Genomic DNA, 144,179 nt, shown 5'->3' with positions numbered 1-144,179 from the left:
CCAGGTAGCTATCTGTCTGTCTGTCTGTCTACCTATCTATTTAATATTTTTAAATGACTTTGATGTCTCTGGTTGAAAACAGGCAGAAATCTATATTAGAGATGCTCTTTTGATATTTCTGTTGTGCTGTTATTCAATTTTCTCCTGTGCCCAGCACAGCCAGCGCCATGTTTGCTTGTTTAGGATGCTGCAGCTTTGCCTCTGAACTCTGCAGCATTCTCGACCTCTCTATCGAAATCCTCTCACCCACTAGGACCACCCAATCCTGAGTCCTCCTTCTCTTCCTCCTCTTCTTCCTCCTGACGCCTCACTCCTTTCTTCTTTATTCCCTCAGTTGCTGGTAGACACCATCATGTGAGAAAGGGCCACAGTTACCATTAAACAGGTTTGTGTGGGACTCTTCCCATAAATGTGTAGCTCATGAGGGAAGAGGTAGTCTTAGACTATTTAGGAAAGGTGTGCTATTTGAAATTAGAAAGACCTAATTTTTAACCCAAGCTTTGTCATTTGCCAGTTACTATAATGACCTCTGTTAGGCTTGTTTTCTTTGCTCATAATAGGAGAGGGAACATCCCCTTCCCCACAGGCAGGGCTGTGAATATGCCCACCATGGCTGGGTGTGGTGGCCATACTCCAGGCTAAGGCTAGAATTTTACAAAAATGTGGTGGTGGTTGCACGGTGCAGCATCCGTTCATCTTTAGGGTATCGGCACAACAATGTATCCGAGGCAGGTGCCCCTGTGTTGGATGAACTGTGTGTGTGTGCTCAGCAGGTCTCTTCTAGTTCAGCTTGTGTATGCTGTCTCAGTTCTCATTGGCTTGGCCTTCTGAGCAGGCGAGGTGGGGAAAAGCTGTTAGTGTATTTTAGAGAATAAGAGCAGGGTGTTGAGGCTCACGGAAGCACTCAGGGGGTGGAAGCAGGGAGTTAAAAGCCAGCCTCTGGTACATAGTCAGCAGCGGGAGGAGGCTGGTCTACAGGAGACCTTGTCAAGAAGAGGGGAAAGATAAGGGGGAAGGAGGATTGGGGATAGAGAAAGGGATTGTTTTCAGTAGAAAAATGCTTTTTTGAGGATTTGTTTTCCAGAATCAAAGTAGCTCAGCTTGCATACTGGAAGCTCCCAGCCCTCAACCAGGACTCCCTTCTGTGTCTTGCATTTGAGATTTCTGGAGACAGCATCTGGCCGGCTCTGTAGTCCAGGACCTGGGATGCCTTTGCACCGACTGTGGAGCTGTGAGTGGTCACTCTGTCACCTGACCACTCACCAGGGCTGGAGATGTGATAGGTCTGGAAGGAAAGGCTGTGTGTAAACATGTGTCACTGATGTTTGTGGCACGGGTGTCAGTGAGGCTTCCAACACCAGAAGATTTGAGGGCCTGGCCTCAGAAGCTTGGCTCCAAAGAAGGGCTGATAAATGTTTCTGAAAAACTAGAAAGGGTGTGGGTCAGTAACCTCTCTACTGATCCCGTAGAAGACCCAGGGCCACCAAGAGACGAAGTGGGAAGGGAACTCCTGTCTCAAGGACACGAAGCTATCTGAGTTTCCCATGGCTTGGGCAAGGTACCAATGCTCAAATTTCAACTCCAGCCTACACTAAGCACCTTAGGAATTCTTTGAGACTCTTTGAGCCTCAGTTTCCCTACTTATAAAATGGAGATATTAACATTCATCTCCTAAGATAATAAAAGGAAATTATTGTGATAATGAAAAAAAAAAAAAAAAAGAGCAGTGGTGATGCATGTCTGTAATCCCAGCACTTGGGGAGGCAGAGGCAGGTGGATCTTTGTGAGCTCTCGGCCAGCCTGCTCTACAAAGCCAGTCCAAGATAGCCAGGGCTACACAGAAACCCTGTCTCAGAAAACAAAAACAGGGGGTAGGGGTGGGGGATACTGACATGGGTGATGCCACGCCACAAATGTAAATGAGATCAATAGAATACAGATTAAAAACCAGAAGAAGTGAGGGTAGTGTTTGAGGGGCAAGGCGAGCTTGTGTGCGTGTGTACGTGTGTGTGTGCGCGCGCGCGTGTGTGCACATGCCATGGTGGATGTGTGGCAGGTCAGAGAACACATTTTCTGAAGTCAGTGCTCTCCTTCACCTCGTAGAGGCAGGATCTCTCTGCTGCTGCTCTGTGGACTCCCTGCTGGTTCTCCCCTCTCTGCCCCGCACCCCCCCCCATGCCCTTGGAGCCCTGCTGGGATTACAGTTTGGAGTCACCACATCTAACCCTTTTACATCGGTTATAGGGATAAAGCTCAGGTCTTTGGGCTTGTTGGACTAGCACTTTTACCTTTTGAGGTTGTGAGAGTTGGAGGCCATGTAAAACATCTGGAACACGTCTAATGGCTACTGGTGGCCTGACACTGTCACCAATCTTTGGACCTATAGAAGAGGGAAAGAGGGGCTGGAGAGATGGCTCAGAGGTTAAGAGCACTGCTTGCCCTTCCAAAGGTCCTGAGTTCAATTCCCAGCAACCACATGGTGGCGCATTACCATCCATAATGAGATCTTGTAACCTCTTCTGGCATGCAGGTGTACATGCAGGCTAAACGCTGTAAACATAATAAATAAATAAATAGAAAAAAAAAAGAAGAAGAAGGAAAGAAAAGGTGGCCCCTTGGCTCCACCTCAGTTAAGACCGAAACAAACAATTTTGCTTATTCAATTTGATAGATGGAGGCGGAAGAGGCAGCTGCTAGGGCACCCTCTGAGGTGGACCTGTCCCGTTTACCTGCCAGCTACCACAATGAGACCAACACAGATACCAGGGTCGGGAATGACACAGTCCATGTGCACCAAGAAATTCACAAGGTAAGGGCTGTGGTGCAGCCATGTCTTGCTCCTACAGGCAGTCCGCTGGGGGAGAAGGAGGCTTATTGGCTTGTGTGGTACAAAGCCACAAGTGTGTAAGTGAGAGCTATAGAAAGCAGATTTAAACCCAAAGGAAGGGCGGATACTGTTCAAGGGAAGAGGTGTGTATGGGCACTGAGTGTCTCCTCACTTATTACACAGTGCAGACCACTGAGGCGTCTTCACAGGTGGGAGGGAGGCGCTCACCTCTGGTCTGAGTGACTCTGTCATGGTTGAAGTGACCTTATGGTAAATGGGTCTTCACTACTCCTGTAGGAACAACTCATTAGCGACACACCTCACTTTAAGGAGGGAAATATTCAGCTGGGTGTAGTGGAATACACCTTTAACCCCAGCACTTGGGAGGTGGAGGCAGTGACAGGACAGCGTAGAGACTCTGTCTCAGGAAGCAAAAAAAAAAAAAAAAAAAAAAAAGAGAGAGAAACTTTGATTTTTAATATAGGTTCTCAGAATGTAGACTGGGCTGGCCTTGAACTCACAGAGATCTACGTGCCTCACACTCTCTGAGTGCTGGGATCAAGGACATATGCCACCTTGACCCATCGGTAATGACAGAGGGGAAAGTTGCTGCCAGCACAGGCTCTCAAGGGGTTCCATGGAGCACCAACCTGTGCAGCGCTTCAGGAGGGAGGTGCATTGTAGCAGTGAAATTTATTTGGAAAAAAAAATGTATACATTTTTTTCCTAGAGATGAAGAAGTGCATGATAGGATAATAAAAGCACCAAGAAGGCCTGTAACAGGACTTCAGATTTAAAAAAAAAGAAAAAAAATGACTGGTACAAAGAGCTACCATGAAGAGGAAGGGGGCGGGGGGAAAGGCATCATTCCTTTTCACAGGGAAGAAATATTTAGGTGAAAAATTCTAAAGCATGAACTAGGTGTGGTAATCCAAGCACTTGGGCAGTGAAGGCAGGAGTTTAAGGCCAGCCTTGGTTATCTAATGACTTAAGACCTTGGAGGAGGAGGTGGAGGAGGAGGGAGAGAAGGGGGAGAGAGAGAGAGAGAGAGAGAGAGAGAGAGAGAGAGAGAGAGAGAGAGAGAGAGAGAAGAGCATGGTTGTAGAGATTGCCCCTCACTGCCTGGGAAGCTGGTCCCTTTCTACACCATGAGGCACAGTTGCTTGGTTCCAGGTGTAGATCTTGAGACAGTACAGCTGGCCCGGACTTTAAAGAATATGTCAAGATGAGAAAACTGAACAGGGGAAGGGAAAAGACTCGATAGCTCAGAGAATACACTTCTCCTGGGTGTGGGCCAGACCCATCTTTAGTCCTGGCCTTGGAGCGGCTGGGAGTGGGCCCGATTCCTTGCCTGTACAGGACACAATCAGGGCAGCCCACAAGCAGACACAGGGGTGCAGACTTCCTGTGTGCTTCGGGGCTTTCTCTGTGAGATGAATGGCTCTATAGAATCAGGAGCTGGGTGGAGTGGCCAGAACCTTCCACCGTCTTGCCTGTTAACTGCTTGGCTAGATGCACAGACTGGATTTTTGTTTATTATTTGAGACAGTCTCATGTAGCCCAGGCTGTGGCTCCCCCCCACCCCCAGTTGACTATATAGCTAAAGATGACCTTGAAGTCTTGAGCCTTCTGCCTCCGCAGCCCCAGTGCTGTGAGTACAGGCCTCTGCTATCATCTTGGTCAGACTGGAATTTTGTTCAAAAGAATCTTGACACTGGGTGCCAAGAGATGAGCCCCGAGAGTGGTAAAAATAGCTGGTGTTGAGTACTTACAAGGTGGCAGGCGCCCCTCGTGTGCTGTCTGCTATCACCTTGTTCCCTCTGCATGGTCACCTGATGATGTGGACTCTGACTATCTCCAGGAACGCTATCCGCTGCCCGTGTCATGATTGTAACTCAGAAGGGGGCGTGGGCATCCAAACGCCAAACCAAGTCATAAGATGTTTCCCAGAATTCCTCGTTTCATTTTTATTACACCTGTGTTTGTCTGTAGATAAGCAACAACCAGACCGGGCAGATGGTCTTTTCTGAGACAGTCATTACATCTATAGGGGATGAAGAAGGCAAGAGGAGCCACGTAAGTTACCATCTCTTCTTTCACGCCCTGTGCAGCACTGTCTGCGGGCCTAGACTGTGGGACATGGGTGACGGGGTGGGGGTGGGGGGACAACACACTCCTGATTCCTCTCTAGTCTCATCACTGCCAATAAGGTCCATTCCTCCACCTGCTGTCTGAGGGACAAAAACAAGGGCCACTGAGTGCAGCTGTGACTTATGCCTCCAAATCAAAAGGGGAACAAGGGTCAGGTATATGTAAGACCTTCTGATGACAGACACTGTGTCCCAGCTGACAAAACGCCCAGAGACCATGGGATGGCTCACGCTCTATATAACCCCAGCTCTGACCAGGTGGTTTGTCAGCCAGTAGCCTACAGGCGACGAAGGCTGCCTGTCATCCCTGGCGCCAGGCTCTGGTCCTCATAACTGCTGTTGCAGTTTGCCTGTGGCTTAGCCAAAAGGTGTGCTAGATTTTGTAGGATTATGAAGTTCTAAAGTTGGCAGGGATAGGATGCACACCCAAGTCAGGGAGAGCCCAATGCGAGTCACGGATCAAGTCTCCAGGCTGCAGGAGAATTCCCTGCAAGTGAAAGCGGTCACAGAGACAATACCCTTCCTTGTGGGGGACACAGGACAGCCTCTTTGACCCTTTGTCTCCCACACCCCCCGGCAACGGCTTCCAGGATTTGCGCCCACTCTCGACCTCACTGCTGAACTGGTGGGTTACTAGGAAGGTGGTGGTGTTTTGTTTGGCAGTCGGAACTTTTCTTTTTGTTTCTTTTTCTGTTTACTTTGGCAGAGCACTCAAATGTTGGGGGAGTTTGTAGACACTTACCACAGGCTTGGGGGCTGGTTGGATGTGTGACAGTGGCGGCCACCTTTCAAGGGAGACCGCTGGGAGGTTGAAGGAGGGGTCTGAACACAGAGCCAAAAGCATGAGCTTATCGCTGCTTTATGAATCGAGGGACCCCACTTTCCTAGCTATCAGCTCATACTTTGTAACTCCTTTTGGTTATAAAAGGATAGAAGACAAAGATGGGGCTAACAAAGGCTGGAAGGGGAAGAGGGGAGGCCAGCTTTCTTTTCTTTTTAATACACGCATGAGGGAGCCAGAAAACAACCATGGCTGTCATCCCCAAGAACACTGTCCTGCAAGGCAGCATCTCCCGTTGGCCTAGAGCTCACCAATTAGGCTAGATTGGCTGGCCAGCAGGCCTCCCATTCCCACGTGGCTTCCTGGGGCCGGTGTTATAAGCACAGAACATACCAAGCACTTAACATTCTTGCAGGGCAAATGTTTTGCTGCCAGAGTCATGGCCCCAGGACCAGCTTTTGAAGGAGAAAGAGGAGAGGAGACAGGAGGGGGGAGGAGGGGGCACAGAGACACAGAGACAGACAGAGACAGAGAGCTCAAACCAGCCAGCCATGGCACACCATGGGCAGTCTTCCTATAGGGAACACATTACAGAATTCCTGAGTGAAGGCTATGCTTCAGGCTGGTAGGAAATAGCCTGGGTAGAAACCATGGGAGTAGGAAGGGCAGGGCAACAGAAAGAAGAGCTGTCAATCAGAAAGACGGCCGTAGTTCTCACTGATAGTTGCTCTTGACTCTAGGATGCCCCTCAGGATGATGCTTAGATTATAGAGGCCCATACTTACATGTTACATGGGGCGTCTCTAACCAAATTACAGCCTTGCACACCTTTACCTTCTCCAGCCCTAATGAGGGTTCTGATAGTAAGTTTGAGTAGTGTTGAGGGGAATTATGATTCTTTTTTTTTTTAACATTTTTTTAAAGATTTATTTATTTATTACATACACAGTGTTCTACCTGCATGTGTGCCTGCAGGCCAGAACAGGGCACCAGGTCTTATTATAGATGGTGTTGAGGCACTATGTGGTTGCTGGGGATTGAACTCAGGGCCTCTGGAGGAGCAGATGATGCTCTTAACCACTGAGCCATCTCTCCAGCCCCGGGAACTGTGATTCTAAGAGCTGTGGGTAGATAAAAACACAAGACCTCAAAGATGCTCAGAGCATCTCTAGGCCAGAGGACAGCTGCCTGCATGCTTGTGTCAGGTGCTATGACTTGAGTGTGCCTGGCCTTGTGTGTGGCCCAGCTCGGTCCTCAGGGGAAAAGCCCTCATGGCTCTTGTTCATCAGGTAGCAAGAGACATAAACATGGCACTCTGTGTGGTGCATAATCTGAACCCCCTTGTGTGGTGGCCTCTAGGAGGCAGGACACTACAGGGGTGCTGCATAGTCAAGCCAATAGGTAGAGGCTCATCACGATTTTTCCTTGGTTTTTGCTTAGACCCTAAGAGGTAAGGGGGCTGAATGTCTCTGTGAGAATAAACGTCACCTTGGTTGGCCAGACGGGAGGCCTGAGCTTGGGTACTTCACTGGACAGAGCCTGGCTCTTCTTCCTGACTTCAGAAGACAGAGTGGAGCTTGTAAATACACCACATCCATGTGCATTGCCCACTGGCAGAGAATGCCTAATTCTCTGGAGCTGAAGTCACAGCTTTGGGGCACTGTGTAAATGATGGGGACTGAACCCTGGTCCTGTGCAAGAGCAACACGGGTTCTTGAAGGGATGGCATTGACAGAGGCTGTGTGTCCACTTCATTGTAAGGCCTGGCTAGTGCCACAGTGGCATGTCAGATGTTAGGAAAGTGGCATCTAGTTTCCAATGCCCACAGCATTCTCCATGCAGCGGCTGGCTTGTCCATTCTTGGCTCACTATGGTAAACATTAAGCCAGATTCTGGTCACGTGATTACATTAATTAATTTATTTATTTATTATTGTGTGTGCATATGCAAATGCCTGTGCATGTGTGCATGGAGGTCAGAGAACAACTTGTATAAATCAGCTCTCTGGGGCTTGAACTCATATCACTAGGCTTTGGTAGTTAGCAGCTTTACAGGCTGAGCCTTCCTGTGAACCATTTACTTGTTTGTTTGTTTGCTTATTTGAGGCAAGGTTTCCTTATGTAATGCTGGCTGGCTTTGAACTTGAAGTCATCCTCCTGCCTCTGCTTCCCATATCTTTTAATTTAGTTTAGTTTTGTATGTATGTAAGTGTTTCGCCTGCGTGTATGTGACTGCATCGAAGACCCGTGTGTTGTACACTGGAGGAACATGTCTAATTCCTTGGACCTGAAGTTACAGACAGTCATGAGGCCCCATGTCGACGATGGGAAACAAACTCTGGTTCTCTGTAAAATCAACAAGCCTTCTCAACCCCTGAGCCGCCTCTGCTGCCCTGCATGCCTGTCTTTATAGGAATGTGAAGTTTCTTTTTCTGAGCAGGAGGCTGTGAAGGCCAGCTCGCCTCTGAAGGTCCACTGCAGTCCTACGTTGTCACACTGTCCCACTTCATAGTTCTGCAACTTAATGGTTTTTACAGGTGGCTCTACCAACACTTCACACCACAGAAACCGTCCTGTCCTAAAAAGCAAAAGTCACAACCCGCTCAACCCTTCTTATGCTGTAAACAGGGCCACATTTTGGGGATTTAAAATTCCCAGATGAGTTCAATTAAAAGCAATCCCCCCCCCCCCCCCCCCCCCCGGTACAGCATGTTTTCCTTTCTTTAAATGTGGTGTTCATATAAATATGTATGGTAACCCGAGGAGGTTCATGGAAAGTTCCAGACAGTAACACTATATGTCTGTCTAGAAATTTCACAGTCTATGTAAGGCACTGGTCTGTTTTTATACTCAAATGTGAGAGGGGAAACACCCCGAGGCGTGTAACTTCACCTCAGTGCCTCGCTGATGCAGATAGAGCCTGCCGGCTTTGTAAGGGGCTTTTGTGTTGAGCCTTCAGCCAGGCCCCTTGCGGGCCAGCGGGCAGGCTGACCCGTTGTGCTTCTGTTGGCTAGGGGACCAGGGGGTGGCAGGTAGGAGCTGGAGAGGACAGGCCATTATGCGTCATCGGGAAGCTTTACTTCATAGAGGATTCTGGCATCCTTAGCCAAGCCACCATTTTCGAAAGGCTATGTCCTCTGCTGAAAACACATCCTGTAGCTACACGATTTTAGCATGCCTGCCTTGCCTGTCTTGGCCTCAGCTTCCTAGGTGAATATAAGAGCAAGTCTGTTTGTTTTCCACACAAACACACCTACTTTGAAGCTATGAGTTTGTATCTAGTCACCAATGACATAAAGTGGGTAGAAATGTGAATGCCTTGGTAATTTCTTTGTTCAAGAGAGGTCCAGTGCTCAAGTTGTCCCTCTGACTAGAAGTGATTGGGGAAGGCAGTGAGCCTCCCCTGGTGACTGCAGAGCCAATGGCTTCCCTGCTACCAAGTCACCTTGTCTACTGTTGCTGTTACACCCTCATAGAGCTTTGGCAACTGTTTGTTTTTTTCCCGTGGGAAAATAAACATTCCATCCCTGGGAGACAGAGACCAGAAATGAATGGGAGGGGAAAGTGTGCCTGGTGACCCGAATTCTGCTCAGGCCTCTCCTACCCCCAGCCTGGTCACAAAGGAAAGGCTTGTGTGGGCGTGGCTTTGTCCCCTCCATACCCTGATTGCTGCTGCTGCCTGCCTGTCAAGTTAATGGACGTACTAGATATGCTAAGATGCTGAGGATGTGTGTGTGTGTGTGTGTGTGTGTGTGTGTGTGTGTGTGTGTGTGTGTATACATATTTCTTCTGTGTGTGCAAGTATGTGAGGAGCCCAGAAGCCAGCCTTGGCTGTTCTTCAGTTATTGTGTTTTTGAGTCAGGGCCTCTCACTGGCCTGGAACTCATCATGTAGGCTGCCTGGCTGGCTGGTCAGTGAGCTTAGGATCCACCTTTCTGTCTTCCCAGTGCCGGGATTATAAAGTGTATACCGCTATGCCTGGCCTTTTTTTTTTTTTTTAAACTAGGTTCTGGTGATTGAACTCAACTCCTCATGTTTGCATGACTGAGCATGTATCCCTGGGGAGGGTACAAGCCTCCTGAGAAGTCTGAGGTAGTTTCGACATTGCCTCCTGGAAAGTCCTGCTAAGCCAGGCTGGCTTAGAGGACTGAAGTGCAGCCCTTTCCTTCAGGTGGCCCTGGGGTAGGATGGAGACATGTGTCCGCAGAGAGGCAGGAGGCAGGCAATCCCAGCAGTGCCTTCATGCGTGCAGCCTCTGCCTTCTGAGAATCCATGCAGAAGACTGACAAAAGCTCCGTGGTGCTCCCATTATTAAGGAAAAGCAATTAAAGTTGGGCTGGGATCGGAGATTGCCCTGGTTCCCAGCAACCTGCTGTGGGGAAAGAACAGGACCAAACAGCAAGCAGGGGCTGTCGGGAGGCCCCACTGCCTGTCTGAGGAGGTGGCTGTCTGGCAGTGTCCTCTTCAGTCTGTGGCTCCCATGTGCAAGCTTCATGTGGCAGCTGACAAGGAGAGGAGCTGAGGGGCTAAGCGTAAGTCCTGGTGGTAGGTGTGTGCCTGCTTCCGTACAAGAAAACAGAGCTGGGGTTCTATGGGGACGTGTCTTAGGCTGCTGTGACCCTCCATGGTCAGCCCCTAACCACACAGTGTGATGCCCTTATATCAGACCAAGCAGAAGGAAGGCCCCTAATGCCGTAGGGAAAAAATTACACCGGAAACCGAAGAACTCTGCCACTCTGAGACACGGATAATTACCCCCAAATACACTTGATGTGGGGGAGACATGTTCACAGGGTTGGTATGCACTCAACCAAAATGTCCTTTAAAAAGGAATCCGTCATTCTGTAAATGATCCTATGTCTTGAATCAAAACACTGTGGTCTTAGTCAGTGAGTTTCAGGCTGGAAATGGTAGCGTGCTTGCCAAGTACGGATGAAGGCCTGGGTCCCACCTCCACCACGGGATTAAACAGGGCATGGTGTTGTACACCCGAGACCCGAGCACTCAGAAGGTTGAGGCAAGGGGATCAGACGTTCCACCGCGTCATTCTTGATTACATAATGTGTTCAAGGCCAGTTTGGGCTACCTGCGAATCTGATTTTCTTGGTATTTTTGTTGTTGTTGTTGTTTGATTTATTTTTACAAATCTTTTTGTTGACTATTCGTGATTTTCATGTCATGCACCCCAATGCCACTCATCTCCCTGTCCCTTTATATCTGTCCCCTGACCTTGCCACCTCCCCACAAAAGAAAATTTAAAAGAAACGAACAAATAAACAAATAACTAACCCAACAAAAGAATTTCGTTATGGAAGTAAAAGTCAAAATGCTTGCTGCCCTTGCAGAGGACCCCAGTTCTGTTCCTCGCTCCCACCTCAGAGGGTTCACAGCTGCCTGTAAGTCCAGCTCTGGATCCTACGCCCTCTTCTGGCCTTCTCTATGGGTACCACTCACATGTGGTATACACATAAAATAAAAATAATCTTCAAAGTTACTCCTAAAGACCTTATAGATTACTCGTAATTTCAGTACAGAGATTTATTTTTGTTGTGCGAGCCTGGAGGTCAACCCACTTAGGCAAAGGGTGAACACCCTGAGCGTTATGAGACATCCTGCAGAATTTTCCTACCTGGGTGTTGTGCTCAAAATTTCGGCAGTTTCTCGGGCTTGTTTCTGGGCAGCCTTGGCTACACCGGGTGTCTCAGTGGGTGGCCTCAGGGACCATCAAGGGGAAGGAAGAGCTTGTCTATGGTGTCTGTATAGGGTCAAAAAGGTGGCTGTCGGGACTGTAAGCTGAAGCAAATAATCTTCTGAAGTTGCTCTCACTCTTCATTTTCCCCCCCCCTCAGTGTCAGAGAAAGGTCAGCTTTGCATTGCAGGCTGTCTCAAGACCAAATCCCAGCCCCTCCCTTTTCCTCCCCACTAGGGCAGATAAGGAGGTGGGAAGTCCAGCAGGGCCCAGCTGTGCACTCAGTCTGTGTGAGCTCAGGGCTGAGTCACGTGGAGGAGGAGATGACTTAAGAGGCCACGGCCTTCACCTCTGAAATAAGAGAAAAACAAGGCCCCTTCTCCTCTCAGCCCCTGATCCTCCCTTCCCATAGGCCTTTAGATGCCCCTACCAGAAGTTCTTGAGCAAGTTAATTAAGGGCTGGTCCCAGGCAGGTCAGGTCAGAGGACACCCCTGATACTTTTAGCTGAGTGACTTTGATTAGTGCCTTAACTGCCCTGTACCTTAATTTTCCCATAGGAAAAATGAGTTCCTCCAATTTGCTTCTAGTCAGGAGTGGTGATCCTAGTACTCAGGAGGTAGAGGCTGGAGGCTGAGTTCAGGGCTATCCTTGGCTACACAGTAAGTTTAAGAGTAGCCTGGGCTACATGAGACCACCCCCCTTTTTAAAACACACACACACACACACACACACACACACACACACACACACACACACAGATGAATTTGTCCCACATGCCATATTCATGAAGTTAAAATAGTCCAGGATGTGCCTGGGTCATCAGTCAATGGCTGTTGTTATATTTTGACCACCACTAGCCCATGCCTATTATAATTCCCAGCATTATTCACCTATTATATTACTGGCAGGTAGCATAAAAGAGTTTCTATCATCCCAGGCTCAACCAACCAACCAAAGAAGTAATTGCAATATGAGTGCATAATTTATTTATTTTTTAAAGATTTATTTTAACTGTGTGTGTGTGAGTGAGTGTTCATGTGAGTGTTCATGCATGTGTATGAAGTACTTAAGGAGACCTGAAGAGGGTGTCAGATCCCCGGGGGCGGGGAGGGCAGGGTTTGGGGTTGGAGTTACAGGCAGTTAAGAGCTGCCTAGCCTGGGTGAAGGGATGGAGCGCAGATCTTCTGGAAGAGCAGCATGTGCTCTTAGCCGCTGAGCCACCTCTCCAGCCCAGTTTCTTTCTTCTTGAGACAGGCCTTGCGATGGCTGTGGTAGCCAAGTCTGCTCCTGAACTCTGGCCTCAGCCTCTCAGGTGCTATGGATCATGGCTATGTACCACAGATATGTAGTTTCTAAAGCAGAGGTTGAACCAGGCAGGGTAGCCCGAGAGGGCTTTGGTGGGCATGTGGGAGGCGTTCTGCATAGTCTGCATGTTTCTGCTTGCTCTAGATTGTTTCTTTAGAGTATTGTGTAGACTTGGGAGGCAAAGACTGTTCTCCCCATCATGGTAGAAGGTGATACACCCCAACATGTTTTGTTTTGTTTTTGTTTTTGAGACCGGGTTTCTCTGTGTAATAGCTCTAGCTGTCTTGGACTCACTTTGGAGACCAGACTGGCCTCGAACTCATGACGATCCACCTGCCTCTGCCTCCCAAGGAGGAGTGGTAGAATTCAAGGCGTGCCACCACGCCCGGCAAAAGTTTTATTCCTTAAACTTCCAATTCGTCAGGTGTGAGGTACAACAGGTGGCATTTCCCCAGTGTGTGCATGCAGCTTTGGGAGCCACAGGACTGGCATAGACATCACACTGTTTCTGTGTAGCTGGCATCAACGTCTTTGTCACCCACCCAAGTCTTGCTCCACACTCATTTTGAAAGCCGCAGAGACTGGGGCCCTGCGCACTCTTGATGGGCTTCCTGGGAGAGGTGGTGGCTGAGCTAAATGTGCAATGGTGTCTGGGAGTTGGTTGCAGGGAGGAAGGGAGGCACTGATTGCTCCAAGGCAAGAAGACACGTGGATATAAGAGCTGCAGAGCACTTGTAGGAAGTGCCAGAGCATGGGAGTGGGGGGTGGGGGGAAGGGAGGGAGCAGCTGCTGAAGCTGGGAAGGGGTGGGGTTTGGGTCAGGAGACTTGGAGAACCCAGCCAAGGAGTCAGGAGACATGCTGAGTTAGGCATGTTCTGTGTCTGTCAGCCTTTACAGCCCCCTGTATTGCATACATGAGCTATCCCATGATTTCCAAGGCAAGGGAGCAAGGAGGACACAGTTTGGGTGGCAGAGGCCATCTCTGAGGATGCAGCTTTGCTGAAGCCCAAGACGCAAGTCCCTATGGGCTACAGATAAGTCACACAGATTGGACCTAAAGCAGTCCAATGCCATCAGCTGCAGAGCCAGCCGAGCTCTGTGCCCTCCGGACGTGTAGGGGCCAAGCAGTGTCTCCTGCAGGCATGTGGCTGTCTTCTGCTCCAGGGACTTGGAGATTCTTCCAGACACTGGCCCAGGGGCCTTTGTGTCCTGTTTGTCAGATAGATCTGTGGAGTTTTGCCCTCCTTTGCCCTTGGCGTTGTTCTGAAAACATCACAGAGCATGTGAGCCCGTCTTGTTTTGTTTTGAAAACAATGCCACAAACACTGTAATAACAGCAAGGTCTTCGGTGCTCCCCGAGTGCTCCCTGAAGGTCCCCGTGACTGAAAAGCGATCAGATTAAGCTGCCCCTCCCCCACTCCAGGCGTTTGTGAGCCCAGGGTAAATACTGGCTGTCAAGATGTGATTAAGTGTTTCATAATAAGCAGCGATTATGACGGCAGTGAGGGTTCTACAGGAGAAAGCAAACACTGCCTGCCGTGTGCCAGGTACCGCATGAGGGTCTCTAGCACCCCGATACCATGTGCATGGCAGCCACCCAAGGACACCCACTGACCCCCATTACACAGATGGAGTTATGAAGGCAGAGAGATCAGTCCAAGCTCGGAGGCAGTACAAACGGGGTGTGTGCGTGTGTGTGTGTGTGTGTGTGTGTGTGTGTGTGTGTGTGTGTGTGTGTGTGAATCACTGAGGTCTTGTTCACTCCTAAAACATACTTTATTTTTTCTTTAGTGGAGGTGTGTGTGTGTGTGTGTGTGTGTTTCTGTGTTGTAATGACGTGGTCTCATGCAGCCCAAGCCAGCCTCAAATTTGTTAGAAAGCTGAGAATGACTCTAAGTTTTTGGTCCTCCTGGGGTAGTGGTGGGGACAAGTGGACCTCAGGGTCTCACTGGCCTGGCAGCCCAGCTAAAACTGAACAGTGAGCTGTAGGGTCACTGACAGACACTGCCTCAAAAAATAAAGTGAAAAATGATGAAGAAAGAGATCGGATGTCAATCTCTGGCCTCTGCATGCACTTGCACCAGTCAGATCCATATGCGCGTGTGCGCACACACACACACACACACACACACACACACACACACACACACACACCACACACCATTAAAAAAAAGACTCAGCTTTCCATTCTTGTGGGTGTATACTCAACAGTGGAATTCACAACTTACAGGCTCTACACCCCCCCACGCCCCAATATCGTGCATGGGTGTTTTGCTTACATGTATGTTAATGTGCCACTCTCCTGCCTGGTGCCTGAGGTGGCCAGAAGAGGGCGTCGGATCCCCTGGAACTGGAGTTATAGACGGCTGTGAGCTGCCATGTGGGTGCTGGGAATCTCACCTGGGTCTCCTGGAAGAGCAGCCAGTACTCTAACCACTTAACCATCTCTTCGGCTCCTCACAGGGCCTTTTGGTTTCGAGTTTGTTGAATGGCTGCCATATTGCCTCCCACAGTGACTGGGTTTCAGGTCTTGTTCGCCAGGAGCATATCTTCCCCTCTCAAATCTCATGACTGTAGGCACAGGGAGGCTCACACAGGGACCTAATATAAAAGCTTATCTTGTTTCTGGTGTGTCCTCAAACACTCAGGAGGCTGAGGCAGGAGGATTTCAAGTTTGAAGTGAGTCTTGAGTACCTAATGAACCCTCTCTCAAAACAAGACCAAACAAGGCAAAACAACATAAAATCCAAACCCCAAACAACTCCTGGCCTCTTTGGCCTTTGGATGAGGCAGTACTTTTCCAATTCTAACTCCGGAAGTTGCCTTGCAGTGCAGCAGCCACAGGCCCAGGGCGCCTTAGTGGTAGAGCCAGCACTGCTGGCCTTGCATTCTCAGCCCACACTGGGGTCTCTAGTTGCTGTGTTCAAGACTGTCTTATACACAGGCCCATAGCTTGAGCTTTGGAATAACAAGATGAGCTTTGGGTGGCTTTCTAGCAATCTATGCCCCCAACGTCTCCATATGAGGCCTTACACCCACTCTCCAGCCTCCTGAAAGAGCACCCCTCCCCCATTTCTCTGCAGGAATACTAGACCCCAGGGGCTTTGGGTCCCCAGGGAGGTTTTGTGGTACCAATGAACTTTTGAGTCCCATCAGGAGAGGCGTCTTGGGAGATGGGCCCAAACAGAAGCAATGGAGGCCTCAGTCATGTCTGTTCTTCTTTCAGAGGAGGATGCAGGGTCAATGGATGCAGAGTAGGATGCAGGTAACAGCTGGGATGGGGTGGACAGGGTAGAGGCCAGATTTAATGCCCTTGAGGAATGACAATGGTGCTGTCGTTGGACAAGCCTAGTTGGTGTCAGGCTAAAAGCTGCTTCTCTGGACACCTCCCCAGCAAGGGAAGGGACAAGACAGATGGAGATGAAGCTACAGATCTCCCTGCTCTCTCTAGACCTGCTGCCACTGCCATTTTCACTTCTGCAGCACCGAGAAGGAATAAGACCCTTGGGTGCAATTCAGAGTAGAGTGGTTATGGTGGGATTTGGAACGTGAACCACTGAGGGTCAGAAGCCCTCTTGTGTAGCCGTTGTCTCTCACTTCCGAGTGTCAGGCCTTGCTCTGAGGAGAGCATGGACTAACAGCTTGAGAAGAGACTGAAACAGGAAGCAATGAGCTGGCCCTATGGCACACATCTGTTATCCTAGTACTGGGGAGCCTAAGGCATGAGGATCAGAAGTTGGGGAGCTTGAGGCAGAAAGATCAGGGATTAGAGGGCATCCTGGGCTACATAGCAGACATGCACATGCACACACACACACACACACACACACACACACACACACACACACACAAAGAGTAAGTGTAAATTTTCCCTTCTGACTTAATGTATTTTCCCTTGGGGTAGGAAGGCAATAGATTACAGTGGATGGCTGTGATAAATCAGAAATGGTGTTTATTTTCCTGTAAGGTTGCTCCTAGTGGAGCGACTATGAGTTCCTAAGAGGTGTCCGTGGCCAAGGTGCCAGACCCAACAGATGAAGAACTGTATGTGTGCAGACGGGTCCTGTGCCAAAGAAAATGGAACATTTCGCAGGGTCTGGCAGGTAGAAGATGGAGAAGTCACAGGGCCGGCTGGCTTACTTCAAGTCCTCTAAGGCACAGGGACGAGGGGCTGAGGATGTGGCTCAGTCGATAGACTGCTTAGCAGGGATGCACAAAGCTCTAGGTTCGATGCCCGATGCTGTAAGAACCAGGTGAGGGGGTGAGAGCCTAGCACTCTGGAGGTGGCGGGGAGAGGGATCAGGAATTCAAGGCCACCATTGACTGCATAGTGAAATCAGTTAGCCCGCCTGTGTTGGTCAAGACCCTGCCCCAAAACAAAGCAAACAAAAGAAGAAGGAATGGAAGCTTGGCACAGAACTCTGTCAAGCCCCACCCTAAGGCAGGCATTACTAATACATTGCAGAGTAAGTGCAGCTATGTCAGTACATGAGCTAAGATAACACTACAGGCAGTTGCTGACAGGGAGCTGAAAAAGTCTTGTTTGTGACTCATTTCTCATCCCACTTGGGGGGCCAAACGCCTCATTTATAGATGAGATACAGAGCTGGGCGGGGTGGGGTGGGGGGGTGAGTTTTCCTCAGGACACGAAGCGATCAGGCCTGGAGCCTCATTTCAGGTTAGTGCAGGTTTTGATAGGCCTGGATTTTCCTGTTACAGAGCAGAGGTTGAGCCTAGGGGTGTCGTGGCACCGAGGATTAGTGGCAAGGAAGGTGGGGTGCTGATCACAAGCGAGCTATTCTTCAATAGCTGAAGGAGACTTTTGGGGGAGTTCTGCCTGGGGAGAAGAGAAGTTTATAAAGTACAGATGAGAGAATTTTCTGAAAGGTCTTGGGTCCCAGGAAATCAGAGGACTTCATTTGTTATGTGTCACCTCTAGGTCTATGCTCAGAAGGAATGGCACCCAGCAGTTGAGGGGACACTTTTAATAGATGAATTGGGAACTATAAACAGAATAAACAGAAAATTTCTTGAACACAAGAGCCAGGACAGAGTATATAGTGTGTGTGTGTGTGTGTGTGTGTGTGTGTGTGTGTGTGTGTATCCTATAGAAGCCTGAGATGACATCAAGTGTCTTTTCTCTGTCATTCTCCACCTTACTTTTGGGGACAGGGTCTCTCACTGACCTGGAATTTGCCTGTCCAACTAGACTGGCTGGCCAGAGAGTCCCAAGATGCACTTGTCCCTGCCCACCTCCTACCCCAGCTTTGGGATTACAGGTGTTACCACCACTCCTGGCTTTTATGTGGGAGCTGGGGAGTTAACCTCAGTTCGCTGTGCTTGTGAGGTAAGCATCTCTTCAGCTTTGTGAATGAGTTTTATTTATTAGAAAACTGACCACTCTAAATGATTGTTTTTTTGGCCTCGTTCATTCCTTTTTGTTCCTTAGCACCCACTGCCCAGAGTGGCGTCCATGTGGGTTGTTCATGTTCTATTTTCAATCCCTGTAACACTATGACATAGGTATTGTTTTGGGGAGAGGACACTGGAGTTTGGTAAAGTTAAATATCAAGTGCTAAAACAGAAGATTAAGTGGTAGAACTAGAGTTTAAAAAGGCTATTTCAGTCTTTAAACATGTATTTCTGATAGAAAAAGTCATGGACACTTGCGGCTGTAATATTGGGTAATTTTGGGAGAGTTTATCAGAACTTCTACCACCTGATTGCAACGTGTGTCATTTAGATCAAGAGTCGTAGTTCCCGGGGCTGGAGAGATGGCTTAGTGGGTAAGAGCACTGTCTTGCTCTTCCAGAGGTCCTGAGTTCAATTCCCAGCAACCGCATGGTGGCTCACAACCATCTCTAATGTGATCTGATGCCCTCTTCTGTCATGCAGATGTACATGAGGATAGAGCACTCAAATACATTAAAAAAAAAAAAAAAAGAGTCATCGTTCTCTTCTGGAAACAGAAAACAAATTCACAAAGGACAACCAGACCCAACACTCACAGTGGCCGGCCCCTCCCCAGGCATGGCAAAGCCCTGTGGCTCACAGGTGAAGACAAACGGTGGTCTCTCTCATATCAATGCTGTTCTTTGTGTATGTTTATATGCTCCTGGGTGTGCACACTTGCATGAACATGTGTGTACATACATGTAGAGGCCAGAAGTCAATACTGGGTGTTTTCCTCAGTCATTCCCTACTTATTTATTTTTAAGGCAGGTTTCTTCATGACCTGAAAGCTCACAAATTGGCCAGTGAGTCCCAGGGCTCTTCCTGTCTCCACCCCAGCAGCCTGAGGTTCAGGGACCATGCTTAGAGAGTAAGGAAGTCACTGACTGACCCATCTTTGTCTCTCTTTTGCTCTTGATGCAGCGGGACAGTCTCAGCCACTGAGGCAGGGTGTTTTCAGAGAGTGGTATTTGTGTCAGAAGACACTAGCCACAGACTACATTGCAACGACAGGATGTGGAAAACACCACCACAGGAGTCAGCCTGGATTTTCCCCTGTTTCATCAGTTAGGACCTCTGGGAAGTCAGGTCCAGGAGGCAGAGAGAATATTGCTTAGAACAGAGGAACATCCAAGTTCAAAGATAGAAGCAAGCTAGTGCCCCACACCCTGGGTCCCTGGGACTAAAACAGGTAGTGACGCTGTCTTTCCCCAGCCTGGGAGCAGACGGCCATAGGCTCAGGCCAGTTCCCAGTAGCCTTTGCTTCTTCCATTGATCCCAGAGTCCCTGTCTTTTGGAGACCTCCTCCTCCAGGGAGGACAGGCATCTTGCTGCAGAAGGGCCAAGTCCCAGGCCACAGTCAGTTCAGTGCCACCTTGAGTAGAACAGTTTCTCTGCCCCCCACAACTTGCCGGGATTTAGATGGCGAGAGAAAAGAAAGAGAACTCATTTTCCCAGGCACCTACTGTGTGCCAGGCTGTTTTGCCTCTCTCTCCTGCCAATGCCTGAGTGGTAAAGTACATCAGGCATGTGGGGTTGGACCAGGCCCCTGGGTGTGCCCTGGGCCATCTGAGTGAGCTTTCCCCTTGGAGGCAAAGTGCCCGTGTTCTCTACCAGCCCCTGAGGGGGAAGCAAAGACTCAACCACTTCTGAGAAAAATGAAGTCAAGCACTGTTTTTCCACCACAGAAGCAAATTAAAACCCTTTCCAGGCCCATTAACATGCATGGCTAAAGTTGAAAAGTCTAGAAATTCCAGGAGCCCCCTTTGTGCCTTGTCTTGGAAGAATTTTGTGGGTTGAGGCAGGGAGAGGAAAAAGAATTGTGGGGAGGAAAAGCTGGAGGAGCTTTGGAGCTTCTGAGAAGCCTGGGGAGTTATTTCTTCTGTACAGAGCTAAGCGACTTTGGTTCTGTGATGTATTTTTTAAACATTTATTTCTTTTTATGTGCATGTGGGGCATACCAGGCGTTCTCTCTCTCTCTCCCTCTCTCTCTCTCTCTCTCTCTCTCTCTCTCTGTGTGTGTGTGTGTGTCTGTCTCTGTCTGTCTGTCTGTCTGTCTGTCTGTCTGTCTCTCTCTCTCTCTCTCTCTCTCTCTCTCTCTCTGTGTGTGTATGTGTAATCAGAGGACAATTTACAGAGGTTTGTGCTCTCTATCCATCATGGGGGTCCTGGGAATTGAACTCAGGTCAGCAGGCTTGGCAGGAAGCACCTTTCACCTGCAGGGACATCTCAGCCTATGTTATATTTTTAAAGGAGGTAACTTAGAAGTAGGAGTTCTTAGTCATGGGTACCCACAAGCATCACCCTCACAATTTACTCCCAAAAAGACCACGTCTCTCTTCCCACCCACTTTTAATTATTTGTTTTTCATTCATTTGTTTTTGAGACAGGGTCTCTCACTGAAACCGAAGCTTACCAATTCTGCTGGGCTGGTTGGCCGCGAGTTCAGGGATCCGCCTGTCTAGTCTCGGCTTCTCCAGGCCTGACATTACGGGTGTGCCTCATCGTGCCTAGTTTTATTTGTGGGTGCTAGAGACCAAACTTCGGTTCTGATCTTCTCACTCAGCAAGCGCCTTACCCACTGAGCCGTCTCCAGCCTCTCTAACTTTTAAATTACTTCCTCCAACCTTGAATGTCGTAAATGGAGACCCCCAGCTGTGTGTGACCGGGTACTGATGCCACCACAAATACTTTTTAGTGCTTTCATGTGTCTGTTTTGCTTTTTGAGGTAGAATCCCCCTTTTTATGGGCTAGCCTTGAACTAATTATGTATCCAAGGATAACCTTTTAAACTCCCAATCCTCTGAGTTGTCCCTCTCTAGAGCTTGTTGTCACTTATTATTGTTGTTGTTTTCTGAGACAGGCTTTCTCTGTGTAGCCTTGGCTGTCCTGGACTCACTTTGTAGACCAGGCTGGCCTCGAACTCACAGAGATCTGCCTATTTCTGCCTCCCTATATTCTGAGATTACAGGCGTGTGCCACTGTGCCCAGTTTTGTTGCCACTTTCAGACAGCACTTGTGCTCTGCCTAGTTTGGCCTGGAACTCTCAGTGATCCTCCTGCCTCAGCTCCCCAAGTCCTGAGATTGCAGACATGTGTCCCCACGCCTTGTTCTTTGTGCTAGTCTTTGAGGGAACTGCAGATCAGGCAGGTGAAGGATTCCAGATGTGTGTGCCGGCCTCTGGATCCTGGGGAGGGCAGGAAATCAGGCAGGTCAGTAGGTTGGGAGCTGACCCTGGAAGCTATGTCAAGAACACAGAGTTTGGATTCCAGGCTGTGTTAGGTGGGGAAGGTAGGTGGCGCCCTCAGAACAGCTTGCGGAGGCTCTGCCTTGATGAACTTTGTCAGTCAGGTTTCCCACTCCCCCACCCCCACCCCCAGAGTGCTTGGACATCCTCAGCCCTCCTGCTAACTAAACTCAGAGTGTAAGTGCAACCAGAAAGCCACGTTGTTAGTTTGCAGAGGCAAGGAGCGCCTTTTCTGGACTGTGAGGGTCCCGCCCCCTAACCCCATATCTGATGTTAATCATAAGGTTATTCCTCAGCAGGCTTCTGGGTGAGTGAGGATTAAAGACACAGGAGGTCAAATGGTTGACCCACACACTGTGGGTTTCAGGACTCAGAATTATTAGGGTAGACAGCTCCTCAACTCTAGAACTGAAGCCCTTCCCACTTCCTGGTCACTGGGGGAAGTGCTGTTTTTTTCCACTCGTCCTCCTTGTCACATCAATTTCTTGCAGAGCGATTCAGATGGCGGCTAACACTGAGGCCTGGAAGGCATCTGTCTCCTCCTATTATGTGCTGACTGAATCAGTGCAACCTCAGCCTTCTCCGGGGGCCCTCAGCCATGAACTTTCAGGACAATTATGAACACGGAATATGCGTAATTAGGTTTGTGTTTTCGGAGAATGACTAGGACTACAGCAGGGAGTTGTGGGTAAGGGGGTGGCGAGTGGCTGGAGGTCAGCATCGTTGTTGATGATTTATGTGGGGATTCAGATGTGACCTGAGGGGAGAGAGAGCCCCCTCCGAGGACAGTAAACCTCACCACTGAGCTGAAGCGGCAGGTAAGTTGAGTAGACTCTTTGCCCTGGGTCCTCATACCCAGCAACATGTAAACTAGGCCTGGTGACATTGTGTGTGTTGTGAGGCATCCACCAGAGGACACCACTCGGACATAGGTTCAGGTCTTTACCAGCTGCCCAGTTACTACCCTAGGTGTTCGGGACCCAACCACAGTCCGGAGCATTTCTCAGGGTGAGCCATTAAGCATAAAGCTCGCATCCTGGGTTGACACACCTCAGTTTACAAGAACAGTTAGCCAGAAGCAGAACTACAGAGGCCGAAAAGCAAGGTTAGTGCATCTTAGGGACTTTCTCGGAACTATGGGCTTCGATGGATCAGGCCTTTGTGCTCGATATTTTGGTGGGTGTTGCTGCTTATGCGCTGGATTCCAAGGCCTGAATGGTATCTCCATCATGGCGTCAGTTGTGCTAAGGTCTGGGGACCTGTAACAGTGATGCAGTCCTGTAACCCCAACACTCAACACCCAAGAGGTAGAGACAGGAGGATCCAGAGTTCAAGTTCACTCTTGGCTAACTAGTGAGCCTGGGGGCAGCTCGGGATACCTGAGACCCTGCCTCCGAACAATCCCTCTGCCACATGTGTGGAAGCCCCCTTTTATGTCTGAATCCAAGAATCCCAATCGGCGCGAGCCCCTCCCCCAAGCCGCATCCCCGGGAGGGACTGGCCCCCAAAGAGTCCCTTTGGGAGGGTCAGGTGAGCAGAAACCTGGCCTTCCCTGTTTCTCTCTGGTGCTCAACACCTTCTCCAGGGGCTCAGGTCTGGATTTAGTTACTGGGAGCCTGGCAAGAACTTGGCTGACTGTCATTTCTGGGCCTACCTGATTACATGGCTCTGAGCTTTGCTGGGCCTTGCTGGGCCTTGCAGGCTGGAGTCTGTAGCACTGAATTTCATATGGGGGTGGGGGAGCTGAGCAGAAGCAGCAGCCTGGGAGAGGGCCTGAGAAAGCCCAGCCCATCTCCCCTCTGCTCCCCTCACCTAAGGGAAGATGAGTGGGGTTTGCTGTGGTTGGGAGAACACAGCAGAAGTGGGGTGAAGACATGAGAAGCTGGGGCTCACCTTGGCATCACTTGTCCTTTGTCGGGGTATCAGTTGGCCTTCACTGTGGAAAATCACTTGTGAAGGAGGAAGTGTATTTTGGCTCGTGGTTTCAGCCTGTGGTGAGTTGTTTGGGGAGGGGGGGACTGTGAAGAAGCAGACTGTCAGGGCGAGGAACGCCTACATGATAGCATAGGGCTACTCACATCATGGCCTGAGGAAAGCAGGAAGGGAAAGAAGGGGGAGGGAAGAGGGAGCAGGAGAGCAGGGTTGGGGCAAGGGGGGCGAGGAGAAAAGGTAAAAGAGACGGGGAGAGGGAGAGTGGCCAGCAGTCAGTAGACCAGATGGAGGACCCGAGAGAAGCTTTGGCTAAAGCAAATCTTGGTTCCGTTCTTCAGAGAAATGCTGACCGGAAGGACACAGGCTCAAAGAATGAAGTGGGAAGCCCTGAGGGGATGTGAGATGTCAGGGCCAGGCAAGTGACCAGGGCCTGATGCAGGTCTGCTAGCTTTTCCTAGGACACACTTCTCCACCTAAGGATCTGGGACTGACGCAAAGAAGGCTGTGAGAGTAGGCTGAGGGTTAGGGGCCAGGGTACACTCCTTACCTCAGGGAGCCAAGCCAAGTCCAGGGGTTGTAAAATGTTGGGGAGGGAGAATTGGCAGGAACGGACCACCCACCCACCCAGACTTTTGCTGACGCTTAAGGATAATAAGGGTTGGCATTGGCCCCCGGCTCCTGCCCGGAGTTTTCCATAGGGCTGTCTCTACAGCAGGGGCCAGGCCAGAGCCCTGGGTGAGGTTGCCCCAAAGCCCTGAGCTGGCTGACAGCTTGCTTCCCCGTCTCTAGGAAGGGCTGCAGGCCTTGCTGTGTTGGAGACAGATGTGCAGGTTTTGTTGCACACTCCTGCAACTGGCTTTATTTTGAGGTTAAAAAAAAATGACTCAGCAGCGGGCAAAGACTGACCTGGAGGCCTCTGCGTGTGCATGCACATACACACACACACACATACACACACACACACACACACACACACACACACACTTTAGAACTTGCTGATGTGGATATCAACTGAAGAACGGAGGCTACCCACCATTTTCCTGAGTACCTTGGTCCAAGGCCAGCTTATAAGAGCTGCCCTCTTGCAGCCAGCAGGGAGGGTGCCCCTTCCTCAGGAGCTCTGGAACACCCACTGCCTCACACTGTCATCTCTTGCCCCGCTGCCTGCCCTTAGACCCATGTCTGCCCTGGTCTCCAAATCCCCAGCTTAGGGTCAAGCAGACCCTACCTACTACTTACTGGTGTCCTTGACAAGAGACTGACGATGTCATTACATCATACTTACTTGTATGTAAGTAGGGCTTCTCTGCTCCGTGTGTGAGAGAGGATAGTGTAAGGGTAGTGGGCGGTGACTGACAGGTGTGAGAGTGGTGAGTAGGAGGTGACAGGTGGGGCTCAGCACTGGTCAATTGGTTTATACTTTCTTGCCCTCTGTTGCCTGCTTGTAGTCTCTGGTGAGCTTACCAGTCTTGGGTTCCTTCTGCATTTCTGTGTCTTTGTCGCCCTCTCCGGTGTCTTTGTCTCCTCACAGAGGGTTCTGGGAAGTTGAGTTGTGGTGACAGGCAGAGCCCTGGTTTAAGGCCCATGTTGTGTGTCATGCAGTAGAAGACGTACTGAGGTCCGCCAGCCCAAACTGACACGAATCAGGTTGCTGGAGTCTTCCTGAGACGTGGATGGTGCTCCTGCCCTGAGGGGTGTGTTCTGGAGATGAGGGCAGAGGTGGCAGGCCATGGTCTGTTGTTATACCCCAAAAGGACTTATCTGGTAATCACAGGGTGTTAGCTTCGACCCAGAGGTAGGCAGTGAGTGGATGCTACAGGGAGCTAAAGACAGTGTGAGACAATGTAGCTTTAGGCATGCAACACTCCCACGCTCCCCCCATAGCCCGGAAGTTGTGATTAGCCAGCCTTGCTGCTTCTTTAACACAGGTGAGGCCTTTCCATGAGTAATGTATTGAGTGAGCCTGCAATGACCTTATCTCCAACAGGATGAGTTCTGAAGTGTTTGGTGGCTAGGAGGTCAACATAGGAATTTTGGGCGAGGCAAGCAAAGCCAAAATGGGGCGTTAATGTTTTATTTATTGGTTCTGATTGTGGGGGGGCAGATTGCACTGGTCGTGGCATGAGGCAAAGGTCAGAGGACAATTCTGGAGTGGGTCTCTGCTTCCACTTTCATGCAGATCCTACTTGCAGATAGAAGTTGAGGTCACCAGGCTTCTGTGGCAAGCAGCTTTGTGGGCTGAACCATCTTGCTGTTCCAAAATGGGGCATTTTGAGACTATTAAGAACAGTAGCAGAGTGACCCCCCCCCCCCCCGCCACTGGCCCCACATGGATGCCTTGGCAATTGTGCGAGGACCCATTGCTGACCTCCCACTCTCAGGCTTTTGACCACTGTTTCCCGGGATCTCTTTGCTGATAAACTGTGAGCTTAGCCGAGATGCCAGGCGAAGCCTGTGTCATTTTCCACTCTTTCAGGGTCTCATCAAGGCCTCAGGGCAGTTTCCAGGCGGTCCTGGCCCAGGCCATACCATTTTCAGTTCTGCTTTCAGGCCTCCTACCTAGTTTTCTAAATATAGCTCCAGACAACAAAAAAGGCCTCTGTGGAATGGCTGTAGCCTGTGACCGGCTCCTGGGCTGTCTATCCGTCTGGGGGGGAGGGGGGGAAGGACAGACAGATAGGACATGGCTACCACTGCACAGAAGTCTGGAAGCCCTATGCTGCCTTTGCAGTACCAGGAGACCAGAGCCTTTGGCCTTGGTTTTGTTCTCAGCCCTGGTGCAGATTGGTGGTACTGGGCTGTGGCTCAGGTAGAGGGCTGGACTGGAGCTGATGGGGGTGGGGTGGAGGGGGTGCGGGGGGGCACCCAGCTGAGATGGACAGAGGGGTGAGGAGATGCCTGTGGCCCATGGGTGACCCTGTGCTGATGCTTCAAGATCTTAAAACTGAGATGGGAACGGTGATACCAAAAAAGGGAAAACACAACAGACGGGCGTGGTGGCACACACCTCTAATCCCAGCACCCAAGAGGCAGAAGCAGGAGGAGCGATGTGAGTTCGAGGCCAGCCTGGTCTACAAAGAGAGTCCAGGACAGCCAGGGCTACACAGAGAAACCCTGTCTCGAAAAACCAAAAACCAAACCAAACCAAACCAAACCAAACAAACAAACACAGCAATCACTTAAAAAGGAGTAAAAGTTTTTTGGGGAGCCAAATATGAGTGACCATGGCCCTGGGAACATGGATTCAGGTTACCATAAATTCCATATTCTAGTCTGGTAATGGCTTCATGAAGGTCGTGTGTGTGTGTGTGTGTGTGTGTATGTGTGTATGTGTGTATGTGTATGTGTATGTGTATACATGTATATACACAGAGAAAACCACTCATAAAACAAGACACTTTAAAATACACTGGGAGGTACAACACATAGGTGAATTATAGCCAATTGGGAAAATATCTGCTATAGGCCTCAGTTGTTATCTGATGACAGCCTTAGCCTATGGGGAGGCTAAGGGTCAGTCTATACATTACAAAAAGATGGGTCAAATATAGAAGTGGGAATGAACAGATAGATATAGGGCTAAAAATAATTGCCCAGGACAATTTGGCTTTGCACCTGCAACATTCTGACTCTCCGCGGTCACTTAGGACTTGCAGCATTCTGACTCCCCACAATCACCCTTAGGTCTAGTCAGAGAATCTATCCTGTAGACCCTTCTTCGAGGCCGTGGCTGTGTTGTTTTTGCATGGTTTTGTCCGGAGAACTTCAGCTCACAAGAATCTTACCCACATTGAAAGGAGTAGGGGGAGTCCATGTTGTCTCATGGGCACTCACCTTGCTGTGCTAGAGGTCTGTGCAGTGTTGAGATGGCTGGGGACCTCCACGGGACAGCTTCCTGTCGCATGCCTCCTGCTGGGCAGCTCCACGAGGCCAGGGCTCCTCACTGTGACCTTGGACTTCCGGCCTGGCTCTTTTTGTGTGGCACTGTGCCCTCGGTTCTAGAACCTAAGAGATAGGAGGCCAGTGAGGCCTTCAGCCCTCAGAAATCACAGCACTCAAAAGTTCACGGCTGCAGACAGGAAGCACAGAGCCCCCCAGAACCCCCCCAGCCCCCCAACCCCCCTCCCCCGGCCTCTAGCGTCTCAGCACCTCTTGGCCTCTTACCTCAGATCTCAGCTCCCCTGGTGGCCTGGGCACAGCTGGGCTCCTAGGTCGCTGTAGGGAGGGCTCCAACGTAAATAGAATCCTTGAGCACAGGAAAGTGATGCTGGAACTCGGGGAGGAAAGAGAAGCTGGATTTCTCCGCTGTGTCGGGCCTCCCCTGTCACTTCTACTCAGGTGAGAGGACTTGGCCTCCTCCTCATGTGGGACCTCTAGATTGGACTTTCTTCTTCTTCTTCTTCTTCTTCTTCTTCTTCTTCTTCTTCTTCTTCTTCTTCTTCTTCTTCTTCTTCTTCTTCTGTTCCCTCCCTCGGTTGGATTACACATTTCTTAAAGGCAGAGACCCCCCTCACAGCCATCTCTGCCCCCCCACTCCCTCTCCCCCCTCCCCCTTACTTCCCCCCCTACCACCGTGTCTGCTAGCTCTTCCTGCCCAAGTGTCACCCCACCCACTCTGTTCTCTGCTGTTGGGTTTTGGGGAGACTATCAGGAGTGTCCCCGCTGCACCTCCCAAGCTGCCTGTGTATGGGAGTGTGTGATGGGGTGCTGGGAAAGGCACCACGTGATTTACAGCCAGCCTCAGTACCCCAGGATCCACAGCCACAGCCATCCCGTGTTAAATAGCACACCTTGCTTCTTGGCTGTTCCTTAGAAGCTAGGAGGCCCTCTTCATGCAGCCCTGTGGCCAGGGCCGAGGAAGGTGGTCCCTGCCATCCTCCTAGGCTGCAGGGACTGGTCGGACCTGGCCTCCAGCCCTTCCTGTACAGTCACACAGGGCCTGGAACTCATTAGCACCTTCTATTAAAACCATCTGCTCTATGTATGAGCAACTTTGAGTCCCCAGTCCTCCCTGCCCTCCCTGGGTCTGGGTGTGTGTATGGGGTGGGGGTGGGTGGGGAATGACAGTGTGGGGTGGGGGGAACTGAACACAGATGGCAATTGTGTGATGGATGTGGGAGGCTCAAGGCTCCTGGGAGTCTTGAGAAGATAGGACCCCCCCTGTCGTCCCCTCCCCACCCCCTCCATGTCAGGGGTAGGTGAAAAGCACCAGCCTGGCCAGGTTCTGTGGTGACTGGAGCCGGAAGACACTTCTGGGGCTGGTGTTTTGCTCAAGGCTAGGATACACCTGGTTTCTGCCCTTGCAGGGCACTGCAGGTCTCCACCTCTGCATTTTACTGACAAAGCTGTCCCCCCTCCTCCCCACCCATCCCAGGAGTGTATCATTGATGAGGACTGCGGGCCCACCAGCTACTGCCAGTTCTCCAGCTTCAAGTACACCTGCCAGCCGTGCCGGGACCAGCAGACAGTAAGATACCGCTAGTCTCCGCTGCCATGTCCGGGTGTGGGGGGGCTCTCAGCTAGGCTGCTGGCCAGAGCCTTTCAGTGATAGGGAGGAGTCCCGCGGGGGGGGGGGGCTTACTCCTGGAGCAATCAGGATGCCACTGCAGCAGTGTTGCAGCCACCCTACCCCATGATCTCTAGGTGTGATGTGTGGCTCTTAGGTAGCAAAGAAGGGGGGGGGGCGGCGAGGAGAGAGCAGGAGACTGGTCCCTTCCTCTGGGACAGCGGAGAGCTGCAGACACAGCAGTGGCGCACGCGCACACACACACACAGTCTCCTGACAGGGGAAAGGGCCACCTCTTTCCTCCTGGGCTGCTCCTCAGAGCACTTGAGCATCCAGTCGGATTAATAACTATACAGAGGGAGGAGGAAGGGGGAGGCTGGAGCTCTCCCTGAATGTGGAGCCCAAGCCAAGGACCCCCCCCCCCAAAAAAAAAACCCACCAGGGCCTTTTGCACAAAGCCACAGGCTCACAAACTCTTGACAGTAAAAAAAAAGCACAGTAAGTTGGGGAAATAAAGCTGGGGACCTTGCTCAGTCGGTCATGGGGTCATGGCGAGGCTGCAGCTCTTGTCCTCTCTTGTCCCCCCAGGCCACTCCCACACCACAGAGCTCTCCAATTTCTATTCTCTGTGGGGTTCTGGGTTCCTGGTCCCAGCATGCTGTCCCCAGCCTGTGCCTGGCTCTGACTTGACTGTGGCCTGAGCTGCTATCTGACTGGGGCTAGTTAAAAGGGCAAAAGTTACCATTATGGGATGGAGGCACCAAAGATACACAGGTGGTCTTTGTAATGTCTTGGCCTGAGTGGAAGACTTTCCAGGATTTTTTTTTTTTTTTTTTTTTTTTTTTTTTTTACTTTCCAGGGTTTTGAGTCTTCTGGTACCAATAGCCACATTTCCCCACCAGCTCCTTTAGTTTCCACTAATGCACTACCCACCTTAGGTCTGGAGATGCGGGTATGAGGCACCTTTGATTAGTCTGAGCAGGGTGGAGCAGCATGCCAAACGCTGCACAGGCTTGTAGGCTAGTAAGCCCCTGGGTCTTGTGTTTTTCTCACTTCTCTGCAGCAATGCACCAGGGACAGCGAGTGCTGTGGAGACCAGCTGTGTGCCTGGGGTCACTGCACCAAAAAGGCCACCAAAGGTAGCAATGGGACCATCTGTGACAACCAGAGGGATTGCCAGCCTGGCCTGTGCTGTGCCTTCCAAAGAGGTATGTGGGCTCTCCGGTGGCTGTTGGGGAAACTTGTCCCAATCTTACAAAGGTCCCCTAGGCCTCAGAATATGCTGCCCACAGCGTTCACCTCCCCTCAGCAGGGTCTTCAGTGCTCTCACCCCTGTGTCCCAGTCCCACAGCCTCCTGTTAGAGTGAGAAAGAAGATACACACCTGGTTTGGTTTTTCCTCAGTTGTTGACCATGCAGGTTAAGTTGTTTTAGGTTGGGTGAGTCTGGGCAGGAGGAACACCCCAAGGTGCGTGAGATTCCAGAAGCCCCTCCCCCACCTCCTGAAGTCAGTTCCTGGCTTCTGTTCTCAGTGCCTCTCCCTGCGGGGCTAGTGCAGGCCCTCTCCTTAGCAGGAGTATCTCTGAAAGCTCTCAGCTCCGCGTTTGCAGCCCCACTGGTCCTCCTGTTCCCTGCCACCACAGTGATTTGCTTGGAGGACAAAATTCTAGAAGTTGTTCCTTAGTTGTTCCTCCTGTCCCCCTCTCCCGGGTGGCTCCTGTAATCTCCCATCTGCAAGGCCTTGCTCACCCAATCCCCTGTCCCCTTTATCTCTACTCCTAGGCCCAGCTCTTCCACTCCACTGACCCAGGCCTTTGATTGGCACTCTGCCCCTGGTGAAAGGGCCTTGGTTTCATGCTTCATTTCTCCCGGTGGTTTGGCCCCTAAAACACCTAGCTCCCCTCCTCAGGCGCACCCCTATAACTGCTCCAGTCCTCAGTGGCTGGGCCACCCTGAATGTGCCCGTCCCTTTTTATCCCTTCCACTTCAATTCTAACCTCATGTGGGGTTGAGGGAGGAGAGCAGGGCTACATCCGCTTCCCTGCCTCCCCTCATGGCAACTCTCGGCTGGATCCAGGCCTGCTGTTCCCTGTGTGCACACCCCTGCCTGTGGAGGGGGAGCTTTGCCATGACCCCACCAGCCAGCTGCTGGACCTTATCACCTGGGAGCTGGAGCCTGAAGGGGCTTTGGACCGATGCCCCTGTGCCAGTGGCCTCCTCTGCCAGCCACACAGGTGAGTTCTCTTCTGTTGATGATGATGATGATGATGATGATGATGTGTGTCTGTGTGTGTGTGTGTGTGTGTGTGTGTGTGTGTGTGTGTGTGTGTGTACAGCTGAGAGCAATCAAAGTGTCATACAGCGGGGCTCAGGAGCAGGTTTGGCTGGGAGGAGATGTTGATTCAGTGTGGGGCAGGTGTGACTGGAGATGTCCCCGGGTCTCTAGGATGAAGGGGGTCCAGGCAACATCAGATCTGTAGGTTGGGGCTCTGTTAGTGATTGAGGCTTCCCAAGTGGATGCCCTAGGGGGAGAGGGTGGAAGGGACAAGTGTAGACCATACTGTCATAGTGGGAGAGGCGGGAGGGGATGACCACCCATGTGGAAGGCACTTGGAGTGTTAGAAGCTAAAAAACAAAACAACCACGGAAGCTTCCAGGCTGACAGGGATATTTTCTACATTTTTCTGCCCTGCCCACAGCCTTTACTGAGCCTTCTGCTCTATCTGGGTCACAGGGAAGACACAGAATTCCCTCCCCTTCCTGACAGAGGCCCAGGTGTACAGCAGGTGTGGGGGTTACAATGTGCCTCCTGCTTAGAACCGAAATGGGGCAGAGCACTGAGGGGACTCCGTGTGGCGGTGAATTTCCAAATCCGCCCCCCCCCCACCATCAGGGCCTGCTCCTAGGCAGACAATACTCAATCACACAGAAAAGCAGGCCCATGACAGGAAGTAGTAGTTAGTGAGGCCTAAAGGCCCACAGAGGGTATGGCCCAAGGCTTCACAGGCAGCTGACGTGCTCCAAGCCCGGAGCTTACAAGGGTGATGAAGAGAACCGTGACTAAACCTCCCCTCTCTTCCCCAGCCACAGTCTGGTGTATGTGTGCAAACCAGCCTTCGTTGGCAGCCATGACCAAAATGAGGAGAGCCTGCTGCCCAGGGAGGTCCCCGAGGAGTATGAAGATGATGGTTTCATAGGAGCGGTGCGCCAGGAGCTAGAAGACCTGGAGCAGAGCCTGGCCCAGGAAATGGCGTTTGAGGAGCCTGGCCCCGTGGAGCCACTGGGTGGAGAGGCGATCTAGACCCAGACCCAGCTGAGTTGCTGGTAGATGTGCACTAGAAACGGCTAATTTATTTCCCCAGGAGTGTCCCCTAGCTGTGGACCGGCCACAGCTCTTTCCCAGTAGCTTTTCCTCTGGCTTGACAAGATGCAGTGCGGTACATTTCTTCCAGCTGCCCAGCTCTCTAGCGTGGGGAAGACAGGCATGGTGGGCGAAGGCCGCAGTGAGCCCCCCCACGCTGTTGCCAGATACGCTGCTCTGTTGTTTTTCATGGACTGGAGATTTGTTTGAAGGGAGAGGATTGGAAGAGGGGGACACAGGGAGGAGGGTGCCTGCCTTGCAAACACGGACCTGGCAAAGTGTAGCCATTGTCTTTGTCTTGTGGCCCTCCCGTGGGCTGAGGCAGTGGCTCCACAGGAGCTACGCTGGCCTTGTGGCCTCCCACACATCCATCCCTCAGCCCTTTCAGTTCCTACCTCACTGTTGGCTTAGCCCTACCTACATATCCACACTCACCCCAGCCTGGGAAGAGACCAGAGTGGGTTCCTCCCCAAGCTTTCTTAATTACTTAACTCCATGCCGGCCTCTGTGCCACCAACAGGATTTCCAAAAGGAGGGGAGTGAAGTCCTTTGATTTTTGTTTTTCACTCCTCTGAGGGAGGCATGCCTCAAACTGAACTAAGGTCAGGCAAGTTTGCATGTCTCTCTAAGGTTAGGAGCAGTGTGGAGGTCAGCAGTGTGGACATTGTCCCCTGCCATCTGCTTCAATAACTCTGAAAGTCAGTGTTCGGAGTGCAGTTTGCATAAATTAATTTGCAAGAAAGGTACTTGGGTAACGGGAGGGCCAGGATTGTAAATAAAATTCACAAAGTCGCTTAGCAACAACGGAAGGCCTTTCTCAATCACACAGAGAAATCAAAACCAAGCCAGGCTGTGTAAATAAGGCTGTGACATCCAGACAGAAGGCTGGGTTGAATGTCAGGCCTCAGATGACAGTCTCAGGTGCCAGGAACTGTTTCCATCCTGTATTCATCCAGAGTTATTAAAAATTAAGGTTGCACACAGTTGTATAAGCATGTTTTCTTCTGAGTTTTAAATTATGTATAAACACGTGTTGCACTCAAAGATCATGCATAAATCATTTTGGCTCCTTTTTGGTAATTCTTGGACTTTCTTTTAAACCCCCTCCGCGCAATAAAATAAAATAAAACAGTTTGTTGTATAAAAAGAAAAAAAAATCTTTCCATAGAAGCAGATTTTCCACCGTCACAGAAAAATGTTGGAATTGTTATCCTAGTCTGGATGGGAATTAGTTTTAAGGGAGAAAATACTTTTTCATCTCCTGAAAGAACAAATGGAATCTGTGAGACTTCTCCTGGAGGCTCCCTGTAATCAAATGCAGTTCTGGGCCTGTGTTAGCATTGTTACCTTAACAAAATAGCTCAAGTGATTAATTTAGAGATTGTTTTTTTAAGTTAGTTTTTCTTCACCATTTCAGGTTTCAATCATGACCCCATTGATTGAAACTGTGTGGAGGCAGCGCATCATGGTGGTGGTGGTAGAGTCATGCTCCCTTCCTGGGTAAGAGAGGAGAGAGGGGACGGTGCAGCCTTGTGCAGGCACACCCTTCCCCTCAGGGTCTGGGCCCTCTACAAGGCCCCACCCCTGAAAGGTGGAAAGCTCTGTCACATTGGTTTTAATTACTCTACTGGGTTCTGTGACCAAACACCTGGCAAGAAGCAACCTGAGGGATGAGTGTTTATTTCGGCTCCTGATTCAGGAGACAAGAGGCATCCATTTGTGGCAGGGAAGGTGTGGGGTCAGGGGTCAGGCAGCGTGGAGGATCAGGAAGCAGAGAAAGGGCAATTTGGGACTCTGCTTTCTCCTTTTTCCCCTTTTTTCTTATTCTGGGCCCCTAGCCCATGGGATGGTGCCACCCACAATAAGGGTGAGTTTTCCTTCCTCAGTTAGACCTCTGTGGAAACTCCTTGCCTCATAGACATGTGCAGAGGTGTGTCCCCTAAATGACTCAAAATCTATTCAGTTCTAAGACGTGGAAGTGCTATGTGCTAACTCTTCCATGTAGTACCATGTACTTCTTAAAAGCCTTAAAAAAAAAAGCCTTTAAATCTAATCTGAAGATATCACAGTAAAGAGATGTCAATATTTAGAAAGACAATAAATGTAATTGATGAAGTCACCTACGTCTATGGTATGGGTCCATCCATCACTAAAGCCTGTGCTGGTTAGGATTTGCTGCATTTTATCTGCTATGCTGAATCCTCTGGTTTCTTTTTCTTTTTCTTTAAAGACTTATTATGTATACAGTGCTCTGCCTGCATGTTCACCTGCATGACAGAAGAGGGCATATAGATCACATTATAAATGGTTGAGAGCCACCATGTGGTTGCTGGGAATTGAACACAGAACCTTTTGGAGAGTAGTCAGTGCTCTTAACCTTTGAGCATCTCTCCAGCCCCTCTCTGGATTCACCTATAAATGTTAGGATTCAGAATAACTGAACAACATATTAAAAAAATACTTTCAGGTTGGTACAGAAGATTATTGTAGCTGCCCAATAGTGCCATGGACCAAGCCTTCAAAAATAAGTTTTTGTGCAGGGAATATTTTAGCTGGCCTGTAACAGAGTTGTGACACCTGTAACAGAGTTGTGACACATTGAGCTGTTTTGGTTTTGTTTTGAGACAGGGTTTCTCTGTGTAGCTTTGGCTGTCCTGGACTCACTTTGTAGACCAGGCTGGCCTCAGACTCACAGAGATCTGCCTGCCTCTGCCTCCCTAGTGCTGGGATCACAGGTGTGTGCCGCCATGTTCTGCTTTTGTAGGCTCAATTTTCTTAACCAATATATTTTATTAACAACTTAGTGACCTAGCCTACGTCCCTTATAACCCGACTAACCAAAACAATAGGAAATGAGGATTAATGGACACAATAACAAAACCTTAAGGATATCAGTTCCGAGGAATGATTCTCCGGACGTGAGCAGCAGGATTTCTTCGGCTGGAACCTGGGGTAACCAGAACCCAGAACCTCAGCAGGAGCTGGAGCCCCGAAGCCTTCCCTCGAGTGGTTTTCTCTAGGAGCGTCTTGAAGTGCAGCGATGAACAGCCAAATCTATCCCAAGTCTCGAAAAAGCCCTGCCTCCAGTTCTGGACTCATTTATAGATTTCCTCCAAGAGTCTGTTCACAGGATCTTTTCAGCTGGCAACAATTAAGCTCCTGCACGAGGTGGTTGCTCTTCTAGTGAATTAACCTCACCTGTTCTCTCACGAGACCGTTCCGATCCCACACTTGGAATCCTAAAAAACAGGTTTATCTCTCCTTTATGCTTTCATTAAGTTCTTTAAGGGCTAGATTAATGAGGTCCCTATGTATTTAGGTCAGCAGGGCAGTGGGCACTGATTCATTCTGTCTCTGTATTCCATGAGATATTAACAGATGAAAAATTGGGACTTCAAATCGATGGATTGAGGTAGAAGTCAGATGAAATGCACGGCATCTAGGGTACACTGATTGCTTTACAACAAAACATGGAGGTGTTCTGTGTTCAGTGTCAAAACTTATCAGGGCCACTCTGTCTCTTGAATTACCTGGCAGCCAGTCATGTGCCAAGGACCTCCTCAGAGCCAGGGGCTGTGATGTGCCCTGGGGGTTCCCAGCTCTGAAAGCATCACAGTGGAGGCAGGACACAGCTAGACCAAGCAGTGACTAACACCACCAGCCCAGTGTGGAGTGTTAGAGAAGCCCTGGACAGAAGTAGCTTGGAGGGCTGGCATGGAAATCAGCTGAAAGGTGACAGGCTTACCAGGAAGCCGGAAGGGGGACACAGAGGGGAAATGGACAGGATTCTCAATGGATAGTTTGAAGCCACGGCAAGCTTGAGGAAATGCTTAGAGATGAGGCTGCAAATTGTTTCATTGGGGGTGCGGAAAGAAAGAAAAAAGAAAACAAACAGCCCTGTTGAGTAGGTCCTGTCTCAAGAGCCAGAGTCATGGATGAGGGAACACTAGGATCCCCTTTGCAGAGCTAACCCAAAATATAAGGACCCCATGAGAGGCCTGAATGCTCAGCGGAGACCACACCTCACCATTGTTAATGGACCATGGAGAGAGCTGAACAGAGTGTGCCTCTCAACTCCATGCCTGCTCTTTTCTTGAAGCTAGTTCCTGCCAGGGAAGCGGTGGCGGAGCTGAAGGTCTGGCTCCTTAGCAATGATCCCAGCAAAGAACCAAGCTGCTAAGGAGGGACTTCCCCTTTGCCTGACAAGGAAAGTCCTGCCCTGCCCAGCTCCTCCCCCAGCCCCACTTTCCTGGCTTCCAGGACAGGTGTTCAAGATGTGGTGGTTGGCTTCAGAGCCCCCGAGGAAGCTGGGAACTGCCAGGCTGCCTGCCTCCAGGAGCCTTCAGAAGGCAGCCATTTCTTTCTTTCTTTTTAAACATTTATTTAAGTATACAGTGTTTCACCTTCATGTATGCCTGCCCACCAGAAGAGAGCGCCAGATCTCACTGTAGATGGTTGTGAGCCACCATGTGATTCCTGAGAATTGAACTCAGGACCTTTGGAAGAGCGGGCAGTGCTCTTAACCACTGAGCCATCTCTCCAGCCCCAGGCAGCCATTTCTTAACTTCTGTTAGTCTTCACCCTGGCTTGACTCATCATGCCCATGTGTGACTTTGCTTATTTCTGTGGCTATTAATATCTGGTAAGAGCAACTTAGGGAGGAAAGTTTTAGAATTTGAAGGAATTGTCCATGATGGTTGCAGGAGTGGAGATGACCAGTCACATGACTTCCCTACAGGGAAGTAGAGTGAGGCAAATCTCAAGGTCCATCCCCAGCGACCTATTTCTGCCAGCAAGGCTCCACTTCCTTGATGTTCCACAACCTTCCAAGGCAGTGCTACAAGCTGAGGACTGACTGTTCAAAGGCAAATGGGTGGTGATTGTTCGAATGACAAATGTCCCCTATAGTCTTAGACACTTGAACACCTGGTCCCCAGCTGGTGATCATGTTTGGGGAGGTTTGGGCAGTGTAGCCTTGTTGTAGGAAGCATGTCACTGGGAGGTGGGCTTTGAGATGATATAGCTTTGTCTGTGTTACTCTCTTGGCCTCATGTTTTTGATTCAAGACGTGAGCCCTCACTGGGTATAGTGGCGCACACCTTTAATCCCAGCACTCGGGAAGCAGAGGTAACTGAACCTCTGTGAGTCAAGGCCAGCCTGGTGTTATATTACACTAACAGGAAGGTAACAAATACGGGTGGCACTTCACACTCAAGAGCGCCCTTCTTCAAAACCAGCAAAAATGAGATCCTTTGGTTTTCTGCAGTGAGAGGTTGTCTGCTCAGGGGCATGTGCATACCTGGAGCCTACGTGGCAGGATAAGCTTTGCCCTGATGAGGTCCTTGTCCTTTATCACATCCTCAGCCTCTGTGCTGCACCAGGTTCCTGGGATCCTGTTTTGGGCTCTGGAAATCTCTAGAAAAGCTATACTGTCCAGCACAGAGTTTGAGGCCTAGAAGTTGAGAACAAAAGCAATCCTGGTCACAACTATCTCTGAATAGAGTGTGCGTGTGTGTACGTGTGTGTGCAGGTGTTCATATTAATGTGTGCATCTATGTGCACACATTTGGAGGCAAAAGATGAGGTCATATGAATAGTTGTGTCTTTTGCTGATGGGACCTATGACATCTACCATTAAGTCTCTGAGAGGGGACAGTGACCTCCCTGCAGATGGCTACTCATGAGCATGGTCATCTCTTTCCCTCCTGTCATCAGCAGTAGTACAGGAAGAATGGACAGGCAGGTGACCCATACCTCTCCTCCCCATAGCCTGCATCTGGAAGCCTAACTAATGGTCTGTAGTGTGCACTGAGAACAGGTTTCCTAGTGGGAAGGGTCACCCCACAGGGTGGTCCAGTTATTAGAAAAAAAAAAGCCCATCATTTCTTGTATCTCCACAAATTGGCACTAAGCAGGCTATGTGAGCAGTGAGCTTGACAACAGTGTGGTTGTAGTGTGGGGAGAAGTCCTCAAAAGCAGAAAGGGATGTTATCTTCTAGTAATTTGGGGGGTGGGTACAACAGGGAATTCCCAGTTCCAATCATGATCAACTTCTCTGGGATGGTTAGTAGTGTGTGTGTGTGGCAGGTGGTGGTGGCGGCTGAGGCAAAGCACCCGTCTCAATTCCCCTTTGCCTTCCTGCCTTGACTGTGCCGATACCTGCAGTTTCTAAAGGATCACAGGCTCAATGACTTTGAGTTTATCCAATGGTTTGGGCAGCTTCCAAGAGCCAACTTGGGTCTAGGAATGAGGGCTCCTCTCACACTGGCTCTCCCAAAGGAGCATCTTCAGATTCCACGTACATTCAGCTGAGGTGTCTAAGAACCTCTTTTGAGCTGCAAACTGGACTCAGGCCATCTCCTAGCCTCCTAGAAAATTATACACATACCATTTTACATTTGAGTCCAGGATTTATGGCATTTCCGTAAGACTATTAGTGACCGAAGTAGTTTTGCTTTTCAAAATTATATAGAACTGTTTGGAATAAGGATCTGCATTACTGGACACTAGATAATAATTTACAAGTCTTAGGTTTGGCAATTATGAGCCTTTGCTGGGGGCAGAGTCCAGCGGGAGAATACTCAACTGCAAAGGAAATTCTAGAAGGACCTAGCCGGGAGGATCTTACTGCATCCTGGAGTCATGTCTAGATTTACTAACTAACCACTGCATTGCTGTGATGTTGGCTCTCAAGTGGCTCAGACCACCAGGCTGCCTCCTACCTCCACCATGGTGCTACCATACCCAACAGCATGGCTGGCAGTTCCCAGTGGTTTTCCTGTTTACTTTCTAGCCAGCGCCTGGGACCATTCACCTTCCTAATTGTAGCACACTTTTCATTAAGCCTCTAGTACAAGCTCCATCACTGTCACAATCACTATCCATTACCTATACTCTCTTGGTTTGAGAGGTGGACCCTGAGCAAGCAAGCCTCTGTAGGTCCGCTAAATGGGGCATAGCTGTGAAACCAGAGCTGTGGGTTCCTTCAAAATACCCTTTAGCTGGGCGTGGTGGCACACACCTTTAATCCCAGCACTTGGGAGGCAGAGGCAGATGATCACTGAGTTCGAGGCCAGCCTGGTCTCCAAAGGGAGTCCAAGACAGCCAAGGCTACAGAGAGAAACCCTGTCTCGAAAAAAACAAAACAAAAAACCCAAACAAACAAAAGAATGCCCTTTACCTTAGTCAGGGCCTCAGACACATAGCCACGTAGTTCTGAAAGCACATGCCTGGGTGACAAACTCATCTGTCCTACATAAAGCCCTTCAAAACTTCTGTGACCCCTAGATAACGGTCACAACTCAACGCACGAGGCCTGCCTCAGGCGATAGTTGCCACGAGCTTCCGACTTGGAAGCCCAGGGGGCTAAACCACACGTGGTTGTCTCCCACTTCTGACTTCACTGTGAAAAGGTCCTTGTTTGCTTTTTCACTCACTCCAATGCACTGAGAAATGAGATTTTGTTGTTGTTGTTGTTTTTTAAAGTTTTTTTTCAAGACAGGGTTTCTGTGTGTTATCTTGGCTGTCCTGGACTCCCTTAGACCAGGCAAGCCTTGAACTCACAGAGATCTGCTTGCGTCTGCTCCTGGGTGCTGGTTACAGGCGAGTGCCACTGTGCCCGGCCGAGAAGTGAGTTTTAAGACTTCTTTTCTATTGAAGCACTTCCACTATTCTTGATTATGTGCAATCTGCCTGCAATGACTCCCACACAGCAGCAGCAGATCCAGAACAGAAGGCACAAGAAGGGGCAGACCAATGGAAGGATTGTGCCAGTCACTGAGGGACACTGCTGAATCGGGGCAAAGGCAGCCATGTCCATCCTGCTGGCAAGCCTAATTATACTCAAATCAAAGAATCAATATTTGCAAACATTCGCATTAAGTATTTCTTAAAAGGAAAAAGAAATACTGTCTGAATACTGCTTCTGAAATACTGTCAGGAAGTTAGATAGCAACATCTTTTGATGTCTCTGAGACCGTCACTATACATACACATCATCACAGAATGAGATACTTATCTCCCTTTAGGTAACAAAGTGCCATATTTAAAGATGACAAACCCATTCTATACCCAGACTCATTGTCCCCCGAGCTTTAATGACTAAAATAACACAGCAACATGAACAAATGTTTTATTGGCGTGTTCATTGTTGTAAACAGCATCTTGCATGAAAAAGTTTTACCAAAACCTTTTATTGACTTTTATAAATTAGATAGTATTTCAAAGTTTATGTAGAATTGTGTTCTTTAAAGTTGTACTTAGCAGAGCACAAGCCTGTTGACGCTAACACACTCTGCAATGAATCATGTGGCACCAAGTCTACACCAAGGCCCCCGAGAAACTTTATTCCATTTGATGGGCAGATGGTTCCCCAAAGTTAAACTACAGAACTACAAATTGACTCTTAAAAATCAAAACGGGACTTTACAAGCATTCTAGAAGACTCAAACTTGAAGCAATTTGAAAAATAAATGTACAGAGAAAAGATCTCAAAGCAGAGATCTTTAACAGAGAAAGAACCCTCATTAATAAGCAAATACACCCCATGGAGTCTCACTGAGGAGTACATAAACAGACTGCTAAGCTTCAGTGTACACAAATGTACATGACGAATGAGAGGCAAAGAACCTTGGCAAACAGCAGAGCTGCAGCTGGGAGAACTCAACAGGACTACTTTATTTACATGCTGAGTGAAGGACTGAGACATTCTCTACATCCATAGCGTAAATACAGTTGGTTCTAATCACAAACCTGCAGCAACTGGAGTGCACCTGCTGGGTGTAGCACAAGGAAACACGTTGGGCTATTTTGCTAAGGTTCTTAATACTTTGCAAAAAGTGGAACAAATTAAGAACACACCTTCCTAATTCCTGTGTGGGCTACGCTGGTTCTAAGAACTCCTTCAGCTCCTCTTTGCTGCTTTCCAAGAGCCAACACAGTTGCATTTGCTTCAGAACTGTCAATGAGGTAATGTGTGTATCAATGAAATAAACAGAAGATTCATTCATTCATGGCCTTTGCACAGCTTTTATTATTAAGCTATGAGCATCCTGTTTGAGGCTAGTTTTACTAGCAGCTATGTGCACATTTGTCCGCAATCAACGAATCTACTCATCCCCCCGCCCCCCTTTCATAGTAGCAGGCTTTGCTCGTTTCTCTTTGCACATCCTTGGCTTTACAGTACATCTGACCATAGTGCACAACATGATTCCAAGTCAAGACAGTGGCCCACTGGGCACTGAGCTTCTGATTGGTGAAGGGCGGTCCAATCAGTGCTGGTGTCATGGGGTTACCCCAACCATGTCCGGCCAAAATGGCACTACCCAGCAGTAGTGAACCATCTACTTAAATGAACTGTCAGGGAAAAGGCTACACTGGCAGTCAATCTTGAGCCATGTCTTTATTTGGCGCCCCATCCAGGTAGATCTTGAGTGCTTTCTCTTTGCGAGGGGAGTACGTTACACGATGTCCAGTCTTCTGCAGTCGGCTGCTTTCCTTTTTCATCAGTTCATTTCTTTGCTCATCTGTCAACTCCATTACTTCTTCTGTTCTATCCCTTTATGTAAAATACAAATACATTCGATCAGTTGTCCACCTACCTGTTCACTTACATCTGAAGCTTGCTCTTACATCCTCCTCTTGCTCCCACACACCAGGATGCACTAGGTTGCTAGTGTGAATCACTTGTGCAAAGAACTCATTTCTTCAAATGGCACAGAATCATCTCATGTAAGTATTAAAAGTATATGAGCAGTATCACTGAACATCTCCTTATATTCAAAGAGCTTGAATTCTCAGCAGAGATAGCGCTGTCACCATTTTACATGTAAGAGCCAGGAAAACAACTAAGCTAGATTTGATCTCCAGGTTCTAAAGACTCGTTTCCTTTGTATGTGTGCTGTCCAACATGGTACCCAGAGAGCACCTGAAGTATGTCTTGTACACAGGAAGCTACCTTGGGAGTGTGGTACACAGTATCTCTTAGGTTTCTAGAAGTGAAACAATGTAAGCCACCCTAGAGTCACATCAGTGATGGAGTCCAGTAACATTTTCTATGTACTGGATTAATAGAATTTCTTGCAATTACAATGAATCTCACTGGTTTCTTTTTTTGTATTATTTATTTGCATGTGCTATTGTGAATAAAGGTCAGAGGACAACGTGGGGGAGTTGGTTCTCTCCTTCCACCATGTCAGTTCTGGAGACTGAACTCTTATACCATCACAGTTGGTGGCAACAGCCTTTACCTGCTGGATCATCCTGTCTGCCCTCCCCCACTTCTTACTGCATTTTTTTAGGGGAGGGGTTAAAATAGGTCTCATGTAGCCCAGGTTGGTTCAAGTCTATTCTATAACAGGGACTGACTGACTCTGAAGTCCGATCCCCCTGGTGTCATGGGGATATCTCAACCATGTCCGGCCAAATGGCAGCATATGGAGTTCTTGCTCCTATTTTAACTAAGGTACTCCAAGCCTCAAGCTGTGATGTGCAGCACTCACTGTATTTCTACTGCTCAGTGGTGCTATGTCCAAACCTCTGTAAAGGCACATCACTACATACATCAGCACCAGCAGCAACAAAATCATTGCACTTTACCTATAAAATATGACGGCACCATCATCACAGATATAGAGAGGCCAAACATTCAGTGTGGAGACTTTAGGATTCCAGTCCAAATCTTGATGGATATCAAGGACAGAAATATCACAAGGGAAGGTTCCTCTACCCTAAGGAGAAAAAGAAAGAGTAGATGAGTCACATCTCAAACCACATCTGTGGGACACCAGAACTGGGAAGAGAACGTTCTTAGGCTTTACCTTGGCAAATTCAATGTCTTCCAAAGGAATCCCACTGATTTCACTCAGCTAGGAAAAAAAAAGTAATGTGTAAGTTTACTTAAACACAAAATTTTCTCAAGAAGCTATTTTCCTTTTCTTCTACAAAATTAGCTAGATTTTTAAAACTAATGTATTTGATATTAAAAAATATTTGACATAAAAAATCCGCTTCTCTGCCCACCATGCAAACCCAAGGCCCTGGAACATATTAGCACACTCCTTCCAGGCTTGACTCTACACATACGAGATTCATACATTCCTAAAAGCATGCAGTTCTATTCTGAGCTATCTCTACATTCATTTTACACAGCCAATGTAGAAACACAGAACCAGAGTAACTTCCTGGCACATTACTGGGTGTAGAGTTCTGCTCATCTGAGCAGCTGACAGCACTGAGACAATACCCGTCACTTTGAAAACTTACCACAGGAGTACAATCCTGCCCATCACCTGCAAGGCTGGACAGATCAGTTTTCTAAATTTCCATTTCTAAATCTTCACCAAGTGAAAAGCTCAAAAAGATGTTATTTATTTTTTGTTTCTTTTCTGTAAGTTGCCTGCTCATGTACTTGGCCCACCTTAAGATTAAGCTGCTTATGTTCCCTTTGTTAAGACAGTGGCTACTTTTAAACTAGGGGCATTAGGAAGTGTGGTGCATGCCTTTACTCTCAACTGTAGGTGACACTGGTGGGAGATCTCTTGTGAGTTCATGGCCAGCCTGGTCTACAGAGTAAGAACCTCAACTCAACCAAACCAAACCAAACCAAACCGAACCGAACTGAACCGAACCAACCAATCCTTCACCACAGAGGCATTGTGTCCACTCAAGTTTCAAATAATTTCCTCCTTTCTTGTCTTCTGGCTTTGTTTGTAAGCTTTTTAAAAAAATTATTATTTGGGGTCATAGAGAACATTTAAGCTTTCATGTAGTATATCCTTTTTTTTCTGGCTTTTAACGTTATGATCAGATGTATTTTCCTCCAAATATTCAAGATGCGCATCTGTTATTTTCCTTTATCTCTTATATAAATATATTTAGAGTTATGTGGGGAATTAAACCCAGGGCCTTGCACATGCCAAGCAACTGCAACTGAGTTACTTCTCAATTGTGAGAACTGTAGGCATGCACTACGGGAATTAAGGGTTTAAAAATGCCCACTGGCCTGGCATGGTGGCACAGGCCTTTAATCCCAGCATTTGGGAGGCAGAGGCAGGTGGATTGCTGTGAGTTCGAGGCCAACCTGGTCTACAAAGCGAGTCCAGGATAGCCAAGGCTACACAGAGAAACCCTGTATTTAAAAAAAACAAAAACAAACCCCACTGAAGTAGTACCACTGATGGAGAGGGCAGTGCCCCTTCCCTACACACTGTACTTACTGTAAGCTGCAAAGCACATCTTCATTCTCTATTCAGCACTCCCTTTAAGTGCCAACCATGCCCAAGTCTGTTCAGCTTGTGACCAGATGCCTCAGGGTACTAGTATGGCCCAAGACCTGTATTCAATTCGCTTTCCTTTGTTCATTAAGCCATACCTCAGTTTAACAACTTCTAACTAATCTTAAATACTTAGGACAAAGTTGGCCAAGTAATGAAAAGTGAAGGTCCTCCTCTAAGACAAATGAAAAAGTGATTGCAAAAACATAAGGAGCTCCAAGGGACCCTAGTGGTACAGAGTATGACAGAGACCAAGGAAGAATCCTGCCATCAGTGGCTGGGATCTCACTTCCTAGATAACACAGGAAGACATGTATTGGGTCATTTTTTTCCAAATGCATTTACCTTCTCTCGCAGTTCATCAACACTATTGCTCTCCAACACAAGCTCCTGGAAAGGATCCAACTTCATCTCTGAAGGCCTCCACCGCCTTGATAAAATGGCAAGCTGCGACATGGACTTCATCTTCTCTACACCTAAGAACAAGACACCCGGCTGTCTATTTCCTCTAAGGGTTTATAATCCTACTTTTCCTGTACTTCCTAACTAAACAAAACTATTCTTTCTTTTTAAGATTCATTCACTCATTCATTCATTCTGTATACAGTGTTTCACCTGCATGTATGTCTGCACTCCAGAAGAGGGCACCAGATCTCAGTATAGATGGTAATGAGCCACCATGTGGTTGCTAGGAATTGAACTCAGGACCGTAGGAAGAGCAGTGTGCTTAACCTCTGAGCCATCTCTCTAGACCCCAATCTTTTTTTTTTTTTTTTAAAGATTTTATTTGTGTGTGTGCACACATGTGCATGTGAGTGCAAATGCTCACAGAGGCCAGAAAGTATTGGATCCCCTGAACCTGAAATTACCGAGCTGCCTGATGTGGGTGCTGGGAAATCAAACTCATGCCCTCTCAAGCACCTTTAAAATTTTTATGTATTTATTTTATGTGTATGGGTGTTTTGTTATGTGTATGTGTATCTGTGCACATGTATGTTTGGTGCCCTTAGAGGTTAGAAGAAAACATCAGATCCCCCAGAATTGGAGTTATGGATGGTTGAGAGGTACCATGTGAGTGCTAGGAATGGAACTTGGGTCCTCTGAAAGAGCAGCCAGTGTACTTAGCTGCTGAGCCATGTCTCCAGTCCGTGTTCTTTCTTTCAAAGCAGGTGTACACACCCTCCACTCTTAGAAGACAGCTCTCCTTAGCCACCGTCTGCCCATGAGTGTTCCTATCCGACACTGCAGCTCCTTTCCTCCGAGACTCTGCATGTGGTGGACAATCTCCAGCTTATTCATGTCTACAGCACCAGAGCCTACCAGCATCTGGTAAATTATGGCTGCGTAAAGGCTACTGGGATTTAATTACCTGACTCATTTCTTATCCATCTATTTTGATGTTAAAATGTATACTGGCATGATATAATGCAGGTATCCACCTCCTGGTACCACTCTCTGAGGCACTGGCCTATTTCTGTGACCTTCACGATCCTGTCCTAGCCCATCAGACATGGCTACTATTCTCTCAGGCTGCAGATGCCATCCCAAGAACACTGGCATGCAGCATTGCCTAGTGCCCTGGTTGTGCTTTGCCTCCCCAGTTAATTTGTAAAGTAACTGGAGGCTAGTCTAGTTAACTTGAAGACGATCTAGATTAGAAACAGACAGTAAGGAGGGCTACTGAGTTTTTCCCTATCGTCGAGAGTGTGGGCAAAGACAGAGCTAACTAACGCTTCACCGCTTGGAACTCTCTACCCACTACTCTTCTAGAGAGGAGAATATTTAGTTGTGCCAGTGCTGAAAGTGTAAGTGGGAATTGTGCTGGACACAAGTTCTGCTCCGGGTCAGTGTCAAGGATCCAGCTGCTTGCTCTAATAGACATGGAGTCTAAGTCCCAAAGAACTCAGAAAGTAACCTCATTGCAGTTATGGAGTCAAACTAAAATAAGGTAAGTAGGGTGGAACTCAATTCAAGATGACCAGTGCACTCTAAAAATGGGGAAAAGTTTGGGTACAGATAAGTCCATGTGGAGATCAAAACAAAGTTGGGGTATGATATTTATCTATAAGCCAAAGGGTAACCCACCAAGCTCTGGAAGCTGGGGGAGTGACCGGAAGATATACCTTCCCTGTAAGACTGAGAAGAAAAGAACCAGATCGATCCATTAGCACTTTCACCTCTGACTTCAGTAAAGACTGAGCTTCTGCCATTAACCTCTCCTGCTGGCGGTTCTCTTTAGCATCAGTGGCACAGGTCATTAACACAGCTGTTCTCAACATCTGACACATTTCTAGTAGCATATTCTCAGAATAAATATGAGACAATGATAAAGAAAATTACAAGCATATCTCAGAAAATACCAAGAAAATTTTCTGCATAATGAACCAAAAACATATCTAACCTTTAAATTACAATTTGTATGTAAGAGAAAATGAGAAAAAAGAAGTATTAGAAGGCAAAAGATAGGGGAGATCGTCTAAAAATAATTTAAGCAGCTATGTTAGAGACAGGGAAGAAAGAAGCATCTCAGGGACATGGCAAGAATCATTTAAGTCCACAAAACCACAGCCTGGTGCTGACAAGGACAACACCGCACCACACAACGCACTTGTCACAACTCAATTTGGGACTAGGCACTAATGGATTAAGCTTCCATTAGTTCTACAGTCTGTCCAATTGATACTTCTCCATAAAACAAGGACAGTACCATCAAGAACTTCCAGAAAAACCTCCCAGTTGCTGGAAATATTAATATCTTCTTCATAAATATGATAATCCAAAAAGACAGTGCCAGGGTTCTTCCATGTTTTCTTCCTTAGACGAAACCTAAAGATACAATAATCCATTTATAATTGTTATAATTTGAAACATTTAATTAAAACATTTACATTAATTTGACACCAAAAATGAACTGTGTTCTAGGTACGAAACAAATGGTTATTCATTCAGATTCAGGGGAAGTGAGCAGAGCTCACTATACGCCAGTCTGTATTCGCAGGGAAACAAGAGGTCTAGCACATCTGCTCCACACTCTTAACCCTCAGCCCCACAGCCTGGAGGGAAGGCACAGCGGCTTAGAGCAGTGGGCATGGGGCCTGCTCACCTGTCAATGCTGAGGTCTAAGCCACACTGCTCCCTGAGTTGAGGAATCAGCTCCTCTTTCGATTGCCGCACTGTCATGCCTTTAGCAAATACAGCGTCTAGCAGAAACTTGCATGGCTAGGAATATAAACACATGATTAGAGCCTGTGTGTCACAGTGAAGCTAGGGTTAGGAAGACATTTTACTTGTGTTGAGTAGTGTGACAAGGAAGGGTCTGGGGTTTGAGAATCTGTCTCTTTGTTCCCAGTATTAGTTCCATGACTTATAAGCTAAGTGGTTATGAGCAGCCTTGTTTAACAGCCTATGTCTCAGCCTTCACATCTGTAAGTTGGGGATAATAGCTTCCTTTCAGAGCTATCAGACAATTAACTAGGAAAATGCATTCATATTTCTGTCTGTAATGAAACGACAACAATTTTGAAAGCAAAAGGCACGGTTCCATTAATTACAATAAAGAAATATGCACTTAATCTCCAACATATAACAAGAGACCCAAAAGAGGCATGTGAATGAAAATAGAATGATAAGTGATTGATAAAACATATTCAACTAATAAAGGCATTGTGTACAAAGCCCAAAGCCTCCACAGCTGCCTAGATCTCTATATGGTATGTATGAGCACCTTGGAAATATTTCTTATCCCCTGGGAATTAGGCCTAAGTCTTATGCATGAGATAAACTTAAGTATTCTGATCACTAAAACCAGCCTCCTGAGAGTCTTTACCCAGCATTCAAACTGTGTGACTTTGAGCAGGTTTCTTAACTTCTCTGTGCCAGGTACTTCATGTACAGATTGTGAATACTAAACAGGACTTATACCACAGAGATAACTGATGGGTTTAAATGAGACTTTGATGGAAGTGATATCACAGAACACACTACAGCGATGCCTCTAAAATCATGATTACCTTGGATGCAGAAGGTACTTACGTAAGTCAGTTGCCATCCTTTTGTAGTACAGTAGCATTCTTCCCAGAAAGCAACCATAAACACATCTATCTCCTTTTTAATGCAGGGGTGTGGAGGGTGGGGAACCCTGCTTACTACAGCAGTGTGACAACACACCACAGCCAGGGTGACAGCGGCCTGAGGGTTAACTCATGGTTGCCTGCTTTGTAAATATGACCTCTTGGGTGTACTGGCTGGTTTTGTGTCACCTTAACAGTCATCAGAGGAGGAGCCTCGAAATGCCTCCATGAGATCCAGCTGCAAGGCATCTTTCTCAAAGAATGACCAATACAGGAGTGTAATGACACTCTCCCAGAACTCAAGGAGGCAGAGGCAGGTGGATTGCTGTGAGATGAAGACTAGTCTGGTCTACAAAGTTAGTCCAGGACAGCCAAGGCTACAAGAAACCATGTCTTAAAAAAAGAAAAGATCAAGCCGGGCGTGGTGGCGCACGCCTTTAATCCCAGCACTCGGGAGGCAGAGGCAGGTGGATCACTGGTCTACAAAGTGAGTCCAAGATGGCCAAGGCTACACAGAGAAACCCTCTCTCAAAAAAAAAAAAGAAAAAAAAAAAAAGAAAAAAAAAAAAGAAAAGAAAAGATCAAAGAGGGAAGGTTCAGCCCACTGTGGGCGGTGCCATCCCTGGGCTGGTGGTCCCGGGTTCCATAAGGAAGCAGGCTGAGCAAGCCAGGGAAAGCAAGCCAGTAAGTAGCACTCCTCCATAGCCTCTGCATCTTCTCCTGCCTTGTTTGAGTTCCTGTCTTTACTTCCTTCAATAATGAACAGCAATGTGGAAGTGTAAGCCAAATAAATAAACCCTTTCCTTCCCAACATGCTCTTTTGGTCATGGTGTTTTGTTGCAGCAACAGAGACCCTAAGACACTGGATACAGGCCACTTTTGTACTATCCCAACAGAACCAAGTACTGCGGAAGAGATGAACAGCTGGAAGCCACCTCTACCCTTAGGTGTTGGTACCCTCCTGCCGTCTTACGTGTCACTCACCTCTTGTTCATTGACTAAGAGCTGGCACACTTTAACTCTGTACTCGCCCTTCTTCAGTGCTCTTCCCAGGCGGATTGCAATCTACAAACACGAACACTCTCTTAGAGGACTGCCTCAGCAGAACAACCTAGGCTCCTTCTGTTGTTAGTTTCTGTATTCCCCACCGTCTAAGCTCATGGGCTCCTGGAGAACAGGTGCCCTTCACCCGAGTGCCCAGCACTAGAACTGAACCTGACACACTGTTCACAGTTAACCATGCCTGGTGGGTGAACAAGCGAAAGAACAGTAAGCATGCAGTAGCTGCCTGCTTCCCCTTCACCAAAAGGACCACAAGGGGCTCTCAAACCTACTACTGAAATGGACTAATTCTGTAAGGATTACTGTCATCAACCTTAGAGTCATCTGAAAATGACGAAAAGGTCTCATTCAATCGGACGCTCTCAAACTCTTGATTGCTGGTGTACACTCGAAACACCTTGAAGTGAGAGGACAGGACTCCAACAAAGGGCTCTAGATGCTGCTTGAAAGCTGCCAGGGTGATCCTCTTATCAACATGCACCATCAGCCCTGAGTATAAGAACAAACAAAACAGGAACAAAACTGTCAAAGCAGCTTCTTGAATATTAAGTAAAACAGGCCTCACTTCTTATGCTAGATTTTTGGGTAATAAACAATACTGAATAAAACAGCAACACAAAATATAAACAACCCAGATATAGACTGAGGACTTGATAGGTTTAATCTACCAAACCTCTACTGTAATGGTTCCCAACCTCCCCAATGCTGTAGCCCTTGGATACAGTTCCTCATGTAATGGTAACTTTCAACCATAAAATTATTTCATTGCTACTTCATAACTGTAATTTTTCACTGTTATGAACTGTAATGTAAATATCTGATATGCAGAAGGATGTCTGATATTAAGATATCTGATATGTGACCCCTATGAAAGGGTTGTTTGGCACCCCCTTCTGAGTCGATGAGACCCAGGTTGAGAACTGTTGCTCTAGGGTTTCCAGGTTCACACAGCGCTAGCTAGTTCTGGCCATCTGGCTGGGCTGCGCTCTTGCCTCCTCTGCCCACAAGCCACAAGCCACTGGGAGTCGCTGGCTTCCATCCCCATTTTTGCATAGGGAAAAAAATGGAGCCATGCAAGGCAGCACACGCCTGTCATCCCAGCACTAGGGGGACAGAGGCAGGAGGATCTTTAAGTTCGAGGTCCTTCTACAAAGGGAGTCCAGGACAGCCAAGGCTACATAGAGAAACTCTGTCTTGAAAAACAAAAATCAAACAAAACAAAACCAGCAAAAGAAAAGAAAATGGAAATGAAAGAACAGTGTTACAGTGCTATGTGAATTCAATTAGCTCACACATTTTTGAAGCTAAAACACAGTGCCAGATCTATAGCAGCTGCTTCAAAATCGGGAATTATTATTGAGATGCATGTTTGTCATGCAGCTGAACTGTAGCAGGGTTGCTTGTAAACATCTACTGTTTCCACCTCCCTCAGGCTTGAACTGAAACTTTCTTGGCATCCTGATGGGATTACCTCTTATAAGCTATTTGTTTCTCTTTTTCTGAGACAGGTCTCACTATGCAGCCCTGGCTGGCCTGGAACTCAGATTCCTATTTCCATGCTGGAATTAAAGGTATGTGCCACCATGCCTGCCCAATAAGTTATTTTTCTGCATTTCTTCCTAACACCTACCTTGGTCAGCTCTTTGTGCCTTGTGAGATACTTGTAAGAAAGGAGCTAGCTATCCTGGTCTTCATATTCTGGCAAACATGGTTGTGAGCCTACCTTCTCTGTCTTTTTCTCTTGTAATAAGGTAGGTACCAGGCCCACGAGCAGCCATGTGACCAGGCTGCCGCTCAACAGCACTAAGGCTTCCTTGTCAGTAGGCCCCACTTTCCTTTCAGCTTCACAGAAAGCTAAAAGCTCTTCTGGCTTACATTCTCAGGCCAGGGAAACTGGCTAGATGAAACATTCTCAGTATGCTTTCTAAGTGAGTTCATTTTCACTGACTACTTTCCTGGTCATGAAACTGGTTATCAGTGGGTAAGGAGTATAAACAAGGAGAAAGCATGAATAGTGATAAGCTTGTGCTTGGTTTTACTCTGCAACGTTTGAGGCAGCTTTTTTTTGAATTGCTTAGAATGCTAACTTCTAAGCTTTAAAGGATAACACCCAATTGCTAATCATATAGGAAACAAATTTACATTTACATCAACAAGACACGCACTGAAGATTCCGAAGGAGATGTGTAATGTCAAATGAATGGAAATCAAAGGTGAGGGCTTGTAAACAATGATCCAAGCTGAGCCTCAGTTCTCCCTTAGGATCCTAGAAGCCTGTTCTAAACATCAAGGTCAACACAGAACCTTTCTTTGCAAACAGCCTTCTCTCGCAGCCTCAACAGATGGGAAAAGGGCTTTCCCCTCACAACCCTGTCTGTTATTGTAGTGAGCAGTAAGAAGCCTACTACAAATTCCCAGAAAGGTTAAACTGGCCCAGTAGCCTACCTCTTAAAGAGTGTATCAAATCTTTCATCAGAAAGGAGACTTTAGCCTAACTGCAATCTGTTCTGAGGGAGTGTCTACTATCCGACTGACATTCATTACTGTTCTCTGTCAACTAGAAACTTTCCAGTTCTTCCTCCAGAGAGTGACTCTCCTCCTTCTCAGGGCCTTCACTGACTGACTGCAGCCAGAAAGCATTTGCTATTTGTTGCAGGCAACTAGATGGCAGTTTACAATCAGAGTATCAGAGTGGAATCCTAGCAGCACAGCTTACTAGGAATATGACCCAGGCTAGAGAACCTCTTTGAAGTAAGCGTTTCACCAGGGAATTCAGGTTTCACCCAGCTGCTGAGAGGACTATATGAAATCATGCAAGCCTTTTGAGGGAGCCCCTGGGTGGAAAGTTAAGCATTAATATAACACAACTTCTCTGTCACCATTCTGGCCAGCACTGTACATTTTTACACTTCAGTTTCTACAAGACAAATAATATTGACGTCAAAGGATTCTGGTGTTATATATCATTAGTTAAACATATATCCATGTACTTGTATTACTGTTTTCTTTCATTTAAAAGAAAGACTTTTCAGACTATAAGTAATTTCTTTTAAAAAACATTTTCACATTTATTGACTTCTCTCTGTATAAAGGGACACAGAGTGTATGTGGAGGTCAGAGGACACCATCCCTTCTTCCATGTGGGCTCTGGGGATCAAACTCAGGTCATCAAGGCTTAGCAGAAATCATGTTTACCTGGTCACTGGGCCAAGTTTCCTCTTTGGGTGTGTGCACACATGTGTGCAAGTCTGCGGGCACATGTGTGCTGCTGGTTTGTGGAGGCCAAGAGCACTCTTAGGCTCCGTTGGAGGCAGCTTTCTTGTTTTTTTGAGACAGAATTTCTTATTGGCCTGGAGCTGGCCAAGAAGTCAGTCTATCTGGCCTGAGAACCCTAGGTATCTGCCTGTTTCTGTCTTCCCAAAGCTTGGACTACAAGTCCAAGTGTGTGCCACTATACCTGCTTGTTTTCACGTAGTTTTGGGTATGGAACTTAGGTCTTCATGTGTGCAAGGCAAGCACTTTACTGATAGGGCTGTCTCTTCCTCATTTCTACTTCTAAAAGCTACATAGGGCCTGGCATCTAGGGTTCTCTTCCAAAGGCAAAAGAACCATGCACATTCAATTAGAAGTCTTACAGGGACTGAAGAGCTGGTTTAGCAGTTAAGAAGGCCGCCATTCTTGAAGAGGACCAGAGTTCAAGTCCCAGCTCCCATGTAGGGCAGCTTACAACAACCTGTAATTCCAGTGCAGGTGATCTGACTTTCTCTTCTGGCCTCCCTCAGACACTACCACATATATACAGACACACTGCCCCTGCCCCCCATAAATAAAAAGGAAATCTTAAAAAGAAGCCTTATACGCTGTGGCAGTGCTGCTGCTCACTGTATAGATGTCATATATGTCTGTCTTTTGCCATGCCTCCATCCTGTGAGCGTCAGTTCTAATCTGTCAATGGAGGACACCAAGATTTGCTTTACTAATTCAGAGACACTTGGAGAAATAAACATTCTGAAAACTAAAAACACAGGGGAGAATTAATATATGCTTTGTGTTTAAGACAGAGTCTCACTATGTAGCCAAGGATGGCCTAGAACTCAGATCTTTCTGGCTCTGCTCCCTCAGTGCTGGGATTAAAGACACATGTCACCAAGCTAGGCTAATACATGATCTGTTAAAGAGTAATGCTAATAAGCATTTCATTTTTCATATACTTCTTTTTCATATTTGGGAAAAGTGTATATTGGCTGGGTGGTGGTGGCGGCGGTGGCAGCGGTGCCGTGCACGCCTCTAATCCCAGTATTCAGGAGGCAGAAGCAGGCGGATCTCTGTGAATTCAAGTCTATCCTGGTCTACGGATCGAATTCTAGGACAGCCAAGGCCACACAGAGAAACACTGTCTCAGAAAACAAAAACAAAACACAACAACAACAACAACAACAACAACAACAACAACAACAACAAAGAATTGTATATTGACTCTGGTTTTCTTGTTAACTGTCTGGTAGCTCTAGCCTATGGGTCTGAAAAAGTCCTTCCCAAAAGTTCTTTTTACAATTCATATAGCTCTACCTTGTGAGTATGTATGCTGTTACTGCTCGGCCTAAATGCCAAGCTCCCCCACCCCTCTCTCATTTTTGGTTTTTCAAGACAGAATTTTTCTCCGTAGCCTTGGATATCCTAGACTTACTCTATAAACCAGGCTGGCCTTGAACTCACAGAGATTTGCCTGCTTCTCTGCCTACTGAGTGCTGGGATTAAAAGGCATGCGCTACAATATCTTGGCTACAAATCAATCTCTCTCTGTAACATTTGAACCCTCATTTTTCCTCTTGCCTATTATCAAATTAACAAAATTAAATTAGCAAATTAAAAGGGTTGGAATGTGGCTCGGTGGTAAAGCACCAAATTCATCCCTAGCAGCACACAAAATAAAAAAAAAGACCCAAGGAACAAATGAACCCTCTCTCTCAAATTGCCTTTCTTCTGTCATTAAATATAGATATTTAAAGGATATGGCAAAGGAATCGTTGTTTGCTTTGGACATAAAAAAAAAAGATGTAAAAAATCTTTTTTCCTGTGAACTGAGTAAGTATATTTTAAGCTATGCAGAAACTACAGCCTATTGCCACTGCTCTTCATTATGCTCTATGACCCGAGAGTAAGACCCTACTGCTATATTGGAGTCATGGGCCTGGAGAAATACAGCTGGCAATAACCTGGAAGTTTCCTCTCTGTTGGCTAACTTTCAAAATGCTGGAAGGTTCTGTGCACGCTACTAGGGGACAAAACTAATCAGTTTCTTACCCAGCTATGAAACTGGTGAGCTATGGTAAGCGAGTCAGGCCTGGCAAGATCTGTCCACTGGTGCAATAGTAGCATACATGTTAATGGGAAGAAGTAACAAGCAGAACTCACATCTGGGATAGTACATGGGCCAAAGCCCAGTGGCTGACTGGATCACAGGCCCAAGGGAGAACTTACTCTGCTAAATGGAAACAAACTGCCCCCTAAGTTCTTACAACTTTATATTCATAGAGTAGCACATCAGAGAAGCTTCTTTTTGCAATAGACAGTAATTAATACAAAGACCCACAGTTGGTCACTGTGTGAGAATAAAGGATTATAGAGCACTTAGCTTTAATGGGACAGTTATATCACATACACACCCCAAGGCTGAGGAACCCTGCAGAAGAGGGGAGTGTTAAATTTTTAAGAGCCAGAGGTAGTTGATGACTGTACTAAAACAGTATTTGCCCAGTGTGACAAGGCCATCTGTGTTCTGTGTGTGAACTCACAGTGGCCATGACTGTATGCACAGGACCTGCACAAGATCAAGACAGATAAAATCCCAGTACGGTTGGGTAGGGTTCACAGTCCCAATCCAAACTAAGGAGCTACTGGCAACTGATGTCTGCTAGAGGAAGAAGAATCAAGTTTTCTTCAGGGATGTGGCTCCAGCAGACGGCCCTTACACATACAGCAGCACTCCGTGGACTCAGTGGGTTTAAGCACAGCACGTGACGCTGGTAGGGAGCGTGGTGCTGGGGGAGGACAGGGAATGAGCTGGAGAAGAGGGAATAGGATGGAGCTCATCAAAACACAACACGCACATATAAACTTCTCAACAAAAAGTAAATCTTTCAAGAGACTGCCTTCTTTAGCAGTGAGGGTGTATGTTACCTTATGCATGCCTTGGCACTCTTACCACAGACTTTCCTAATTTGGATACTCTTCTACTTAACTTGACACAATTACTGCCTAAAGTACTGCACTGCAAATGAAAGAAAATGCAGTTATCGTACAGTCCACGGAGTTCCTGTAAGGCAATCTTAGAGCTAGGCACTGGATCCTTAATCAAAACTTAAGTGAGAAGCACACTAGCACTGTTTCAATAGCTTTCACTCCAGTACATACATTTGTGTCCTTCCCCAGAGCCTTCGTCCGCAGTGTAGGGCTCAGCTCTGAAGTACACGTACTGCACTTCCCCCCTGCTCTTGCCGCTCTCGTCATATTCACTGTCAGTCCCAGAGTCTTCTTCGGCTGTGTCCCATGTCTCCTTTTTCCCTTCGTTTGCCTTAGTTCTTCTACTACTTGTGATGCTGTGAGAGTCGAGCCCATTGGCCAGCGGGATCTGAGCACTGTCTGCATTGCACAAAGTGTCGCTGCTGTGACTGGAGCTAAGAATGTCACTGTCTACTGAACTTGTACTCCGGTCGTTATTCACGTCTGAGTCTGAACGCTCTTCAGACTGAAAGTTTTCTGGGTCAGAAGTCTGAATGTGCTGTTCAAGTTCTCGATTATCCACAGAGGTGGAAGAACCCCTCTCATTGAGAGGGGATTCAATATTCTCAAAGTCACTCGTCTCAGTGCTCTTGCTGCTGTCTCCATTGTCTCCATCCTGCTGCTGCTGTTGCAGGGACAAGCTTTTGAGTTTTTCAGTGCTTTCTTCTAGAATAGCATCCACAGACTTTAAATTCCCTGCAGGTCCTTTCACTCTTTCACAATCATCGTCCACATTACCAGAATCGCCTCCGGCTTTCTGGTACGCTGTCCTTTTAGAATAAGATCCTGGCGATTGTTCAGGCAGCAAAACAAATAACCGGATTGTATTTGCATGTCGATCCAGGAGTTTCCACAAGTGGGAATCTGTGAAGGCCGCCTGGTGATCCAGAGTCTCAGAGCTTTCAACAAACACCTAAACAGTGAGTGTGAGGCAGTGTTAGTAGCATTCTTATTCTTCGTAAGAACAGCCTACCAATATGATCCAGTACATAGTAGGTTACAGGATTTGTGACATTATGCATAAATTTGGCAGGCATGGTAGTATACACCCCATCTCAGTACTTAGAAAACAGAGGCAGGATGATTGTCACAGGCTAGCCTGGTCTATGTAGTGAGTGCAAGGCCAGCTAAGGCAAATACAAGATCCTGTCTCCAAGAAAACGAAACAAAGCCAAACAAAAATTAACCATATATTTGGCAATAATTAACAGTATGTTGGGTTTTTCATAAAAAGCTATTACTATTTAAATAAACATTATAAATTAAGACTATTAGTTAACCATTTAAGGAAGAAAGTGGGGAGGAAAAAGGACTGCTCTGGAACTCGTTTCCCTAAATTAAAATTATTATGGTTTAAACATTTAAAAATTAATTATGTTTAAAAAATGTATTGTGCACACATGAATGTGTATGTATGTATGGGTATGTGGCACACGTGCAGAGTTCAGAGAAGAACTTGAGGTAGTCAATTCTCTTTCTCTACTATATATGTCCATGGGATCAACTTTAGGTTATCAGGCTTGGCTACAGCATCTTTGACCTGACGAGTGCTCTTGCCAGTCCACAGATTACACCTTAATATCACTCACTCACAAAAAGACACACACACACAGAGAAAATACACAATTAATAAAATGATATTAAAAGGTGGCAAGACCTAAAGCAAGCTTGATGGCTTGTCTCCTCTGCAACAGAGAGGTGAGCAGGCAAAGGGGAGACGGGCGGGAGGGTCTCACAAGGCACAGCTCTGACGTGGTATGAAGGACTGTCTTACCAGGGAACTCAAGGATGGAGTTAGGAAGACAGTCACTGAGGAGAGAGACTCAAGCACAAAGGCTCAAAAAGGCATGACGAACCAGAGCTTGAAAAGTAAAGGAAGGCAGGGAAACAGGAGAAACTGCTCCCAGGCAGAGGTAAAAGGAGCAGCAGCAACGCTGAGTCAGCAGAGAGAGAAGCCTAGCTGGATGCAAAAGAAGGAACCCTGGGTAGGCTGTGTACATCGAACAGCTACTCTAGGACAGCAAGTGGGACGGTGCTGCTTGCAGCCGGGCTTACAACACTCAACGTTACTCCATTTGTTACCAGCATAGGAGACACAATGAAAAGATAGAGACACACACCTTGTTACTTCTAAAGAAGCCCTCGGCCTTCAAGGTCTTGCTAGGCACACTGAGGAGGCGCAGGTCATTGTAGCAGCGCTCCAGCACTATCCTCATGGACTCTGCAGGTAAGTGCGTAGCCTGCAACGAAAATGTCAGTTCAGAGTGAGCTACCCAACAGAATTCTTCCTGAAATTAGACACTCAGAAGAGAAGACAGTGCAGAGCTCCTCAAAGCACAGGAGAGCAGGCAGGTCCTCAGGTGTCGATCCTAGTACCCACCCTGAGCCCTCAAAAAAAGTGCCAGAGAAAAATAATCTTAAGTAGAGAGTTAACAATTTTTGGTGGCTCATCTCCATGTCACTTAGGCTGTAACCTGGAACAAAGGAACACTGTCTATCCTTCAAGGCCTTTGCTTATGACAAAGCTCTGCGACTGCACTTGTTCTTTAGCATTTCCCCATGAGGCCATTGGCTTCACTACAGAGTGGGCTAGCATACTGTCTTCTCCTCTTGTTTTTCTCTTTTCTTTTTTGGTTTTTCGAGACAGGGTTTCTCTGTGTAGCCTTGGCTGTCCTCAAACTCGCAGCGAGCTGCCTGTCTCTGCCTCCCGAGTGCTGGGATTAAAGGCGTGCGCCACATGCCTGGCTCTGTCTTTCATCCAATCTCAGTGCTTATGCTTTGCAATGGATTAGAAATGTTTGCACATGGCACTTACTTTAAACGTATAGAGTATTATGATCACCTGGTATGCATGTGTGCGCATGTTAGCCATCATGTTAGCCAACAGCACAGGAGTTGTCTTTTGATGTTGTAACTGGCAACAGTGATGGAAGTCTCTTAGCTGTTACCAAACCTGACACACTTCACAAGATCTCTAGCAACCGGAACACTTATTTACTGATGGTCACGCAACCCTGTGCAACGGGAACTAAAATCCCCAGACATCAAGCTATAAGACAAAGCAGATGGCTGAAAACTGTACTTTAAACTTGTAGTCACCGGACAGTAAGGAAGGCCACAAAACTGTTTGCATGCTCAGGGTGCAGAGCGTGGGACCCTTGAGACAGAACAGTCATGTGTTTCACATGGTTCAGTCCATTGTCCAAAGATAGCCAAGTGTTTCTATCACCTCATTCCAGCTCTAACATTCAGAACTGGCTGACATTCTGAGCCACTATTTAATACATTACCTTCTTTTTGTCAAGGCTGCTTACTCACCTCACTGTTACTAAGCCTGAGTGCATGCACACATACCACAAAACAAATAAATGCAATAAAAAAATTTTAGGACTGGGTGTGGTGGTGCACTCCTTTAATCCCAGCACCCAGAAAGCAGAGGCAGGCAGAAAGTTATGAGTTCAAGACTAGCCTGGTCTATATAATGAGTTTCAGGCCAGCTAGGAGCACACAGCAAGGCCCTGCCTACAAAATAAAATAATAAAAACAAACAACCCACTGTATGTCTGCCTTCCTTTGAAACATAACAACCACAAGCCTGGCAGTGTCTGCTTACATAGCCATTCATTCTTCCAATCCACTTTCCCTGAACTCTTGGCCAAATGCCTTTACCTGAATGATGTAAACAGCTTCCTCAGTGTCACAGTGTCACCCCAGTTTAGTGTCACTAGACTTACCGTTCTGAAGAACAAAGGATCTGCTTAGCGCTGCACCAATGAGAGCCCAGCTAGTGTTCAAAGCCTTCTGTGAAGCAAACTCAATCACACCTGTAGCACGTGTTTCACAGAAAGCAGCTCAAAGCATAGTCCAGGTCAGCGCTACTGCCCCACTCCCTCAAGTGTCCCTTTCTACTTCAGTCGTGTTCTGTCTATAAATATTGCTCCTTTAAGGTAGAACCTATAACTTGCAACTACCACAGTGAGTCACGCATGCAGCAAGAACTCAAAAATATTCATGGTCTAATTTCACCACTTACCTTTGAGATGAGCTGTTTGAACTCTGTAACTGTCTGATTTAAATAAGCACGTACTGTTACAGGAGCAGCGACAGTCTCTGCCTTCAGATCGACAACATGCACTTTCACCATCACTTCTATTGCATTAAAAACATAAAAATGTACTGGAGGTTACTTTTTTTTAAACTGCATTTTACATGAGCAGTGCATTCTCAATGTGTTTCTAATAGGTGGCAAAAAGAATAAACTCTCATGTAATATAGATTTATATGATATCCATCTAATATTCTTTAAATTGACCTATGTTAAACAACAACAACAAATCCAAATATAATTTAAAATGTTTTATTTCCTTCTAAAATATAACATCACCTCAAATTTATTAAGCATATTAAAAATACAACCCAGTTACTTCTTAGTCTTCTGCTTAGTAAAGTACATATGCAAAAAGATCCAAATAGAAACTAAACCACAGCACTGAAAACATACATGGAAGTAGAGATTACAAAACAAATACTAGTGGGACACAGCCCCAGCTGGGACTTATAAAGAACCCCATTAAATTATTCATGACCTTGTTACTCTCCTCAAAAAACATAATTCAAATTCCATGGAAAATTCAAATAACAAACTGGTCTGGTATATCTGTTCTAAATCGTATTCACGTGAAAAGGAAATAGCCATTAAGCATTACATTTAGCAGTTGTTTTGTCTTACTGTCAATTCTCAAATTTCCCCTTACACTGTTCATTTAAATAACGAAATATTCTAAGATCTTGATAATTAACAAATAATAGAAATGGCTCCATGAATATTATTACACATCATATATAAAGTCTGTTTAAAACCTTTTTTAACATTTATTTTGTATTGAGGTGTTCTCTGTCTCTTTCTTACACACGTACACACATACTCACACATGCAGAGAGGGAGTTGGTTTTCTCCTTGCATCTTGACGGCCTCATTATGTTTTAGGAATTAGTTTTATTACTGATTCATGTAATTATTTAATTATTTTTATCTTTTTTGTATCTCACTCAGAAAAATCTCTTAAAGGGACTCTATACAAAGTACAGAGTCTGGATAATGCAAGCACCACTAAATTTTCAGAAATGAGACAAGCAGGCTTCTTGGGAGAACAGTGTACTTAGTATACTTTGGACAGCAAAGCCGTACAAAGCAACGAACTGTATGGTTTCCATAAGGAACAGGAGAGGGAAGGGGGGAAAGAGGAGGAGGAGAGGGAAAGATGGCGGCATGGATACCGTTGGGAGCTGAACTGGTATCTATGTCACATCACCCTGACGGGAACTCAGCATTTAGCACTCCACACTAAAGAAGAGAGCCCTACTGAAGACTGGGAGGTGCTTTCTTGTTGCTGTTGCTCATTATTTAAATTCGGTGTAGAGACAAGGTCTAGCAAATGTGCCCACGTGAACTTGCGATGTGCCCACCTTAGCCTCCCCACTGCTGGAGTCACAGCATGTGCAGCAAGCCCAGCAGAAGCTGGAATGTAACTCCAAACTCATTGCTGACTACTTCTCAACCTGTCAAAAGTGTGCATATTTTAAGAACATATAAAAAATTTAAGTCATTCATGTCTATGATCAAAACATTTAATCACAATAATTTACAATAATTACAACTCAAGAGTATAAAATTGCTTACCTCCAGGCTTGTAAGACTGAAAAACTTGATCAGGCTTTCTTGTTTCCAACAGCAGATCAAACATGTACGTGGACTTGACTCCTCCTAGGAGCAGCCCCATTGGTGTGTCTTCTTCTCCCTCGTATGATCGTTCCAGATAATCATGAAACTCATCATATTTCACCAGGCGACAGCAATCCAGGGGAATCACATCTTCTAAATCTACCATCTAACAAAACACAATCCCCCACAAGACAAAAAAATATGGTGTTTTAGGATAGTATTAGAGGAAGGTCCAACGGTGTTTTCAAATGTTAATTTCAGTGCCTTGAAATCTGGCTACTGCCCTACCACGGGTACTGTTATGAATGTTGAAATATCTCCTGTAAACACAGGATGATAAGGAATGTACCCCATTTATGCCTGATGGGCTAAATAAAGATGCTGAACCTTATAACTGGGTTGAGGAGAGGAAGATGGAGTTTAGGTGCCCGGGCTAGGGTTCCCCAGGAGCCATCAGAATCTGCCCAGCACAGTACTTACAGCTTAAAAATAAATCATAATCTCTGCTAAATACATAGAGAGCACAAATAAATGTGTTTCTAATTCTAATTTCAGTATCCAGTAAGATTAACTGGCCTTTCAGTTGCCTTCAAAATCAACCGAGTATATCCAAAGAACAGCTGGAGGATGGAGGGGGATTAACACATAGCATTCAAAGTACTTACATCATCTGTCTCAACTACAGAACGTGGGTGCTATCAAAACTAAACGTACCTTATATGCCATTTCTACTGCCTCCTTTAATGTCTTATCCTTATGAACCTCCAACTTGTTTTCCATCATGACTTGTTTCACAGGGTGCAAACAGAATAATTTTATCTACAAAATAGAAAATACCATCATCAACTCACTAGGTCAAGTGTCCCAGATGAATATTTTGGCAGATAGTACTTTTCTTTATTATCAAAACAACGTAATTAAAAAACAAAAGACATTGTTCAGAAAATTCTTTCTGTCCTTATTTCTAACTATTTGACAGTGACTAAGTCTTACGTCTTGAAAAAAAGACTCATTTGGGAAACACTGATTAATATGCTTCTAGTCAAAATTTTTATAAGTGTAATATTTCACAGGGTTATCTCTGTAAGAGAAATTATCTCCAAGAGTATTCATTTTTGAATATACTTAATTAAAAGTTTTTTTTTTTAATGTGGGTAGGTGCTTTGCTTGCATGCATGTCTGTACCATGTGTGTCAGAAAGGGTGTCCGATCCCTTAGAGCTGGAGTAACAGACAGTTGTAGGTGCTGGGAATTGAACCCAGATCCTCTAGAAGAGCAGTCAGTGCTTTTAACTGCTGAGCACCTCCTCATTCCCGTTGAAGGGCTTTAAAGGGAGAACAGCAGGGGCAGCAGGGCAGTAACTCAGGTGTGGCGTTGTTTTTATGTGTTTCGCAGGCCTTCCCTCCTCAGGACATGGGAACGCCTGCCTCATATAGCTGTCAGGCACTGGCCACCACGCCACACATCACTGTGCCTCAGTACCGCCTGAGGACCACCGGCCGGCCTGACTGAGCAGCTGACTCTGAGCTACCATGAGAACAACAACGGTGAGAAAAGCAAACACCAACACCACTTGTCAACCACAAACATGGAATCAAACCTTGCATGTGTTACGCTCAATTTCTCGTTGCCTCTTTTCCTGTTCTTCCAATTCTCTCTCCCTCTGCACCAGGTTCTTAATGTGTTCTGGGTACTCGTCCACTTCTAGAAACTCTAGGAACATGAGATAGTATCACTCAGAGTGGGTTCCCGTACCCGTTTGCTCTACTGTGCATTCACGGAACCATGCAGCCTCTTTTCAGTGTGCAACAGAAGTCTTCCTTAGGCCACAGTGAAGAACCATTGATGGCGAGATCATATTCAGACCTAGTACATGGCTCAGCCCCTACAACTCAGCAAGACTTCAAAAATTTAAAAAGCCTCGGAAACTTAAAATCAAGTCATGCTGAATTTCAGATTATGCTATCACCATGGAATGCTGTGGCCTTTGGCAACTTTACTTTGGAACCTTGGCTCCCTTAGCTTATTAAGAGCACCTGGCCCTTAAAGCGTAGCACAAATGAGTAAATGTTACAATATGTGATTGTTACTATATCTGATAGCATTACTACCTTCCTACCTCCTCAAAGCAGCCCTTCAGCTACCTGCTATCCAAAGAAAGCAGAGGCATGAAACTGGTAACTCCGTGGAGTTTACATATATATAAAAGTATATAAAAAAAAACAATGTGAAATAAGGACACTTGAATAAAGCCAATGACTGACTTTAAGGAAAACAATAACTATCAGTATCAATCAACAGAACCTGTAAAGAGTAAAAACACAATGTTTCCTGAAATCAGCTCCAGTCTTTAAAAAAATCTTTCCTCACTGGCTGTATGACCTTCATGCAATCAACCAGCTAAAAAGCACACAGTGCCCCCTGGTGTTTACTGTAGAACTAGAGTTAGCCAAAAAGGGAAGGGGTAAAGCACTGCACTGTGCAAGGTCCCCAGGATATATGAACTACAGTCCTGGCTACAGCAAATCTTCAGGTCCTGAAATATACATTTGTTGAAACAATGACTAGGTACTAAGTCTTGCTTAGTGAACTTTTGTTCACAAACAGATGAACAGAAAATATAATGGCTGAAAGATATCCTAAGAGCACATCAGCATACTAAGAATAAGTATGTTCAGATCAAAGTTAGTCATTACTTTTTTAAAATTATAAAACTCATCATATGTATATGCATCTACAGACAAAATTACACACACCCTAACATGTTTGTAACACTGTGAATCAGTAAGAATTAGCAAGGAAAAAAAAAACCCCAACACCCAAGAACTGAAAATTCAAATATAGAAGGACAAATATACTTTACACTAAGGATTACTTTGGGGAGGCTAAAAGGCAGCGTCAAAGGTTCTGGGCATTAAAGTCAGGCCATCAGGCAACAAGTACCTTTGACCAGCTGAGCCATCTTGCTGGCCCCTGGGATTCTTAATAAAGTTTAACAAAAAATTTTTACTAGATTCACAAAAATTTGTTCTTCAATGAAATAAAAGATGCTTAACTCTCTCTAATAAATGATTTCTGAAGTATTTTAGGCCATCTGGAGCCCTCTCTCAAACTATGTGGATATGAACAAACCCAAAAGCTTGAAATAAGCAGTAGGTAATTTGAGCTTTCACTGCATCCTAGCACTGCTATAAGACCCTGAAGTGTTGTTTCACTCATGGGTCACACCCCACCAGGTGTCGTCATTTCCAGTCCTCACCTCTGCAAAGACTCAGCAAACTCAAGTGATTTGCTCTAGAACACACACAGTAGGTATGGACACTGCACAGGGTGAATTTTACTTAAAAACCTAATTTGTTTATCAAAGAGAAAGTGTGTTATAGAGTATTCCAACCACCTATCTGTGTGTGGGTGTTGCTTGCGTGTGAGCACATGCCTGCCTGTGTGTAGTACTGGTTGTCAGAAGTTGGGGACTTGTGAATGCTAACCAAGAACTCAATCACCTAGCTGTAGCCTCAGCTCCTTTCAAATCACTAAAGGGCCTGTTAAAGTGTCAGCAGGCCTCAGAATTGTAATCTTCCTGCCTCACTCAGCCCACCAAGTAGCTAGAGTTACAAGCACAAATCATTATGCCCAGCTCGACAGACTTTTGTAAGCTGTTTTTATCACTTAGTATTATTTCATGAGTGTTTATAATTTACCCTCCCAAGTATTAAAAAATCCTAGCTGTTAACTGTTCTATTACCTAAAAGCAGTTATCTAGGTCTGTAAGACAAACAAAGGAAATTACTTTATGATGGGCTAACATACTTGCATTTCTTGTTGGATCCTTCAGTCTGTATATCAGCATATAGGCATTTGTTGAGCTGTGAGAAATGTAAAAAAAAAAAAGAAAGAAAAAAAATTAACAGGTCCTTCTAAATAGACAGTAGATTCCATTTATAAGCACCAGATCTTTCCGTGAAATATTAGTGTCTTTTTCTTTCAAATAATCAAAAATCATACCACCAGAAAGAAAGGAAAATCATTGTTAATGGTACTCATATGAAAAGGTTAAAACATCTCCTTTTGGTAACATGGTGAGGTCATAAAGAAGGCTGTGTGCCACAAAGCCTACTACAGCTAAGTCAGGGCTTGGAAAACTGCTTTGCTGGAAAGAACCAAGAAAAAACTACTCAGTCTTGCTGAATGGTGGTGGCACACACCTTTAATCCCAGCACTCAGGAGGCAGGGGCAGGTGGATCTCTACAAGTTCAAGGCCAGCCTGGTCTACACAGTGAGTTCCAGGACAGCCAAAGCTACACAGAGAAACCCTGCCTTGAAAAACCAAACCAAACCAGACCAAACTAAAGTCCTTGCAGGTCCGCTAGTCTGTGTTGCAACTCAAGCTGTTATAGCAGGAAAGCATGAGCCAGCACGTATGAACAGACGCCCAAGGCTTGCAGTTTGCTGAGCCTGGGGTAAAGTTACAGCTCACTCCAGTGGATCAAAACTGAAGCTCATGCTATTACTGCTTACCTTGCAAAAGCACTGGAGTAGTAGCCCCTGCTTCCTGAAGACCCACCGTGTGTCTTCTTAATGTCTTCTGGAGTTATCTAAAAAGTTACAACGTTATGCTTTTGTAAACAGCAGTGGCATCTTTACTTTGACGTCATCATGTAAACAGTAGTGGCATCTTTACATTGATGTCATCATGTAAACATGTGACCCAATATTCTAGCTTCCTCCCATCCTCCCCAGACAGGCTGGGCCTGAACTCGTGGCAATCCTATGCCTCAGGCACCCAGCGCTGGAGATTACACGTGTGAACCCCCAAGCCCAACTCTAATGCAGTCTTCTAGGCTCCGGTTAGATGGGTCACATTCCTAAGATAATTCCGAGTTTACCAATGGCTGCTCTGGTGGGTTAGGCTCAAGGGCTAGGTCCACATCAATCACAAGGAGAACATAAGAAGGAGGGTGAAGGCTGGAGGAAAGGGGCAGTCTATCTTGGAAACAGGTAATAAACTCTAGCAAAGCAGAACAAAGGCACTAACAGTGAAAGGCTGGTCCCACAGGAACCCGAGACACACCATCACAGGCACTTGTGCTCTGAGTAACTACTTCACTTCAGGAGCCTTACCCTGCTCACATGCTGGTCATTGAAACTGTACCACTGCTCATCACTGAAAGACTTTATGCAGGCGTAATAGTGACCTCCAGCAGCACTCCCTGAATGCACCATCACCGAGAAGAGCTCATACATCAGGGAGTTCTAAGAAGAGAAAAAAAAAAGTTTAGAAGAGAAGACTACGAACCTCTTCTTTGAAACTCCCTATTTCCTATGGATGCAGCGTGAAGTAACATGACAGCTATTCTATGTAAGCTAATTTGTCCCTTAGGCAGCATTATAATGGCAAGTCACCAAAAACCTTAGTATGCGATACTTTCATCCTGCATTTTAATTATGATGTCTTCTGATCTTTGGACTATATATATATATATGTCTATAAACATATGCTTGATTATTTATGAAAGAATAATAGTCTGAAATTTTGTGACATATGTACTAAATAGAAAGCTGTTTTAATTTGCATAGCATGATCAAGAAATTACTAGCCAGGTGGTAGTGGCACACGACGCATTTAATCCCAGCACTTGGGAGGCACAGGCACGTGGATCTGAGTTTGAGGCCAGTATTGTCTACAAAGTAAGTTCAAGGACAGTCAACACTACACAGAAAAACTCTTGTCTCAAAAAACAAAACAACAAAGCATCAAAAACAAAGAAAAATGAAAGAAATCACCAACACATTGCTTTTGCCCTTTAAATAGAACTCTGTTTCTGACAGTAATCTAAAGTCTCTTCTAATATACTTATGCAATATTTTTGATAAGTAATATTAATTTGGCATCTATTATTTAAATTAATAATGAATCTGAGCCTGGCATGGTAACTTACACTTTACATTACAGCACTTGAGAGGCAGAAGCAGATGTAACTCTGTGCAGTTAAGGCCAGTCTCATTCACACAGGGAATTTTAGGACGGCCAAGGCTCTACAGAAGAGACACTGTCAAGACACTCACATCCCTGCCCCCTAATCCAGAACTGTACTATTTCCATAATACGTCAGCTTATGGCCATCCCACTCTGAACATAACTTGTGTTGTCTATAATAAAAATAAGATATAAGAACCTTTTCTCTATTCTTTTGTTGGTAATAGAGACTGAACTCACAGATGCTACCAGGCAAGGGCTCCAGCATGTAGCTGTATGTCTGCTCCTCTTTGTTATTTTTCACTTCAAGATAGGGTCCAAGTTGCCCAGGTGGTTTTGAACCCACTAAAGTTGCCTAGGGTAGGCCTCAAACTTATAACTCTTCTAGACCAGCCTTCCAAGTGTAGGATTATAAGACATGTGCTGGAACACTAGCTTCAATTGTCTTTTCTTTTAGAAGCCTTGGCACTTCATACCCCCTTAAAGAATCAGCAATGCCAGAGACCCTGGCAACCAGTATTTCCATCTTTAAAATCAATAGGGAGCAGTCAGATATGGCAGCTCAGGCCTGTAATCCTAGCACTTAAGAAATCAGATATTTCCTCTGAGTGCCACCAGGCATCTCCATCCAAGGGACATGATCAAATATGGGGCACCAGAGTTTGTGTGAGAGTTAGATCTTCTTCTCCACTCAACAGTGGAGAATGTCGATCGGCTAGTCCGGGTAGGGGTTCAAGGTTTTTACTGCCTATTTTTTCCTTGGCTGTTGCCACAGTTTGCGGAGGACCCCAGGGCCCAGACTCGCCTGTAGTTTTCCAGGACCCACTGGATCCTTCCATTTCCTCTTTCTCCCAGGCTTCTCACACCTAAAGTTTCAATAGGATGTCCTCCCCTCTTACCCATTATTCTGGTAGGTACAGTTTTTCATGGGGACGTACACCTTGGGCTAGTGTCTCGATATAAGTGAGTATATACCATTTAGCTCTTTTTGCTTCTGTGTGAACTCACTCATTATGACAATTTCTAGTTCAATCAGAGGAAAGATAATAGGTCACCAAGGAGAGACTTGATACCGTATGAGCATATTCAGGGGGAGGAGATCCCCCTCAGACACAGACATAGGGGAGGGGAGTAGGGGGGGGAAGTGGGAGGAAGGGAGGGATGGGAGGATACATGGGATGGGCTAACAACTGAGATGTAATATGTATAAATTAATAAAAATGTATTAAAAATAAAAAAAAAAAAAAAAAAAAAAAAAAAAAAAAAAAAAAGAAAATTGTAGAAACGATATTGCTTGAATAGATTCTTCTCTTTTAGATAATAAAAAATAAAGGGAAAAGAAAAAAAAAAAAAGAAAGAAATCAGATATTGTGAGAGAGTGAGCCTGTGTGGGCGCACATGACACACACACACAGTGGTGGTTTGAATAAAAATGGCCCCATAGGCACACAGAGAGTGGCACTATTAGTAGGTGTGGCTCTGTTGGAGGAAGTGTGTCTCTTGGAGGTCTCAAATGCTCAAGCCAGGTGTAGTGTGAGTAGTGTGACTGTCTCTTTCTGTTGCCTTAGGATCAAGATGTAGAACTCTCAGCTGCCTCTCCAGCACCATGTCTGCCAGCACCATGATCACAATGGACTAAACCTCCAAACTGTAAGCCAGCCCCAATGAAATGTTTTCCTTCACAGCAATAGATAGCCTAATTAAGACAGCAAATATTTTTAACCTTAAAAACTTCACAACCACTTCCAAATATAAGTTAATGTATTAACTCAGAGGCTCAGGTTATATAAACAGTAGTAACCAAGTGCTGAGAAGGGAGACTTTTATAAATAGTTATCCATGCTGGAGTCGGCTTTTTGGTGACAGACTTGCCTAAGAACCATCACACTCCATTAAAGAGGTGCAATAAACTCACTGGTTCACCAAGCTGGGGCTGGAAGGAACCCTTTCTTTGGTTTGTCTTCACCATTTCTACCTGCAGTGAATAAAAATAGGAGTTTCCAGGGCTGGAGATGGCTCGGTGTTTAAGAGCACTGGCTGCTTTTCCAGAGGACCCAGGTTCAATTCCCAGCACTCACACAGTTCACAACTGTCTGTAACTTAGACATCCTCTTCGAGCTCTAAGGGCATCAGGTATATACGCATGGTGTACAGAAATGTAGGTAAAACACCCATTCACATCAAATAAAATAACTTTTAAAAGAAAAAGAAATAGAGTCTCCAGTGAAGGTTATGACACAGAAAGTTAGAAAGACTGGTTTGCCACAAGTAGATTCTCCAAATGGGCAAGGAAGGGTTTTTCAGTTTGTTTCTGTTTTGAAGTTTGCTTTGAGAGGGTCTTGCTTTGCAACCCTTTCTGGACTGGAACAAGTTACATTAGATCAGGCTAGCTTCAAACTTGCAGCTAATTCTCTGTCTTTTCTCCTACATTTGGGATCACAGGTGTGCACTACTGTACAGGTCTGTTAGGTCTCATTCACTTTTCTGCAGGAGCTCTCCACTTTCTCTTTTTGTTTTACAACACTAGGGAACAGATGCGGGACTTCAGGCATGCTAGGCAGATACACTTCCATTGCCCTTTCCCCTCTCTATTCATTGCCTCAAAAGTACTTTGGCCTTCCAAAATCAAGTATCAGGACATCTCACTTTGTTTTAAGTAACTTCAAACTGACTATAATTATTACACAATGAAACTTCTAGAACAAATTCTGAAAACTTGAGTAGTTCAAAACTTGAGTACTTACAAAAGTAAGATTAATCAAAGTAATGATAGGCAGGCTGCAAAATTTATCTGTGATCTAGAATTTGTGCCGAGACCATTTTTAATTATTTTTTGAAATAGGCTCACTCTGTAGTCACTACTGGCTAGAACCTGATACCTAATGAGATCCTCCTGCCTCTGCCACCCAAGTGTCTGGATTCCAGGCATATATAAACTGGTTACTAGTAACATATTTTAAAGTTTTATTGTAATTAGCACCTCTCCACACAATTATGTTCCTGGAACATTCTGAGATTGCAAGTTCTAGATTAGAATCATAGGTATCACATTACAATTGCAAAAGGCAATTCAGCTTATATGAGGGAAGAGTTAAGAGTTCTCAGGTACAATATTTTACTAACAATTATATTGAAAGCATTTCCTAAAATAGGGAAAAGGCAAGAACACTGTCTTATCATTCCTATTTATGTCTTACTGAATTGGACATCTACCTAGGGCATTAGGACAGGAAGAAGAAAAGGCAACCATATCAGAATGAAGAAACCAAACTGTCTTTACTAACAGATACCACGATTATCTACACACAAGAATAGGCAAGGTGGAGCTGCACTGGGCTCATGGCAGCTTAATGGTCTCATATGGAGCTGTCATGTCTCTGTTGCCTTATTCACTGCCCAGCAATTCCCACTCACCGCTTTTCCCTCAATGGGGGAGGTAACTTTAAAAAGTCAAGGACAGTGGTGATGGTGGTAAAAAAGAGCAGCCTTGATCCAAAACAGCTTTATACTATAATACTCCATTCTTAGATATTGCCCCAAATCTTTATATCTAATTGTTCTGTGATGTGAGAAAAGGTAATCCTACACTATGCTCAGGATTTTGTATATGAAACTACCCCTCAGTGAGGCTGGTTACACGGCTGTAAAAGGGTAGCTGGACAAGAACCTTAAAACCACTGACACGGTGAAACAATGTCCTACCACAGACAGTATCCTGGGTTTTGAAAGGTTTCCAGATCATAATTTAAAGAAGAGCACAATTTTCTAGAATTTCTAAGTTCAATTTTCAGGTCACAGGGTGGCTCACAGCCATCTATAATAAGATCTGGTGGCTTCTTTTGGCATCAGGTGTACATGTAGACATTGCATACATAATAAATAAATAAACTTTAAAAAATAAGAATAATTAGCATCCCATCTATAAGTAGTGTTTCCCAAAATACAATTATGATCATACCACAAAACATTTTAAAAAGCATTAATTAAAAAAGAAACACAAAATAATGAAGTTCAGAAATTACTATATTCTCTTTTTATTTTTGTTTTTGTGTTTTCAAAGCAAGGTTTCTCTGTGTAGCTGTGGCTGTCCTGGACTCCCTTTGTAGACCTCGAACTCACAGAGATCTATCTGTCTCTGCCTCCTGAGACTGGGATTACAGATGTGGCCACCATGCCTGGCCTTATTTTCTGTTAATATTCTCTATCTTAATTAAAACATGCAGGAACTGGGGGTATGCCTCTCTGGCAAGCCACTTGCTTAGCATGCTCAGTACCTAATACGAATAAACTTCATAAAAGATACCTTTTCCAAGCCAGGTTTTGAGATTTTCTCAGTTCCACTACTGCTCTCCAGGCATATTCCTTCATCAACAGCATCATCCGTAGAGAAATCATTGCTCATCTGGTCGCTATGGCAACTGCCTTCATTTTCTGCTCCACTATCAGTGCAACTTTCAGTCTGAGGAGATTTCTAGTAAGACATAATTATCTTAAAATCTTAAGCCAATAAAGGAAAAGATATTCAAACTTGTACCTATGTTTTCTACTATGCTTACATAGTTTAACATGTTCTGACTAAGAGAAGTATTTGTTTCATTTTAAGTACATTTTTTTAAAACCCAGATTGTAAATGCTTTCAATGCAATCAGGAGAACATCCAAAAGAATCAAGCAAGATATTATAATTTCTTTTTATTAATAAAGCTAGAAAACCCTTGGAAGTCAGTGAGTAGAAAGAAACGATGAGCCTTTCCTGCAGTCATCAAAATCCCATGTTCAAACTATTTAAAGTTTCAAGTTAAAACAAAAAACACAATTAAAAAGAGTAATTGACAAAACCTCTTGTATGTTTGTATTTCTAGCTTAATTTAAGAGCTAGCAAATGGTATGTGGGAGTAACAAAGTACCTTAATTCCTAAAAAGAGTATTAGCACAAACAGAAGACATTAAAGCCATATGGTACTTTGTTCATTCACTCACACATATTTGCTCAATGTGTAGTAAAGATTAGGACTCCAGCTGCAACACACAGTTCCAATAATAAAGAAACTATGAAACAAGATTACTGCCCATATTCAAGACAGGTAAAACTCTTTTGTCTTTTAAAGAGATGATGCTATTCTGACCAAATAAGATACTTAAGTGTGCAATGTCAAGAAGCGTTTTAGCCACAGCAATAGTCTTCTCATGCAATATACCATTGAAAAGTGAGGAAGGAGTGGGCTGGGCGGTGGTGGCGCACGCCTTTAATCCCAGCACTAGGGAGGCAGAGGCAGGCAGATCACTGTGAGTTCGAGGCCAGCCTGGTCTATAAAGTGAGTTCAGCCCAACCAAGGCTACACAGAGAAACCCTGTCTTGAAAAACAAAAACAAAAACAAAACAAAACAAAAAACCAAAACAAAACAAAAAACCAAACAAAAAACCAAACAACAACAACAACAAAAACACAAAAAACCAAAACAAACAAACAAAACTTCAAAAAAACAAAAAACAAAAAATGAGGAAGGAGAAAGTGTCCATCAAGAGATACTTAAAATATTATCATTCTTAACTCATCTCACAAAACTCTTCTCGAAATATAAAGGGGCTGGAGAGTGGTAAGAGCACTGGCTGCTTTCCCAGAGGTCCTGAGTTTAACTCCCAGGTCCTGAGTTTACATGGTGGCTCACAACTCTCTAACTCTAGTTTCAAAAGATACAACACACCCTCTTCTGGTCTATGAGGGCACCAAGCACACAAGCGACACAGACATATCTCCAGGCAAAACACCCTTATATCTATGTAAAGTAATTAAAAAATTTTTTTAAAAAGCCAAGCATGATGGCGCACACTTTTATTCCCAGCACTCGGGAGGCAGAGGCAGGTGGATCACTGTGAGTTCACGGTTAGCCTGATCTACAATTAATCGAGTCTAGGACAGCCAAGGCTACACAGAGAAACCCTGTCTCGAAAAAACCAACCAAACAAACAAATAAAAAAGTATAAATCTATAATGAAAAGCCTCACAAGAAAATGTAATAAATAATTACCTCATCTTCAATATCAATAAATGTGCTCATATCCAGCTCCTCTGGAAAGGACATTCGATCATTCAGTTTAATTCTATGCATGGTTGTATAATCAAAATCAAACCTTTTCAACTGTAAGGTCAGCAGATAGGGGAAATGCAAAAACCGAAGGCCCTAAAAAGAAGCAGGTGTGATTAAGGGAACAAATGGATTTAATACTGAGTATCACCTCAGACAATCACATAATAATATTTATATGCCTCTTACCTTACGAGCATCACATTTCTTCTTACAACGTTCACAAAAATATTGATTTGGGCCATCCAAGATCTCTGGTTGAATAAATGCATGTAGTGCTTCTTCCTAGTTAAAAAATAATAATATTTAATGGCAAAGCCTTAAATATGAAATACTGATGTCACCAAAACTGCTATGAATCGAATGGTTAGAACAGAACTAATTATTATAATTATCATTAAAATTTATAATAAAATTATGCTATTCATTCTTCATAAGAATTCCGTTGGCCAGTATTTTATACCCCAACCATGTCTAACTAATTTCTTACTGACTTTTATGTTGTGGTGTTTGACTAAATGATACAGAAAGGAAAGCCCTGATCTTAGAAAGCACTTGCATGTATCTTAGACGTGTGTCTATAGGTATCAGCTCAGCTTTCAGTTCAGGCAACTGACAACTGTCCTCACTTGATCCATAATTTTAAAACTTGCACAGTCATTATTAATCACTATAGTAACTGCACTAGTTATAACTGAAACCCTTTAATTACCATGCACTACTATTCTGCGGCCAAAGGCATGCGGGTTCTTGGGACTTTCACGCAGCAGAGCCATGTGGTTTTCTCATCTCAGTACAGTCTTAGAAGCATGAAACACAACAAAGAGCTGGTGCATATGAACACTTTAATCACTAGCACTTCAAATTAAAACAATACTCAATGCAGTACACTAAGATTGATGTGTGGTCTCAAATTTTATCTAATGGTATCTTTTCTACACACATGGTCTAAGCAGAGCTACCAATAACACATCACATACAAAGAAAATGATAATTAGCTGGGTGCAGTGGCACACGCCTTTAATCCCAGCACTTGAGGAGGCACAGGCAGGCAGATCTCTGTGAGTTCAAGGACAGCCAAGGCTACACAGAGAAACAAAACCAAACCAGAAAGAAAGAAAGAAAAGAAAAGAAAGAGATGGATAACAAGTCACTAAGGCCAAGTGGGTTCAATAGTTTTTCTGTCAAAACAGAACAAATTGTTTCTCAAAAGATAAAGCCCCAAGAAGGGAGGAGAAAGAGTACCAAGTTTGTTTTTAATATATCACTAAGTGTTTCACTGGCAATCATAGGCAAGAATACACTTAGAAAACAATTCTTTTTCTCTCTGAAGCATATTCTAAGAATGAAAAATTCCTTTTAAAACATAAGGAAAAAGAAGCTTAAAAATTTACAGCCTTGGCTTATCACGACTGAAGCCAAATTTGGAAGGCTTCCAAATAGAACTTGAACTAGTAAAGCAGAATCTAAAATAAGAGTGTGCTGGTGTGGATAGCCCTCACTTTAAATGCCAGCACTGGGGAGGCAGAGGCAGGTGGATCTGTCTGAGTTTCAGGATAGCCAGGGCTACACAGTGATACTTTGTCTCAAAAAATAAAATAAAGGGCTGGGTGGTGGTAGCAGCAGATACCTTTAATCCTGGCACCTAGCCCTGGGGAGCCAGAGGCAGGTGGATCTGGGAGTTTGAGGTCAGCCGGGTTTACAGAGCTACGCTAATTCTAGGACAGCCAAGGCTACGCAAAGAAACTCTGTCTTGGAAAAACCAAAAATAAATAAATATTTAAAAAAATAAGTAAATAAGAGGGAGCAACATTAGGTAACTTAAAAAATTTAGGCTTTGTTAAGCTGAGTCTTAGTTTTTGAGACAGGAACTCTCATGTATTTCTGGCTGGCCTAGAAGTTATTTAGGCCAGGCTGGCCTCTGATTCCTAAGTGCTAGGATTAAAGGCATGTACCACATAGCTCTTTCTTTCTTTCTTTCTTTCTTTCTTTTTAATATTTTATTAATTTATTCTTATTACATCTCAATGGTTATCCCATCCCTCGTATCCTCCCATTCCTCCCTCCCTCTCGCTTTCCCCCTACTCCCCTCCCCATGTCTGTGACTAAGGGAGACCTCCTCCCCCTGTATATGCTCATACGGTATCAAGTCTCTTCTTGGTAGCCTGCTATCTTTCTTCTGAGTGCCACCAGGCCTCCCCATCAAGGGGACGTGGTCAAATATGGGGCACCAGAGTTCGTGTGAAAGTCAGTCTCCACTCTCCACTCAATTGTGGAGAATGTCCTGTCCATTGGCTAGATCTGGGTAGGGATTTGAAGTTTACTGCACGTATTTTCCTTGGCTGGTGCCATAGTTTGAGCAGGACCCCTGGGCCAGATCTGCCAGTCATAATGTTCTTCTTGTAGGTTTCCAGGACCCTCTAGATCCTTCTATTACCCCATTCTCCCATGCTTCTCTAACCTAAAGTCCCAATAAGATGCTCTCCCCTCTGTCCCACTTTCCTGGTAAGTGAAGACTTTCATGGGACATGCCCCTTGGGCTAGTGTCCAGATATAAGTGAGTATATACCATTTGACTCTGCTTCTGGGTTAGCTCACTCATTATGATCATTTCTAGTTCAAGCCATTTGTCCACAAATTTAGGGAATTCCTTGTTTTTAATAGCTGAGTAGTATTCCATAGTGTAAATGTACCAGTTTCTCACATAGCTCTTTCTACAGACGTTTTTATGAAATAAATTTAAGCTTAATGTGTGTGCGTTTTAAAAAATATTTTGCCATGCTTGGTATTATGGACTTTCCCCAAACTACAAGTTCAAGTTCACATAGTATATTTTACATCTTAATAGGTGAGTGGAAAATTTCTACATAAGAAGTACAGTTACTAAATTTAGGGAATTTAATATTGATAAAGTACTTTTGCCAGTTCATGTTCTTCTTCTTCTTCTTCTTCTTCTTCTTCTTCTTCTTCTTCTTCTTCTTCTTCTTCTTCTTCTTCTTCTTCGTTTGTTTTGTTTTTTTGAGACAGGGTTTCTACCTTTTCTGAATTATTTATCTGTGAAAAATTCAGTTGGGCATATTTGTATGAGTCTATCTCTGGGTTTTCTGTCCAATCGTCTCTTTGCCAATATCACATCATCCTGATGACTGCAGGAATATGAAAAAGGTTTTATTGCTAGGTAGCATTCATTTCAATTTAGGTAGATCTGTCCCTTCACATTATTCTTTTGAAAAAAAGTATTTTGGCTATTCTAATATATATATATATATATACATGCTATTAAAAGTCTGGGCAGCCTTCAATAAGAACTGCAGTACAACCCTGTGACTTTTAAAGAATTGGTGTCTTTACTATGATGAATTTCCAATCAATGCATTTCTCTATTGAAATACCTTTCCCAGAGTTTTTCTGGTTTTCAGTAAAGGAGTCTAATATATGTGGGGTTTTGTTGGTGGTGGTGGCGGCTTTTCATTTACATTTGCACTTTTTTTCAGGACTGAAAGAAATACTATAATTATCAGATATCCATTGAAAATACCCTAAAATATAATGACTTTTGAATGTTTACTTTATGGCCTTGTAAAATCAGTTTAGTTTGCCTTGCTATTATCTGCTTGTTTTAAAGCCACCTTCGGACTTTGTATACAATCATAAATGCCCTTGTCCCTCCAGCTTAACTAAATTAGCCAGAACTCACTGAATACAGTGCTGAGAGATAACCCCCTTCTTAGACAATCTGGACACCAAGGCTCTACAGAACAACCTGGGAAGGATTCTTCTTCTTTTTTTAAAGATTATTTTGAATTCATATTTTGTTCTTAAAATGTTTAGTACAAGTGCCTTGTGAAACAATTCAGACTTGAACATGTTCTTTTCCAAAGCTTTCCAGTTATGAAGTTAAGGAGCTCGCTCGTCACAGGGCTGCCGTGACTGGCACAGTCCGACTGCACTGGTGGGCTGCAGTTTGTGCTCCTCTAACTGTGAGTGGCTTCTTCTCATCCCCAATGCTGGGAAGTTTTATTGTCTCTTTTTCTGTTAGTCTTGCTAGAGGGGTTTTGAAACCTGTTTGTAAAGAACAAGATGCTTTATTGATTACTTCTACTGCCCCCATTTTCTTCACTGATTCCTACTCTTTTTCCAAAGTATTGTTTTTATATCATTGCTTTTACTGAGTTTCTTTTACTTTCTTTTTTTCAAGTTACATAATTAAGATTATTGACTTAAAACTTTTACTTTTTAAAATGAACCATTCAGTTTTCTTTTCAAAATTGTGCCACCTGTCTTAAATTTGATGTTATAATTTCATTTTCATTCAGATACAAAAGTTCTTACAATTCCTATTGCGGTTTTTCTACTTGACCTATCATTATTTGGATGCTTGCTGGTTTTCTCGATGTCCACTCTAACACAATGTAGGTGCTGGTGATGCCGTTTGCTGATTTCCTTTCTTCCTTGACTTTTGCTGATATCCCCCCCCTCCCTAACCCCCATCTTTTGCTGTTTTTTTCCTTCCTTCTTTGAGACAGGGTTTCTCTGTGTAACCCTGGCTGCCCAGGAACTCATTCTGGCTGGCCTAGAATGTACACGATCTGCCTGTCTCTGCTTCCTGAGTGTTAGAATTAAAAGCATTCACTACCATTGCCCAGTCTTTTGTTAATTTTCGAAGTGAATTGTGAAATTAAAAAAAAAAAAAAACATTAAAAAAGACAAAACATTTTTGTCTTTAAATGTTGTTAGATATTCCTTTGTTAGGTACATGATACGTAAATGTTCTTTCAGCCTTTCTCTTCATCTCTTCCACACGGAATTCCAAGTACTGGTACTTTCCCTTTTTCTTTCTGCTAATGGTATATATGCCAACTTCACTATGCCAACATTATGTGAGTTAAAAATTTTAAGAGTACTTTCATAGCTCAAGTGTTGGCCTATCTGGACTATATTTCATGGTATTTAAATGTGTACTCTGCAGCTAGATGGGACATTTGGTGTCAATTAGATTTCTATCAAAATGATGGTGGTTGGATTCTTCTCTAACTTCTTTGTCATTTCTGTCTAGTTGTTTTACCTATCAACTGGAAGAGAATGGGGTACTGAAATCTCCAACGATAACTGAAATTTGTTTATATGTCTTTTCTGAAAAAAAGCAACTTCTTCATACACTTTGCAGCTGTTAGTTGGTGTATATATGTTTAGTATTGTCTTGATGGTATGGAAACATTCTAGAATCTCCCTTATCTGCCTAATGCATAGCCATTCCTGGTTTCTTCTGATGAATATTTGCATGACACATCATTTTCCATTGTCTCACTGTCAAAACACATGTACGTACATCTAATTTCTTGTGGACAACATATTATTAGATTCTGTATTTTAAAATCTACTATATTTCTAAGTTGGTATATTTACACAACTTATATATAATATTATTTTCAGATTTTTGTATGATTTTGGTTATCATTCCTATTTACTTAAACATTAAAAAAAATTCTACTGATGTATCTGAAGTGTGAGTCCTTTTCCTTTTTTGATGATCATTATCAGGTCTATCAACATCATCCTTCTATCACGTCTAAGAACCCAATCTCCCCACTCCCCTACTTTTTTTGGTTTTTCAAAACAGTGTTTCTTTGTGTAGCCTCGGCTATACGGGACTTACTCTGTAGTCCAGGCTGGCTTTAAACTCAGTGATCCGCCTGCCTCTGCCTCCTGAGTACTGGGATTAAAAGTGTGCACCACCATGCCTGGCTCCAACCTCCTCTGTGTTTTTATATCCCGTTTTATTTATAGTAAAAGTGTCTTAAATACTTCTATTCACACTGAAAATCACATTAGATAGCATTATAATTTTGGTTCAAGGGGCTAGAGATATGGCTCAGTGGTTAAGAGCGCCACCTGTTCTTCTAAAGATCCAGAGTTCAATCCCCAGCAACCACATGGTGGCTCACATCTACAATGAGATCTGGTGCCCTCTCCTGGCTTCAGGTGTACATGTAGGCAGAGCACTGTATACATAATAAAAAATACATAAATCTCTAAAAAAAAATTTTTTTTTGGTTCAAACATCAAACATAATTTAGAAGACTTGGCAAGGAAGGAAAACCTATTACATTTATCCACATTTTCCTAGATAGACCTTAATTAAGTACAGATCCTTCCATGCTGTGCTCCTCAGAATCCTCATGTATACCTTGAAATATTAGCAAGTGTGCCACAGAGAAATACAAATAAAATACCTATAACAAATTTCTCTGCTATAAAAATTTCTAGAACACTTAAAATATGTTTTCCAACTCTCAAAAAAAAAAAAAAAATTAAAGGTGCATAGTTCCCAAATTTATTTAACAAAATTTGTCTTGCAAGAGGATCTATTGAGTCTTGTCAAAAAGAGTGATGAACAGAACTCATCCTGCAAGCTGCGGAGCAGAAAAGTACTTGAACACCACTACAATGAATTAAATAAAGATAAGATATGTAGTATCCGCTGTAACAATTGTAAGATAATTGTACAATGTATTTTTTTAAAAAACTTTAATTTTAAGAGATTTTAGCATTCATTACTAAGTGTGAAATCATGCTAAATATCCTAAGAGGTGATTAAAAAATTTTAAATTAAAAAAGATGATTGTAGTTGTTAAATTTGGATAGCTATTTATTTCACTCATTTTTTTAACCTGGAGAGATGGCTCAAGGGAAAGAGTACATATTGCTGCTGCCCAGGACCTGAGTTCAGTTCCCAGCACCCATGTTGGGCTGCTCACAGCTTTCAGCTGCAGCTCAGGGGCAGCCAATGCCTCTCGCTTCCTCAGGCTCTTGCACACATGGCTGCAGATACATACACCCAAATAAAATAAATCTTTGAAAAATAATGGAAAAGACTCAACCTACACGGACCCAGGACTAAACCATACTATTAGTGGTGCTATTTGAGAAGAAAAAAATATGAGCCAACTTTAAAAACACCAATTTCAGCTAATAGCCATGAATATAATAACAAACTGACAAAATTATGCTAAAAGCTGTTTTTGGATGGAGTGACAGCTTTGTCAATAAAGCGCTTGCCAGGTAAACACTAGAACCTGTTTGGATCCCCAGCATCCAGATAAAATGCTGGCTGTAATGGTCCACACTTGTATCCTAGCCCTGGAGCAGGAGAGACAGGAGGATCCCTGAGGATTGTTAGCTAGCCAGCTTAGCCAAATTACTGAGCTCCAGGTTCACTAAGAGACTTTCAAAAATTAAAATCTGGATCATCTTCAGTTCAAAGCCAGCCTGGGCTATCTGAGACTCAGTCTCAAAATCGCTAGCTACCTACCTAAGATGTTCTAGTTATCTCTAAAGGCTCCCTTGGCACATAAAAATATTGAATAAATGTTTTTGATTACTAATATTAAGCAGCAACAACTCCCATGACTCTCTTTTGTCTGAGTAAAAATACATATATATCAGTGAAAATGAATAAGACTATATATATATATATTGATTAAAATATGGGTGTCAGGAGGAGAAAGATGGGATATCTTCTTTAGGCAAGCTCCCAATCAGACACTGCATACGAACAATAAGGCGTTATCCTTCTGATTTCCGTTACCTGTGCTTATATAATGCTTGCTTTGTTTTAGAGACATGGAGGGACATGGAGAGTCTTCCACAGTGTCCAGGCCAGCCATATACACACTTACGATCATCCTGCCTCAGCCTAGTGAGTGCTGAGATTATAGCCTCCTATCAATGTACTTTGTAATTAAGTACTCAGATTAGGGATACTTCTTAAAAGCAAGAAAGCCTTTATTATAAGACCTAGAGGTTATTTTCCCAGTTTCAAAACATTTATAGAACAAATGACTTCTCTATGTCAAAAAAAGGTGGAGCTAAAATACCGTTTATAAAATAGATTGTTAGAGATAAAAAATAAAGGTGAAATAATCCAATCCCTATGAGAGGTACCTGTCTTCATTCTGTTCATCTTCCTCGGCTGCATGCACTGAAGGATCAAAACTCTTCTAGATTTTTCTATGTAAAGTACAGAAATGACTAACAACCAGAGGTATATCTTAGAATGATATCACCAAATAAGAAGTTACACTCCTGGGCTACTGTGTACTCTGTGTAAAAGTATCAAGCAGTCAGTTGGAAAGTACATACCACACTAGCAAACGCTTGGCTGGACCCATAAGGTCGGATGACCAGTGGAATATCAAGATATGTGTCAATTCTCCAGCCTTCATAACCGCATTCCAGACACCTCACATAGTCTTTCAGCTTGCCTTGATACAGCTCATTTATAAGATCAGCCTAAAAATAACATTAACATTTAAAAAAAAATGTACCTTGTTATAAGCAATTTTAAGTTATATTCAATCCTTGCTTTTTAGAAGAAACAAAAAAATGATGCTGATTTTTACTATTAAAGTTTTATAAAGCCAATATAAGACATCTAAAATTTTAGGGAAGAAAATTCACACTTGAAAAAAATCACCTGAAAAAAATGAATAAAATCAGATTATCCCTAATTTAAAACCTTATGTAATCAATTATTTCAATACCCCAAATCAATAAAACTCTCAAGTAGTAAGCAGACTGTGATGACGTCAGCTATCACTCACTCTGTTCTTTTCCCTTAGACTGTATCCTTGTCCACACTGCAGGCACGCTGTTAGAGCGGAGGAGCTGTCTGTGCTTTGACTGCTTTACACAAACACCACTAGTCTCACAGTACATTCTGACTTATAAAGTTCCACTGCTAACTTGGGCGAACAAAAACTTAAAACTTAATAATAAACATACAACAGTTTAAAGAATTTAAGGTACAAGTATTCAAACAATATATTAAAATTAATCACCCTCAAAGTATCTTCATCTAAAAGACTGTATCTCTCACTTATTTCCCAAATAGCAAAATGGGGCTTGTCAGACTCAAAGTAGGCAGGTAATTCCCTAAGTAACGACATCTCACCGCAAGATCCTTGTCCCAAATTTTAGGAAGTCAGTAGGGATGCCCCAGCTGACCTCAATGAAGTGCTGACTGACTCACAGAAAGGGCTGTAACAAGGAGGAAAGGTAACTTCAGACCTATGGACAAAAACCAGCCCCGTATACCATCTATATACAATGACTCAATCCTATAGGATTATGCAGAGAAATCACCAGGTTGTTTAAATGGTTTCATCATTTCTCAAGTAAAATACAGGTCAGAAAGAAAGCATACTTAAGTTTCCTTCTTTATAAATTCACATCTTTTGAAAGGTCCAGCCCGGATCTACACGCTTTCAGACTGGATCCACCAGTGCTGCCTACTCTAATATAACTAACTTAATGGATCCTTCTTCATTTTCCTGCCCTAGGCAGGTCTTCTGCATCTAGGACTTTAAAAAAAAAAAAAAAGAGTCTGGTATTTCCCCATGGGGGAGGGGGGCGGGATGCAAATCAACAAATAGTTATAAAACAATACTTTTTCTATTTATAAATTCTTTTATATTTTCCTATTCGTCTTTTGAAAAGCTCGGGTATAGACTTCTAAACCTGATTGCATAATGTATGAATGGGTTTCCACCTAGTGTTTAAAAGAGTCTCTTCCAAGCCACCATGTCATTCCAATCAGATATCAGGTCCTCTAGCTGCTCCTCAGCCTACACTCTCATCCACACGATGCCTATGGAGCCACTTGGTGGTTAGGTCAGATAAATAAGGACCCTAAAAGTCAAAGCATATGACTACACTTGACTGGTCAAAATGAAGACTAAGCTTGATGAATACACTTTATAATGAGGTATAGATTATCATTTTTTTAAAATGAAGAAACTACTCAAAATTACACCTTCCCCATAATATACCATTCGAGTGCAAAAAGACCTTCTTGCTCATATAGACCAAATTCCTTATATTGATGATGAATGCACTGTCAAGTTTTATGTCAACTTGACACAAGAGTTACCAGAGAAGAAGGAGCCTCAATTGAGAAATGCCTCCATCTAGCTGCAGAGCCCAGGCCATGAGTAGTGCTGTCCCTGGCTAGTGGACCTGGGTCCTGTAGGAAAGCTTGCCGAGTAAGCCAGTGAGCGGCACCCCTCCATGGACTGTGCCCTTTTGAGTTTCTGTTCTAACTTCCTTCAATGACAGACTATGATGTGATTGCTTTGGGTCATGGTATTTCATCTCAGCAAGAAAAATCCTAAGTAGGACAATGAGGAAGCCAAGATCGGGGGTGGTTTAATGAAGACACTTAGGACTCAGTCAACAGCAGAAGAGAGCCTAGTCAATTATTTCCAAATATAGCAGACTGATGTCCAAGTCTTAAAACATTCCAAGGGAATAAAAGTCATTTTAAGATACTAACTGCCTTCTTAACACATAGTCCCCTCAGCTTGAGAGAGAATTTACCTGTTCTGTTTGCTTCCATTTCTGTTCCAAAGCATCAAACATAACACGGCACAGTTCTTGTACGTCATGCTGTTGCCAAGCTGTTTAATATAAAATTTAATTAAAAACAGTATCAGACAGCATACATTGCGTTACTGTTTCAACATAAATAGAAACATGGACAAGTCTACTTTAAGAAGTCTCAAAGAGCCAGGCGTGGTGGTGCACACCTTTAATCTTAGCACTTGGGAGGTAGAGGCAGGTGGATCACTGTGAGCTCGAGGCCAGCCTGGTCTACAAATCGAGTCTAGGACGGCCAAGAATATAGAGAAACCCTGTCTCAAAAAAACAAAAAACAAAACTAAACTAAAAAAGAAGTCTTAAAGAACATAGGAAGACGTATTACAGCCATGAAAGGATGGTCACAGGAAAATAATCAAACAGGGTTGTATAAGTAGCATTAGCTTTTTGGTACTGGAATACTTGTTAGTTTTCATTGAAAAGAAATAATGTCTGCATGAAGACACTTCTCTCTGCATCACTGAAACCAACCAAAATGGGGAGCTATGAAGTCCAGTCCTAACAGATGTATCTATAACATGTTTGTAGTAACAATTAATGAGAAAAAAAAGAAGCTGACAAGGTTTCTCTATGTAGCCCTGGCTGTCCTGGAACTTGCTCTCTATATCAGGCTGGTTTCAAACTCACAGAGATCCACCTGCCTCTGAGTTCCTAGTGTTGGGATTAAAGGTGTGTGCTGCCAGTGACTGGCTAAGAGGCCACACATTTTTAAAGAAAGCAAGGAGAGGTAGATATGAGGGCTTGGAGGGAGGTAAGAGAATAGAAAAATGATGTAATTACATTATAATCTCAAAAAAAAAAAAAAAAAAGAAAAGAAAAAGTTTTTAAATTTACAAAAAAAATTACTTTTTAATTAAACTTTATTTCAGTATCTTTATCATGTCAAAACAAAAAGAAGTATGTTTGTACAAATATTAATTGGTTAAAATTTATCTCTCAGACCTTAAGTAATTTAAAATACATTAACATCCAGACAAAAAACAAGGAGATGTTTTGGGTAAAGATAGTTAAGTTATTCATGTGTCACACATGTGTGATGCTGTGGTATGGAAGTCTCTCAACACTAGAAGTCATTATCGTTAAGAGAGTTCTTACCCTCACTGCTATCCCATCCAAAGCTCCTTGTAACATCTGTGGTCTCAATCGCTCTCTTTTTGCTGGTTTGTAACAAAACAAAAAGCCTTTGAAGCTGGTATGGGATGCTTGTCACAGGATCTTCTTCAGATTCTTCAAATTCCCACCTAGGAGGATGAAATCATGTCAAGTACATAAAATGATTTCAGTCTGTAAAACATGGTCAATGTCAAAATCATCACATAAAATCTTCATTCTAGGCAATACACAGAATTTGGATAGTAAGTAAAACTAGTACTATCTAATCAAACAGTCTTTTTCTAACTTACAAATTCAAAAAACAAAATGCATAAAGAAGCTCTAGTCTCAAGAATAAAAAGCAAAGCTCACTTAAATGTAAAGGGTCAGAGTTGAATCTGACTAAAACTTTGTCCTAATAAGTAATTCACAAAAAATGCAGACTCTGTGATGACAGAACATTAAAACCCAAGCTGGACAAAACATAAGACAAATAAATAGCACTGGTTTTCAATAGATAACATTTTTAGGGAATTACAAAGAAGAACAGAAGGAGTTAAAAACAGATTAAATCAATTAAGAATCATACTGAATCAGCGATTATGAATACTGACTACTCTTCCAGAGGACCCAGGTTGAACTCCCAGTACTCACATAGCACCTCACAACTGTCTTTAACTCCAGGATCCAACACCCTCACACAGACATACATGCAAGCAAAAACCACTAATACGGGATTAGAGAGATGGCTCAGAGGTTAAGAGCACTGATTGTTCTTCCAGAGGTCCTGAGTTCAATTCCTAGCAACCACATGGTGGCTCTCAACCATCTATAAAGAGATCTGGTGCCTTCTTCTGGTGTGCAGATATACATGCAGGCAGAGCACTGTATACATACTAAATAAATTTTTTTAATTAAAAAAAAAACCACTAATACACATAAAATAAAAATAAATTTTTAAAAAAGAATCATACTGATCAGTTACAATGTATGAGACTTGTCTGGGTATGACTTAAACAAATGGTTCAAAAAGTTATGTTGCTATCACAGGAACTATTATATACAGATGAAATGGAGCTGCGCCTGCCATATCATTGGGATGGAAGCTTAAAAAAATACAACAGTGGTTCTCAACCTTCCTGATGCTGCGACCCTTTTATACAGTTCCTCATGTATAAATTAAATTATTTTCATTGCTACTTCATAAATTTAACTTTACTACTGTTATAAATCATAGTGTAAATATCTGATATGTGACCCCTGTGAAATGGTGTCAACCCCCCTGCTTCCCACCAGGCTCACAGCCTGCAGGTTGAGAACCGCTGATATATAAAGACTAGATTACCAATTAGTGCCATTCAAAACCAGGTAATGAGAGCAGATGGGCTCATGGTACTATCTCCTCATTTTTAAATGTTTCAAATATTCAACTATAAAACATTTTTAAAAAGTTATTAATGGGGCTGGAGAGATGGTTCAGTGGATAAGAGGAGTGGCTGTTATTCCAGAGGACCATGGCTGAATTCCTAGCACTCACATGGCAGCTCACAACTATTTGTAACTAAATTCCAGGGGATTTGGTGCCCTCACACATATACACATGTAGGCTAAACACCAATGCACATAAAAACATAAAAAAATTAAAAAGCTATTAAGTGAATAAAACAATTCCAGTAGAATTTTTATTTTCACATATTTATATGTGATCACTTAGCCTTAGCTACAAAGACTGCCTCAACAGGTGAATTCTCAGATTTAAAAAAAACAAAAAGCAAAAACTTAGGATCACATGGCAGAGAAAAGACTTGGCAACCACAATTGGTTAAAACAGGTGGTTCTCCCCCTCCCCCCCAAGACAGAGTTTCTCTGTGTAGCCTTGGCTGTCCTAGACTTGATTTGTAGACCAGGCTGTTATGGAACTCACAGAGATCCACCTGCCTCTGCCTCTGCCTCTGTCTCCTTGAGTGCTGGGATTACAGGTGTGCACCACTGCACCAGGATACACAGGTGGTTCTTAAAGGGATTCTGTATCTAATAAAACAAATTGCTAAGTGCCAAACATTAATACTATTAATGGTGTCCTGTCTGAAACTGGTAACGCTAGGATCACTCTACTACTCTTAATTTCCTTTTCAGTTTAAAAGGAAGCGTGACTATTAATTTTCTATGTTCCAGTTTACAAATAGGGTTGGTTTGATTCCATCCCTCTGTTAAGCATTCAATTTTTCTTATTTTAGGACTGTGGCCCTTTCCCTTTCCCCACGAGCAAAGCCTTCAGCCTCTAATTCCCCTTCTTCTCTGGCCCATCTGAGATCACATGTGCTTCCCAGCTCTCCTATTAGTTACCTTCTTGGAATGTTCTTAGAATTGACATTATAGGATCTCAAATTTCTGCTATAATCTTACAGGCTGCAAATTTTATTGGGACTTGCAATTTTACCAATTACCCATAGTTAGACACTTTGTTGGCACATTAAATTCTTCCCATTCTTTTACTACTAAAAAAGAAGGTTGCCAGTAAGTCATGTCAGTTTTCACTCAGAAATACCATTACTACCCACAGTCACCATTCTGATCTCATGCTAAATGACAGGCCCTCCCAAGGATCTTGTCACTCTTCCAACCTGCACTATATTAGCTTTCCTAACAATTTATATAATGTACCACAAGCTGCAAGTCAACAACGAAGAATCTACGTGGGCCACTACATGAAGGATGAATGTGCAACTTCAGTTTTCACTGTGGTGCTGCTCTGTGCAGTCCAGTGCAGGCCCCAGGTCTACACTGAGACATCAGCATTCTCAGGCTTGGTTCAGCTACCTGCTGTAAACTCCCATCTGAACCTGCATTTTAACTCTCACCCTTCTCAACAGTGGATTTCCCTGGCTCCCAAACACTGCTGTACTTACAGTTCTCAGGATCCCATGAAGGCTGCTCTCATGGCTGTTTCCCTTCCTCACCTTCTAAAGCTGTAACCCAGCTCAACCTTTCCTCCAAAAGTTACTCTCTCTATTTTGTGTTATTACCTTCCTGGCATACTGGGCTGGTACAGGTTCTCCATGGAAGCTCTGAAGGGGGAACTCCATCTCATTAACACTCAACTCTGTGTCTAATAGAACTCATGATATTCAGCCAGTGTCCAAGGAATGCTTTCTACCCTGATGGCCTTGGGGCAGCACCCTGGGGTGCTCTTTTTTGCTACAGAGCTGTAAATTTGCAGGCCACCTTCAGAGTTTAAAAGCACACAGTTAAACAAGCACCTAAGATGCCAGGCAAAATATGATGCAGCAGGCAATCATCTTGGAGTACTTAAGCCTTCCAGCAGGTTCTAGCCCATCCCTTAACTTTGCTTTCCTATGTGCTGACAGTTGTGCACATCTAGGGGCCTCTACAACCCACTCTATTCACTGCCAATAGCTATAGGACAGGAACAACAGAGATTGGATTCTGCCACCTACAGTATGACATCAGCATTGTTTATATTTTTTGTAACTGCTTTAATCAAATGGGGATAACAACCATAGATAATTCACAGCTATTGTTAGAATTGGATGAGTATATAAAAGTGTTCCCAACAGTCCTGACACATTATTTAGGGAGCATTAACTACTATTCACTATGACTTCTAGAAGTTTCCTTATCTATAATGTCTTCTTTCTTGTCAACCTTGCCAAAACCTACCTACTAATGACATATTTCAAGCCCTATCCATTTCATTAAGCCATTCATTTCTCCATGCTTCATTAATATCTTTCCTCAGCTCTCATGGCATTCTGACCCCAAATGTTACTTAAATAAATTATTAGTTATTTTATACAGATAAGCAAATTACTTGAAAACAAAGATCTTAACTTTTCTTCCTCTCTAATCCTCCCAAGAGCCTAAAATATAATCATTGCCAGGCAACAAATAATAATGAATTAAACATGTCTGTTTCTACAAGCAAATACAGAGAATAAGCTTATAAGTGAATGTATGGGTGAGAACATGCGTAAGCAATAAACTAATAACATTACAACTTTATAAAGAATTTAAATACATACTTATATCATTTCAAAGGTGCCACTCAAAAGGAACAGGAAAAAGAAAAAGAATCAATTTAATCATACTTTAAAAGGTTTGTGAGAGAACAAACCTTTAATCTCAGCACTCAGGAGGATGTCTGAGCTCAAGGTCAGCCTGGTCTACAGAGTGAGTCTGTGACAGCCAGATCTACACAGAGAAAGAGAGAGGGACCACTCTCTCTCTCTCTCTCTCACACACACACACACACACACACACACACACACACACACACACACAGAGGGAGGGGAGAAAGGGAGGAGGGAAAGAGGAAAGAAAAGAAAGGAAGAAAAGCAAGAAAAGAAAGGAAGGAAGGAAGGAAGGAAGGATGGATGGATGGATGGATTCATAAAACTTAATGGCAGAGTTTAGAGTTTACTAGACATGGACTTCTTCCATAAAGCATTTTAAAGTATCCGATGTAGTCTTAGAAACACGAATACACATTTAAACAAACAAGCTATGTTGTATTTTCATTAGAGTTTTTATAAGTCCAAAAAATAACACTTTATTCTTAAGTAAGGAGGGCGAAAAAAATCAATGTATAGGTTACACGTCTGGATTCTCTCAAAATCAGACACACCTTTCTCTGTAAAGGTGACAGAGCTGTGAAGGGAGACGCTCATCAGTTTACTTCTTCTCTAGCCAGTCATGCTGAGTCCCCCTCCCCGTGGCTTTCATGTGTCAGCCTTTCAGAAGACCCTTGTTCATAAGGAAGTTAGCTTATAAAACTCTTAGAAGGCAATTTTAATGTTATTTAAAAACCATACTTTTATTCTTTTACTTACAGAACATTTTTTTCAAATACTCACTTATATAATGCATTCCTAAATTCAGGAGTCATAAAAAGTGTTTGCAAAAGGCTATTCAAATAGCACGTCATCGCCTGGTTTACTAATCCCACATAACCTTTAAAGAGAAAATACAAACATGGACAAATCAGCATTTGGCTAAAACACTACAGAAAAAAAAGAAAGAAAAAAATTAATACATAACAGAGGGTGAGACTGTTTAGTTGGAAATTAATTTTTTTCAATGCCACTAAGAAAGTTCTCTTCTGCAGCATGTATTTAGGTGGACTTTGTTTCTCAGGTGGACTTTGTTTCTCAGAAAAAGTCAGGATACTTTGTTACTAAAGATAAAAACAGATATCATATGTATTTAACAAGATATTAAGAGTAACACATTTACTAGACTATGTTTTATTGGAGTGCACAGAATCTTATTCCCTAAATCTAAACACCAATAATTACGATGAAAATATATAAGCATTTACACTTTAAACATCATCTATAACAGAGGAAGACCCAACTAAATCATTGCCCCTGTCATCAGTCCTGTGAATCAAATCATATCAAGAAATAACAGCAGAGAGAGAACACAGGTGCCTATGCTTATGTTGTTGTTGTTGTTTTTTTTTTTCTTCGAGACAGGGTTTCTCTATGTTAGCTTTGGTTGTCCTGGATTTGCTTTGTAGACCAGGCTGGCCTTGAACTCATAGCGATCTACCTGCCTCTGCCTCCCAAGTGCTGGGATTAAAGGCATGAACCACCACTGCCCGGCTACTTATGCATTTTCTTAAAAGCACTCTATCAAAGGGAAAGAAAAAAATAAGCAAAATAACTAAAAGTGGTTAATACAGAGTAATGTCAATGATTTTTAATTTTACAGTATGACAAATGGCATGTTTTATTTGCACAAAGAAGTAACAAACACTCTAAGAACTATTATCTTAATTTCAATGAATTCACGGGATAGGGAGTTGGATCTAATACACAGCATTCTATAAATGCTTCACATAAAGGACTTAGTTGTCAGAACGAATAGCAAACTATCTCAAGAATCTTGACTTGTTCAATCTGGAACATTCTCAAAGTATTCCAACAATCTCAGAACAATCTTCTTAGAACTTATTTAAAACAAAATGAAAAACTTTCCAGCCCTACTCAGGACAGTTCCACTAGCATTTTGGAAAGTAAATATTCAATCTACATTTAAAACAATCATCCTACATGACTTTTGAAGCGATAAATCTTTGTGACTTTATAAGCAATTTTACTATGTGCTATAATTTGAAATGCTTCTGTATTTTCTTTTATCCTGGGTGGTAGGTAACCAAACTCCACTGACAAGACGTTATAAACCAAAGACCACAGCTTCTCTTGCTATTTCCAGAACAAATAAACTTTACAATGATTAGCTATGAGAAAATCATCCTAAGTTCTAATTACAAACTATAGTAAATATCACACATAATAATAAAACAAAGTCTGGAATGTAACTTTATGGCTTTCCTGTTATTTGAGATAACTGCTTAATGTAATATTTAAAATATTTCTCAAATTTTTAAAAGGAAAGATTCTAAAGCCACGCTTAACATTGACTAGTTGCAGAAAAGACTTTTTCTATTTCAACATGGAAAAACACAATTTAATGGAAACAGTCTGTTGTAAGATGTCAAGTATCTAGAATATATTCATAAGCTAATAATATGACAAGTATCTAGAATATATTCATAAACTAATTAACCAATCTTATACATATGAATGAAACCTTCATATAAAGCCAGCCTAGTAAGTTGAAAAAAAATTTTTTAAAAAAATAATCTAGGGCTGGAGAGAGGGCTCAGCAATTGAGAGTACTGGCTGTTCTTCTAGAGGACCCATATGGCAGCTCACAACGGTCTTTACTCCAGTCCCGGGAGATCAGACACCCTCTTCTGCCCTCAGTCGGTAATGCACGCACATTGTGTACAGATACACATGCAAGCTAAATACCTATACAAATTAAACAAACAATAAAAACTTATAAAAAGATTTATTTATTTTTATTTTATGTGTATGTGTGTTTTGAATGCACATGTATGTATGTATGCTTCCTATATGTGTGTCTGTGGGGGTCAGATGAAGGCAGCAGATCTTCTGGATGGAGTCATGGATGGTTGTGAGGCCTATGTGGGTGCTGAGAACTAGCCCTGGGTCTTCTTCCAGGGCAGCAAGTACTCTTAGCCACTGAGTCACTGCTCAAGCCCTAATAATACCATTTAAGTGACCTAATTTATTTTAAACATAACATTCAAACTGAAAGATACAATAGCCCAATTAAAAATAAGCAGACTCATAGAAGCATATTCCTCACAGTCCACCTTAATGTAAAAAAGAAAATATTTCATTTCCAAGGAAGTTGACTTCCAAACTGTCAGAGTGCACTCTAGAGGGAAAGTTACCAAAATACTTTTCTTCAGAACACATTATTCAGGATCTTTCAGTTTGTAGATAAGGGTGGCAACAATAAAGACAGCAAGCAGCAGGGGGAAGAAACCGTACACAGCCCAGCAGTAACAACTCTGCTGCCGCTGGCCAGCCATCTTGCTCTGGATCTCAGTTCCTACTGAGGAAATGAAATTCAGCCTTGACTTGCTGAGATTATGTCTATATGGAAAACAATAATACAGAAGTCTTACCAGTTTCTGACTTGTTCAAAATTGATGAATAGGAGTAGCTTTGGCTGACATAGTCACTGGTAGAGGCCACAGAACCTTCCCTTGGAAGTGGACCTATAAACCGGTCATGCACGCTGTCGTCCACATTACTGGAGTCCTCCTAAAATGCAGCATAATCAGAATTTACTGACTAGCAATGGTGAGAAAAAGTTGAAGCATGCTATGACTGATCCCACCAGGCACCAGAGGAATCTGTGTCTTGGGTTTCCTGCAGGCGGCTCTGAACGATGTCTCACTCAAAGCACTGGGCAATGCTCCTGGACTCTTCAAAGGACTTCAGTGTAGACATTTTAAAAGCCCTCTTTCAAATGCTTTGTTTACACGAGGAAAGGAGATGTACCACTATGAAGTCCTGAGTGAGCACCTAAATATTCACTCTTACATCCTAAGTTAGGCCCCAGCAAGTGAAGGACACGTAAGAACTCCTGGATGAGCTGGAGAGCTGCTCAGTCTCTAGTAAGAAACCTCCTGTTAATATGTAATATGCTGAAATGGATTAAAGGGCACAAAACCAGCATAGCAATTAAGATGGAGCAAAAGCAATGACTAAGCAGCTGTGGCCACAGCTCTAAAACTGTGAATCCGGATCTCTACAATTTTAGCTAATTCAGATTTCAGAGTCACCCAAGACCAATCAAAACCCTGTGATGCCACAAAAGATGAGCTTCAGGGTGCTCAAGAGGCACATTCAAGTGCTGTTTCAGCATGAAGACACTGCTTATCACCATCTCCTGCTCAAAGGGACTTCTCCGTTCGCAACACATTTCTAATTGAAGGCCATCAAACAGAATGTTTTGTCCTGAGCAAGTGTTAGTGAAGAGGAGGGCTCTGAAAAAGTCTGTATTCTCCGAGCCTTAGTTTCTTCAGTCTGTAAAACAGCTAGGCAAATCAGACCAGACTTCAAAAAATTTTTTTACATCTACATCTTCTTAAATTTGTAACCATCAAACAAGACTTACTTACCATAGTGGGTTGTTCTGAGATTTTATTTCATTTTTAAATTTTATATGTATGAGTGTTTGCCTGCATACATGTCTGTGCACCACCTGCATGCTGTGCCTGAGAAGCCTAGAAGATGGCACTGGATCACCTGGGACTGGAGTCGCAGTTGTGGACTGCTATGTGAGTGGCTAGGTAGGAACCAAACCTGGGCCCTCCAGAAGAGCAGCCAGGACTTTAAATCTCTACGCCATCTCTCCAGCTCCCATCATACTTTTTAAAGAAATAGTATCTTGAATGTATAGTGCTTATAACTTATATTTGCACACTTCTTCAAAAGTCAAAACTTTGGGAAAATGCCCTTCCACTTGGGAGTCAGTGGGCTGGACAGGAATGCCTATTCAAATAAGTCTCAATTGGGGTGAGTTAAAACAGAAGCATCCGACATACTAATCAACCCAAAAAAGATGGGGGTGGGGGTGTGTTGGGGAGTGGGAATGGAAATGTCTCTCTTAAATATAAAAGAACTAATGAGTTTGATACAGGACCATAGGACAGGCTATGGAACTCCAGGTCTGTGTGGTACTCTAACCTGAGCCTTCTTGTCCTGGGTACAGCATATGGCAACAAACCATCTGAGGAGCCCACGCCAACACATGCAGCTACCACTTATCATGCAACCATCACCTCTTCTTACTCTGAAAACTGCATTCCTAGTACACAACAATTATGTCTGTCTAAATAGCTTACCAGCAACATCTGCGGCTGTTCACCATCTTTATCTGTCAAATGCAGAAAGTTCTTCTTTCCTGGCTCAAAATTAGCATCAAGAAGAGACTTGTCGCTGGTATGATCCAGTGGTGCCTATAGATACAAAAATAATGTTGGATTATAAAAAAAATTGAGATAATAAAACAGGAAATATACACATATTTACATGCAAATACTATTTTTCCAATGATTTGGCTAAATTTCTTTTCAAAGAGGTTTTGAATGAATGCCTCAATCAAAAACTGAATTGCTAAGCCCAATAGACAGTATGTATGCTGTGGGCATCCCAGAAGCTCACATTTAGAACCTGAACAAAGAAAGGGCTAAGGTATTGGTGTTAAGTATAATGCTTACCAAATCAACACAGCGCGTGCGCGTGCGCACACACACACACACATACACACATATGTGCAATAATAGATTTTCATAAAAAGCTTAACAAGTTTATATAACTAAAACCTACAAAATGTTTGACACGAGTCTAAGAATTCCCAGTTAAGCAGCATATTGAATATCCAAACCAAAGGAGGCATAGTAGGTCACACATATAATCTATAATCATGTGTCTATGGAATAATCCTCCAAACTCCATAAATGCCAAAAACAAACAAGCTTTAAAAAACAAACAAACCTGGCAACAGCAAAGGAAAATAGAGTACCATGAACATTCCAGAAATTCTGAAAAATTTAAAAACTAAGATAAACAGTTCTGATTTACCAAAAAGCAAATCCAGAAGAAACCCAGAGCTCAGAGGGCCCACAGGAGACTGCTGTGGAGGTAAAGGTGGTAGGCAACACTAGGCAGAGGTTCAGAGCAGAGGCCAAGGAACCCAGGTGAAAAACTGGAAAAGGCATTCTGGTCAGCCCCCCTCCCCCACCCGTCTGTCTCTTCCAAAGCAAGCTTGGGCACTACAGCCTCCAAGGGAGAGCAGAGGCATGCAGGCAGATGCTCTGTATCCACAGTGAGACGGGCTGACACTGGCATGTCCCATCCTTCCACAGGAAAACGGAAACTGAACAGTGCAAATTGAATCAGCCTCCAAGGAGATTCTTGAATACAATGACTTACAAGTAAAACAAGGCTCACTAAGCCTTTGAGGAGATGCTGCAATATGAAAGAAATGAAGTAGAAACAGATCACAAAGGAAGCAAGCAGTTAACACGACAGAGACTGAGACATAAAACAAACCTTCAGACAACTGAGACTGCACACAGGAGAAATACCTTTGAACTTGGGAGCTGAAATCAGGAGTTTTACATGGTAACACAGTACATATGTACATAGAAAAAAAAAAAGCCCAGAAATAGTTAAACAAATAAAAGGAAATAAAAGTGATGTTATTCACAATTTTTATTATCTTAGTAAACATGGGAACTTTTCTTTAGTTGATATGCAGGATAGTTACCTTTTTATGAATACAAAACTGATGATCTGATGTTATGTAAACTTTAGGACTTGACTCCAGAACAAAGATATGGGAAGAGGGACCAGTCACTGCTTCTCACTCAGCCACTAAGGTTTGATAACCACATAAAGGGAACTGTAACGCCCACGCTTTCACTACTCACCACTAACAACAGCAATAATCATAGCTATGACATTACTACTATTAGCAGCTTAAGCAGCTTTAGGTCTGAGGGTTTACCGTATCAGCAGTACTGACTCCGTTTCCCCATGCCAAATCAAAGGTTCCATTTATGTAGCCTACTTTGTTGGCCACATCTTCAAAGAGCTTTCTGACTGTGGTAGAAGCTGGTAAATTTAAAGTGATCCGTTCATTCACTGTCTTTGAGTTAGTAGTATCTTGTATTATACATAAGACTCTAGGTTCTTCAGCAGCATTTTCTATCTGAAATAAAAAAGAAGTGTTACTTTCAATTATTTTAAAGAAAGCCACAATTATAATTAACTATAAAATCTTATGAACAGTGTAAAGAACCCACAAGACAGTATTTCCTCTGCATTGTTTTACTCTGTATGAAACAGCCCAATAGATCACGTCAAACTTAAGCACCACGTTTGCTTTGGGAAAGCAGTCATTCTTACGGATATCTGCTTTTACCTTTTAAGGTTATAAAGCATAGAGCCAAGAAGCCATGAAAATTTTAAGTTAAACATTACAAAATTTGGGGCTGGAACAATGGCTCAGAGGTTAAGAGAGCTGTTGTTCTTCTAAAGGGCCTGGGTTTGGCTCTCAGTATTCACGCTGAGCAGTTCACAACACCTGTACCCTCAGCTCCTGAGAGCCAATGCTCTCTTCTAGCCTCCACGGACACTAGGTATATGGGTGGTGCACGGACATACATGCAGGCAAAACACTCATACAGATATAAAATTTCAATTGTACGTTTGATCTTTAAAAATATATCATTACCAAGCCTTTTCAGCTATCAACCTGGAAATTGATTTATAAGCTCTCCTTTTCATCAGTAATTATCAAGACAAAACATTTTTAAAAGCCTGGCACAATGGCTCAGGCTTGTAATCCAGGCACTTGGGGAGGCAGAGACAGACGGATCTCTGTGAATTCAAGGCCAGCCTGGTCTACAAAGAGAGTCCAGAACAGCCAAGGCTACGCAGAAAAACCCTGTCTTGAAAAACCAATAAAATAATAATAAAATAAGGCCGGGCCTGGTGGCACAGCCTTTAATCCCAGCACTTGGGAGGCAGAGGCAGGTGGATCGCTGTGAGTTCTAGGCCAGCCTGGTCTGCAAAGTGAGTCCAGGACAGCCAGGGCTGCTGCACAGAGAGACCCTGTCTTGAAAAACCAAAAAATAAAAATAAATAAATAAATAAATAAATAAAATATCTTTCTCAAAAAAAAAAAAGTATTGTGCACCCTTAAACTCTTTTCTCTTCCGTTTCCCATGGTGTTAGCATTTACTGTATCTGAACATACCGACGCTTGAGTGGAAGAAAGTCCTTTCTCTTCCTCTTCTAATGGCCACCTAAACAAGAGCAATCTCTATCTCCCATCTCGTGGTACTGGGGACTAAATTTAGAATCTTTGTCTGGAAGACTAGGCTGGTCTTCAACGTTTCTGCCTCAGCCTCCCAAGTGCTGGGATTAAAGGCATGTCCCACCATGTCCAGCAAGCGTCAGTTTTCATAATTCCAGTACACTTGTGAAGAACGTGGATATGGAAACTGCTGTAGTGTGCTATGCTAACAATGGTCCCATGGCAACACCACAGAATTATGCACCCCTGGCTCCCAACTTCCTCAAAATGTGTCAGAGTAAAGTACAAGAACCCTAGAGCCTTTGCTTCTACCTGAACATACAGAGGCGTGACCACACCACACAAGAACCCATGTGAAAAGCAACTGTGCTCTAGTAAACACAAAATTTAATCTTATATGTTCTTCCTTTTACTTCTTTTAATGGAGACAATTATTTTCTATAAATATATATGCTGTCTTTAAAAAACTAGTAAAGGCTGAGCGTGGTGGTGCCTACATTTAATCCTAGCAATCAACAGGCAGAAGTGGATGGATCTCTTTTGAGTTTAAGGCCAGCCTGGTCTACATAGTGTACTCCGTGCCAGCAATAGCTGGACTTAAATAGATAAATAAATGGAACAGTATAAAGAAAGACACAGAAATAACCTATAATTTAAATACTCAAGAGAAAGCTAGCAACATTTTTTTTGAACAACTTTCCAATATTTTTCCTATGCCTGAACTCAGGCTTCTCAGATACAGATACTGAATTGGAACAGACATGCTACTTTACATTTCTTTATTTATAAAAACATCATGCAATTCTTCTTCAGACAGGCTTTATCATTTTCAGCTGAAAGTATTATTCAGTGCATGGATTAATACTATTTCATTATTCTATTTTACTGATTCCTAGGCCAGTTTTGACTATGCCTTTTTTAGGTGGGGGTGGGGGTGGGCAGTGGTGAGGGTTGAGCCAGAACATTGGGCATTTTAGGCAACTGCTAGACTACTGAGCTACATCCAAGACAACAAAGTTTTTTCCCCTTCAAGACAGGGTTTCTCTGTGTAGCCTTGGCTGTTCTGGACTTGCTTTGTAGACCAAGCTGGCCTTGAACTCAGAGATCCGCCTGCCTCTTTCTCCCTGGGATTACAGAAAGCTTTGTACTCATTCTGTTTTCTAAAATTTCCAGGCCCATCATGTTTTACTCTTGAACTTAATTCTAGTATAATTTAAACAAATACAATGTTCTTAAGGTCTAGACTAGCCCTTTGTAAACCATTACTTTATACCCAATTATCTGGTTTGTTCTTCATTTCACTTATAGCTAAATCTAACACACGGCTACCAACCATGCATTTCACTAACTTTGGATCCCTGTAATTTTTTTTCCTTTCCTCACCTCAAATTTTGGAACTGGTTAAAAATAAAAATTTTCCCATTGGAAGGTATTATAACTAAGATATTATAATTTCATAATAAATAGCTTTTCAGGAGCAAAACATCTTCTAGAGAATGTGTGACACTATGCTACTCAAAGCTGAGCCTTAGGAAACCAGCAGCTTCCACTGTGCATCCTGGAACCTCCCCTTCTATCAGCCAGCCCACCACATGCAAGAGATCCAGTTACCCCGGCATCAGCACGCTATGTGGAAGGCCTAGAAGTCAGCATGGGCAAATGTGGCTGCTCAGTGGAAGCCCTGAGGTAGGTGTGTTATACACGAAAACAGCTTGATGGAGCCAAGGCATGATGCCTCAGGAGCAGAACTCAACAGCTGAGTCCTTGCTCAAACCTCATCCCAAAGAACCCTGAGGAAATAAATTGTTTTTTAAGCCACTAAATGTTATGGTAGGTTGCTACTAGCAGTAGGTAACAAAAACATAACAAGATATAGGCACATGCAAACTATTACAGGAAAATATGATGCTGGTGGGGTGGAGTAGGGGAAGAGGGGGAACACAGCTGGGCATAGATCATGCTTTAGGAGAAGGGGTAAAAATGTTTTGGTCAAAGAGGTCTAAGAATTCAAGGTAAGCGAAAGCTACTAAGTTCTAAAAGTCTACAGAAGGTTCCATTCAGGGAGACAAATGCAATTAGGATGAGGTACTGGAAGGGCAAAGTTCCCTACATAGAAAACCTAGCCAAGACAGGAAGAGAGTCACAATCAAATCTACCTATTTTACATACACACACATGAAGATAGTCACAATCAAATCTACTTTTACACACACACACACACACACACACACACACACACACACACACCAGTCATCCTAAGCATTATATGTGGAAGCCTCTGCTTGTGTCTAAGCTAACTGTACAAACAGCTGATTTCTCAGTACAGCTGGAAATAAAACCTCAAAAACTAAAACTCGGGATACAACCTTGGTGCAAAAAAGTAAGCACATTAGGATAACTGCAGAGTAAATGATTTCTCCCAGAGACAGCTCTGCTACTGGCACACAGAAGTAGCTGACATGTACAAGTAGCTAAGTACACCCTGAATGTATACCTCTCTCAAATCATCTCTTTTTTTCTTAACAGTGTAACAGTCAAACTTTGAGGTTGCTGCTGTCAACACTGTGATTTCTGCAACTACCACCACCACCCCTAGACTGAGCCAGAGCTCACAGTGCTTTTATTCTAGCAACTCAAGAGGCTGAGGTGGGAAGATCCCAAGTTCAAGGCTTGTAAGTCAACTTAGAGGCTGGCTCAGAATACAGAAATTTAAAAGGGTCTAGGGGCACAGCAGTGGTGGGCTGGCCGAGCAGGTGTGGTGTGAAGCCCTATAATCCACTCCCACTACCTCAACACAAACCCAGTCAACAAAACAGTTCTTAGATGTTTTGCATTTAAAAACAGAAAGTGAGGTTTATAGTTGATGGCACAGTTTGGTGTCATTAGATGTAGAAAATAAATAACAAAATTCCAACATTTGATTTTTCTGGGAGAAAAGAAGTCAAAGAATTAAAACGCTGTGAAGGTCTTCTTTACTTCCACATGCAGCAGGCGATGTGCTTTCTCTCCGGGCCTTTCTCCTTCAATGACATTATAACTAAAGCAAATATGCTTGCAAACTTACACACATGTACAATCCCTTTCTCTACTTCTGGACAGAAGCTGCTATGAGGTTAAAAAAAGAATCCAGTCTTGGGTCTTTGCTGTGGCTATTCACTGTTCATAATTACTATACTGCTGCAGATTATAAAAGAGAATTAAATACAAATATTTTTGCAAACTAAAACTTCTATAATTTCTTGGCCCTGTTTAGACTGTTAAGTTTTAAGTAATAATTCTTGGCCTGTTGACTGATGAAGATCCTAATTTACATTAAAATTATTTTATTTTTTAAGATGTTCTTTACACTCCATCCATACCCCTAACCTACTCAAGTTATTGTCTGATCTTTTTCTAAGTGGTGGTGTCTTGCAACACTTGGGACACATGGAAACGTTAAGAAAAAAGTTGAGGGAAAACAGATCTGGAAGAACCAAGGCACGTGGAGTATGAGCTAAGGTTAGAGAGGAATGCACAGGCAAGGATGACTTATTAGAAACCCAGGTGATCAAGGGCTGAAATTTGACTCCAATTCTTCAGTAAGGTTTCTAGGCAGAGGGCCTGCAAGACGGCTCAGTGTGTAAGGACATTTGCTGTCAAGCTAAAGGCATGAACTTTACTCCTGGAACCTTCATGATGGAAGCAGAGAATGGCCGTCTGTGTAAGCTGTCCTTCAACCTTCACATGCAGGAGTAACAAGCACGCCCCTCTCCCTCATCCCTTATTAAATACAAAGGACTGTCCATACAAGATGACTTCTATGCTACTGTAGCTGGATAGGAGTAAAATAGTCAAACAAGCAGACAACTGAGGCCAGGCTTTGTAGTGAACAAAACACAAGCATGCCGTTACTTGCTCTGCTGACTATCACACTAAAGCAGCGACACCAGCAGGCTACCTGTAAAAATTTCTTCTTCATTTCATCAAAGATATTTTGTCTGCATCTCCAAAACACATCCTATGGCATATAAGAACAAAATGAATTATTTCCATAAATTAAAGGCATGAGTAAAATGAAAGCAAAAGACATTCTGTAATAAAACACGTGTAATTACAGTATTATAGACCATCTAGGATTTCATTCATAATTTATACTGCAATTTTAATGTTGAGTATCAGTCCTGTATGTATACTAAAAACCTATAGTACAGGCTGACATGGAAACTGGTATGTTTTAATAAAAGGCATCTTTAAGGTAAGATTATTATAGAGAGCTTCTATTTTTTAACAGCTAAGAAAACACACGTTTGTATGCAAAGAGAAATGTTATCAGTAATCATCTTGAAACCCCGAGTCTACAATATCCATGTTTCTTTTTTTTTTTTTTTAGATTTATTATACAGTACACATTAAATCACATTATAGATGATTGTGAGCCACTATGTGGTTGCTGGGAGTTGAACTCAGGACCTCTGGAAGAACAGTCAGTGCTTTTAACCGCTGAGCCATCTCTCCAGCCCCTATCCATGCTTCTTCTACACACATCTATCTCTTGCCCCCCCTTTGCTAATGGCCATCTTGCCTTTACAATTGAAATCTACTCCTAATAGCAGTAATCACTTTCAAACAGTGACTCCAAGGCTAGGCTGTTACAGGAGGATCACAAGTTCATGCTATCCTTAGCTATATAATGAGTTCAAGGGCAGCCTGGGCTATAGGAGACAAAGTTAGGAAGGAAGGAAGGAAGAAGGGAGGGAGGGAGGGAAGAAGAAAATTCTAAAATAACAATCACAGCAAATTCAATATATATCCTACCAAACCCTTTTCTATTTTGCAGTGACTCAGTTTCTAACCAACAGGATCATTCTGTTTGGCATAATTAGAATCCTGCTTCTTGTCTTTCAATACTCACTTTCCTGTGCCAGGAGAGTTAAAAAAAGTTTCAGTTTGGTACAGAATGTTGACTGCATCTTTCACAAATTAACACTGACCTGCAACCAGCTGCTAAAACTGTGTTAGTCCCTAGAATATAAGGGTGAACAAAACTCCCATGCCCTGGAGGAGTCATCCATTATACAGTGGGAAGCAGGCCACTAGCAACCCAAGCAGTCAGGTACTCACCACTCTCTTTGCATTTCTGTCCATGATACCCAGACTGCTTGTCCCTTGATAGCCTTACTCAAGTTTCACTGTGGCAGACTCAAAACATGTGCACCAGTTCTTTGACATGACTCTTGACTAAAGTAGGAATCTAATGTCACTCCCTTTGCATATGGGTGGGCCTTAAAGATTTCCATGCTATAACAAGACCTCCAAGGTTGAGTTAGAAAGGACATTAGACTCCTGGCTTGCTCTCAGATACAAGCCCATATAATGCAGCTTTTAGGCTAGAAGAAAGTTAAACAGCCAAATGAAAAGAATCTTGTATAGACCCAGTGAGATGCCAGCTGACAACCAGCATCCACATCACAGTGTAAGACTCCTTCAGATGCCTTCAGCCCTAGCCTTGCCTGGTTGATGCCACACAGCAGAAAAGCAAGTTACTGCCGGCTGTCTTGCCTGGGCTGCTATTCTGTGAGGAAGTAGTAGTTTGGAGACTAGCAGTTACCCAGCTGAAGATAATCAGAACAGTACAGCTCACCTCTGCCACTCTTACCATTATAATCTTCTTCTTTTTTAAATAATTTATTTATTTGCATTGGTCTTTTGCCTGCATGTATGTCTGTGAGAGGGTACTGCATCCTCTGGAACTGGAGTTACAGACAGTTATGAGCCACCATGTGGGTGCCAGGAATTGAACTCAGGACCTCTGGAAGAATAGCGAGTGCTCTTAACTACTGAGCCATCTCTCCAGCCCATTATAAACTTCTTGCTCTCCTTCCTCTCCTCTCAAACATCGCTACAGCTCCTGCAGCTACCTGATCAGCAGTTAATACTTTCCCTATTGTCTTCTACTTTGAGACAAGACAAAATACATCCCCACTTAACTAAAAAGCTAGATGTTCCACTAAAATTGTTACTCATTCTTAATCTTGGTCAGAAAGTTCTTTATAAGGTCTGAAATACGAGATCAAATAAGTAACTATAAAAATTAACCGATATCCAACATTGGTAGCAAAGGCAGGAAGTTCAAAGCCAGTCTATTTACATAATGAATTCGAGGGCAGCCTGGACTATATAAGACCAGCCTGTATCAAAAAGATGGTTTTTATTATTACTATTATTGTTATTTGTTTGTTTGTTTATTGGCGAGACAAGGTTTCTCTGTGTAGCCTTGGCTGTCCTGGACTTGCTTTGTAGAGCAGGCTGGCCTCGAACTCACCGTGATCTGCCTGTCTCTGCCTCCCAGAGTTCTAGGATTACAGATTTGTACCACCGCACCTTGCTAAATTGTTTTTTAAATTTTAAATGCACCCAATAGATGGAAGATCTAAATCCAAAAGCTAAGCTTTTAAGCCAAGTGTTTTGGTGCCTTTAATTGCAGCACCCAGGGAAGCTGAGGCAGGTAGCTCTTTTTGAGTCTTAAGTCAGTCTGATCTACATAGAATTTTAGGCCAACCAAGGCTACATAGTAAGGCACTGTCTTAAAAAAATAAAATAAAACAGACTTTTTTTTAGTGTATAGTTCCAGGATAAGCAGCCACTCATAGCAGGGGGAAATAGATAAAAATGTAAAGCATATCTTATGTCGTACATGAAAACAAACCCATTTTGGGCACATTAAAGACCTAAATAGCAATGCCAAAGTTCTAAATCCTTTAAGAAATATTACAGAATATCTTCAAAATTGTAAGCTTAGAAAAAATTTAAGTATGTTAAAAAGCACAAAAATGAAGAGAAAGGGGGCAGCTAATGTTAATCAATTTGAAGCTGTGTAGAGCTAACAAAACAGAAAGTGCAAAAAGTTAAGAGTTGGGAAAGAATGTTTACAGTAAAGGCAACTAAAAAGCCTGCCTCCTGAGCCATAACTCAACAAGTACCCAGCAGAGGACAGGAGAGCTCACACAGAATGTTGAAATGTGTAAAATTACTGACCAGCAAGACACTTGCAAAAGTACACTTCAAAATTTCTCATTCTTAGCGTGAATGTAAACTGATACCACCCTCAGGAAAGTTTGACATTAAATTACCCATAAAGCAACAACAACAACAACAACAACAACAACAACATGCTTGCTCTACATCCTACCACTCTCACCCTTAAAAACAACCATCTGCCTGCTTGCTGCCTATCTATAGAGCCATCTACACACCTACTCACCTACTACTGATTATCTCCTAAATAAGCAGCACACATACATAGAAAAGTGCAATCACCATTGCTTAAAACAGTACAAAACAAGCCAGGCGTTGGGGTGCACAACTTTAATCCCAGCACTCAGGGAGGCAGCAGCAAGGGAATCTCTGTGAGTTTGAGGCCAGCCTGGTCTACAAAGAGAATTCTAGGACAGAGGAATCCTACCTTCAAAACCAAAACCAAAACAGCACAAAACTGCAAATATCCAAAATGCCATTAAATGGATAAACTAAGTCTAGGTACCAATAAAATATGAACCAAGCTATGTATTTTTGGTACTGTATATATATTTATTCTTATATTTTAAATCTTAATAAGAAAACTTGGCAAATTTAACTAATATATATAAAGTAAAAAAATTAAAGTACTGTCCTCTCATTCTTCCTCCCAGCCATGACATAAAAACAAGTAACTAAGATACGGGAACAACAGCAGTTTGTGTTGGCATCAGAATCCATGAAAATGTCCTAGGAAAATGTGTAGGAATGTGTATTTTTATTGTGAACACACACAGAAAGAACAATATGCCTACAGAAAATACATGCAAGAGACAAAAAGCTAACACATTAAGATCGTGTAATATTAACAGACATCAACACACGGATTACAAGCAATTTGTAGGTGGTATGTGAAAACTGCAGGAAGGAATCAAGGACACCCTAACGACAAACCTCAACTTCTGAGGTTCCTAGATATATATCAATCTACTACAAGAAAAAGCTCAGAAAGAAGAGAAGCCTCTTAAAAGTTAAAACTAACAGCACTTATTTAGATAATGGCTAAAGAATTATTTTAACACCTTTCAAGCCACACATAATACTTCAATCTTTAAAATATTTGGCACTTTTAAATCAGACAAGTAAAAATTTACATAAACCAAAAAGTGGGAGGAGGGGGGAGAAAAAAAGAAAAAGGAAAGGAGGCAGGGAAGCAGGCAGGCAGCAGGGCGCTAGGAGCAATGGGGGCACAGGCCCTAGGATTGCGGCTCAGTCTTCCCCTGTGAGTGAGTACAGACTAAAAACTTTGAGAACACATCATCTACAGATTTGGAAATTCTAATTCTAGGTATAGCAACAATAACAAAAACTGAAGTGAGCTACCCAATACGTACTTGTACATTCATGTTTACAATTGCATATTAACAACAAACCAAAAGCGGAAGAAACCCAAATGCTCACCACTGAAATGGCTTAGTGGGGGAAGGTGCTTATTGCCAAGCCTAACTGATCGCTGAGTTTCATCCCTGGAGTCCACATGGTGTAGGGACAACACTGATTTCCATGTGTACACTATGGTACGTGTACACCCACACACATGCTTATAGATAAACAAATCTTTTTTAGATCAGCTCAGTAGTTATAAGAAATTTTTGTAGCCCTAGAGTTTGAAGATATCTTTTGTGTTATATTTATAATTATTCTCCAAGTGATCAGAACATGAGTTTTAACTATAGTTATTAAATATCAAAAGCAGAAATGCCTTGGGGAACTACTTTTAGTGTGGTACATGAGAGAATTGGTGCGGCTTTGAGTAAACGAGATAACACAGATGCTTTAAATTGCTCCTTATTTGATATCCCAGAACTGTGGCATTTTGGGACAGTGGACTGATTCCACAGGGGGTGGGGGTCATGATGTACATTATATCTTTCAAGCAGAAGGATGACCATGCATGTGAGAGGAAGCGTGAGAAGAAGAAGGGATGTGAAGACTATGGAAGGCCCAGGCGATTCCATTTTTAGGAAAAATAAATGTATATGAAACTTAGAATTCGGTTTCTTTGAAACTGTGTTTGATAACTTGGAAAGGTTTTGTATGCTCAAGAGCAAGTATAATTGTTTGAAGATGCAGCTCAGTATAGTTATTCAGAGGTACACAGACACAATTCGAGATGAGAGACAGTAAGGACGGCTTGCAGAGACCTCTGGGACTCTGGTTGTGGTGGGAGAGGATTTTGCTATGCTTTAACCATTGAGAATCTTGATATAAAAATATTGACTACTCTGTAAACCTCATTGCCATTGCCAAATAGTCTTTGCTTTTGAAGAATAAAATGCCCATATAATCTTAAAATATCCTTTAAAAGATGTTAAAATATAATGATCTGTTTATTATGGAAATTTGGGGATATAAAACACAGATTTCACTCTTAGAAATGCTCACATGCATATATTTATTTAGCTGCTTCCACTGAGGACTTAGAAGCAATGGGATGTTTCTAACACCAGATACACACAGAGTTTATGATTTTGGTTTCTACGTGCCATTTTCCACAACAAAAAATAGGGCCCTGAAGTCTTGGAAGAAATGTTTGAGAAAATACAAAATACAAAACAAAACAAAAACTAAGTACTCAAAGAAGTACTCAAGATACATCAAGAGAACATAAGAATCCTTCCAAAGTTCTCATTAACCTGTTATGGATAATTCAAACTTATGCAAATGATTCACTTAGTTTAAAAGTCAACATTAATAAAACAAAGGAATGTATTTGCTAACATATTCTGAAAATTAAAGCAAACACGTATCACACCAAAATTATATTCAAATACTGATGATCAGCAGTAAGAACTGCAGAGCAACTATCATTGGTCTAATATTCACTGAGAATCTTATAGAAAAATTTATTTTCAACAGTCAGGTGTGGTGGCTCATGCCTTTAATACCAACACTCAGGAGGCAGAGGCAGGCAGATCTCTGAGTTTGAGGCCAGCCTGGGCTAAAGTTCAAGGGCAGCTAGGATTATACAGAGAATCTTTGTCTCAAAAAGACAAATATTGTGCCTATTTTAAAAGCTTATTCAAACAAAGTGTAAAGAAATTATGGGTAGAGTCTGTGATAAGTGAACTTGCAGTACCTGAGTGGTCAATGCACTATGGTATATATTTTTGGAATTTAAATTAATATACATGTTATAAATTATGTCAATAAGGGCATTAATTCCAAATTATATAACATTGAAACATTCAATAAAATACAGGCTGACTTGGAAAAATATACTTATAAATACTTTCATACCTGTTCTCTATTCTAGTGTATGCATCCCTGAAGCAACTAATTCTATTGTCTTTGAAAATATTTTTGATGTAAATTTTCAGAACTCGTATTAATCAGAAATGCTTTAAATTTTGTATAGCTTATTTTCAGTTGCTGCAATGAGTTATTCAGTTTATAGGAAAGTGTCAGAACTCTATAAAGACTAATGACTTAGAGTTTCTACTGCTGTGATGAAACACCACAACCAAAGCAACATAGAGAAGAAAGGGTTTATTTGACTTAGGCTTCCATATCACTGTTCACTATCGAAGGAAGTCAGGACAGGAACTCAAACAGGGCAGGAACCTGGAGGCAGGAGTTGGTGCCATGAGGGGTGCTGTTACTGGCTTGCTTCCCATGGCTTGCTGAGGCAGCTTTCTTCTAGAACCCAGAACTAGGCCAGGAACAGCACCACCCACAATGAACTGGACCCTCCCCCATTGATCACTAAATAAGAAAATGTTTCACAGGTTTGCTTACAGCCTGCCCTTATGAAGGCATTTTCTCAATCGAGGCTCCCTCCTCTCTGATGAATATACCTTGTGTCAAGTTGGCATAAAACTATTAAACTGTTTAACTATGATGACATACTTTGACAACTAAAATTCAACCAACCAAATGGTTCAATACACATGACATAAATAATATTTAAAGCTGGATGATGCTTTAAGGGTCATCAGACCAAATGCGTTATTTTACAATAACAAAGGAGCAAGAGGTCATCAGATGATTCCTGACATCAACCTGTCTGCTACATGAAAACTACAAGATCACTTCTTCTATGCTAGTGGTCTTCCCATTGCTGCCTGCTGATTCTGGTCATGGTTACCTGCTAAAAATACACTAACAAGGGTCAACCTTTGCGACTGTTTCAGGAGGTGAAACAGTAACTCTTTCACTATTCCTGTTGTTTGTGCTTCTGATCTCAGCTTAGATTCCTCCCTGAGAAGGCTTAGGCAGTCTCTGATAATCAGTGACCCAGTTTGTAACACAACTGACTTGTTCACAGGTTTACAATGTTTCAATATTTTAAAGCTTGTTTTCTATTATACCATACTTAGTTAAATAACCCAGTGGTGCTGGGGACTGAACAAACCTTTGTGCACATGAGGCCAGCACTTTAAGCTACAACCCCAGACCACCAAACAATTACTTTACAAAACATGGATAATGACTTTAATACAGGAGTCTTAACAATGCTCTGGTTATGAAGATGTTCCATTTCAGAAATGTTAGTTTTGAAATGACAAGCTGTCTGTTGCTATGGCCTGGCCTGTGGCCTGAGAGCACTCTGCTGAGGTCAGAGCACATGCCGAGACTCCATGGGTGATTACCACTGTCAGCAGGGTAATCCCTACCCAGAGTGGGTAATACCACACTCTGACTCGGAGTCCTCAGGTCAAGGTATTAGAAGTAAACTTTCTGACAGCAGTATAGATTATAACAGTGTATCATGATGCCACGTGAGTCAAGCATCATTATGGAACTACCAGTTATCCTCAGGACACATTAAGAAACTCCAAATCCTTGACTATAACTTATACTATCCCAAAATGCAAAGGATTATCTGTGAGGAGAAAGTAGGAATTTTATCACATTGCAAAAAATATCTGAAAAGGTCTTTTGTTTTCATTCATATATGACCTTCTCATAAAGCTAAAAAACCAATTTGGCAGGCAAATTTTGTATAGATGTTATTTATTTTTATTTTTATTATTTTTATTTTTTATTTATTTACTTTTTAAATTTATGTGTGTTGGTGTGAGGGTGTCAGATCTTGGAGTTACAGACAGTTGTGAGCTGCCATGTGGGTGCTGGGAATTGAACCCGGGTCCTTTGGAAGAGCAGGCAGTGCTCTTAACCACTGATCCATCTCTCCAGTCCCCATTTATTTTTAATTAAAAATTTTTTTTGATGAGCATTGGTGTTTTGCCGCATGAATGTCTGTGTGAAAGTGTCAGATCTCCTGGAATTGGAGTTACAGACAACTGTGAACTACCATGTGGTACTGGGAATTGAACCCAAGTCCTGTGGAAGAACAGCCAGTGCTCTTAACCACAGAGCCATCTCTCCAGCCCTTAGATGTATAATTTAATGATAACCTTTATAGCTTATGTGATCATGAGATAGTTGAAGAAGAAGAAAAGACCAGCACACACCTTTAATCCAAGCACTTGGGAAGCAGAGGCAGGAGGATCTCTGTAAGTTCCAGGCCAACAAGGTCTATACAGCAAGTTCCAAGACAACCAGGGCTATGTACAGAGACTCTGTCTCAATAAATCAAACCAAACAAAAAGGACCCAGATGGGTGATGTAAAACTACTGCCTTATTTTTTTCTGATTCTCTAGCTATTATCTTTTCCACCAAACTAGGCACTATACACATTCCCTTCTCAAAGAGCCTAGTAAAATTATATGAGTGCCAATAAACAGTCACAAGTAACTAGTAAGAATAGACAGTCTTTTATTCCCCTATCAAGCACATTACTTGCACAAAGTATGCAGGATTAGGCTTACTAGGAAACCAAATCAAGTTCATGCAAAGCTGCACTGTGCCTTTAGTCCCGAGACACTACTTCATACTAAGAGCTAAAATTTGGACTTAACAAAACAAGCAGCAAACAACAACAAGGCCCTGGTACTGCCAAGTAGCAACAAGCATGCTGAGCACCTGGGGCTCTCGCACTTCCCTGACTAAAATGCAACATAGTATATGATTTCAGGCAGGCTTAGCAGTTTCTTACAAAGTTAAATAGACACTTTCCATACAAAAAGTATGTCCCAATCAAACTCATTTCCCCACTCACTAAATCACAATGTGGAAGCTTTATGCAGAATCATCAAAACCATAGCAATAGCCTGGCATGGTGGCACACCAGGGTAATCGCAGCACTCAAGAGGTGGAGGTAGGCTGATTTCTGAGTTTGGGGCTAGCCTGATCTATGTAGCAAGTTCCAGGCCAGGGAAAGCTACAATGTGAGACCCTGTCTCAAAAACAAAACGAAACAACAAAAACAACACCCCCAAAACCCAAACACAACAAAAAGAGACTACTAATGCAAGTAACAACACAGATCAATTTCCAAAGCTTTACAAACTGTGATTCCACTTAAACAACAGATGAAGAAAACAGCAAAACATAAGGACAGCAACTAGATCAGAGGCAGCTAGCCAGAATAGGACAGAACCTTTCCAAAGAGGCAGGACCATCCTATATTTGACTTGATAGTGGTTATACAACGGTAAAAAGCTGTACGCCTTCATGGAGTAGATTTTACTCTAGGAAAAATATACCTCAGACACCTGATGCCTACTCAAATTCAACTGATCCCTTCCTTCACCTAGAACATGAAAGGGCTGTAACATCCAACTACTGCCCTCTTTACAGTGTTAAAATCAGACTACACTTGCAGAAATGTACTCTATCATGCCTATTTTTCTTAGAACTCTTAAATTATATCTGTACTGTATTTGCGGTAAAGAGTACACTGACAAGTATTTCTAGACATGTGAGTTTAAAATGTCAAAACTAGTATTTCTCAGATATCTTTTATTAGAGAAGTGGCTGTAGACATCTCATTTTTCACCAATTCCCTTTCATTACTACAAACTACTACAAATATACAAAGAAATCACACCAGATGGTATAAACCCAAAATATTAAATATTTTATGCTACTAAAACAGACAGGCTGTATGCAAGCTCAGATGGCTTATTATTATTTACTAAAGCAGTGCATTGTATTTTAGAAGAGCCATACAAAAACTTGACTTCTTGGAGATGGTAAGATGTCAGAGCACTGGCTGCTCTGCCCTTCCAGAGGACCCAGGTTCAATTCCCAGCACCCACATGACAGCTTATAACTGTTTGTAACTCCAGTTCCAGGGGATCCGAGACCTTCACACAGACATACATGTAGGCAAAACACCAAGGTACATAAAATGCAAATAAACAAATTACTAAACAAACAAACAGATTTCTTAATGCAACCTGGAAGTGAGGCTGCAATCAAAGTTCCTCTAAGTAGTAAAGTCTTAACTTCACTCAGAATACTTGAGATACTCTTAATGTGTTTATTCACTCCCGCCCCCAATTAAAAACACTAAAGTCACTCTCCAGGCAAGAAAGAAGTGGGTATTAGTTAGTAGGGAACACTCTAGATTAGGGTGTCATATCTCTTGGAGCTGGAGGTACGGGAATGTGAGGGCCTACCTGGGTGCTGGGAACAGAACTCAAGTCCTCTGCAAGAGCAGTACCTGCTCCTAACTCCTGAGCCACCTCTCCAGCCCATAGTTCCCAATCTTATATATAAGCTCTTTTTCTTTATTAAGCCCAAGGCTCACAAAGAGATTGGAGGAGAACAGTCAGGAAACAGCAGCTGCAGAAGCCTGCATGCGCATGCTCCAACACGGAAGGCTATGGGAAAGCCACAGCATCCTGCTTTGTGTGTGGCTCTCAGTGAAAATCAGAAGTTATTCTTAGATCACTAACTTCTCACTTGTAAACTTCCTTAGCAGTAGGTGAGAGAGACCCCGCCGGAGACTTCACAAACAGATCTGGACACACCACCACCACCACCACCAAACTGCAGCTGGTGGCATTTTCTAAAGGCAAGAGAGACCTACCTGATGAGCCTACTCAAGATGCTAAGCATGTGTCATCTATATTAAACAAGTAATTATACCCAAGAACATTCTGCCAAATAACTCACATGTAGAAAATACACTAAAATACATTATTATAGGTAACACTTCATTAAGAACCAAAAACGTGCCTTTAATCCCAGCAGTTGGGAGGCAGAGGCAGGCGGATCACTGTGAATTTGAGGCCAGCCTGGTCTACAAAGGGAGTCCAGGACAGCCAGGGCTACACAGAGAGACTCTGTCTCGAAAACAAGAAACAAACAAACAAAAGAACCAAAAAGTATCTAATTATCTTATTTCAAATGAAAAAGAGACAGGTAAGACACTAGTAAGTATTCTTCTCATTTTCACTTATGTGCAAATGGTTAACAATGTGAAGGACATAAAATATTCAAGTAAAAATTTTCCATAAGCAAGTTTCAGTAACTAAACTAAATAAAACTTAAGGCATTCTGTGAACTTCTTCTGGAAAACAAACATACAAACATTTTTTGGTCCTTGATGACTGCACATTAAAAATGGAAAATCTCTCTAGATAAAGAAAGCCTCTGGACCTTTTTGACTCAGCCTGCCAGAACTATATGCACCTACACTCAACTGGCCCAAGCCTTGACCACAGTGTCCGCCACTTCCTAAAATGCATTACAATCGTTTCTGTTTTGAATTTTGTTTCCTGTAACTTAAAGCTCTTCTCTGTCTCTGTACACTCACCATCCTCTGAGGTCCAGCTCAAAAGTTATATTCTCGGAGAATCCCCTCAGTAAAGCCAGCTGTTCCCTCTTTACAACCCCCCAGTGTCTCTGGAGTGCACATTTGTCTGATCACGTCAGGCTCTCCTTTAGGCTAGACTGGCATCTAGAGTGAGGCCCCTTTTTATCTTTGTAACTCTGCTTTCTTGACAGGTGCTAATAAGCTCCAGATTTGAATGAATGAACTCTTCCTCAAAATCAAAAGCAATAAAGATCTTCATTAAGAAAAATTAAAGTAGGCTGGAGGGATGGCTCAGAGGTTAAGAGCACACTGTGTGTTCTTCCAAAGGTCCTGAGTTCAATTCCCAGCACCCATATGGTGGCTCACAACCATCTACAATGAGATCTGGTGCCCTCTTCTGGCATGCAAGCACACATGCAGGCAGAATACTGTATAATAAATCTTAAAAAAAAAAGAAAGAAAGAAAAGAAAAATTAAAGTATACATAAGTCATGAACACAATTGTTACATTTTTGGATCTGAACTATCTCCCAAAGCTCAGGAGTCAAGCCTTGGTCAGATGACTTAATCATGAGAGCTCTACCCCATTCAAGAGTTCATCCATGGATAGATTTTTAGGACTGGCAAGGGTAAGAAAGCAGAAGTGGGGCTTATTGGAAGACTGAGGCATTTGTTTGTTTGTTTGTTTTGTTTTGAGGCGTGGTCTCTCATATAGCCGAGGGTGCCCTCAAACTATGACTATGAATTCCTGATCCTCCTGCTACTCCCTCCCAAGTTCTGAAATTATAGGTGTGTCCCAGTTGGCCATCTTGGAGACACACTCTAAAACAGTGGTTCTTAACTTTCCTAATGCTGTGACCCTTTAATATAGTTCATGTGAAAGGGTTGTTCAACCCCCACAGGGGCTGAATTTTGTGGAAGAGTGGGAGGAAGGATTGAGGGAGCTGGAGAGATCAAGGACACCACAAAAAGACCTATAAACTAACCTGGGTCCTGGGGGCTCACAGAGACTGAAATGCCAACCAAAGAGCTTACATGGACCTACATCTCCTACACATACGTAGCAGACATGCAGCACAGTCATCCCTAGCAATGGGAGTAAAGACTGTCTCTGACTCTGTTGTCTGCCTTTGGATCCCTTTCCCCTAGCTGGGCTGCCTTGTCTGGCCTCAGTGAGAGAAGATATGCATAGTCCTGCTGTGACTTGAGGTGCCAGGGTAGATTGGTACCATTTAGGGGCTTGGAGGGGGCAGTGCATAAGGATGGAACTGGGAGGAAAGGAGGGAGGGGGCTAGCAGGATCAGCCTGTAAAGTGCTTATATAAAAATTTTTTTTAAAAATCTTTATGAGTACGATCACACCATTTTTATCAATCATTTACCAATACTGCCAGTCACAAATCACTCTGGTGAAAAATTTTATAACAGAGAACTGCCATAGATTTTGTAAACCATCAATACTCAGAAACACTCCACCATGTAATGAACCTCATAGGACTATGCCTCTGCACATGACACCTGAGCTTGCTGAGTGGAGATCTTTAGTAATAAGGAATCTTTTAAGTAGAAGATTTTTTTTTGAAACTTTAGTTTTTTCAAAGTATTTAGCCATATTAATTCTGTCTTTTATTTGTTTTGGCAACTATTGTCAATAGAATCTGTTTTTCTAATCTGGCAACCACATGGCTGGAAATGTTTGAACCTTCTCCCTCCCATCCTGTCTTCTCCCCAAATTATAATATCTAGACACAAGACATGAAAAGGTTACATCACTAATCCAAAAAAAGAGAAAGTAAAATTAAAACAAAAAAGTTTAAAAGACATTTACAATGAATCAGAAAGTCTAAGAAAAGACTTAAAATACTGACTTTCATCAGTACTGATTTCCTCATTTAAATATTGATTTCCCCATTTAAACTTCCTTAAAAGAGGTAGCAAAAAGAAATACTTCATAACATTCACTCAGCCTGAGCACAGAGTGACTTGACACAAATGCATGGGGCATCTGGGAATAGTAGTAGGGGAGTGGAATGGGATGCAAACAAAGCTGCCCTAGTGCAGAGGACCAAATTTCTGTACTAGAGGTTAGGAACCTCTAGTTAAAGAGTATAGATGCATGCAATTACATCATGGATCATCAACTGTATTTAAAAGAGGAAAAAAAAATCAAGAAACAGAAACAGGAAGGAGTTAAGGAGTGAGAAAGCAAGGCAAGAGGTAGTGACTAGCTTAGCAGCAAGCCAAACACCGTGGATACACGCTTACTCACATGTTAGCAAAGGAAAGTCCTTCAAGAGGTGAAGTCCAGGGTTGGGACGGGGTTAATGGAGATGAGCAGAAGCCGCACTGTATGGTACCAGAGTTAGAAAGTCCTCGGAGAGTGAGGACACTGAACAGGACAAGCTCCCCTCGGGCCACACTAGAACAGTTTAATCACAAAACAGGTAGCGGTACTAAGTTAGAATGAAAGAATAAGATAAATACCTACAAGTCCACACTGATCCTGAGTAAATGTGTAAGGAAAGGGCCAATTCCTCCTCACAGAAGAATAGTGGGAAATGGGAAATGACTAAAGGAATAGCACAGTGATGACTGCTGTCTACAAGATCCAGAGATACATGCTAAAATTAATGTGCAAAACCTCAGTGATTATGAACACTGGCTGCTCTTACAGAGGATACTTGATCCACAGCACCCACGTGGCTCCTCACAACCATCCATAACTCTAGTTCAGGGAACTGATGCCCTCTTCTGACGGCCAAGAGCACCAACATCTGTTGTGCACAGACATACTTGCAGGCAAAACACTCATACAATAAAATGAATAAGTCAAGAACAAATAAATGTTCTCATCTCATAAAAAATTATCAAAGCAGCAGCTACCTATGTGGTCTAGAGCATCCAGGTAACTGCTGGGGACAGTAGGAAAGAAGCCCACCTCACCTGAGGGATCCCACGCAATTCAAGTGACCAGCAGGACACAGCAGTGCCCTCCTCCTCTCCTTGTTCAAAGCACAAAGGACACATCAAGTCTGTGATATCCTTCTACCTGATACACAAGCTCAATTTACTCATGAAAAAGCGCTAAACAAAACCAACTGAAGGCTAATCCACAAAATAACTGACTAGCATTCTTCAGTCACCAAGATGATGAGATGGAAGCAAAGAGTAGAAAGTTGCCACAAGTAAAAGAAGACTAAAGAGACACATAACTAAACACATGGTAAATTCTGAGGCTGATCTCAGAACAACAAAGGACATTACTGAAAATGCTGGTAAAAATCTGACTAATGGCTGTACTGTGGTAACTCAATTGTACTAGGTTGATTGATTCTAATTTGAGAGCTGCTTTACGGTCATGGAAATGCTAAAATAAGCAGCTAGAGGAAAGGTATGCATGAACTTCGTATTCTTTCCACAATTTTTCATAAAGGAGGAGACGTGGAAACCAGCCATTTCAGATATCCTCAGAGAACTGACTGTATCTAAGAAGCAGTTAGAACTCCAGCTTCCCTCTTCTCCTCAATTCTTCCTGACAGAAGGCTGAACACTCCTTGAAGAGCATAGCCAGGTATATATGCAGATGTGTATGCCATTCTGAAAACTGGGGAACTGAATAAAATCTCATCTGCATACCCCATGATAAGATTCATAGGAGCTTCCTATTACCTATTCAAAACCTTGGGCAAAAAAGGTGTTTTCTGTCCAGTTCACCCAGTACTAAAGAAACAGATGTGTTTCTAGATGCTATAGTCTAAAGCAGTGGTTCTCAACCTTCCTAATGCTACAACCCTTTAATATAGTTCCTCAGGTTGTGGTGACCCCCAACCATAAAATTATTTTGTTGCTCCTTCGTAACTGTAATTTTGTTACTATTACACATCATAATGTAAATATCTGATATGCAGGCTATCTGATATTAGAACCTCAGAGGGGCTCCAGCCCACAGGCTGAGAGCTGGTGATCTAAAGGTTTCCTCACTCACACCCTCATATATTGAACCTTAATCACTAATGTGATGATGTTTGGAGATGAGGCCATTGGGAGCCTATTAGCCCACAGGCGCACAGACTTCACTGTAGAGAAAAGGTCTTTAACAAAGACGTCCCAGAGACCTGCCTCATTCTCATCCACCATGAGACACAGTGAGTAAGAGATGCCGGTTTGAACAAGGAGACACCTTGCTCTTGGACTTCCTTGCCTCCAAAACTCTGAGAAGGAAATTTCTGCTCTTTACAAACCACTCAGCTTACTGCATTTGCTGCAGCAGCCCTAACAAAATAAGATATTGGGGCTCTGTTGGGAAGATCTCCAGACATGTCACCAAACAGGGAAGCATAAACATGAGACAGCAGTGTCTGTGTTCTGTTTTAAGGACCCCTCTTAAGCTAGCATAGACCCTCAAAGGCCCTCAAAGCAAAGCATCTATATAAAAGACAAAACTGAACACAAGCAAACAAATAAATTCAGAGAAAAATAAGTATGCAGAGAAGCAAACTACCACCATTTCCAAAGAGGTAAGACATTACACACATAAATCAGACACATGCATGATTTTTAAACATTTGGGGGGGGTTGTAACTTGTAAATAATACATATTACAGCAAAACAAAAGTGATTTTTTAAAAAAATGGTTTTCCCTTTTATTTTTGAGACTGCTTAGCTGGGCAGAGAATCCTCACCCAGAAAATTTGGAAGAAGGCATTCTTCCTGCAATGCTGAACACCACAGCTTCTTCCATGTTGAAGTGTCCTACCTTGTTCTTGCCACACCCTCCCCCATACCTGGAGGATTCCTTGAAATCCCATACAGGCTCCATTACATTGGTTTAGCTCTACTTTATCTGCAGTGCTAGGTTCCGGCCAGTCTTTCCCACTTTATAATTTATCTCACTGTCCTGGAAACTTTCAGTAAGTAACTTTAACTTCTTCTATTCCCTCTGTTCTATCTCTTGAGTTCTACCTACCTAGGCAGGCCGTGGGTCTACTAACTTGTTCTAAGGGGGGAGGGGTTGTTCTCATCTATTTTCTATTTTTCCTTTTTTCCTTTCTTAGAGAAATTTTCTTTTCCAAGTTTTTCTTTAAATTCTTCTACTAAAGTTTGTTTTTTGGTTGATTTGTTTGAGAGAGTCTCACCTTGGCCAAAACCAGCCTGGAACTTGCTATCTATGTAAATCAGGCTGACATCCAACTCACAGAAAAGCTGGAGCAGGTGAAGCTTCTTACAAATGACCAAATGGGAGGTTTGAACGTGAGAAGAAATGTGCACACGCAACAGAATCTTTACAATGACCATGGCTTCCCAATAGTGGCCCTATGACACAGTTACAAGTTTGGCTTGGCTTTGTTCTTATTTTCGTTGTTGTTGTTCAGACATAGATCTCTCCGTGTACCTGTGACTGTCCTAAAACCCTCTACCTAGACCAACTCACAGATATCCACCTGACTCTGCCTCCCAGAGTGTTGGGATTAAAGGAATGTGCTACCATGCCTGGTTTACAGGAGTTCTTTGTTGAAGAGGCTGTCCTGGCCCTAGAAAGGCCTTTGGCAGCATACCTGGTTTCCACCCACTAGAGCTTTTTTCTGTGCCCTGCTCCAATATTGCCAAACACACCCTGTCGCCCATTAAGGACCACTTGGATAAACTAATAATATAGAAAAATAAGAAAAAAAAAAGAAAGAAAGAAAAGAAAAGAAAAATATGAACACAACCTGGTTGTGGTGAGAGACACCTTTTTTCTTAAAAAAAAAAAAAAAAGATTTATTTATTTATTACTTATAACGTTCTGCCCACACCTGTGCCTGCATGCCAGAAAAGAGCACCAGATCTCATAGATGGTTGTACTGGGAATTGAACTCCGGACTTTTGGGGAGAACATACAGTGTTCTCAACCTCTGAGCCAAAATGTCAGCACTTGGGAGGCAAATTGTAGAGGCAAGCTCTATAACTAAAAAGTCTTTAAAGAATCCTACTAAAATCCTAATTTAAAATATGGAGGTAAGAGGGCTGAAGAAATGGCTCAGCGGTTAAGAGCACTGGTTGCTCTTCCAGAAAACCCAGGTTCAATTCCTAGGTCCCACATGGCAGCTCACAGCTGTCTGTAACTCCAATTCCAGGGAATCTGATACCCTCATATAGACATTCATGCAGGCAAATCACCAATGTACATAAAATGAAAATAAATTATTAGAAGATATGGAGGTAAGTATCTGCCATCAGAGGGAGTAGGAAGAAACCTTAAAGAACCTAAGTCATATTCTCATCTGCTTAGAAAGTAACCCAGTAAGTTACTGCGAGGATGGCTAAGGTCAGCCAGCCTGGAAGCAGAGCAGCATTAGAAGGACATCTGAGTGATAAAATAATTACAGAGGCAAAACATCAAAATGGTAAATGTCCAAGAGACATTTGCTAAGTGAAGAACTATACATAAGAAAAAGGAAACATCAAAACTATGTTCTAGCTTAAGCAAATAAATAGATGAATCAGAAGCAGAAGATCTAGATGAGACACTTACCTACAAGTGTGCAAATCACTGGCTGAAGCCATACAAGTAACTGTGCTTACTCCAGAGAAATACTCAGAGCAGGAAAGTAGAAGAAATGAAAAGCATGATCATGAATTGTGACAGCACAGTACATCAACAATTACCCAGAAAACAACAAACCTGCAAAGCTACAGTCAAACAGCCTAGTCATCCAGACACACAGAAATGCCAACTGCCACCGCTGAAGTGTTCCTTCCTGCTCCTGTGCTAGAGAGAATCTAGATGCCCACTGTTCTCTACGGAACTGGACTCATATTCTGCATTCAGTCTCCTTTCACTTCATTAAGTGATGATAATTTTCAGAATGAGCTGACCTCTGATAATACCCCAGTTTAAGACACTAATGGGCATTATCTGAGAAGTCTCTCATGGGCAAGAATTGGTGTTTTCTAAGAATCAACAAACTCAGAAATGACCATATGGCATTGCAGCAACTCCGAGTAGTTTAACCAAGAGAGATAAAAGAATACTCATTTCATATAGTCTTTAGCAGATAGTGATGAAATAAGGCAACAGAGAAACCAATAGTCATTGAGGATCTCTCCTATACAGTTGTGAAGCTTCTGCCCTCTAATGAGTTAATACATACAAAGCAAACAGTATCTGGCTTCACAATAAATGTTGGTTATTACTATCGTCATTAGATGCCAAAAATCCAGTTCCAAATATAAGGAGTTAGTGACAGCATGGGAAAAACAAAACAAAACACTGAGGTGTGCAATTTACATGTCCATTTATTTTTTTCTATATTTATATGCTCCATGTGCTAAAAGTATTATTTTAAAACTTTACAGCTGGGTGTGGTGACACACACCTTTAATCCCAGCACTCAGAGGCAGGAGAAGCTCTGAGTTCAAGGGTAGCCTGGTCTACATAGTGAGCTTCAGGTTAGCCAGGACTATATACAGAGATCCTGTCTCAAAACCCAAAACCCACCAAAACATTAATAAATACCTACCTTACTCTTTATGATACTTGAGATGTCTACTCTTTCTCCCACACAGCAGAGTGCTCATAATTCTATGCCCCAAACCCTTATAAGGAAACAAAACCACCAGGTAATAAGTAAAACTGGAGATACTAAAAACAAGCAATCTCAACACCAAAATCAATACTCCACAATTAAAAGACACATGGCAGAGTAAAAGAGTGATGTTCTCCTTACTCAACACCACCCTCTCCTTTTGCTCTTTTTGAGGTACAATTTAGGAGTGCTAAAATGCTGGCTCATGTCCAAATAAACAAGCCTTAAGCGGTTGAAGACCTGAGGAATGCAAACTCCAGAAGAGAAAAGATGAGCTCTGCTGTCCCCCTCTATCTTCAGCCATGAGAAAAGCTCTCCTACGGAGATGCTGACCAGTGACAACAATCAAAAAATGACACTAGGAAAAGAAAGAAAGAAAGAAAGAAAGAAAGAAAAGATGACACTAGAGATCTAGACCTCTCTTAATGCAAAAGCTTAAAATAACAGAGTTCTCCTAAGAAGAAAAAGATGTTATCCAGATATGTCATGGATGTGGAAACAGCTTGCCAATTACGCTGTGGAAGATCTCCAAGCAGAGGATAGCCACTTAGAATTCAAAGCCTCCTTCCATCTTTACAACCATACAAATGAGTATTTACTAAGCTATGCCCCAGCAAAGACACTCCCCAGACTTGTAATAGTTATAGAAAAACAAAAGGGAGAAGCACACCACCTTTGCTGTCGAGGAATTCCCAATGAACAACATAAAATGTGCATTGCAGTTGGGAACCACAATAGATGTTCTGTTTATGAACTGCTAAGTGATCTCATATGCAAAAGCCTTCTAATGAGAAATTCTTAAGGTTAAAATGCCCAAGACTTTTAGAATAAAGGAGGTTTATGGAGTGTGTGCTGAGGTTTTGACCAGGTGAAGTTAAGTAGGAAAGAGGGATGGCACAAACCCAAGTATAAAGTAAGCTGGCGAGAAACCTGTTGGTCTACATTAAAAACTTGTTCCATGGGAAGAGAGATAAGCGAGGAAAGGACGAGTTGTGGCCAGAAACAAGTGTTCTGAGCCTTGAATACCAAGCTGTACTCAGCCTATACAGCAACCACTCAACATTGCTGCCCCCATTGAGAGCTGGGCCCTAAAAATGAAATGCCATGTCAACCATGTTCATGTGTCACAGAAAATAGCTCTTCTTTTGATTTTTTTTAATTCTGCCAATTTAAAAATCACTCATAACTCAACAAATCCACGCCAAGTTAGTTTGTCAATCTCTGTACTCGCTGAACATAGGTCTCCAGCAGTTCTCTACGGGACACTTGTGACTCCTTAACAACTGTGCGAATGAATGAACGCACACGTGGAATCAAAAGCCACGCCCCCAAGGGCCACAACATCTCTGAAGCAAACAAACAAACTTCTTCAGGGTTGTTAACACAGCCTACATTATGCAGGAAAGCTTTTAATTCTATAGTTTATTTTCACTTACTAAATACAAGTTTCTGGCGAATTATAAACTATTCTTAGAGCCCCAGGATAACATGGAGTGAATGAAAGAGGACAAGCAAGAGTTGATGGAAGGCCCAAGCTCTAGTGCTTCATCTGTCCCTGAGGCTTATTTCAAAGTCACTTCTAATCTCAGAGCTATACTTCTTACCCCTGTGAAAACAGAACTGCTTTAAATTATTAGCAGAGCACAGTGATTTTCTCTCAGATTTAGCACAAGAGAAAGGCTTTGCATAAATGAACGGACAGACAGGATGTTTGTTATGCTTTAAGTATCTAAACCTAGCCCCCCTCTGCCCCCCCCCCAAAAAAAATCAAGGAAGAGGAAGGGAGAAAGCCCATGTATTTGGTTTAAGAGATCCCTGGCTTCCTTCTGGAACACAGGGTAATTCAGAAGCAAATGTGGAAGCAGAAGCAACCTTCACCTCTTGGATGAAGGATGAATATGGCCATCAAATACAAAAACATTATCTGGTTAAAGAAAAGAAAAAAAAAAGTTTGCATCTCAAGAGCAGTGCTGTGCACGATCCCAGGAAGTAGGAACCACGGATAAAATACTAAAAGCCAAGGAACAGGAAATAAAGTATAAAGAATTAAAAACTAAAAACAACAACAACAAAAAAGTAAGTTAGGCTCATCAGATAAGGAAGATCTCCTCAGATAAGGGAGAGTTCAAACGTCCAAAAGGTAAAACAAGCACTGCAATACTTTAAGACACCACGTAAGTTCCTGCAAAGCAGGATATGTGCAAACCAAAATGTTAATACAATCTTATGCAGGGTTCTACCTATGTTCTATTTTCTAACCATTGGAAATTAAGGATTAATTTTGTCTCTCAGAACAGAAACTACCACCAAAGGAAATGAAAGTTACCTTTCTTTAAAGCCTATTACTTCCCTTCAAAGTTCACATGTAGTCAAGCTATAAATGCATTGAGTAGCAGACCTTTTGAGCATTTGTGGTCAAAACCCCTGCCATGTTTGAAAAACAAAATCTTAATGTTAATAAAAGTATTCATTTGTTTGAAAAACAAAAACAAAATATATTACTTCCTTCCTTGTTATTTAGTACAAAGTACAAAGTACAAAGGCCCAGACTGGATGGACTCAAGGAGGCCTGCGTTCCCCCATCTCCTACCCATGAGTTGTTGAAACTGCTCCAGAGACAAGATCTCTAATTCATGTTTATCTGCTGTACAGAGCTAGTGATGCTTGATAGAGAAATACTGACACATAACCTGGCCTTAAAAAGCACAAAGACAACCTGCTGAGCTTGATAGCACACACTTTTAACTAATGCCAGCACTAGGGAGGCTGAGGTAGGCAAATCTCTGAGTTCTAGCCAGCCTTGACTACAGGGTGAGTTCCAAGCCAGCCAAGGGTATATAGTAAGATCCTGTCTCAAAACAGCAAAAATAAAACCCTATAAATCAACTTATTGTCCATTTTAACTATGCAAACACAAAACAAAAGTCACTTTTGTGTTGTGCCAGGGTTTGCTACAATATAAAAAAGCCCTAGACTTTTAGGAATCTGAAATGATCATGTATAATAGACATCAAGATCCTACCTTGCTAATGTCAACTTAACACATGGCATCTATTTAAGGTATATGAGACATAAAAATCCAAAGCATTAAGCCTGACGATCAGCAGTTAAAAATACATGTTTGAATATGCTGGGGATATTTATAAAGCCAACAGACTATTAATATGTCGAAATCCACTGGCCAGTGCAGGATTCTACCTTTAATCTTCTCCTACTTACTGCTCAGGGGAAGCCAAGAAGTCCGGGAGTTTTACGTCACTCGCTTTCAAGAATGTAAGTCACTCAAATTGGCAACACCAGCGAAAGACCAAAAAAAATAAATCCAAATAAAACAACACTTCATTTCTCCATATGGTAAAATTTTAACTTGGTTACCTCCTACCTTCCCGTTCAAGCCCCACTAACTTTTCACCGATCCTGGGTAGGCCCCATTTAGGCAGGCCAATCGTAGTATTACGAAGTAACAGGAGTTGGGGGAAGAAGGGAGCCAAAAACAAAACAAAAACCCCACACAACTCTTTTAACAGTTAAGTCTGCCCTCCCAACAGATCTCAGCTCGGGTGTAGATTTCACAAGCCCCGTTAAGCTATCCACTGTCAAACCCCAGAAAGCAGCACCGTCACCCCATCCTTGCCCACGGGCAACTGTTCCCGACTGTTTTCTTTGAAATGATCTCCTAACTCTCTTAGGCTCGACGTGTGAAGTGTGGACTTCAAAGGCCACTTTCTCTCGGAAACCCCAGCTCGGAGCAGGACCGGACTCCTCCGATCCGGTGTTTGATGCGCCCGCCCCTCGCAGCCGGGGGGTCTCTCCCGGCTACGTGGCCCCGGGAGCCAGCGGTCTCCAAGTGCTCGCCGCGCCCACCGTCCCACCCGGCCGGCCGCCTGCTCCGTCCCAGCGTGCCTCCCGCCCCGGGCCTGCGCGATTCCCAGCGGACCGCACGCAGGCTTCGGGCCTAGCCTGGCCCGCCCGCCCCTCACCTCCTTCGGGACCAGTTGGTTCTCCTCGCCGGGCACCATCGCTCAGACTCCGACCGCTCGTCTCCGCCCTGCCTGCGGGGGACGGGTGGAGGTGGCGGCGGCTCTGCGTCTCAGGAGAGAATGGCAGCGGCAGTCATCCTCCCGGCCGCCTGCGCTCTGGCAACCGCGGAGGGCCTCGGCTCAGGCCTGAGACACCAGCGCGCAGACACTGACCCAGGGCGCCGCCGCCGCCGCCGCTGCCGCCGCCACAGCTGCCTCCGCCGCCGCCGCCGCCCCTCCCCCGGCCCGCGGCAATCAATGGAAAAATGGCGGCTGTCGCTCTCGCGAGAATTCGGCGCGGTGGGCGCGCGGCCGGGCGCCTGGCGCCTGAGGTGCGCGGGTGGCCGTCGCGAGCTCGGGATCTTCTCACCTCTTGCTCAGCCCTCCGGGTACGCCACGCAGGGTTGGGTGAGGGCGGGTGCGAACGCTTTTCACAACCGGGAAGCCCGTCCTCCCGTCCTCCGGGCTCCCTCTGTCGGCGGAGAGAGGGACGAGGCCCCAGTTGGGCTCCGGTTCAAAGCCCCCTTCCGACCTCACAGTCCGCACTGCCCCCGCCCCCGCAACCCTCCCCCCCCGCCCCCCCTCCCCCCTCCCCCCGGTACCGTTGGCCTCTAACTAACCGGTAAACAACGCACCTTGTAGGGAAATCATCTTTCTCCAGCCCCACTCTCCTTAGGGACCTCGGTGCCCACCTGCTAGCCCCCCCACCGCCGAAGCCCCCTCTCGGTGCTCCCCGGCACACTTCTGGGTAACTTGCTATCATGCTATAGGGTCAAACAAACCTTTGCGAGCAGAGCTAAAGTGCCCTTCAACCCGCGCTGTTCTTTTGAACATGTTTTTTTTGGAGACTTTTAAACTCCTCTGGCAGTAAATGCCATGTGTTGTGCTAAACACATTTCGTATTAGTCATTTCCTTAATCCCACTCCTTCCATTATGAAGACCCAGGGAGACTTCCTTCATCAAGACTTCTGGCAAACTAGTGATCTTACAGCATGCTGGGCTAATTCCATCCTGCCATCTACCCAACATCCACAGCGCCAACTCCCTTACCTGTGTTCTTGGCTCTCCAAACTTGTTTCTATTGTACTTCCTACCCCCAAGGAAAGCGCTCCATACAAGTTATGTAAGACTTATTAGAATTCCGCTAATTATGGCATTGTAAAACACCTATAAAATGTAAAAAGCATAGCAAAGACATTTAAAATAAATGAGTTTTTAAATAGTAATGATTTAAAAAAATCCATTAATCCCACTGAAAATATTTAGTGAACTCACTATGATTGACTTAAGTTTCATCAGTTAAAAAAAAAACTAATTCTTTGTGAAACACTTACTAAAATACCTGATACAGTGTTCAAGTTAAGCTGAAAAAGGTAACCCGCAAAGATTTTGATCGTAATGGAAGAAGTGCGTTTCAACTACTCTTACTAATACAATGCTCAGTTTTTATGTTGCAACCTCCAGCCATACAAAGGGTTTTGTTAAAATTCAGCTACTAATTTTCCATCTTCCCTAATGTCATGGTGCTAATCTTTCCGAAATGATTTCACAAGATCTTGTTCATAGAATAATGGTTGTAAGTTTGGCATTTGAAGAGATCTCAATATTGTTTGAGGATTTCAAAGGTAAAGTTATAATATTTGATGGCATTGTGAGAATTACAGCTTCTGTATATGTATGTATAGATCGAGATAGATATGTAGATAAATACTCTGAAAAAAAAAACCCAAAAAGAATAAAGAAAATACAGTTTACAAAAAATTTTAATTAAATTATTATTATAATTTATTATATATCATATAACATATTAGTACTAAATACTAATATTTATTATAAAATATTGAGTAAAAATTTACTTACATGTAGAAATATACTAATATAAATTAAAAACAAAATACCAATTAAAAATTGGCAACAACAATAACAAATGACAAGTTTTTTATATAAAGGTTCTTATAAATAAGAAAACTATGACTAGCTCAATAAATATTTAAAATGTTTTATTAAAGATGAACTAAAAGTCATCAATAACATCTAAAAAGATGCTCACCTTTACTCATAATTCAATGAAACTCAAAGGAAAACAAAACAGCATTTTAAATTTCAGATAAAACATTTGTGGGAAGAAAGGCTATTGTCCCCTACCCCTCTTCCCCTCTTTTCCACCCCCACCGCTTTGTCATTCTTACTCCTTAGCAAGTAGAGCAGTTGTTAGTCTCTGGACATATTTTTAGTTTCAGCTAATAGGTTTGAAGCTTGGTTCTTTACAGTTTAGACGTTCACACAGTTTTTACTTGTTATAAATATAGTTATTTAATTATAGTGGTCTTTCTAGTAGATTTCTTTCCCTAAATGTGAATTTTTTTCCTTAAAACAAAGCAAAACAATTGTTAGTTACTATTTATTCTTTCCCCCTTCATTTTATGGAATGAGGTGTTTTGTTTTTGTTTTTGTTTTTTGTATAATATCATCTAAGGTTGTCACTCAAGGTCTTTCATAAAATAAGTTATTGTATTTCACAGAGCAATACAAGTAAGTTAATAAATATCAATGTATATAAAAATTCTTATTGACAAAAGTAGAATTAATACTTAGATGCTAGCCATTGATAGACTTTTATATATGCATAAAAAATTAGGTCATTCGAGAAACTTTTTCATCTGTTTCTAGGCTGTAGACAAAGTGTGGCCTCTGAACCTCAGCCCTCATCACCATTTGGCACACAGGTCGCATTTATGGACATCCTCCTGTTTATATTGTGCCATTGTCTATGAGGTGTCATAAATCCCACAGTGTCTCCATTGATCCGATTACACAAGCCTTAAAGTTTATTATATATTCAAACACTAGAAACATAAGGCTTTCTGGAAGATAAAAACACAGTAAGTAAAGCTTAGAAGGTAGTGGTTTTTTTTTTTCTTCTTTTCCCCCACAAGGAATTAAAACTTTATTGTAAAGAACATGCAAAAAAGGGGCTGGAGACATGGCTCAGTGGTTAAGAGCCTGTTCTTCCAAAGGACCCGGGTTCAATTCCCAGCACCCACATGGCAGCTCACAACTGTCTGTAACACCACACAGCAGGATTAGGCAAAACCAATGTCTCCACATGCCAAAGGACTTTAGGAAAGTTAGACCATCTGTCCAAAGCTGGGCTTCATAATGCATTCAATACTTCCACTGTAAATTCTTATAATTATCTACCCAGCCACCCACACTCCACAGCAGAATTCAAACTAGAAAAACAATTAGCTTTATGCTATCTTTCATGTCCCATACTTGCATTCTGTCCTTATCACCTAATATTTACCCTTTCTTTTTTTGCTTTTTGTTTTGTTTCATTTTTTTGAGACAAGGTTTCTCTGTGCATCCATTTCTATCTTGGACTCACTTTGTAGACGAGACTGCTCTTGAACTTACAACTCACAGAGACCTGTCTGCCTCTGCTGGGATTAAAGGCATGCACCACCACCACCCAACTAATATTTACCATTTCTTGCTGTCCTTTCCACATGTTATACTATCCTCACATGTACATCTGTGTATATGTGTATACATATGTATTAGTTAGGAGCTCCCTCTGAGGGAGGACACTGGTATTCTTCTGAGATTGTGTGACCTTACTTAATATACATTCTAAGTTTAACTATTTTCCTGAAAGTGTTGTGACTTCCTTTTTATTTAGAGCTAAATAGTATCCCATTTTATATGTATACCAGATTTTTATCAACCAATAATCGGTTGATGGACAACCAGGTTGGTTCCGTTTCCTTGCTGTAGTGAATAAAGCCATAATAAACATGTAGTACAAATATCTCAATGGAGGCTTTCTGGGTTAATTTTCTATTGCTGTGATGAAACAACATGAGCAAGTCAGCTCATGAAAGAGTTTAATATGGCTTACAGTTTCAGAGGATTAGAGCTTATGATGGCAGAATGAAAGTATACGTCTTGATCTACAGAAAGAGGTCACTGGGAATTGCATGAACCTTCTGAAACCTCATAGCTTACCCCAGTGACACATCTTCTCCAACAAGGCCACACCTCCTAATCCTTCCCAAACAGTTCCATCAACTGGGAATCAAGTATTCATATTCATATATATCAGGCCATGGGGGCTATTCTTATACAAACTATCACAACTCCACTCCCTGGCCCCCATAAATTCATGGCTATATCATAATGCAAAATGCACTTAGTCCAACTTAAAAGTCCCCATAGTCTTTCACAGTCTAAACAAAATTTAAAAGGTCAAAGTCTCTTCTGAGATTTAAGGCAATCTCTTAATTCTAACCCCTTGTAAAAATGAAAGCTCAGGTGTTGTGCATGCTGTCCAGCTGCTACAGTTCATATGTGCAGCTGCCCTGCTCTGTCCAGAGACAGTTTCCTTGTAGTCATACACTGCCCCTGGCTCTTGCAGTCTTTCATTTCCTCCTCCGAGATGAACCCTGAGCCTTGGGCCGGGGTGAGATGTCAGTGTCCTGTTTAGGGCCCATCATTCCACACTCTCTGAAAGAAGGTTGACCTTAAAGGTAGATTAGAAAACCTCAGGTAGAGTGTCTGAGAGCTCACTCGGCAGAGTGCTGGCCAAGCGTACCTGAGTCTCCAGCACTGCCCCAACACGAGCATGGCCGGCATGCTGTAATCTCACCCTCTTAGGACGGATAAGAGAATCAAGGGTTCAAAGTTATCCACAACTACATAGTGAGTGTGATGCCAGTGTGCCTTACAGGAAACACATACACACACACACACACACACACACACACACACACACACACACACACAGAGAGAGAGAGAGAGAGAGAGAGAGAGAGAGAGAGAGAGAGAGAGAGAAGGTGTTCACTTATTATGGTCAGTTTCCACTAAGTATTTCTAAGGCATTAGTCATCATGATTTAGGCTTAAAAGAGTAAAGGTAGTGAGAGAGCTGACTGCTTTTCTGCACCATTGAGTAAAGTAGATGAAAAATAACGATGTCAGAATTCTGTGTCTGAAGTTGGATTCAACAGATATTTGTTGGGAGTTTTTCTGATGAGGCGTGCCCCGCGGGACTGTCAGATAGATGACGAAGAATGTTCTCCACTTTCAGACAGCTCACACTTGCTCAGCACTGGACAATGTGCAAAGCTGGGGATCCACATGGGGCATAGAGCTTGGTGAGCAGAGCCTGGTCCAACGCAAGCTTCCACCTGCTTGTAGCCGGACCTCCATATGCATAGCATAACTTACATGGCCATACATAGTAGCCCTAGCTGCAACTGAAGCAAACCACCGTGAGGAAAAGATACAGGTGTGGATGTGAATGTGGAATCCTGAGTATAGGGGAAAGGGACCTGTCAGGTCATGCCTCCAGATGATTGGAAGAACTTTCAGTGAGAAAAGGGGCCTCTTCACCTGTGATTGACTCAGTCAGGGCCATATGTGTGACACAATGGGAGAGATTAAGCTGAGTGTGCAAAGCTCAGATACACAAACGAGGAGGCATCACTGGAGGCAGAAGCTGCTTGGAAGAGCCTAAAAAGATCGCACACATGAGCCAAGGTCTGTGCTGCCATGCTGAGGGCTTAGGCACTTTTTGGTCTTTAGAGTCGGTTATTTGAATACTTTTAAAAAATGTTTTAAAGTAGTTTAGGAAATTCTAACATTAAACTTACAAGTAGAAAGTGGCAACTTTATCATAAAACCACACAGACTCTCATTTCTCAGGAAGAAATTACAACCAAAATTTTGGAGCATAAGATTGCTGAGCCCTTACAGAAAGTCAGTTAACTATCTGGTCACAACTCAGGCAGCAGCAAGTTCCAAATTTATCTGACCTCTTGTGTATTTGGGAAAGCACTCATGTAAGTTAGTTTGTTTGTAAACTCAGTTACATGTTCTAGTGTTAGCCAATAGCCCCAAATCTAATGATCTGGGACATATTTCATCATTAAAAACAATGCATGCAAATCCTGACTTCATATCTAATAGGGTTGGTAACAGCCTAAGTGCTGCACTTACCAGGGCTGAGATGTCTGAGCCTGACCATGAACCACAAAAGGGAAAGGTTTGCTTACCAGTTTTTCCCTTTTGTTCACAGGCAGCAGGGTGTTGTGGAGACCGGCACTGAGTGAGGACAGACCATCCCAGTGCAGCGGCTGCCTGGCCACTAACTTAAACAGCTGTCCATTTTTCTCATGGCTAAGTAGGGACAAGCATGTGGTGTTTGTGAGGGTGAGTCCGGTAGGGACAAACGTGTGGTGTTTGGGAGGGTGAGTCGAGTGGACAGAGAGGGGCGTTTGGACAGTGCCTGGCGTCCACTAAGCGCCACACAAGTCCTTGATACTGGGGGTGGGATTATGTCCAGATTGCTTCTCCTGCTAAGAATCCTTATAAGTTGCTTTCTTACTTGGGAGGGCAAACTGGTTAAAACCAGAGAATGTAATCTGTAAATCTACCTCACTGAACTCTCGGTGACTCTTCTCCTGCTGAAGAAGAGCCATTCTTTACTTCTCCCAGGGAATCTGGGCACAGTACATGCCAAGGGGCCATCAGACAGGTGTGCCAAGTGGGTGCACTGATGTTGTTCCGTTCTAGCAAATCTTAATGTTTCTTCTTTTTTATAAAAAGCAAACATATGTGTGTACATATGTGTTCATATGTATGCATGTATGTACACATAAGCATATGAGCATATATATACATGTTTGTACATGTAAGTATGCATTCATATGTAAGCACATACATACAAACATGCATATACACTTATAGGTATACAAGTGTATATTTTTGAATATACACACACCATTTGTCTAAGTGTATGTGCATACATAGATTTTAATGAGTCTATATTTATTTGTGTGTACATATCTACATCTGTGCATATGTACACATATGTATTTGCACACATATCTGTATTTTTTATGTACACAAACATGCACAAGGCTTGTCTGTATATTTAAATTACACTTATAAATTATAAATTACAATTACATTTGAAATTATATAAATAAAGGATATATATGCATATGTATGTCATTCAATGGATTTTCTGTATTTTTTTGTGATGTTCTCAGTCACTTTTGTAACATAGTTTCACCATGTAGTCTTGGCTGGCCTGTTGCAGAGATCCATCTGTCTTTGACTCTAAGTACTGGAATTAAAGGTGTGTGTCACAAAGCCTGGCTAATAATGTGCTTGATCACTTTGGAGGCTCCTATGCTTAGAAATCTACTGGTAAGATCTCCAGACTGCCTGAGTCTTGGGTAAGAGAAACATAGGGACAGCCAAAGGCAGGTGGCAGAAGGGAACCTGGCTAGAGCCCGAGTGTCAGATAGCTGTGGGCAGCACCCTGCTATGAGGGCTCTTCCTACACAAGTCAGTGAGGGTCTGAGTTTCAGATACAGTATGTTCGAGCAGTACAGACTCACTTGGCGAGCATGTACTAACTGGCCCCATTCTGGCTCAGTACACTGCCGGGGATGCTGACACTAGGTGGTCATTTGCTCAAGGAGTTTATGTTCTGATAGAAATGACTAGTACCAACAAATTTCTTCAATTAGAATTATTTTTATATGTGTAAATATATAAATCTACCTACAATTCATGCACAAGTAGAATTGCCTCAAACACAGAAGTCTTCAGAGGAGGAAAGTTTTCCTGGACCAAAGAGGTGGTGCTTGAAAGAAGTATTGAAAAGAAATATTTATTTATTTATTTATTACATATTCAGTGTTCTGCCTACATGCATACCTGCAGGCCAAAAGAGGGCATTAGGTCACATAATAGATGCTTATGAGTCACCATGTGGTTGCTGGGAATTGAACTCAGGACCTCTGGAAGAACAGCCAGTGTTCTTAACCTTTGAGCCATCTCTCCAGCCCAAAAAGGAACATTTTGTGCTTATCTGAAAGTTAAACAAACAAAAGCCTCTCTTGAAATGCTTGTTCAGACATTCTAGATGCAGATGGAGCAACTGCAGACATGACTATGTAAGGTCCATGAGGATTTTGCGGGCTTGTGCTCACTGCCGTGAGCCTGATGCTTACAATAATAATCGAGACATGATGAGTTCTCGTTTGTAACACAGTGATTAAAGAGACTGCATGTGTAATGTTGGGTGGAAGTCTTTATTTTTCTTTTCAGTCAGAGGGTTCATTATAGTGACACTGGGCTTAATCTAGTGCCAACTCCAGAGCTGAAAACCGAGGCCCAAAGAGACCAAGTACCCAACAGGAGTCCAGGAGAGAGCTGGAGCGGGACTCCTGCTTCCTGACTCCTCGCCCAGTGCTCTCGTCATCATCTAATGGCAGCTCCTCAAAAGTACCAGATGGCCACAGTCCACCCCTGGTATTCAGACCTTCTCGAGAGCCAGAAATGAATCCGATCCAGAAGGCTGCAGGAAGCAAGGCAGCTAGCAATTCCTCAGTCCTACTGCTGTCTGAACCGTGTTCGGCTTCATTTGAAACCAGTGGTTCCAGTTGCTCCTGAGTCCCCACCCCCACCCCCCCACCCCCGTCCCCTGCCTTTTTTTTGATATGAGGAAGAACAAAGCAGCATTATATCCATAGCTGCCACATAACTTACATAATGTAAACACAAGCTCTAACCACGTCACAAACAAACCATTTCATTTAGGTGTGTACCTATAAGAGGAATTGCTGTGTAACATTGTTAGGTCACATGAAGTCTCTACTTTTTGCCTTTTTAAAACCCCTATACATTTCACATAATGGCCATGACAACTATATCCATAGCATCTGGACAATATACACTCAGTGGTTAGGAGTGTGTACTGTTCTTGCAGAACAGAATTCAGATCCCAGCGCCCACACTGGGCAGTTCACAACCACTTGAAACTCCAGCTCCGGAGAAATCAACACCTCTGGCCTCTTCATGCACGTGCACTTACATGCAGTACCCATATACAGACACATACACATACTTCCTGTAAGTTAAAAGAAAGAAAAATCATGTATTAGTTATCCTTCTCAATGCTGTGATCAAATACTTAAGGAAGGAAGGGCTTACAGTTTGTTTGGTTTTGTTTTTGTTTGCTTGTTTTGTTCTTCAAGACAGGGTCTCTCTGTGTAGCTTGGCTGTCCTGGACTCATTTTGTAGACCAGGCTGGCCTTAAACTCACAGTGATCTGCCTGCCTCTGCCTCCTGAGTGCTGGGTTTAAAGGTTTGTGCCACCTTACAGTTCAAAGGGATACAGTCTGCCGTGGTGGGGAAGCCACAGCAGCAGAGGATGAGGCAATTGGTCACTACGGCCAGGAAGCTGCTGGAGCACAGGAAGCCAGGCTGACCTATACAGCTCCAATGCTTGCCCCCTAAAGGCCCACTTCGTCTATCAATCCTCTCTCATAAAGGATACATGACCTCCCAAAACAGTTCCACCAGCTGGGGACAAAATGTTGAAACACTTGAGCCTGTGGGCGAGGGCGTTTCACATTCCAACCACAGCCAGTTATATTACCATCTTTCGAAACTGTCTATGCCTCATCTGGTAAAGACCAAAGCCTCTAGCGTGGTTGACAGGTCTCTGCACGACCTGGTCCCCCCTTCTCAGCATCCTCAAGGATACCCTTCTACTTTATATTTACATTTCAGCTCCATTCTTCAGATATCCAGACAGCTAGCTTTTGCCTTCACTAGGGCACATCTGTTTCTACTTCCTGGGATTTTTCTTCTGTGGCACTTGCCACTGCCCCACTCATCTTTCCACAGTTTATTTTAAAATAGTACATATGAACTATATTACAATTCATATGAAGTGTGGTTTCACTAGGACATCTTCCTACATAGATAACTTGTTTGATTGTATTCACCCCAAACTCTGAACCCCCATTATCATCTCTGGTCCCCACTCCTTCCTGCCTCTTGGCCCTCATCTTCTTTCCAGCATATTTCTTGTCAGCTCAGTCTGTGTAACCTCAAGGAGGCCTTTCTCCCACTTTAGATGAGGTCAGATGCCTTCCTGCATCCTCTCTTATGAACCTGTTTTTCTTCTTCTAAGTACATAACACAACTGTAACCAAGTACCTAAGTTATTTGTTGTCCAATGTTTGTCTGCCCCAACAGAAGGAACGTTTTGTGAGAAAGGCTTTATTAATCCCTGTCACTGCATTAGCAGTAACAAATACTTGTTTGAATGAATGAATAAAAAAATGTTTTTTAATTTATTTTTTTAAAGAATTTATTTTTGTTTTATGTGCATTGGTGTTTTGCCTGCATGTATGTCTGTGTGGGAGTGTCATATCCTGTAGTTAACAAACAGTTATGAGCTGCCATGTGGTGCTGGGAATTGAACCTGGGTCCTCTGAAAGAGCAGTCAGTCTTCTTAACCACTGAGCCATCTCTCCAGCCCTCCAGCTCCACTTAAAACTTTTTAAAACAGTATTTCTCTCTCTGTCTCTCTCTGTCTCTCTCTCTGTCTGTCTCTCTCTCTCTCTCTGTCTCTCTCTCTCTCGTGCACATGCGTGCTCAAGAGAGTCTGCCTGTATGCAGGCACTCATAATTGCTGTAGTGCACGTGTGGAGGTCAGACTGGGACAATTCCTGAGAGTTTGTTTTCTGTTTCCACCAAATAGGCACCAGAAAATCTAACTTAGGTCATCAGGCTTGTAGCAAGCTTCTTTACCCACTAAGCAATCTCACCAGGTCCAAGTAACAATAATCTTTAGAGGCTGAAGAGATGGTCCCATGGTTCAGATCCTAGCAGATCCTAGCATCCATTTTGGGTGGCTCACAACCCTGAAACTCAAGAGAGTCTGATGCCCTCTTCTGGTTACCCAAGGCACATCTGCATAAACACACACACACACACACACACACACACACACACACACACACACACACACACACAGAGAGAGAGAGAGAGAGAGAGAGAGAGAGAGAGAGAGAGAGAGAGAGAGAGGTACTTAAAGAAAAAAAATTTAAAAATGTTACAAATATTAACTCATAAAAAGGAATACATACAAAGGGACGTAATATATACTGTGAAACAGGAGTAGACATTGCTCCCAAATAAAGTACACACACAATATTTCAGTTTGAGTTCTCCCCAAAAGAGAACTGTGGAGCTGCAATGAGAGAAATAAAGGAAGCAGAGATGCATAGGACAGATAATTGGGCACTTGAGGGGCCTAGCTGTCAACTGAAGAGGGCACAGCCTTACACCAGTCAGGAACACGGGCGTCTCTCCTGTGGGGTGGCCTCTGCATTGCCTGTCAGGGAGCGCGGAGTCAGGGAGCCTGTGCGCATGCATGGGGAAGGGGGAGCAGGAGGAAAGATGGGCTTCTGGAGGCAGAGTTGGCAGCCCTGTGCCACGGAGGAGGCGAGGCCTGTGGACTGCTCTGAAGGTCAGTGTCTGGGGACAGAGCAAAGGCGGGATGAGCTCTGTCTGCTTCCTGGCTTCTGTAGAGTTCACCAAGGAGTTGGTTGGCTGGGAAAGGCCTAGTCCTGGTGTTTACAGAGTCACACCTAGGGTGGCGGCTTGTGAAGCCCGTTCTGACCCTATGGGAAGTGCAGTGTTTCTATGACGGGCCAATCAATCTGTTAAGTCGCTGCTGTGTCATAAGCTTTCATTATATATTGAAATTGATTTGCCTAGACTATGCTATAGATTACACAGCACAAAAACACATGAATAGCTCTTACAAATCTGCATTAAAGGAAATGCCAACTCTCTATCATACTTGTGGGCTTAAAGCCCATTTCTTAGAAGTGCTAGCCATAGGATAGTCTCACTCAGAGGTTAATTTTGTTGACACTGAATACTCAATCAGCGTCAGAACAATCACATCCAAGAGAAGATGAATGACAGGAAAGGTGTTTGACCAAAGACAAGTATTCGCAGGGTTAGGGTAAGTGGCTTGAAAACTCACTGTGTGTGGATTAAAAGACCATCCAGGGATGTTCCTCTCAGTTAACTTACCCTGAGTAGCCTCTATTTTCCTCTCTTAACCATGTCCTAGTTTCTGTGCACGGAGGCAGCAGGGTGCAGAGCTGCTAGGAGCAGGGAACTGATAAGCTTTCCCTAGGGGCTCAGTACAGGAAGGAGGAAGGAGGTAGAAGTGGACCAGAGGCAGGAGAGGTCAAAAGGAGATGCCCTTTGGGGAGTTGCAAAATAATTGTGTAGGTTTTGGTGAAACAGCTAGTACAAAAGGGAGAAGACAAGACGGGGTCAAGAAGTATATCCTTCTGGGCTATGTAGGGTTTTGTTTTCCTTCGATTAAACAATCTGTTTAAAAAATGTTTCCATGTATGTGTGTCTTTTATAGACACACATAGAAGCATTGGGTCCCTTGGAGGTGGAATTACAGGCAGTTGTGAGCCACCCAACATGGGTGCTGGAATTGACACACAGGTCCTCTGGAAGGGCAGGCAGTGCTCTTAAACATCTCTCCAGTCATGTTTTTATTCTTTATTTTCAATTTTCAATTGAAGTAACCCCACAGGGATAAGCTAGCTAAATTCTGTTTCTGACTAATCATGTGAAGGCTTACAGGAGCTCTATGCATGTCTGTCAGTGTGATGCTTCTGTCTAGGATGTTAAAGAATGTATTTATAGCTCCAGACGTGGTGGCGCACACCTGTGATCCCAGCACTCAGGAGGCAGAGGCAGTTGGATTGCTGTGAGTTCGAGGCTAGCCTGGTCTACAAAGCGAGTCCAGGATAGCCAAGGCTACACAAAGAAACCCTGTCTTGAAAAACAAACAGAATGTATTTAAAACAATAGCTCCAACTGATTGAGCTGGGCGTTGCATACTATGTATGCTGTTTCTCACTGAACTAATCCCAGTGGATGTTTTTAAGTTCAGTGACTTACAGCAAATGATAACCTAAGGCACAGGAGAGCTTAAGTCGCTAAGTCACAGCAAGTAAGTGGTGGAGCTAAGAGCCAAACTAGTAACCTCCACCCCCACAGCCGATTCCGTGTTCTGATACATCTACTCCTCCACATTACTAAGCAGCAAAGTTAGGTTAATCATATGGCCTGATGAATTATCTCACGCATAATAATGTTCTTTACTAAGTTGTGGACTTCTGGGGTGGAGAGAGCCCACTGCTTGGCATAGTTCAAAATATTATGTGTATAATACCATAATGCTCACAGTAACTTCAGAAGACTGTCATGATTACCTTCATTCTACAGATGGAGAAATGGAGCCACAAGGATGAAGTAACGGTTCTGAGATGTCTTCAAGGTGTGGTTTCCCTGGGTGGTTTCCTCACAGGTATGCTGGAGGGTCACTTTCCCACCCTCTCCCAGTTAGGCGGCCTTGTGACCAGTGATTGACAATGAGGTGTGAGTAGAAGGCGATCATGTCTGTGTGGAGGCTCACGGCTCTCCTGGGGCATTTAATTACTACTATGACTTCTTTGGTGCTCAAAAGGGATGCAGTGTATCTGTGGGCACCATATGGTAGAGTTGCCCTCACCCTGGATCCCTGAAGAATCATGTGGTGTAAAACTCCGTCTTCCATCATGATGGAAGACAGTAGATCTTTCTGGAAGTGGAGTTACAGGTGGATTGTGAGCTCCCTGACATGGACAATGGGAACTGAACAAGGGCCCTCTGTGAGAGCAGCAAGCTCTCTTTAACTGCTGAGCCATCTCCAGCCCCTGAGACAATCCTAATGTTCACAGACGGGAGAGTACATCCAGGTGCCACAGCGTTCTTCTTAAACAGCAGCCCTTCGAAGATGCGTGGTCAAATTAGAGCTTTCAGATTTCATCAACGCTTAAACATCTCATTGGTTTGATTTAGCAAGTTTTGATTCTGAGTTTTTAAAATGACGGACAGTATGAGCAGCTAAATGAAACTTTGATACAAATTGGAATCTTTAATAACAAACAAAAGACATAGGTAGCTGGTGGAAGACAGCTCTCTCCCGAAGATACCCAAAGGTGCTTTGAATTTATTTTAAAGATTTATGAGAATATCTTCCAACATTCAGAAGATAAAAATGCCAGGAAAGTGATTTCAGCCATCCTTTATAATTATTTTAGTTCTACATTGCTATTTAATTTTTTTGTCACCTTATTTTGTTACTTAAGAAAACTCAAATACTTTTTGCAATCCCTCAAAGACAACCAACGGTTGTGTAGAGAAAGCACTGACATTTATCAGTGTCCTCTTGTTGTACATTTAGATTCAAATACAGTTTATTAAGGAAAACTTGGCTTTACTGCACAATACTGAAAGACTTCTCTATTATTATTATTGTTGTTGTTGTTATTATTATTATTATTATTATTATTATTATTATTATTATTATTATTATTATTATTATTATTATTATGTGGTTTATAAGACATTCACAAGCCAGACATGGTGGTATACACCTTTAATTCCAATATTTATGAGGTAGAAGCAGGCGGATCTCTGTGAGTTCAAGTCCAGTTTGACCTACATAATGGGTTCAGTCCAGTTAGGGCTACATAGTGAGTCCCTGTCCCCAAACAGCAACAACAAACCCAAATTAAAACAAAACCAAAGCCATATATACAAATAAGAATTAGATCCTATTGTCTTCCATGTTAACAAGACTTGTGAGGAAATGGAAAGCTGGTGTCATCAGTTTTCCTGATACTCTGTGCCCTCATGTCTTAAAGGTGACCCTGGGTTTTGTCCATGTGTACTGGTATGCTGTGTTTGTTGCTAGCCACTTGCATAAACAACACAGACTTACATCCCCACAGTTCACACCATCACAGGTCCAGCTTGCAGTGAGCTTGGGAATAGTCGTGCACTGGCTGGTTTGTGTTGTCAACTTGACACAAGCTAGTGTCATCAGAGAGGAAGGAGACTCTGTTGAGAAAAATGCCTCCACAAGATACAGATGTAATGCATTTTCTCAATCAGCGATCAATGGGGGAGGGCCCAGCCCATGGTGGGTGGGGTCGTCCCTAAACTGGTGATGCTGATTCTATAAGAGAGCACGTGAGCAGGCCATGGGAGGCAAGCCCATAAGCAGCACCCTCCATGGCCTCCACGTCAGCTCCGGCCTCCACATCAGCTCCTGCCTCCAGGCTTGCGGCCTGCTTGAGTTCCTGTCAACGATGGATTATGATGTGGAAAGGGGAGCCAAACACACCTTTCCTCTCCAACTTGCATTTTGGTCATGGTGTTTCATGGGAGATATAGAGCCCTAAGACACTGTCACCCACATTTCCCCAGTTGTCATTACTGTACTTACCTGTTTTAGTCAGTCAGCTCCTCTCTGTTGTCTCTCTCCTCTCCCCCTCTTTCCCCCTCAACCTGGAGAAGAGCTAAAGTAGAAATTAAAGATAAACAGACAACAATTCTGGTAGCCACCTGCTTCAGGGGCATTTTCACATATTGTCAGTTTAGAGTAATTTCCGCTGGACCTCCTGGTACTTAGTAACTAGGAAAGTGGCCCCGAATGCTGCACTGTTATAAGGAGCTGGATGTATTCTACCCATAAGAAACAGTACCATATGAGTAACAATTTTATCTTTCCTAATATTTAAATAATTTTAAAGACTGAGTCTTAAAAATATTCCCTCAATAAGAGATTGAAGTGAAAAAAATTTTTTTTTGACACAGGGCTTCTCTGTGTAGCCTTGGCTGCCCTGGAATCACTTTGTAGACCAGGCTGGCCTTGAACTCACAGCGATCCACTTGCCTCTGCCTCCCTGAGTGGTGGCGACCAAAGCCATGCATTACCATGCTCAGCTGAAAAATAATTAATTTGCCAAAAGATAAGGTTGAACCCAATTAGATTATAAAGCCCTGAAAATACTGGATTATAATGAAAATTTCTCCTAAACATGACTGAGTGGTTGAAACTCAGTGCAGCATTTATGGTGAGGTATGCTATGCCACAGCTAATCGTTTCTGCACTTGCTTCTGAAAGCTCAGCAAATTCTTAGGCTACTAGCAGATTCTGTATTCATGGAACACACAACTCAGTTTTAAATATCCCCAGCACATAAAAAGGCCATTTGCTCCGTTTTATGTTATTTGTGTATTTATTAGTCTGTAATCGTAACTGTGACCTCCAAATGTTGGTTGTTTGCTTAGAGTTGATGATGTGTCTGCTAGATACTCAAAGCTCTCACAGCAGCTATAAATCAGCCTGCTAGCCCTTAGCTTGAGGTCACCGTTCTCTTCCATCAGTCACCGTGACTCAGGTCCACCGGGCCAGAGCATGGACTCTGGAATGTGTGCACAGGGCGTCAGCTTCCCCAAATAACGCAGCACACTTCATCGTATGAGTGCAAGCTAGCTCCAGAAACCCTACCCCACAAAGGGTGACTGTCCTATGGCTGTCCCTCTTCTGAGGCCTCAAGCCTCTATCTCAAAGGATCCAGGTATGCAGCAGATAATCAAGCCCTTCTGTGAGCTATTGCTTATTATTTTAAAGTATTTTCATCTAAACCAACCCCATCGAATGAGTTTTGGAAATAATTGAGAGCTACAAATTGTAAAATCACAAATGATCAAAATATTCCTTTTTTTTTCATCATCATAATAACGACTGTTGTGGTCTTAATGTGAAATGTCCTCCATAGGCTCCTGTATTTGAACTCTTGGTTCCCAGCTGGTGGCCCTGTTTGAAAAGTCTGTGGAGCCTTTAGAAGACGGAGCCTTGCTGAAGAAAGTGAGCTGTATTATGGCTGGACCTTGAGGTCTAGCCTCATTTCCTGTCTGCTCTCTGCTTCCTGGCTTTGATAGAATATGACCAGCTGGCAGGCTCCTGCCGCCCTGCCCTCCATCCATTCTCTCTCTCTCTCTCTCTCTCTCTCTCTCTCTCTCTCTTTCTCTCCTTCCTTCCTTCTGTTTGTTTTTCGAGACAGGGTTTCTCTGTGTGATAGCCCTGGCTGTCCTGGAATTCTCTTTGTAGACCTGTAGTTTTGCTACCATTATGAGTCGTGATGTATATCAGATATGAAGATGGCTTAGGCAGGCCCTGTCAAAGGATTGTTTGACCTCCAAAAGGGTTGTGACCCACAGGTTGAGAATCACTGTCCTAAGGGGTACCTGCTCCTAGAAAGCAATTGCTGCTAACGTGGTCAAAGGGCAAAGGTCCACCCCAAGATGGCAGCTGAGCTTGGCAATATTGACCATGCGGTGCTGGTTTTGGAAGCATGAAAGATGCAGGAGTGAAGGGGTATTGGATTCTTATCCATGGATTAGGGAGCTGCTGGGCCAGGCAATGTGTGGCAGGAGAGTCCTGGCAAGGAGGTTATGAGAGGGCATTGCATGAAGGTGTGGAATTGAAGCCTGGCTGTGGTAGAGACATTGGAGATGTCAGAGCCATGAGGTATCTGCCAAGGAAAGCTGTATCCAGGGACTGAAAGCAGACCAAGAGAGACAACAAAGCCAGAGGGGCAAAGACATCTGAGGTATTTAAAACTAAAACCCCAACCACTGGATGTGGAGCCTACACGAGTTAGCATTTTCCTTGTGAGTTTCTGTCTCACTTTAGTCTCGAGTTTCCCATGTCTCCATTTCTTCTCTTTTGGAATGGAAGTGAATGCTCTGTGCCATTGCGTGTTGGAGGTATGCAATCTGTCTTTTGCTTTTAGAGGGAGTCACAGATTACCTTGAGGCTGGGCAGTGGTGGCACATGTCATCAATTTCAGCACGAGGGATGCAGAGGCAGGCAGAGCTGTGAGTTCAAAGCTAGCCAAGTCTGCAGAGCAAGTTCTAGGACAGCCAGAGCTGCACAGAGAAACTTTGTCTCTAAAACCAGAGAGAGAGAGAGAGAGAGAGAGAGAGAGAGAGAGAGAGAGAGAGAATATTACCTTGAGTCGAGACTTTGGACTTAAGGCTTTTGAACAATATTGAGACTGTTCAGATTATGGAGACTTTAGATGTTTGATTAAATGCATTTTGCATTATGAGATGGCTCCTGGCAGTGGGTGGCAGGGAGTGGAAAGTGGTAGTTTGTTTGAATATAAAATACCACCCCCCAGAGGTTTAGATAGTTGAACATTTGGCCCCCTGTTGGCGAGACTATTTCGGAGGTTTCTAGAACCTTTAGGAGGCACGCCTTGATGGAGTGGGTACTTCAGTGAGGGTGAGTTTTGAGGGTTTGTAGCCTTATTCCACTTCCAGTGTGTTCTGCTTCGTACATGTGCTTGGGATGTGACCTCCCAGCTTCCTGCTCTGAACATCATCAGTTGCCTGCCGCTTCCACCAATCCTGACTTTTCCTCTGGAACTGTAAGTCAAAATAAGCCATTTTTTTTCCATAAGGCAGTTTTGTTTTGTGCTTTATCATAGCAACAAAAGTAGCCAACACATTTCTTAAGAGTAGTCTGTGCCTTGAGGGGTTGTTTAAAATGAATGACTGGTATTTGCCTATTATGTCCAAAAGCCCTGTGCAATTTCAAGTTACAGAAGGAGTGATGAGGCAAGGGTTAAAAACAGCATGTGGGCTGGGGGTGGTGGTGCATACCTGTAATCCCAGCACTCGGGAGACAGAGGCAGGCGGATCTCTGTGAGTTCAAGGCCACACTGGTCTACAAAGTAAGTCTAGGACAGCCAACACTACACAGAGAAACCCTGCCTCAGAAAACCAAAAACTAACTAACTAACTAAATAAATAAATAAAAAATAGCATGTGGACTTCATGTGTATGAGTATGTGCAGTGTATGTGTGCACACACACCCATGTGCGTGTGCATGCCCAGGTCACAGGTGTACATGTCTGTGGGCATGTAGGTACATGTGTGTCCATGTGGAGGCTGCAGATGAGCCTCTGTTGTTACTCCTTAGGAACTGCCCACCATGGCTTTGAGACAGGATCTCTCTCTGGGACCTGGGGTTCTGATTCAGCCAGGCCTGCAGGGCACTTGCTACTGTCTTCCCCAGCCCTGGTCCTAAGTACGAGTCACTACACACAGCTTCTTACATGGGTTCTGGCCATGGAACTCAGATTAGTACTCCAGGACTAAGTGATCTCCCTCGCCTGCATGTGGGCCTTTTCAGGGTCATATCCTACTAATTTGTCTCTTAAAAAATTCCTCAGCAGAGAGCTTCTCCTCTCTCTCTCTCTGTCTCTCCTTGTCTTTCTCTGTCTCTCTGTCTCTGTCTCTGTCTGTCTGTCTGTCTGTCTGTCTGTCTGTCTCTCTCTCTCTCTCTCTCTCTCTCTCTCTCTCTCTGTGTGTGTGCGTGCGTGCGTGCGCGCGCGCGCGCGCGCGCAAATGTGTGCATGTATATGAAATTTAGTTTCAGAATAGCAGAATGAATGCATGGGCAACCCCTCTTCTTCCTCCCTCTTCAAGGGTACACATCATTCTGACAGCAACAAACTCTTCCTGTGGCTGTCGCTCTTGGTGCCTTGGTTCTTTTCGCAGTAGCCAGAGGCTTCCGTCCCACGGTTAGGCTTCTCCTGCAGCATTTCACCCCGTTCTAGGTGACACTTTTGAAGAGAGACTTTCTTGAACTGCAACGAGTTCAAGAACAGATGACCAAGACAGTGAGGAGC

General features: G+C 43.3%; 3 protein-coding genes across 6 annotated transcripts in view; 2 read left to right on the top strand and 1 right to left on the bottom strand.

Annotated features, from left to right (window-relative positions):
* The window catches only part of DKK3 (dickkopf WNT signaling pathway inhibitor 3), a 38,552-nt gene extending 5,224 nt beyond the window's left edge, over positions 1 to 33,328 (top strand). For both annotated transcript variants that reach the window (XM_084768446.1, XM_084768447.1), the window contains exons 3-8: positions 2,672 to 2,809; positions 4,820 to 4,903; positions 28,757 to 28,849; positions 29,952 to 30,096; positions 30,965 to 31,121; positions 31,972 to 33,328. In XM_084768446.1, coding sequence (XP_084624572.1) covers positions 2,672 to 2,809; positions 4,820 to 4,903; positions 28,757 to 28,849; positions 29,952 to 30,096; positions 30,965 to 31,121; positions 31,972 to 32,188 — 834 coding nt within the window. In that variant the 3' untranslated portion in view covers positions 32,189 to 33,328. The remainder of the gene's footprint in view (positions 1 to 2,671; positions 2,810 to 4,819; positions 4,904 to 28,756; positions 28,850 to 29,951; positions 30,097 to 30,964; positions 31,122 to 31,971) is intronic.
* Positions 33,329 to 40,363: 7,035 nt separating this feature from the next.
* USP47 (ubiquitin specific peptidase 47) lies at positions 40,364 to 125,126 on the bottom strand. 3 transcript variants are annotated; one of them, XM_084772983.1, is made up of 29 exons: positions 124,695 to 124,957; positions 101,420 to 101,479; positions 96,169 to 96,372; positions 94,502 to 94,615; positions 92,774 to 92,912; positions 90,123 to 90,219; positions 85,252 to 85,397; positions 84,097 to 84,176; positions 81,862 to 82,011; positions 73,909 to 74,004; positions 73,663 to 73,815; positions 71,937 to 72,104; positions 66,778 to 66,909; positions 66,175 to 66,251; positions 65,467 to 65,522; positions 63,257 to 63,369; positions 62,371 to 62,475; positions 61,615 to 61,822; positions 59,968 to 60,083; positions 58,055 to 58,174; positions 56,067 to 56,847; positions 49,966 to 50,141; positions 49,575 to 49,655; positions 47,624 to 47,739; positions 47,228 to 47,346; positions 44,866 to 44,996; positions 43,066 to 43,113; positions 42,845 to 42,975; positions 40,364 to 41,804 (listed from the first exon to the last, which is right to left on the bottom strand). In XM_084772983.1, the coding sequence occupies exons 1-29, from the start codon at positions 124,731 to 124,733 to the stop codon at positions 41,630 to 41,632; spliced, it is 4,131 nt and encodes a 1,376-aa protein (XP_084629109.1). In that variant the 5' UTR covers positions 124,734 to 124,957; the 3' UTR covers positions 40,364 to 41,629. The 3 variants fall into 3 exon arrangements, with proteins under 3 accessions (XP_084629109.1, XP_084629111.1, XP_084629110.1); XM_084772985.1 differs by lacking the exons at positions 101,420 to 101,479; positions 124,695 to 124,957 and adding an exon at positions 125,104 to 125,126; XM_084772984.1 differs by lacking the exon at positions 101,420 to 101,479.
* On the top strand, positions 124,745 to 131,891 carry LOC311592508 (uncharacterized protein). Its single transcript, XM_084773010.1, has 2 exons — positions 124,745 to 125,122; positions 130,813 to 131,891. Exons 1-2 carry the CDS (start codon positions 124,815 to 124,817, stop codon positions 130,844 to 130,846), a joined length of 342 nt encoding a protein of 113 aa, XP_084629136.1. The 5' UTR covers positions 124,745 to 124,814; the 3' UTR covers positions 130,847 to 131,891.
* The last annotated feature ends 12,288 nt before the right edge of the window (positions 131,892 to 144,179 follow it).

The sequence above is a fragment of the Acomys minous genome (assembly GCF_964271855.1).
Source record: "Acomys minous genome assembly, chromosome: 2".
Taxonomy (NCBI): domain Eukaryota; kingdom Metazoa; phylum Chordata; class Mammalia; order Rodentia; family Muridae; genus Acomys; species Acomys minous.
This window is presented reverse-complemented; position numbering and strand designations above follow the sequence as displayed.

What these genes read in the sequence shown, in the direction of transcription:
- USP47 (XM_084772983.1), bottom strand. Translation starts at nt 124,733, where the DNA reads ATGGTGCCCGGCGAGGAGAACCAACTGGTCCCGAAGGAG. An exon ending in TCAGTCTTACAAGCCTGGAG is followed by an intron (nt 60,084 to 61,614) that starts GTAAGCAATTTT and finishes TTAATGCAATAG; the next exon opens with AAGTGATGGTGAAAGTGCAT. An exon ending in CTCTGGGGAAGGACACAAAT is followed by an intron (nt 50,142 to 56,066) that starts GTATGTACTGGA and finishes TCTTATACTCAG; the next exon opens with GGCTGATGGTGCATGTTGAT.
- LOC311592508 (XM_084773010.1), top strand. Translation starts at nt 124,815, where the DNA reads ATGGCAGCGGCAGTCATCCTCCCGGCCGCCTGCGCTCTGGCAACCGCG. An exon ending in CCTCTTGCTCAGCCCTCCGG is followed by an intron (nt 125,123 to 130,812) that starts GTACGCCACGCA and finishes TTTTGTTCACAG; the next exon opens with GCAGCAGGGTGTTGTGGAGA.